Consider the following 127,152-nt stretch of genomic DNA (forward strand, 5'->3'; position numbering starts at 1 on the left):
GGGAGGGGCTTGGAGAGGGGTTTTGGGGTCCTGGGTCCTGGTGTATGATGGTGGAAAAAAGGACCTAAATTGGGGAGTGTTTGCAGACACATATCATGGTGAAATGATAAATTGTACCCGTGTGTCAATAACTATACTGTAATTCTTCAGCCAATCAAAGGCAAAAAAAAAAAAAAAAAAAGGAAGAAAGAAAGAAAGAAAAAGAAAATAAATGAAGCTCATCTTCCAGCCAGGGGGAAGAGAGGCACTAAGCACTAGAATGTCATGTCAGATGGTTAAAAGGGCTCCGGGAGGGAGTCGGGCGGTAGCGCAGCGGGTTAAGCGCAGGTGGCGCTAAGCACAAGGACCAGCGGAAGGATCCCGGTTCAAGCCTCCGGCTCCCCACCTGCAGGGGAGTCACTTCACAGGCGGTGAAGCAGGTCTGCAAGTGTCTGTCTTTCTCTCCCCCTCTCTGTCTTCCCCTCCTCTCTCCATTTCTCTCTGTCCTATCCAACAACAATGACATCAATAATAACTACAACAATAAAACAAGGGCAACAAAAGGAATAAATAAATAAATTTAAAAAACAAACAAAAAGATTTTTAAAAAAAAAGGGCTCCGGGAAAAACCAAAGCTGAACCAAGGTGCGGAGAATGACAGGAGAGTGAAGGATCTTCCTGTGCTATTTTTAACAGGAGGATCTCGGAGCCCCTCTCTGCTATGCTGGCATCTGCACAGGGCCCTAAATGAAGCAGTGGAGCAAGCCTGCTGTTATTTTGGGGGAAGAACATTCCAGGCAGAGGGGGCACCAGGTGCAAAGGACCTAGGGTGGAGGTGCGCATGGAACACCAAGCAGAGAGAGAACAAGGGAGGATAGAGGAGGCATTAGGAGGTGAGGTTAGGGTGGAAGCAGAGGGCCAGGGAGGCTGGGGAAGGACTTTGGGTTTTATTTCAGTCAACATTGAAAATCCTTTTTGGAGGCCAGGAGGGCAGAGGAGTACTAAGTTCTTAGTCACACTCATCCCACTCCACTGAGAGTGGATCATAGGCAGTAAGAGGGAGTGTGGGGTCAGTCAAGAGCCTACAGCAGGGCTGGGGAGACAGCACAATGGTTCTGCAGAAGATTTTCATGCCTGAGGCTCTGAGATCTCAGGTTCAATCCCCAACACCACTATCTGCCAGTGCTGAACAGTGCTCTGGTCTCTCTCTGTATCTTTCTCTCTTTCATTAAAATAAAACAAACAAAAATATGTTACAGTATTGGGGAGAGAACATAATGGTTCTGAAATCATGCCTGAGGCTCTGAGGTCCCAGGTTCAGTCCCCAGCACCACCACAAGCCAGAGCTGAGCAGTGCTCTGGTCTCAACACTTTCTATGGAGCTTCTAAACTTTCAGTCAAAAGTCCAAGATGGTGACCCAAGAGGTGCTGCCATGACTATAAGCTTCAGAACTAAGAGCCTGCAGTTCCAAGTTTGATCCCTGGCAATGGATGCTCCAGAGTAATGGTCAGGTCTCTCTGTCTCTCTGCCTTCTTCTTATTTTTTTAAATATTTATTTATTCCCTTTCGTTGCCCTTATTACTTTTTGTAGTTATTATTGTTGCTGTTATTGATGTCATTGTTGTTAGATAGGACAGAGAGAAATGGAGAGAGGAGAGGAAGACAGAGAGGGGGAAAGATAGAGGCTTGAATCCAGATCCTTGTGCACTGAGACATGTACATTCAACTGGGTAATCCACCGCCACCCAGGCCCCAAATTGTTTTATTTATTTTCTCTTTTGTTGCCCTTGTTTTTTTTATTGTTGTAATCATTATTGTTGTCGTTATTTTATTTTTATTTATTTATTTTCCCTTTTGTTGCCCTTGTTTTTTATTGTTGTAGTTATTATTGCTGCTGTTATTGTCATCGTTGTTGGATAGGACAGAGAGAAATGGAGAGAGGAGGGGAAGACAGACAGGGGGAGAGAAAGATAGACACCTGTAGACCTGCTTCACCGCCTGTGAAGCGATTCCCCTGCAGGTGGGAAGCCGGGGGCTCGAACCGGGATCCTTCTGCCCGTCCTTGCACTTTGCACCATATGCGCTTAACCCGCTGCGCTACCACCTGACTCCCTCTCCCCCTTTTTATAATAATAATAATAATAATAAATCTTTTAAAAGAAGTCCCAGAATTATCTTCTTATTATTATTTTATCAACATGTGAAGGGCCAGGCAGTGGTGCACCCATTACAGTGCACAAAGACCCAGGTTCAAGTCCCTGATCCCCACCTGCAGGGGGGAAGCTTCACAAGCAACAAAATATTACTGTAGATGTCTTTCTTCCTCCCTCTCTATGTCCCCCTTTCCTCCCAATTTATCTGTCTGTGTCCAAAACAAATAAGTACATACAAAAGAAGAGCTAGCCACTCCTGAATGGATGCTTAGTGCTGATTTCAGGTGTGGCAGAATAGTTTGAATTCTTAGAAATACAGAAAGACCCCCACCTGCAGGGGGAAAGCTTTGCAAGTGGAAAGCAGAGCAGCAGGTATCTCTCTGTCTTTCTCCTTCTTTGTCACCCCCTTCCCTCTTGATTTCTGGTTGTGTCTATCCAATAAATAAAGATAATACAAAAAAAAAAAAAAAGAAGAAGAAATACAGAAAGGAAGAAGAAACAGAGTTATGGACCTCTCACCCAGATAGTCACAGGCGGATACTGGGGGTTTCCTTCTAGACTTTTCTTTCTTTCTTTCTTTCTTTTTTCTTAATATTTATTTATTTTTCCCTTTTGTTGCCCTTTTTTGTTGTTGTTGTTGTAGTTATTATCGTTTTTATCCATTTCGTTGTTGTTAGATAGGACAGAGAGAAATGGAGAGAGGAAGGGAAGACAGAGAGGGGGAGAGAAAGATAGACACCTGCAGACCTGCTTCACCGCTTGTGAAATGACTCCCCTGCAGGTGGGGAGCCGGGGTTCGAACCGGGATCCTTAGCCAGTCCTTGTACTTGGTGCCATGTGCACTTAACCTGCTGCGCTACCGCCCAACTCCCTTTTCTTTCTCTCTCTCTTTCTTTCTTTCTTTCTTTCTTTCTTTCTTTCTTTCTTTCTTTCTTTCTTTCTTTACTGGGGAATTAATGTTTTACATTCAACAGTAAATACAATAGTTTGTACATGCAGAACATTCCCCAGTTTTCCACATAACAATACAACCCCCACTCCCCCACTCGGTCCTCTGTCATCCTTCTTGGACCTGTATTCTCCCCACCGACCCACCCCAGAGTCTTTTACTTTGGTGCAATACTTTTCTTTCTTTTTAAATTATTTTCTTTCTTTCTTTTTACCAGAGCACTGACCATTTCTGATTTATGGTGGTGTGAGGGACTGAAACTGGGACTTTAGAACCTCAGCCTACAAAACTTTTTTTTTTTTTTATTTAAGAAAGGATTAATTAACAAAACCATAGGGTAGGAGGGGTACAACTCCACACAATTCCCACCGCCCAATCTCCATATCCCACCCCCTCCCCCAAAACTTTTTTTTTTTTTTTTTTGTCTGGAAGAAGGGAGTAGAACCAGAGCATTACTCTGGCAGATGTGATACCAGGGATCAAACTGGGGATCTCTTCTTTATATATATATTTTTAAATCAAAACTTTAAACTTTTCAAACTGGGGATCCTTGTGCATTGTACTATGTATGATTAACCTGCTGTACCACCACCCAGCCCCCGCTGACCTTCTGTTTTATAAAGTGCTACTGTTGGGGCTGGATGATGGCACATGCTACAGTATAGGAGGATCTAGGTTCGAGTCCCAGGCCCCCACCTGTAGGAGGGAAGCTTTACAAGCAGAGGAGCACTGTTATAGGTGTCTCTCTCTCTCTCTACTTCCCTCTCCCTTCTCAGTTTCTCTCTTTATCCAAAATAAATAATAATATTTAAAAATTAAATGCTACTGCTTCTACTGCTCATACACATTTGAAATCTCCTGGCTTGGCCATGTGCTAATTCTGGGAATTTCATTGAATAAATTTACTTATTTATTTATGTATTTATTTTAATGGGAGAGATACAGATATAAGAGAGAGGGTGGGGTAGATAATGGTTATGCAAAGGTCTTTTTTTTTTTTTTCCCCTCCAGGGTTATTGCTGGGCTCGGTGCCTGCACCATGAATCCACCGCTCCTGGAGGCCATTTTTCCCCCTTTTTGTTGCCCTAGTTGTTGCAGCCTCGTTGCGGTTATTATTGCCATTGTTGACGTTGCTTTGTTGTTGGATAGGACAGAGAGAAATGGAGAGAGGAGGGGAAGACAGAGAGAGAGGGGAGAGAAAGACAGACACCTGCAGACCTGCTTCACCGCTTGTGAAGCGACTCCCCTGCAGGTGGGGAGCCGGGGGCTCGAACCGGGATCCTTACGCTGGTCCCTGCGCTTTGCACCACGTGCGTTTAACCCACTGCGCCACCGCCGGACTCCCTTGCAAAGGTCTTATGCCTTAGGCTCCAAAGTTCTAAGTTCAATTCCCCACACCAGCATAAACCAGAGCTGAGTAGTTCATGGGTAAAACAAAAAAAAAAAAAAAGAGAGAGAGAGAGAGAAATAAAGGAGAGAGAGAGCTAGAGAGAGAGAGAGAGAGAAAGGAGAGAACAGAACAGAGCACCACTCAGCTGTGGCTGATGCTGGTGCTGGGGATTGAAACTAGGACCTCAGAGCCACATGCATGAATGTCATTTGCAGAATCGCGATGCTGCCATTCCAGTCCTGTTTATTTATTTATTTTTTATTAAAGAGAGATACAGAGGAACACACACACACACACGCGCACACACACACACACACACACACACACACCAGATCACTGCTCAGCTAGAGTTTATGGTGATGCTCAGAATTGAACCCAGGACCTCAGAGCCTCAGGCATGTAAACCTTGGCATAACCTTACGCTATCTCCCCCACCCAAGAACTTAATTTTATTTAGATGTTTATCATCATCATCATCATCTTTTTTTTTTTTTTTTTTTTTTTTAAACCAGAGCACTGCTCAGCTCTGGCTTTGGTACAGAAGATTGAACCTAAGACATCGGAGCCTCAGGCAGGAGAGTCTCTTTGCATAACCATTATGCTATCTATTCACCACCCAATCATCATCATTTTTGTCACCCAGGTTTCATGCATGTATGACTCCACTGCTCCAGGTCAGACCTTCTTTTGTTTTCCTGAAACAGACAGACTTACAGACAGAGAAGGTGAAGGGGAGGAGCCCATAGCACAGAAACTTCCTAAACTATTGAATTTACATACAATAGAAATAAATGATCCCTGAGGGAGTAGGGTGGTAGCGCAGTGGTTAAGTGCAGGTGGCACAAAGCACAAGGACCGGCGTAAGGATCCCGGTTCCAGCCCCTGGCTCTTTACCTGCAGGGGGGGTTGCTTCACAGGCGGTGAAGCAGGTCTGCAGGTGTCTATCTTTCTCTCCCCTTCTCTGTCTTCCCCTCCTCTCTCCATTTCTCTCTGTCCTATCCAACAATGATGACATCAGTAACAACAACAATAATAACTATAACAATACAACAAGGGCAACAAAAAGGGAAAATGAATAAATATTTAATAATAAAAAAAAAGAAATGATCCCTGAAAGTAGTCTTACTGCTGAATTTACAAGCCAAGACACCACAGTGTTCAGGCCTAGGATTTCAAAAAGGAAGAGAAGAGAAATAATTAAGGGGCGTCATTGTAGAGCAAACTGGGGCTTAAAGAGGGGCCAGGTACTGATAGCATGGAGAGCTAAGAGTTGGTTGGCATTAAATATATGAATATTAAATATATATATGAGGGACCAGGCGGTGACGCACCTGTTTAAGTGCACACAATACAATGCTCAGGGATCTGTGTACAAACCTCTGGACCCCACCTATAGGGGGAGAACTTCATGAGTGGTGAAGCAGGTCTGCAGGTGTCTCTCTATTTCCCCCTCCCCTCTCAATTTCACTCTGTCTGTATGCAGTGATAAATAAATAAAAAGACTTAAAAATATATATGAGTGATCAGTGATGCTAATCCCCATGTAACGATGGGTTCACAGAATGGCCAATCATTCTGGAATAGCATCACCTGAGATTTCTCTTTTTTCCCTATCTTAGCTCTTCCCATATGAGTGGCAAAATTCAAAATTCTCTCCTTGTGGATGAGAGAAGAGAGAAAGTGAAGTGATTTAAAAAAAAAAAAACACTTATGCCTAAAAATACTTTCCTATTCCTGAAATTCTATTTCAGAATCTCCTTGTAAAAAAAAATAATAATGCTTATCATCATGCCTATGCATATTAATTGTTGAATCTAGGATGCTATTTCCTGTCTCCATTAGAAAATACATAATTTTAGTAACACAAAAAAAAATCAATACAATATTTTAAATAACTAAAAAAATACACAATTTTAAAGATCATTATTATTTTCTCGCAGTCTTTTTGTACTGGGGGGCTGTAACTAAGGCCTGTTTTAGACCACACTAAATTAAAACCCTCCAACTGTTTCTCATCCCCCTCAAAATCAAAATAAAAAGACACTGGGGGGGGAGCCAGAGCTTTAAGCCTGTGCTTCCAGAAGAATCTTTTTTTTTTTTTTTAACATTTCAGAGAAAGTAACAGAGAGGAGAGATACCGTAAAACAGCTCCTGAAGCTTCCCCTGGTGCACTTTATTTATTGGATAGATATAGAAATCAAAGGGAAGGGAGAGATAAGACACCTGCAGGACTGCTTCACCAGGGGTTGAACCTAGGACCTTGTGCAGTGTAATGTGTGCAATCAACCAGGTGTGTCACTGCCCAGCTCCAAAGGAAAAAAAATTTTTTTTGCCTCCAGGGTTATTGCTGGGGCTTGGTGCCTGCACTACGAATCCACTGCTCCTGGAGGCCATTTTTTCCCTTTTGTTGCCCTTGTTGTTTATTGTTGTTGTTGTTGGACAGAGAGAAATCAAGAGAGATGGGTAAGACAGGGAGAGAGAAAGACACCTGCAGACCTGCTTCACTGCCTGTGAAGCAAACCTCCTGCAGGTGGAGATCCTGGGGCTCGAACTGGGATCCTTATGCTGGTCCTTGCGCTTTGCGACACGTGCGCTTAACCCGCTGCACTACCGCCCGGCCCCCAAGAAAAACTTTTACAAGCAACTCAGGTGTTCATCAACAGATGAGTGTCTGAGAAAGTTGTGGTCTATATATACAATGGAATACTACTCAGCTATTAAAAATAGTGAATTTGGGTTAAGCGCATGCGGCCCAAAGTGCAACAACCAGTGTACGGATCCCAGTTCGAGCCCCCGGCTCCCCACCTGCAGGGGAGTCGCTTCACAGGCGGTGAAGCAGGTCTACAGGTGTGTCTATCTTTCTCTCCCCCTGTCTGTCTTCCCCTCCTCTCTCCATTTCTCTCTGTCCTATCCAACAACGACGACATCAGTATCAACAACAATAAAACAACAAGGGCAACAAAAAGGAATAAATAAATATATTTTTTAAAAAAGTCCTCTTAAAAAAAATGTGAATTCACCTTCTTTGCCTCATCTTGGATGGAGCTTGAAGAAGTCACATGAAGTGAGATCAGCCAGAAAGAGAAGGATGAATATGGGATGATCTTGCTCAGACAGAAGTTGAGAAATTAGAACCAAAGGGGAAACACAAGCAGAACTTGGACTGGGTTCTGTGTATTGTAGCAAAATAAAAGACTCTGGGGTGATGGTGGTGTGTTTGTGTGCGTGTTCAGGTCCTGGAACATGATGGCAGAGGAGGACCTGGAGGGTGGTTTAGAGTGTTATGTGGAAAACTGAGAAAGAAATGTTACATATGTAACATATGCAAATCATTAATCTCCCCAATAAAGAAAGAAAACTTTTACAGTCAAGGCCTTCTGAGATGTTCTGTTAGGCCTCTTCATAATATTTATTTATTTATTATTTATTTATTATTTTATTTTTTAACCAGAGCATTGTTTAGCTCTGGCTTGTGGTGGTATGGGGATTGAACCTGGGACTTTGGAGCCTCAGGCACCAGTCTCCTTGCATAACCATTATGATATTTACCCTCGCACTCCAAATTTTTCATTAGTTAATTAAAAAAAAAAAAAAAAGAAAGAAAAAAAGGCCAAAATATGAGGATGATAGCTGTATAGCACAATTCAAAGGGACATATGTGTTGGGTAGGGAAGATAGCATAATGGTTATGCATGGAGACTCTCATGCCTGAGGCTCCAAAGTCCTGGGTTCAATGCACCACACCAACATAAGCCAGAACTAAGCAGTGCTCTGGTAAGGAAAAAAAAAAAAGTGGTGGGGTTGGGCAGTAGCGTAGTGGGTTAAGCACACATGGTTAAGCAAAGCGAAAGGTTGCCAGTTTGAGCCCCCAGCTCCCCACCTGCAGGGGGGGTCACTTCACAAGCAGTGAAGCAGGTCTGCAGTTGTCTGTTTTTCTCTCCCCCTCTCTGTCTTCACCTCCTTTTTTAATTTCTCTATGTCCTATCCAACAACAATAATAACAGCAACAACAACAATGGAAAAAAACATGGCCCCCCAGGAGCAGTGGATTTGTAGTACAGGCACCGAGCCCCAGTGATAACCCTTGAGGCAAAAAAAAATTATTTTTAAAAGCTATGACTTGTCACATCAATAATTTAGTAAAAAACACACAAAATAAACAATAAAATATGAAGGGCTGAGGAGAGAGAGCGCAGTGGTTCTGCAAAAGGGTTCCATGCCTGTGGCTCCAAGGTCCCAGGTTCAATCCCCAGCACTACCATCAGCCAGAGCTAAGCAATGCTCTGTATCTCTTTGTCTCTCCCCCTCCATATATATATATATTTCTCTGCATCTTTGTTTTTTTATATTTTATTTATTTATTAATGAGCAAGATAGGAAGAGAGAGAGCCAGACATCACTCTGGTACATGTGCTGCTAGGGATGGAACTCAGAACTTCATGCTTGAGAGTACAATGCTTTATCCACTGCACTACCACCCAGACCACTCTCTGTATCTCTGTATCTCTCTCTCTAAAGTAAATAGAATATATATTTTTAATAATGAAGCATGACAAGAGCAAAATAAGAGAGCACTACATTAATCCTAGCAGTTGGGGAAAGCCTGGTTGTCCACTCCGCTATGCTACTCTGTCTCAATACTCCTCTGTGGACATTTCCCATTCATGTGAACGTCTCTCTGAGGGTGGTAGAGCCAATTTTTTTTTTTTTTTTACTTCAAGGGCTCAGAAGGGAATGACTAGCTAAATTTAGCCACAGGGTACTGTAAGGAACAGCGAGTGTGTGTGAGCTTGCCAGAAGAAGATCTGGACCACAGAGAACAAGCCAGCTAGTTCCTGGTCTCAGCCCAGAGAGCGAGTAGAAGCTGAGCCCCTAAGGTTCTGTTTTTTCCATCAGCACAGGGAAAGACCTGGAATGCAGGTCACCTTTGCAAAGCTCACTGTAGAGTTTGAAAGAGACCACGTGAACTCGGGTAAAAATACCGTCTCTCAGCACTCCCCCACTGCAGCCAGGAGTGTAGCCAGCTGCTGCAGGGACAGGAGCACATTCATCTTATGGTGACAACTTGCTTCTCGCTTCTGGTCGCCCTGCTGGCGCCTCTGCTGCAGTGTCTGTGTCTGTGTCTGTGAGGTTCATCTTCAAGAACCCTGTCAAAAGATGTGGTGGGTTGCGTGGGTGGCCCAGCAGCTCCGAGGTGCCAGGTTCAACCCCAGACACCACTGTAAGCCAGAGCTGAGCAGTGCTCTGGGTTGAAAATGAGGATGAGGATGACAATAATAGCAACAATAAACAAAATAAAAACAGAATCCTTTGAGAGCAGTGTTGAGGAGGCTGTAAGTTCCACTGGCTATCTTTTTTATTTATTCATTTTTATTTTTTATTTTTTTTATTTTTTTAAAATATATATATATTTTTTATTTATTAGTGAGAAAGATAGGAGGAGAGAGAGAAAGAACCAGACATCATTCTGGTACATGTGCTGCTGGGGATTGAACTCAGGACCTCATGGTTGTGAGTCCGATGCTTTATCCACTGCACCACCTCCCAGACCACTATTCATTTTTATTTTTATTTTTTGCCTCCAAGGTTATCGCTGGGGCTCAGTGCCTGCACTAGGAATCCACTGCTCCTGGAGGCCATTTTTCCCAATTTGTTGCCCTTGTTATTATTATTATAGTTGTTGGATAGGACATAGAGAAATCGAGAAAGGAGGGGAAGACAGAGAGAGGGTACAAAGACAGACACCTGCAGACCTGCTTCACCACTTGTGAAGCAACCCTCCTGCAGGTGGGGAGCCGGGGGCTTGAACTGGGGTCTAGAACCGGGATCCTTATGCCGATCTTTTTTTTTTTTTTTAAAGAATTTATTTGCTTATTTATTTATCAGAAAGATAGGAGGAGAGAAAGAACCAGCCATCACTCTGGTACATGTGCTGCCGGGGGATCGAACTCGGGACCTCATGGTTGAGAATCGAGTGCTTTATCCACTGCGCCACCTCCTGGACCATATATACCAGTCTTTTTGGTTTGCGCCATGTGCGCTTAACCGGCTGCGTTACCGCCCAGCTCCCCCCCTTTTTAAAAATCTTTATCATTTGCTTAGAGACAATCTAAAACCAAGAGGAAAGGGGAGACAGAAAGGGAAAGAGACAGAGAGACACCAGCAGATCTGCTCCACCACTTGCAAAGCTTTCACCCTGCAGGTGGGAACCAGAGGCTCGAACCTGGGTCCTTGTGCATTATGTGTGTTCAGACAACTTAACCAGGTGCACCACTGCCCCCACCCCGCTAACATTCCAGAGATAAGTGAGTCTCAACAGGTTTCGTACCTTCGTACCTCAGGTGCAAACCTCAGATCTGCACAGCCCTGGAAGTGAACTCGTGCAGCGTCACCCACCCCTTGCTCTGGGTAACTTGTCACCATGAGGGTTGGCGAAACAGCTTACTTGGGTAGTGTGCTGCTTTGTCATGTGCATGACCCAGGCTCAACCCCCAGGAGTACTATTAGCCAGAGCTGAGCAGTGCTCTGGTAAAATAAATAAATAAAAATGAATAAGGGATAGGATGGTGCACCCAGTAGTGTACACATTATCATATGAGTTCGAGTCCCCAGTCTGCACCTGCAGAAAGGAAGTTTCATAAGCAGTGAAGTAGGGCAGCAGTGTTTCCTCCCTTCTCTGACTCCACCTTCCTTCTCAGTCTCTGTCTCTATTAATAAAAATGGGGGGGGGGAAGGCCACTGAGAACAGTACATTTGTAGTCCAGGCCCTGCAGCCCCAGTGATAACGCTGAGGACAATAAGAAAATAAACACATAAAGAAAAATAAATATATAAATAAAAGTCATGGAGAAAACTTAATCTCTACCTTGATTTATAGGGTCTGATACAAATAGATCTTACAGAGCTGAAATCTGTGTATTCTGTGAAGGATTTGGCCCATGCTTTTGGCTTTACCTTTTTTTTTTTAATTAATTTATTTTATTTTCCCTTTTCTTGCCCTTGCTGTTTTATTGTTGTAGCTATTATTGTTGTTGTTACTGATGTCATTGTTGTTGGATAGGACAGAGAGAAATGGAGAGAGGAGGGAAAAACAGAGAGGGGGAGAGAAAGAGAGACACCTGCAGACCTGCTTCACCACCTGTGAAGCGATTCCCCTGCAGGAAGGGAGCCAGGGGCTGGAACCGGGATCCTTACGCTGGTTCTTGTACTTTGCGCCATGTGTGCTTAATCTGCCGCTACCGCCCAACACTCTGGCTTTACCTTTTCTTTTTGCTTTCCCTTTAGGTTACTAGCCCCACCCCCCACCCCCACACATACACACACTTTGTACATAGCCCCTGAATCACTTTATCCTATCTACTTGATGGCTTTTTAAAAAGTATTTATTTATTTATTCCCTTTTGTTGCCCCTGTTGTTTTTCTTTTTTTTAATGTTTTATTTATTAATGAGAAAGGAAGAGAGAAAGAAACAGACATCACTCTGGTACATGTGCTTCCAGGAACTGAACTCAGTACCTCATGTTTGAGAGTCTAATGCTTTATCCACTGTGCCACCTCCTGGACCACATTTATTTTCTTTTCTTTTTTGCCTCCTAGACCACTACTTGCCGGTTGGTTTTATGCTTCACAAATTATGAGTGTGGGGGCTGGGTAGTGGCATCCAGTTCCCAGTCTCCATCTGCAGGGGAAAGCATCATGAGTGGTGAAGTGGTGCTGCAGGTGTGTGTCTCTCTCCTTCTCCTCTACCCATCCCTTCCCTTCTCAATTTTCCTGTCTCTATTTAAATATATATATATGGTCTGGGCGGTAACACAGTGGGTTAAGTGCACATAGCACGAAGCGCAAGGACTCCCTTAAGGATCCCTATTCAAGACCCTAGTTCCCCACCTGCAGGGTGGTTGCTTCACAGGCGGTGAAGGTCTGCAGGTGTCTCTCTTTCTCTCCTGTCTTCCCCTCCACTCTTGATTTCTTTTTGTCCTATTCAACAACAGCTATAACAACAACTACCACAACAAGGGCAACAAAATGGGAAAATGGCCTCCAGGAGCAATGGATTTGTAGTGCAGGCACCTAGCCCCAGCGATAACCCTAGAGACAAATACACACACACACACACACACGCACACACACACACACACACACACACACACGTACAATAGGAGACAAAAACAAGGGCATCTGGAGGGGATATAGCATAATGTTTATATAAAAAGACTCATGCCTGAGCCTCAAGAGATCCCAGGTTCAATCCCCTGGCCTATTATCAGCCAGAACTGAGCAGCACTCAGCAAGCAAACAAATAAACGTGTGTTAAAGGGTGCAGTAAGTATAAACCTCAGCTCATCTGTTCCCTACTGTAAGTGATATTAACATCTGGCTCTCCAAGAGAAGACAGAACTGAGCTGAGTCCCAGTTGTGCAGAGAACCTTTTCAGAGAAGGCGACTTCAGGAACCGAGACACACCTGCAGTAAGGAGCCTGCGGAGGCCTGGAGGGCTGGGGATACCAGGTAAAAAAAGTGACCAGAGAAGAGAAGCCCCCTGACAGAAATTGAGTTTGGGGAGGCATGTCAAAGAGGAAGCAGTAGATAAAGACTGCCAGGGACTGGGATGGCATTCTGGGCCTTTCAAAGGGCCAGAGGAGAAGAGCTGGCAAGTCATGTGCTGCTGGGTGCTGGCTGCCAAGTACCTTGGCTCCAGAAGAAGGTCATCTTTGGAAAGAACAAAAGTCAGAGCTGCCAGGAGGGAGCCAGGAGGTCGGGCTGGGCAATATGGCAACCAGCTGACAGGGACTCCTAACCAAGTCACAGAGAAGGCCAGGCAGAGAGGCCATAGGGATTATTTAGAAAAGACCGCAGGTGGGCAGGGGTAGATAACATAATGGTTATGCAAAGAGACTTTCATGCCTGAGATTCCAAAGTCCCAGGTTCAATCCCCTGTACCACCATAAGCCAGAGCTGAGCAGTGCTCTGGTAAAAAAAAAAAAAAAAAAAAAAAGACGGCAGGCAGAAAGGATAATGGCATACAAGTAAAACCCATGGCTTCCTAGTGTTAATGACAGAGGCCACAGAAGTGTGAATACAGGAGTCGGGTGGTAACGCAGCGGGTTAAGCTACATGGCACCAAGTGCAAGGACCGGCGTAAGGATCCCGGTTCGAGCCCCTGGCTCCCCACCTGCAGGGGTGTCACTTCACAAGTGGTGAAGCAGGTCTGCAGGTGTCTGTCTTTCTCTCCCCCTCTTTATCTTCCCCTCCTCTCTTCATTTCTCTCTGTCCTATCCAACGACAATGACATCAATGACTACAACAATAACTGCAACAATAATAATTACAACAATAAAACAAGGGCAACAAAAGGGAATAAATAAATATTTTAAACAAAAGAAAAGAAACAAACAGGGGGCAGGCAGTGGCACACCTGGTTAAGTGCACACACTACAGTGTACAAGGACCCGGGTTCAAGCCCCTGGTCCCTGCCTACAGGGGGCTTTGCAAGTAGTAAAGCAGGGCTGTCTCTCTGCCTTTCTCTGTCTCTCCTCTCAATTTCTCTATGTCACTGTCCAATAATGAAAAAAAAAAAACTTTATTTATTTATATATTTTTCCTTTTGTTGCCTTTTTTTTTAATGTTGTTGTAGTTATTATTGTTGTTATTGATGTCTTTGTTAGGACAGAGAGAAATGGAGAGAGGAGGGGAAGACAGAGAGGGGGAGAAAGACAGACACCTGCAGACCTGCTTCACCACCTGTAAAGCGACTCCCCTGCAGGTGGGGAGCCGGGGGCTCAAACTGGATCCTTACACTGTCCCTTGCGCTTTGTGCCACTTGTGCTTAACCCACTACGCTACTGCTTGACTCAGATTATCTTTTTTACCTCTCTTTTGTGTTAATGAATGATTCTCTCTCTCTCTCTTTTTAAATGTAAGAAAAAGGCACTGAATAGGAACAATCTGATATCAATATCATGTTATGAATATTGAAATAATTCCTTAAGTAATAAAAAAGCAGTGTACCCCAGTTAAAAGTACTGTACAACACTATAAGCCAGAACTGAGCAGAGCTCTGGCCCCTCTCAAAAGAATGAAAGAGAGGAAAAAGAGAGAGAGAGAGAGAGAGAGAGAGAGAGAAAGAAAAAGAGACAAAAAAAAAAAAAAAAAGGAAGGAAGGAAGGGGGCAGCAGCAGTGTATTTGTATAGCTGACTTATTCACAATAGCCAAGGAGTAGGAACAGTCTATATGCCCAACAAATGACTGGATAAAGAAGCTATGTGGGGAGGGGGTCTAGTGGTGGTGCATCTGGTTGAGTACACACATTACCATGTACAAGGACCCAGGTTCAAGCCCCTTATCCCACCTGTAGGAAAAATGTTCCACAAATGATAAAGCAGGGCTGCAGTTCTCTCTCTCTCTCTCTCTCTTTTTTTAACCAGAGCACTAACCAGCTCTGGCTTAATGTGGTCGTGGTGGGGAGACTGGACCTGGGACTCTCAAGCCTCAGGCATGAGTCTCTTTGTATAACCATTATACTATCTACCCTTGCTCTGCAGGTGTCTCTCTTTCTCCCTCTCTATCTTCCCCCTTCCCTCTCAATTTTTGTCTCTATCCAAAACAAACAAATAAATAAATAAATAAATAAATAAATAAATAAATAAGAAGTCACGGGACATATGTTCAGTGGAGTGCTACTCTTTTTTAACAAGTTGCTTTATTTATTTACTTATGTATTTATTTCTTTATGAAAAAGATAGGAGAGAGTGAGAGAGAAGCAGACATCCCTCTGGTATATGTGCTGCCAGGGACTGAACTCAGGACCTCATTCTTGAAGTCCAATGCTTTACCCACTGTGCCACCTCCCGGACCACAATGCAGTACTTACTACTTTACAATTAAAAAAGATGACATTTGGGGTCGGGTGGTGGTGCAGTGGGTTAAGTGCATGTGGCTCAAAGCGCAAGGACCGGCGTAAGGATCCCGGTTCGAGCCCCCGGCTCCCCATCTGCAGGGGAGTCGCTTCACAGGCGGTGAAGCAGGTCTGCAGGTGTCTATCTTTCTCTCCCCCCTCTCTGTCTTCCCCTCCACTCTCCATTTCTCTGTCCTATCCAACAACAACCACAACAATAATAACTACAACATCAACAATGGCAATAATAATAACCACAACGAGGCTACAACAACAAGGGCAACAAAAAGGGGGAAAAATGGCCTCCAGGAGCAGTGGATTCATGGTGCAGGCACTGAGCCCAGCAATAACCCTGGAGGGGAAAAAAAAAAAGATATTGTTCGTGGGGACAAAAAATGGTGGAAATGGAGGTGATTATGTTTATTAAAGTAAGCAAAGAAGTAAAAGACAATTATCAGGATATGGAGAACTGCAATATAAGAACTTGAAAAAAAGCAAAGAAAGAAAGCAGACAAGCAAAGCAAACTCTTTAACACATGGGATGCCAGGAATCAAACTCAGGTCCTTTTGCTTCCAAGTTCAGTGCTGCAGTCACTGTACCTACACCTCCCAGGCCCCAGTGCCCAGCATCCCTCTGGCATGTGTGTGCTGCCAGGTACTAGACTCGGGACCTCATGCGTGAAAGCCAGTACTTTAACCACGGTGCCACCTCCAGGACACATTGGTGGGGTCTTCAGTCCAGGGAAGCCTGGCCGGCATCCTGATGACATCTGGAACCTGATGACTGAAAAGAGTTAACATACGAAGCCAAACAATATGTTTTTTTTTTCCCCTCCAGGGTTATTGCTGAGCTCAGTGCCTACACCATATGAATCCACTGCTCTTGTTGTTTTATTGTTGTAGTTATTATTGTTGTTTTTATTGATGTCTTTGTTGTTGGATAGGACATAGAAAAATGGAGAGAACCTTAGGGGGAGACAGAGAAGGGGAGAGAAAGACAGATACCTGCAGACCTGCTTCACTGCTTATGAAGCAACTCCCCTATAGGTGGGGAGCCGGGGTCTTGAACCGGGATCCTTTCGCCGGTCTTGTGCTTTGTGCCACCTGCGTTTAACTGCTGCGCTACCGCCCGACTCCCATATTTTCCTACCTTTTTCCACAGTTAATTTCTGTTATTTATAGAGCAAATGTAGTTGCAAGGGGAACATTTTTTATTTAAAAAAAAAAATTCCCCCAATCTTTACTATGTCAACTATTAGAGGTTTTTTGTTTGTTTGTTTGTTTTTTAGTCCAGATACTACGTAAAGGAATTGGTTTCCTTAGTAATAGCAGTTAAGACTCCCAAACATTCGTTTCTTTCTTTCTTTTCTTTTCTTTTTTTCTTCTTCCATTTCTTTTTTTAAAAACTGTTTGTATTTCCTGAGTAATAGATATGCATGCTAATTATCAGTCCACTTTTATTCTAGGAGCTTGAAAATGATGACTGTGAAAACAACTTGATTCAACCCTTCAACTAACAACTTTTAGCAGCTTGCAGCAACAATTGTAAGTGGGTCACCATTTCCTCTTGAGACTCCCGGGATTGCAGTTTGAGTTCAAGAGGCCAACTGTCTTATTCTTACACAGATGTCAGTTCAATTTTTCTGTCTCTACCCAAAAACAAAGATAGAAAGAGAGAGAGAGAGAGAACAAATATTTTCTTTTAACATACTCCCCCTACCCCATTATCACTGGGACTCAGTTCCTGTATGACTACATTGCATTGCTGTCACAAAGTGGCTACTTTTAGATGTGTTTTTGATTTATTTCTAAGTTTTTCTTTCATTCTTTCTTTTTTTCTTTTTTTTTAGAGAGACAGAGTAATTGAGAAAGAAGGGGGGGATATAGAGAGGGAAAGAGGGAGGGAGGGGAGAGTGGGGGAAGGACGCCTGTAGCACTACACCACTGTTTATGAAGCTTCCCCCCTGCAGGTGGGGACCAAGGATTTGTGCCGGTTTCTTGAGCATGGTAATGTGTACTCTACCAGGTGTGCCACCACCTGAACCCCTAGTAATTGCATATAATCCACAGATACCAAATTTAATCTTAACAATCCACTCAATTTTTGTACATATCTATTTGATACTCAAGATTCCTTAGGAGGGGCTGGGGAGATAGCATAATGGTTATGCAAACAGACTCTCATGCCTGGAGCTCCGAGGCACCAAGTTCAATCCCTCAACCACCATACCTCAGAGCTGAGCAATGACCCCCCCCCCAAAAAAAAAATTCGTATTATACCTGATGCTCTAAGGTTCCAGGTTTAATCCCCAGTACCTCATAAGCCAGAGCTGAATAGCACTCTGACCTCTCTCTGTGTATCTTTCTCTCTGAAAGCCTCTCATTAAAATAAATATATAAAAATGATCAACTAGACAACTGTGTATTTTAATCGCTATTTTGTTAACAATTTCACAACATCTTCACAAATGGGATAATAAAATAAAGTCTTTAAATTCTGCCCCTTTTCACACGGTTACACCAATAGAATGGCATGAAAATAAAAATCTCATCTAGGGGCCAGGCGTACACATTACAGTGCACAAGGACTCAGGTTCAAGGCCCCGGTTCCCACTTGCAGGTGGAAAGCCTCACGAGTGGTGAAGGAGGGCTGCAGGTGTTTCTCTGTCTCTCTAGCACCGTCTCCCCCTCCATTCTCAATTTATGTCACTATCCAGTAAATTAAAAAAAAAAAAAAAAAGGGAATCGGCAGTAGCACAGCAGGTTAAGTGCACAAGGACTGGTCTAAGGATCCCGGTTCAAGCCCCTGGCTCCCCACCTGCAGGGGAGTCACTTCACAGGTGGTGAAGCAGGTCTGCAGGTAGGTCTGTCTTTCTCTTCCCCTCCTCTCTCCATTTCTCCCTGTCCTATCCAACAATGATGACATCCACAACAACAATAATAATAACTACATGTGGTCTGGGAGATGGCAGAGTGGCTAAAACACTGGACTCTCAAGCATGAGGTCTCAATTTCAATTCCCGGCAGCACATGTACCAAAATACCTGATTCTTTCTCCTCCTATCTTTCAAATAAATAAATATCAACAATAATTTAAAAAAAAACAGCAAGGGCGACAAAAGGGGGAAAAAAAAAGAATAAAAAATATCCCATCGGGAGTTGGGTGGTAGCACAGTGGGTTAAGCACAGGTGGTGCCAAGTGCAAGGACCAGCATAAGGATCCCGGTTCGAGCCCCCGGCTCCCCACCTGCAGGGGAGTTGCTTCACAAGCGGTGAAGCAGGTCTGCAGGTGTCTGTCTTTCTCTCCCTCTCTCTGTCTTCCCCTCCTCTCTCCATTTCTTTCTGCCCTTTCCAACAACAATATCGATAATATCTACAACAATAAAACAACAAGGGCAACAAAAGGAAAGAAAGAAAAAAAGAAAAAAAAATCCTGAAAAGAAACAAACTTGTGGTCCGGGAGGTGGTGCAGTGATAAAGCTTTGGACTCTCAAGCATGAGGTCCCGAGTTTGATCCCCGGCAGCCCATGTCCCAGAGTGATGTCTGGTTCTTTCTCTCTCCTCCTGTCTTTCTCATAAATAAATAATACCTTAAAAAAAAAAAAAAAAAAACTCAACCACTTAAAAAAAAATATATATATATTATCCCATCTATTACAAGCCACAAGGTAACAAAACAGGCTGGGAGTGAGAGCATAATGGATCTGCAAAAGGCTTTTGTGCCTGAGGCTCCAAAGACCCAGGTTCAAACCTCCTCTACCACAAGTCAGAACTGAGCAGTACTCTGGTAAAACAAAACAAAACACTCATCAAATAAATCCAAGACGAAATAGTGCCCTTCTATCAGCTAAGCCTTTGGTGGAGAGCAGCTTTTTGGTATTTGAGACTCTCAGTTGATTTTGTGTGTTCTTGTCAGTCAGCAGGGCTTCCTCCATGTCAGGGGTGCCCATCAGAAATCATGTGAGCCACAGCCAGTTTCCGAGTCCCCTAGGAGCCATAGTAAACAAAACAAAAGGTAAGAAACAGGTCAATATAAAAACTTCGTATTTTATTTTATTGGGGGAAATTCATGGTTTACAGTAAATACAGTTGTTGATATTTGGATAAAACATCTCAGTTTTCTGCAAAACACTCTTACCCCCAGCCTAGGTGGTCCTCCACTATCATCTTCCAGGACCTGAAAGTCACCCCCTCAACCCCCAGAGTCCTTTACTTTGGTACAATGCACCCGCGCTAGTCCAGGTTCTGCTTTGTGTTCCTTTTCTGCTTTGATTTTTTTTTTTAACTTCTATGAGTGAGATGATACTATATTTATGCTTTTCTTTCTAGTTTCTAGCGTATCTCATTTCAAGTGATTCCTTCAAGCTCCATCCAGGTTGAGCTGGAAAAAGGTGACTTCATCATTCTTCTTCTTTTTCTTCCAGGGTTATCACTGGGGCTCAGTGCCTGCACTATGAATCCACTGCTCCTGGAGGCTATTTTCCCCATTTTGCTGCCCTTGTTGTTCTGTTTTGTTGTAGTTATTGTTGTCATAGCTGTTGTTGGATAGGACAGAGAGAAAATGGAGAGAGGAGGGGAAGACAGAGAGGGGGAGAGAAAGATAGACACCTGCAGACCTGCTTCATTGCTTGCAAAGCGACCCCCTGCAGGTGGGGAGCTGGCAGCTTGAACCTGGATCCTTACACCGGCCCTAGCACTTTGTGCCATATGCACTTAAAACCGCTGCACTACTGACCAACCAACCAACTGCATCATTCTTAACAGCTGTGTAGTACTCCATTGTATATAGACCACAGCTGTCTCAGCCACTCATCTGTTGTTGGACACATGGGTTGCTTCCAAGTTTGGTCTATTACAAATTGTGCTGCTATCAACATAGGTATACACAGATCTTTCTGGATGGTTGTGTTTGGTTCCTTAGGATATATCCCCAGGAGAGAGGAATTGCAGGGTCGTAGGGTAGGTCCACCTCTAGCCTTCTGAGAGTTCTCCAGACAGTTCTTCACAGGGGTTGGACCAATTTACATCCCCACCAGCAGTGCAGGCTGGTTCTTTGGTCCCCACAACCTCCCCATTTGTTGTTTCTGATGTGTGACATTCTCACCGGGGTGAGATGGTATCTCATTGTTGTCTTTATTTGCATTTCTCTGACTTAAAGTGTTGTTGTTTTTTTTTTTCCATCTCTACACCACTCTGGTATATACAAGGCCAGGAATCAAACTCAAGCAGGAACATATGCTTTTAAGTCCAGAGCTCTGGGCACAGCACCACTTCCTGAGCTTTTTTTTTTTTTTTTTTTTTTTTTACAGAGGTTATAGTTCCTTTTATTCTCATCAGATCCGAACTGCCCCTGCAGCTCCAGACAGACTATGACCCACATAGTCAACGACTGCCTCCTCTCCAGATTCAAAGGAGGTCTCGAAACTTTACATCAGGCTCAACCTGATGCTGTTGACTGGCTACGGAAGAAGGGCAAACGCTAGAAGAAGTGTGTGAATAGGTTGCAGTCCTGCTTCATCACCTTTGAGGCAACCGCCCTACAGGTGGGAATCCAGGGGCCGGAAGCAGCATTCTTAGGCTGGTCCTTGTGCTTCCGGCCATGTGCGCTTAACCCGCTGCGCCACCACCTGGCCCTCCGATGGCATTTTTTAATGCGGTTCACATGTTGCAATTTGTGGTGTTACAAGTATGACATTAGTACGAATGGCAAAAAAAAACCCCAAAAAACTATTTTGTTTTAGTGAGAGAGGTAGAGAAGATGGAGATACCAAGCACTGCTCAGTTCTAGCTGATGGTGGTGCTGGAGACTGAACCTGGGTCTTCCGAGCCCCAAGCATGAAAGTCCTTTGCAAAACTATTATGATGTCTCCCCCAGCCCTTGTATTTGAAAAGTTTTATTTACTAATGAGAGAGAAGAAGAAAGAGAACATCCCAGAGAGAGACACTGAGTGAGGAGGAGGGGGAAATAGAGGATGAAAGACAGCCGCCACTGTGGTTCGGGAGGTGGCGCAATGGCTAAGGCACTAGACTCTCAAGCATGAGGTCCTGAGTTCGATTCCCGGCAGCACATGTACCAGAGTGATGGCTGGTTCTTTCTCTCTTCCTATCTTGCTCATGAATGAATAAATAAATTCTTAAAAAAAAAAAAAAAAGACAGCCACCTGCAGCACTTACTTTACTACTTGTGAATTTTCTCCCCTTGCAGGATGGGATGGGGAAGTTGAATCTGGGTCTTTGAACATGGGTAATTTGTGCTGAACCAGATGTACCACTGCCTGGTTTATTTACTTATTTATTTATTTATTTATTTATTTATTATATATTGAATAGAGACAAAGAGAAATTGAGAGGGAGGGGCAACAAGAAAGGGGAGAGAGGCTGAGATGCCCACAGTACTGCTTTCCCTCTTGCAAAGTTTACACCCTGCAGGTGGGGACCGGGGGCTTGAACCCAGAACCTCGCATGGCAATGTGTGGGTTCAACTGAGTGTACCATTGCTTGGCACAAGTTATTTAGTATTTTCATAGGGAGTGAGTGAATTAAAGGTTTACACTAAGTGTAGGTTTTGACATATGTGTGAAATTTCACAACTGCACTCAACACAACACTTTCACTAGGCCCCCCTCCACCATCATGCACCAGGACCAGAGAGCCACCTGCACCCCAGAGTCCTTTACTTTGGTGCAATACACCAAATCCAGTCCAAGTTCTGCTTTGTGTTTCCTCTTCTCTTATGTTTCTTTCTTCTTTCCTTGCTTTTTTTTTTTTTTTTTTTTTTTTACCAGAGCAGCACTGCTCAGCTCTGGCTTATGGTAGTACAGGGGATTGAATTTGGGACTTTGGAGCCTTAGGTATGAGTCTCTTTGCATAACCATTATGCGATCTATCCCTGCCCCCCCCCCTTTTTTTTTTTTTCTTAAATTATTTATTCCCTTTTGTTGCCCTTGTTGTTTTATTGTTGTAGTTACTGATGTTGTCATTGTTGGGTAGGACAGAGAGAAATGGAGAGAGGAGGGGCAGAGAGGAGGACAGACAGACACTCGCAGACCTGCTTCACCTGCTACGCTACCGCCTGACTCCCTATCCCTGCCCTTTTATTTCTCAACTTTGGTCCATATTCATCCTTTTCTTGCTGGCTTATCTCACTTCACAGGATTTCTTCAAGCTCCATCTATGTTGAAGTGAAGAAGGTGAATTCGTCATTTATTTTTAACTGGTTTTTTAAAATTATCTTTATTTACTGGGTAGTCAGAAATGAAGATATAAAGGGGAGACAGAGGAGACAGACACCTGCAGCTTGAACCTGGGCTTAACTTGCTGTGCTACTGCTTGACTCCCAAATTCATCATACTTTTTTTTTCCTCCTCCAGGGTTATTGCTGGGCTCGGTGCCTGCACCATGAATCCACCGCTCCTGGAGGCCATTTTTTTCCCCCTTTTGTTGCCCTTGTTGTAGCTTCATTGTGGTTATTATTATTGCCCTTGTTGACGCAATTCGTTGTTGGATAGGACAGAGAGAAATGGAGAGAGGAGGGGAAGACAGAGAAGGGGAGAGAAAGATAGACACCTGCAGACCTGCTTCACCGCTTGTGAAGCGACTCCCTCCCTGCAGGTGGGGAGCCGGGGGCTCGAACCGGGATCCTCACGCCGGTTCCTGCACTTTGCGCCACATGCGCTTAACCCACTGCGCCACCGCCCGACCCCCAAATTCATCATTCTTAACAGCTGAGTAGTACAAGTTTTTTTTTTCCTTTCTTTTTTTTAGAGTAGTCTAAGTTTTTGTTGTTTAATGCAGAAGCTGGGGTGATTAAAGCAGGGGAGGAATATGCTCTCCCACTGAGTAATGTCTCTAAATTCCCACTAAGTATTTTAACCTTTCACAGGACTGAGTATAAAAACAAACAAAGTGGGAGTCAGGCTGTAGTGCAGCAGATTAAGCGCAGGTGACGCAAAGCACAAGGACTGGCGTAAGGGTCCCGGTTCGAGCCCTGGCTCCCCACCTGCAGGGGAGTCACTTCACAAGCGGTGAAGCAGGTCTGCAGATGTCTATTTTTCTCTCCTTCTCTCTGTCTTCCCCCTCCTCTCTCCATTTCTCTGTCCTATCCAACAACAACGACAACAATAATAACTACAACAATAAAACAAGGGCAACAAAAGGGAATAAAGAAATAAATACCCACCTGCAGGGGAGTCGCTTCACAGGCGGTGAAGCAGGTCTGCAGGTGTCTTTCTCTCCTCCTCTCTGTCTTCCCCTCCTCTCTCCATTTCTCTCTGTCCTATCCAACAACGACAACAACAATAATAACTACAACAATAAAACAACAAGGGCAACAAAAGGGAATAAATAAATAAAATAAATATTTAAAAAAAAAAAAAAAAAAAAAAAGAAATAAATAAAAACAAAACAAAAACCCTTTAAGTCTAACCCTGTAAGATAAAGTGAGGGCTAAAAAAGCTGGATAAGTGCAAGAGATTGGCACACTTTAATGATGGCCTTTTTGGCCACTACCAGGCCACCCCATCATCTGGGGCCCCAGTCAGGGAATCCTGGGATTCCCACATAGATATGATGGGCCTAGACCTTTGACATATCCCTCTCTCCACCTTCACTGGTCATCTCCAGCATCGTGGACCCCCTCCAGCATCGTGGACCCTCAAGTCTCTAAAGGACCTTGCCCTCAATGTGGAACAACAGTGGTAGGGACTGCCCCACTCTCCGAAGGGAGGCTGGGTCAACATACTCTGCCACTTGAGGAAGACGGGTCCTGAATTGAGTGCAGCCTAGAATGTTCCTAGCTGTGACCATGGGATGTGAGCTCAGACCTATAGGGAGGCAGACTCCTGTGCTGAACATGAACAGACATGGGCTCCAGGTCAGATTGATTCGATTTACAGTTAACAGTATATATATACTCTTCCTATATTTGGGAGCTATTCTCTGCCCTGATCCAACTTTCTAGTCCTATTTCCAACTCTGACACCATCTCACTAGACAATACCTTTAGCCCACCTGTGTGTTAGATATTGGGCTCAGGCAAAAATTAGTAAAGTCATGGGCCACTTGGAATATACCTAGAACAGACCTTTTAAAATAGACCCTAGACCTCATCTGTTATATTTTTACCTTTAGGTTTCTGATTATTATTATTTTTTAAAGTATTTACTTTTATTATTTATTCCCTTTTGTTGCCCTTATTGTTTTATTGTTGTAGTTATTATTGATGTCGTTGTTGTGCAATAGGACAGAGAGTAATGGAGAGAGGAGGGGAAGACAGAGAGGAGGAAAGACAGACACCTGCAGACCTGCTTCACCGCCTGTGAAGTGACTCCGAGCCGGGGGCTCGAACCGGGATCCTTAGATCAGTCCTTGTGCTTTGCGTCACGTGCGCTTAACCCACTGCGCTACTGCTGGACTCCCAGGTTTCTGATTATTAAACAATTTGTTCTGCTTTCTATTTTAATGCTTTTCAGCCAGCAACTTGCAGATGCTACCATGATGCCAACCTGACTCCCCTGGGTAGAGGACCTCACCAATGTGTCCTGGAACCTCACCGTCCCAGAGCCCTGCCCCACTAGGAAAAGATAGAAATAGGCTGAGAGTATGGATCCACATGCCAATGCTCATGTCCAACGGAGAAGCCAGGACCTCTCACCTTCTGCACCCAATAAAGATATTTGGTCCTGGCAGGGGTAGACAGCATAAAGGTTATGCAAATAGACTCTTTTGGAGCCTAAGGCTCCAAAGTCCCATATTCATCCCCTGCAGCACCATAAGCCAGAGCTGAGCAGTGTTCTGGTATGAAAAAAAAGAAAAAAGAAAAAAAGAAAAAAGCTGTGGTCCAGGAGGTGGCGCAGTAGATAAGGCATTGGACTCTCAAGCATGAGGTCCTGAGTTCAATTCCCAGCAGCACAGGTACCAGAGTGATGTCTGGTTCTTTCCCTCTCCTATCATTTCTCATGAATCAATAAAATCTTTTTTTTAAAAAAAAAGAACAGGGAAGCTTCCAATGGAGGGGAAGAGATATAGAACTCTGGTGGTGGGAACTGTACCCTTCTTATCCCACAATCTTGTCAATTACTAAATCACTTAAAAAACTTGTATCTTATTAAATTTTTTTTATTATCTTTATTTTGTTTTGATAGAAACAGCCAGAAATCAAGAAAGAACAGGGTGACAGGGAAGGACAGAGGCAGAGAGACACCTACAACACCACTTGCAAAGCTTTCCCCCTGGGGGGGGGGGGGGACCAGGGACTTGAACCCGGGTCCCTGCACACTGCAATGTGCACACTCAACCAGGTGCTCCACCACCTGGCCCCCAAAATTTGTATCTTAAAATCAAGCCCTGGGAGTTGGGCAGTAGCGCAGCGGGTTAAATGAAGGGGTGCAAAGCACAAGGACCACATAAGGATCCTGGTTTGAGCCCCTGGCTCCCCACCTGCAGGGGCGTCGCTTCACAAGCGGTGAAGCAGGTCTGCATGTGTCTCCCTTCCTCTCCCCTCTCAATTCTTCTGTTCTATCCAATAAAAATAAAATAAAAATCAAGCCCTGTGTTGTCCAGAAAATGCCAATCTAAAAGCTTTAAATATCAATCTTGTATGTTTATGATTGTAACTATACGTATCACTGTATAAGTTTTTAAAATTAATCATGGAAAACTACCACTGTCTTGTAATAGCTGTGAAATTAGAGTAAATGCACATTAAGGGGTCCCTGCTCTAGCTCTTAATTACAGATCCTACCTACCAGGATGACAGCAAGGTCTGTATCAAGTATGAATCATGCCTTTAGATTGGATCACCTCAGACCTAACCTACTCCCCTTGGGGAACATGCTAGAGCAGTCAAGTTAGCTGGACTAAACTAATATTAAGCAACTGCTATGTGCTAAGTGCCTAACATGGAGAAAAGTCACTTCACCCAAAGGACCAGTGGTCCATAGGACTTTGAAAGGTCACCAAAGTTATGACTAATTCCCCTATCTTCCTCAAGGCTAAACATTCCTCAAGGGTGGGGTCTTAATCTTTCTAGACATCTCCAAGGTGGAGAGATCACTATCTATGTTAACAGGCACTAAATAAATACTCCTCTAATCAAATGAGGAAGAGACTAAGTGAAAGAATGCCATTTCTCCACCCTCGGACTTACCCAACACGCTGGAATTTCCTTCTTTTTGTCTGTATCTACTCTAAAATGTAACCCTGACAAGAGAAGGCTTTTTACATGTGCCTCACTAATGTCTCCCAAGTCTACAATAAAAATATATATAAAAAAAACATTTTCATTTATTTATCATTCGATAAACAGAAATTGAGAGGGGGAGTGGTCAAAGGAGAGAGACAGAGAGACACCTACCTGCAGCCCTGCTTCACTACTTGTGAAGCTTCCCTCCTGCAGGTGAGGACCAGGGGCCTGAACTCGGATCCGCGTGTATTGTAATGTGTGTGCTTAACCAGGTGTACAACTGCCTGGGACCTTTTATTTTTAAAGAAAAGTATTTGTTGAATGAGTGCTTATCTTGTTCTGAAAACTAACAAGAGACTTTTAAAAAATTTTACTTCATAGGGAGTTGGGCAGTAGCGCAGTGGGTTAAACGCACGTGATGCAAAACACATGGACCAGCGTGAGGATCCGGGTTCGAGCCCCTAGCTCCCCACCTGTAAGGGAGTCGCCTCACAGGCGGTGAAGCAGGTCTACAGGTATGTATCTTTCTCTCCCCGTCTTCCCCTCCTCTCTCCATTTCTCTCTGTCCTGTACAACAACGACATCAATAACAACAATCACTACAACAACAATGAAAAATAAGGGCAACAAAAGGGAAAATAAATAAATTAAAAAAAAATTTTTTAAATTTACTTCATAACCTATCTGGCATCAAGAGACACTTATCACCAAGTTCTGGAAACATTCATCTAACTTTTGGTTACTGGGGTCACCTGGGACATTTTCAGAGACCTGAGAATTTAGAAGCTAGTTATATATCTTTTCCTCCGTGAGAATACATATGTGAGCTTTCCTTCAGGGAAAGAAAAAATCAGACTGGTGGTAATTTGCTAGAGCATGTAAATTCTTAGTCTTAAGCCAGTGTACCCAGCTAGGAGAACACTCCCTCAGCCCCTGGCCTACATGAAATGAAGAGACATCAGTGGCTGTAGGCTTCCCACAGAGTCCAGAAGAGGCAGCATTTGGGTCCCCACTTCTTGGAAGAATTAAAAGAACCACGAGTCTGAGGGGTCGGGCAGTAGCACAGTGGCTTAAGTGCACATGGTGCGAAGCACAAGGACCAACCGGCATAAGGGTCCCGGTTTGAGCCCCTGGCTCCTCACCGCGGGGGGTGGAGGTGTGGGGGGGTGGCAGTGAAGCAGGTCTGTAGATGTCTATCTTTCTCTCCCCCTCTCTGTCTTCCTCTCCTCTCTCCATTTCCCTCTGTCCTATCCAACAACAATGACATCAATAACAAGAGCAACAAAAAGGAAAAAAAAAAACAACAAAAACCAGGAGTGGGTTTATAGGGCAAGAAAATGAACCCAGTGGCTGATCTCAATACTTCCGTGAAGAGATGATGATGATGCCAAGCCATGGAACTTCAGTTCTGTGAAGACTTTAAATGCTCTAGTCTGTAATTTTCCTGAGTAAAATGCCAGACCTAGGTTATGCCTAAGTTTATTTGTAGAAAAAAATTTCTTTCCCACTTTTACCAGTTCATAGTATGTGATTTTTTTTTTATTTAACTTATTTCATAAGCAAACAAACAAACTCAGAGCTGGGGAGATAGCATAATGGTTATGGTGAAGCAGGCCTGCAGGTGCAGGTGTCTATCTCCCTCTATGTCTTCCCCTTTCCCAATTTCTCTCTGTCCTATCCAACAAAGACATCAGCAGCAGCAACAACAGAAAGAAAGAAAAAAAAAAAGGTCGCCAGGAGGCCCAGGCACTGAACCCCAGCAATACTCTGGAAGCAAATAACAACAAAACCCCTCATGCCTGAGGTTCCTTGGTCCCAGGTTTAATCCCCAGCACCACAACAAACCAGAGCTGAGTACTACTCTGGTCTCCCTCTGCATCTCTCTCTCTCTCTATATATATATAATCATTAAAATTAAAAAAAAAAAAAAAAGCAACAACAAGAAAACCCAATACGTCATTTACTATTTTAATTGCTAATAGACTCTATGGCCTGTTCAATGGAAGCTCAGCTAGGCCAAGTGTAGTGAGTGAGTGAAATGCCACATGTGCACGTTGGTAGAAATCTGCATGAAAAGATATCCACAACGTTTGAAATGCCAGAAAGCAAGCTAGTGGCCCAGCAAGATGGCTCCTCAGTTAGGATGGCTATTTTGCCCTCCAGGAGATCCAGGTTTGAGCCCAGTCCCTGTTATGCCGGGGGATGTTTTAGTGTGGTGTTTCTCTGTTTCTTTCTATCAGCTGGAAGCAGTGCAATTCCTGCAACAGGAATGGGCTGAAGTTGCTCAATGGGTTAAGTACTGCTGAAAGGCTGTTTTTTTTTTTCCCCTGAACTATTTATGTGGTATTACTTTTGCACTGTAAAGACAACAAAATGATGTTTGGAACACATCTGTTTACTGAGTTATTCTGAAGAGATTTAAGATGACTTCAAAAATAAAGGTTTTAATGGAGGATTATGGTGTGTGAGGTACTTAATCTCTGGGGTTTGAGAAAAGTCTTATGTACAAGGATGAAAGATGTTTCTTTTAATTACTTCACAACTTTAGGGGGAAAAATCATTATACATTGCTTCCATAATAACAATGGATTTCTTAGAGACAGTTCAAGTATCCAGTGAAATAGTAAGCAGTGGACCAAAACTTATCTTTTTCTTTTTTTTCAAACATATTCAGAAAATCTAATATGTTTACTTGCTTGTTGAGTCTTCTCAAGTCTAATCTTCTCAGCTTTGGTGATTAACTACAGAAAGAAGAAAACAGAAATTAGGATGCATTAGTATACCTAATAAAAAGAAAATTATGAGGGGTCCAGGCACCTGGTTAAGTGCTCACATTATAGTGAGCAAGGACCCAGGTTCCAGCCCCCAGTCTCCACCTGCAGGGGGAAAGCTTCACAAGTGGTGGAGCAGGCCTGCTGGTGTGTCTCTTCCTCTCTAATTTCTCTGTTCTAGCAAATAAGATAAAGTTAAAACAATTACAAATAAATAAAGGAATAATTTAAAAAAGAAAATCACAAGTAGAAAAATTTCACAATAATCACCTTGAATAAAATGGGAGAGAGGTCAAAGTAGCACTCTGGCACGGGTGTGGGGGGTTTGCACCTAGGACCTCCTCTTTATGAATCCAGAGTTGACTCCTGTGCCACCTACTGGACTGTTTATATGTTCATATATTAGTCAAATCTGGTCCCCTATGCCTACACTGAACTTCTCTGTTCCAGTCTCTTGGAAACAGAGTTGGCAGTCAGCTGAGGTAAAGAACAAACACCTCATCACAGACCCCTGCGAGCGTCAACCCGGCTTTGACCTAGCACGTTATGATTGGGCCCTCCTCAATCGCTATCGAACAGGCCATGGCCGGTGCACCGCTATGTTCCATCGCTGGGGAGCCAGAGACGACCCGAACTGCCCCTGCGGCTACAGAGAGACTATGACCCACATAGTCAACGACTGCCACCTCTCCAGATTCAAAGGAGGTCTCGAAACTTTACATCGGGCTCAACCTGACGCTGTTGACTGGCTACGGAAGAAGGGCAAACGCTAGAAGAAGTCAAATCCTTGGCAAAAATATAGACAGACAGACAGGCAGACCTTGGGAGAAAATTTCCAACAGGGGGAGTGGGGACACAGAGCTCTGCTGGTGGGGACAGTATGGAATTGTACCTGTTATAATTTTGTAAACCAATGTGAAATCACTAATAAAAATAGCAAAACGACTGTTTTAAATTTTTAATTATTGCAATGACAGAGACATAGAGAGAGAAACTCTAGAGCACTGCTCAGCTCTGCTTTATGGTGGTGCTGGGAGCTCAGGGCCTCAGGCTCACAGAGCCTCTTGCATAACTCACCTGCTATCTATCCCCCAGCCCTCTCAAAACTATTTATTGTGGCTCAGGAGGTGGTGCAGTGTTGAAAGCTCTGGGCTCCTTAAGCATGAGATCCTGAGGCTGATAGCCAGCATTTTGTGTTTCAAAGTGATTCTCTGCTTCTCTCCCCCGCAGCCCCATTCATAAATAAAATTATGTAGGACAGAGCAAAATTTTTTTTTAATTAAAAAAAAAATCTGATGTAAAAAATTTAGGGCCTGGGTGGTGGTGCACTGGGTTAAACCCGCATGTTAAGGTGCCCATAAATAAATAAAATACAATATTTAAAAAGTTTAAAAAAGCTTTGTAAAAGATCTTACTTAGTTCTGAAGTAAAGGAAGATTCCAATTCTCTAAAAATACCAATTCCAGATCCTGGGAGGTGGCCAAGTAGAAGGACACAGAATCCATGTATGAGTTCCTGGATTAGATGATCCCTTATACCTTAACACTTAGGCCTGAACAGACTTCTGGCTTTCCCTCAAATAAACAAGTCAATAGATCCTTAAAATAAAATAAGAGTCTAATATTCATTGACAATTCCTCTGAAGTGTTTGGTGACACTTGGTCACTGGTAGGAAGCCATTTCTAGACCAAAGAAGCTTACCTATTCATCAGAGAGGTGAATATAAAATGCTTGGACCTGTGGCATATTCACGTGTAGTTAACAGCTGTGTGAGTTCTACTTTGACCTTCTGCATAACTGACAGCAGCACAAAGCTGGAACTTTTTTTTTTGTATTTATTTATTTATCATTGATTCCCTTTTTGTTGACCTTGCTGTTTTATTGTTGTAGCTATTATTGTTGTTGTTGAATGGGACAGAGAGAAATGGAGAGAGGAGAGGAAGACAGAGAATGGGAGGGAAAGTCAGACACCTGCAGACCTGCTTCACCACTTGTGAAGTGACTCCCCTGCAGGTGGGGTGCAGGGGGCTCGAACCAGGATGCTTTCCGCTGGTCCTTGGGCTTTGCACCATGTGCTCTTAACCCGCTGCACTACCACCTGACTCCCTCTTTTTCTTTAGCTGGAACTTTCTTAACTTCAGTGAGGAGTCCTTGCTTTCAGGTTCCCATTATCAAACAATTCTTTCTTTTCTTTTTTTAACTTAATATGATAGGACAAAGGGAATTTTGAGAGACAAAGGAGATAGGGAGGGAGGGAGAAGTGGGGAGGGGGGTAAGAAAGGGAAAGAGCCACTTGCAGCCTTGAACCCAGGTCTTCTTGTGTGGTAACCCATACACTTAACCAGGTGCACTAACCACTCAGTCTGTCAAACAATTCTATTAGGACACAATTTCCGTGTGATTTTGCAACTATGCCTCACCCCCCTTATTTACAACAACACTAGATTCTAATATGCATTAAAAGCTGGAAAGAGTAAGACATTCTGTCTCTGGCAGCTGTTATCTTACTTTTCAAAGCAAGGGGCCACACACCAGAGATTTGGAGCAGCAGGGATGAGTGAGACCCCCACATCTGGCAGATGTCTTCCTGATCTCGTGAGAGATCGCACACTGTTTTTTTCATATGTAAACATAGATGTAGAAAATAAAGTCTGTGCCTGCTCTTATCAACGACACTACTAGGTGCCCCTCAGTTATGTAGGGACACTGGCCTCCTTGTCCCTCTGCCTTATGGCCAGCCTGGGAAGCCCAGCTTCCCTTTGTGGAAGGCCTGCCCGGCAGGCTTCCTTCAGTGGCCTTCTAAAGGCAGAGTCACAGAGGACTTTCCGGAGCGCCCCACTCGACATCTCAAAAGAGCTCTATCTCCTTGCACCTGACCTATACTTGTGAGCTGCCACCCAGGGCTGTATTGCCAACTTACAGGGCGGCAGTTAACACCACAGGACACATGAAGGATATCGACAAACTGTGTATACAGCCAGACCTCAGCTGAAAAAGCTTGGATGAGAACCACTTTGTGCTGCACTTCATTTTGCTTCAGCTGGGACTCTGTCCTTTCAGAAGTTTCCATTATCAAACAAGTCAAGCTCCCAGCTAATGAGGAGACTGCTGTTGCAAAAGCTGATGAGGCCAAGAAAAGAGCTCTCCAGTCTTAATGACAGAGCTGCCCACTGTGTTCCAGCTCTAGCAGCTCTATTCATAAAATCCCCAATCAGTGTTTACTTCCTTGCCTCAAATTTAATTTAGAGATTGGACCTTTCTGGGTGTGTGTGTGGAGAAATAATACTCAGTTAAAAAATTGCAATTTAAATTCAATTTCATGCCAATTAGAAGGATTAAGTATTACTTAACAAAGTGATTTCACTCCAGTTGTGAGTTCTGGATTACTGATTTTAACATCTAAATCATCTCAAGCAGGCTTTGAAATTAACACCTCACAGCTCTCCAAGATTCCTTCGAAGGAAGTTACATTCCTTCGAAGGAATCTTTGTACTAGGAAGGCTAGTACATTCAGCAGATTCAGTTAACATTCACAGGGAAAACTACTAACAAAGACCAGTAGGAAATCTCACAAATCATCTTAAATTTCAAAGAATCCCAGGCAAAGCCAAGCCAGTCAAAAGCACCTGATTTTTAAGCAGAAAAAAAGAATTTTATAAACATACTCCCAGACAGCAAAGCCTAAGTATACAGTGCACAAATAACCAGTCACAAAGACTAGATCCACCCAGATTTCTCAAGATTTTTACAATGCAAGCATAAAGATCCAATGACAGAAACGTTATTTGCATCTTATCTTGCCCATAACAGTTTAAGGTGCACAGATTTTGTTTCAAAAGAATAAACCTGACAGCTCAGTAGTAATAAGAGTTATTCGGTATCATTTAAAACAAAATACTAAAAGCTTGCTTGAAGTTAGTTAATATGTTAACATTTAAGTTTGCTTATCTCATCTGCTGACTTTTCAAGAAAAAAGAATAAAGTGAATCAGTGCTATATGAAACGTCAGGTAGTCTCGATCTGTGGATACTGTTATCTTTGAAAAAATCATATTCTTTTAAGAATATTTATTTCTACCAGAGCACCATTCAGCTCTGGCTTATGATGGTGCAGGGGACTGAACCTGGGACTTTGAAGTCTCAGGCATGAGAGTCGGGTTGCATAATCATTATGCTATCTACCCTCCACCCCCAAAATCATATTCTAAATACCTTGCTTTTTACCATTAAGAGAACATTTACGTAGTACTTAAAACCAAACTATAAAACACAGCAGACAGAAACCAAGATTGATAAAAAATTAATTATTGTATCAGTATATTTGAAAAAGGAAGGGGGGAGGGAGAATATTTCCTATATGGGGAAAATAACTCTAGTTCATGTTATTTCAAAAATCTAAAGAAACAGGCTTTCTCTCGATCCAAAATGCAGAACAGATCATGTAAAGCTTTGTTATCCCAGGACCACACACAACTTCCAGAAGCCAAACTGATATACTTCTGCTACCAGGACAAAGCAAATATGAACTGATTACCTTCTCAGTGCCTCTCTTCTTTTCTCGGGGCTGATTAAGTTTGGCTTGCCTATCTACCAGAATCTTCTGCCAGTACCTCTGCTCGTGATCACCTTCAACACAAAACCACACGTATGAGAAAACATTCACAAAAGGCATTAAGATTGTCAATGACAGAATTAGAATTGATGCCAGGGTATACTTCTTACCCTGTTTAAAGTGAACTTAGCCAAACTCAGAAAATATAATCACCCTGCAGTAACTACAAGATACGATCCTCATAAGGTTTTACCAGAAAGAATCTCCAGTTTCCAGCTGTGCTTCTTTTTAATTTCTGGATGTGCATTTATTACTGTTTGAGCATCTTCAGGGGTTTTAAATCTAGCATGGCACTCTGTGTCTCCTTCTAGCAGGTCAACATAAACAACTTCTGAGACTGCTGCCAAAGTGTCCTGTATCAGTGGGGGGAAGTTAGAATACAATCAGAAACACTTGACATTCTACAACCTTCCTGATGACTGTGCTAACATCCATTATACAGATCACCCAAATGCAGTTTAAAATAGGAGAAGTTGCTTATTTAATTCATCAGAAACTAAGAGCCTATCTTAAATTATTATTGGGTGGGGGTAGATAGCATAATGGTTATGCAAAGAGACTCTCAAGCCTGAGGGTCCAAAGTCCCAGGTTCAATCCCCCTGCACCACCATATAACCCAGAGCTGAGCAGTGCTCTGGTTAAAAAAAAAAAAATTGTTTGAAACCAGAGCACTGCTCAGCTCTGGTTTCTGGTTGTGTTAGGAACTGAATCCTAGGAGCTTGGAGCCTCAGACTTTTTTTTTTTTGCATAACTTAATTAGGCTATCTCCCCCTCCCCCCCCTAAAAAAAACCCATAATTTTAACATCAGCTCTGATGTTAACTTTTTTTCATTTGGGTACACCCTTAGGATCTTCATGAGAATCAGAACACTGCAAGCTAGTAATGGATTTGTAGTAAAGAACAAGCAAATATCCTTCTCCTGACTTCCAGGTCAAGGGGCTTCCTAGTTGGCGTGCAATTAAAGAATTAAAAAAATAAAACTGCAACTGATTGGGGAGGCGGTGTTTCCATCGACTTTACGAAGGCACCTATGGCTTAAAAGACATTTGTGAGAAACACTCCAACTTTATTCAACTTTTTCTAGGTTGCATGGAACCTCTAAAAAGTCTAGGCTCTCCTGGGATCTATGGAAATACATACAGTTTCGGAGCACTTAGTTTCTGATGAATTAAGCAAGGAAGTTCTCCAAAACAAGCTGGGGTGACCCAGCACAGGAGAAGTTTTACCTACACTGCCTGCTGTGAGGGCAAATTAAGGAGATTCCTGCATTCCTAATGGTTTTTGTCACAGCAGGTTCTAGAGAGCACACAATGCATCTATGCAGGAATGTTACACTAGTTCGTCATTCATCAACTTCCATTCCTTTAGCTAAAGAAATGACTTTAGATTCTCAACTGGGGAAAAAAAAAAGCATCTTAGCCATCTAAATCATCACTTTTAGTTTTAGTTCTACCCTCAGTTTCAAGCTATGAATAATTTATGTGCTGAATCAGATAATCTGAAAAGTCTGAACCACAGAAGAGCTGTGCAACAGCTGGCATCATTTCATCGCAGAATAAGAAATGTGAATTACCTAAAGATAGGAGTAGAGTAGGTAGTAGAAATATTTAGATGAGTGAACTTCTCCCAATACTTGGCTAACTACCCAAAGCAGACACTGAATAAACTGTTATTTATTCAATGAGAAAAGTAAGCTTGAAATAAGCCAGTACTGTTCCACTTTCTACCTAATTAGAAAAATCATCTTTATAAAAATTGGTGAGATTTGAAAGCATTCACTGGTAGTATGGAACTTTGTAATGGAGGTATCAGACCGCAACCATTCAAGAGATCAACTAAATATCCATCATAATGTCAGGCTAATCTCCTGACTTAAAACCCTTCTAAAATGATCCATTTGCCAACTAACTACTTAGGCAAGTCACAGACAGCAGGAACCATCATCAAAGGTTTTTTTTTTTGTTTGTATGTTTCCACAAAATGTAAGTAACAAATTTGATTAATAATTACTTTATGATTTAAGGATGACAGAGGACCTAGTGGGGATTGTATTGTTATGTGGAAAACCGAGAAATGTTATGCATGTACAAACTATTGTATTTACTGTTGACTGTAAAACATTAATTCCCCAATAAAGAAATTAAAAAAATAGTTACTTTATGATTTTAGTGATCATAAATGAACAACCTGTAATTGATACAGTTAGGTAAAAGCTCTTGTAAAAACATCATTAAATCCACCCCAGTCATTTCAAATAGAAACAGCTGAGTATTTATTTGATGGTCCCCAGGACACTGCTCAGCTCTGCCTCATGCTCATGCCAGAAACTGCATCTGCCTTTAAAACAACTGCAGTGTGACCACACACACCAACATTAACATGCTCAGTTCTTAAGCAGTTTGAGCTGAGACTATATACTGCTACTGTATCCTGTAATGCTTCTTGGCAGTACTCATTTGGGGCTGATTTAGTCCCTAGTCTGCGTAGGAAAGAGAATCTAATTTACCTACTAGTGACAGTTGCAGGGTTTTAGAATAGGGATTAAGTTATATAGTCCTTACATAGAATAACAGTAAGTAATTTCAACAGTTATGTGACTTTAAAGAAAAGTGAGCTTATGTAAATCCAAAGCCATGTACCACATGCTGTTGAATGTTAGTGCAGCAAATTAAAAAAAAAAAAACTCTTATGTTATATCACATTTTAAGAAAAGAAAGCACTTGAGCCAAATGATGACATGGTAAGGGTGGATAAGATAAAATATTCCTACACCAAGGAATACTCATAAAGAAGTACTGCTTGTGTTGGTAACAAAAGCTAGACTAAAGTTAAAAAAAAAAAAAACCACAATACTGTAGAGAAGCAAGAACAGCCATTTATAGTATAAGTTAAGAAAAAAAAACCGTAGCTTTAAAAAATGCTCAATTAGCATTGATAAAGACCTTAAATTCTAGGAAGTGAAAAATGTCAATGCAAGTGTAGTTTTAGATGAACGAAATCCTTTAGGAATTTTGAAAAATAGAGCTCTAGTAGAAAGGAAGGACACAACTTTAAAGTTATTTGAATGTAAGGTTAACTAAATGACAAAAAAGTTTTGTCACTAAGTGTTTTTCTGCAATCTGTTTTCCCTGAGAATGAAGAATCTGCTCCCTTAGTTATAACTATAGTGACAAAAATCAGCTCTGGTATACACCAGACTTTAGAGGCACCAGTCAAAAGAATAAGCACAAATTGTAATTTTCCAATAGAAGGAGGCTTAAATTGTTCTCACCATGAGGAATCACATGGCTGTTTTAGAGAGAAGCAACTGGGGGAGAGAAGGAGAGAAGGGCAAGAACAGCATTACCCTGACTAGTTTCCTGCCGGGCAGAGGCTCCGTGCTAATGATCTTCACAATGACACCGCTGACAAACTGTGGGCCTGTGGCATTAGCTTTTTCCTGGGGGCCACACTCTTCACTGTTTGCTGTTGATTTGAAAAGGAAGAGACCATAAATAAATCTCTTGTATGCAATGATTCAGCACTTAGGAGGACCACTAGAGCATAATGAAAATGATTTCTTGAATGATTAAAGTAATCGGTTTAATTATACTTAATTTAAACTAATTAAGAAAGTTCTATTGCTTATATTACTGTCTCAAAATGCTTATGGCAGATTATTCTTGCAGCTATGATTACTTTTATTAATAATAAATGCAAGCTGCTAAGTGTACAGAAGACTGTAATACATTAAAGCCCCCACTCCCAGAACCAAATTAGGAAGAACTTTACCAAACAAAGTTAGTAGAATGAAAGAATAGTCTCTATACATTAAAATTCTTGTGGGACATCGACATTTTCAATTTGCAGGAATTTTAAACACATTCCAATATTGAAGGTTTCCTAAGAATTTTGGCTTAGCTTGGGGCTCATCTTGTCATATGAAATGAAAAATGAGAGGTTACAGTACTTATTTGTACAAACAAGCTCAGTTAATAGACTACAGTCATAACTAAATCCAAAAAAATGAAAATTCACAGTAAATAAGACATTTAAAATGAATCAAATATTCTTTATGAAGAGTCCTTCTAATGAACACTATATAACTAGGTTTTCTAAAGGTGAAATATATCTATTACGACTCAAAAACATTTTTTTAATAAAAGTATAAAAGTAAACGGTCACTTACGTTTTTCAAGCTTCATTCCATTGTCTGCTTCCATCTCTGACTCCAATTTTATTTTGGATATTGTTTTTTTTAAAGAAGCCATGCTGGCTTTCTGCAGTGCTAAATACTCTTTTTTCAAGTCCATCCACTCACACCTGTAATAAAACAAAGTGCTTTAGACATAGTGACAAAAGGTACCTATACAGAATGAAACTAAATATATACCTTGTTGTGATTTAAATTACTCCTTTACCAGATTCTTCCTTCTTTAAACAAACCCTTAAAATATTTCCCAAGTTCTAAATCAATCTACGAAACAAAAAAGTTTCCCTGGTTCCAACAACCAGATTAAATCTGCCAATCTAGCTCTTATAATTCTACTATTCTCGTTTATAAAAATAAAAGTTGTGAGCTAATTAACTTAGAACATCTACCAGGACAATACATTGGACATTACTGGAGGAAAAAAACAAGAGATTAAAAATATAAAGATTACTTGCTAAACAACTTCCAATTTGAGATAACATTCCTTTGTATTTACTTGAATCAAAAGGAATGTCTAAGAAGAAAATAGCACCCCAAGGAAGCAATTTATTTATTTACGTATATTTAGCATGTAGCAGTTTCTTCAAACAGCTAGAGCCCCTCCAGATAGAAGCACAATGCCTCTCCAGGTTCCTCAGGAGCCCTCATTGTTACCCTAATCTATGCCATCAAACAAGTAGATAGGGGATTTTTTTTTTAAAGGAGGATATTTTGTGGTAATGGTTTTAGCGGTTAACATTGACATTTGTATACATCAAAAAAAAAAAAAAGAAAGAAAAAAAAAGGTATCCAGACTCTAACAGGATGGTACATTCCCCGGGAGCTGATACATTAAAATAACAAAGGGCCCTTGTAATGATTCTCTGAGATAAAAAGGCAAGAGGAATTTAGCAGTTAAGAATAGTATAAATAGAAGTGCCTTAAGTCTTTGCCATTTCATCCTTCCAGTAGAGAACGTACACAACTCTTAAGGAACTGTTCTAGGAAGGCTAACGGCAATTTCTCTGCGAGGTACGTATCCCCAACCCCCCCTTGTCCAGGGTGGCTTTTCTCTTCGGCTTGCATGGGCTCCCTTTAACTTTAATGTGGAAGTGCTTTCTGTGATTCTAAAATATAGTAAGTGCTTCCATGTTTTAGTGTAAGTGAGTCCAAATAATTCCTCCGACCGTAACCTGGTGGTCTCCCTTTACAGAGGCTAAGGGGATCCCCTTTGCTTTAACATGGAGGTACCTGCTGTGTGAAACAAAAGTAAGTGCTTCCATGTTTCAGTGGAGGTGTCTCCAAGCTCACACCCTGGTGGTAGGACTTGCTTTCTGAACTGTAGGCAGTCTCTCAAAGACTAGGCTCCCCACCACTTAAACGTGGATGTACTTGCTTTGAAACTAGAAAAGTAAGTGCTTCCATGTTTTGGTGATGGTAAGTCTTGCATTTACAGTAGTTTCATTTCACAGCTTCAATCAAGGAAGATGTTTGGAGGTGTCCTTTGAACCCTACTTAGGGGATACCCACCACTTTAACATGGAGGCGCTTGCTGTATCATCTTAAGAATAAGTGCTTCCATGTTTTAGTGTTGGTTGTTCCTTACTCCCCCGTCCTCTTGGACGCTCTATGAGGCATTGCGGTTGGCAGGCCACTACTGTTGCTAATGTGCAACTCTGTTCAGTACCAATTGGAATTGCACTTTAGCAATGGTGATGGCTTGTGGGCAATACACTTACTTGGATAGCACTCTTAATGGGATGACCTCTTCTCCCATTTTATGTCTCTCTTTATGCTTTTTCTTGTGCTTCCGCTTTGCTTTTAGGAGGGATCCATCTTTTAAGTCTCCAGTATCTTTCTCCTCTTCTGTTGAAAGTTCTAAATCTAAAATGTATTATCAAGGAAGCAAAGCGTAAGAAATCCCAACTTAAAGCCAAGGAGAACAAGCTGTTGTCATTGACACCACATTTTCAGTTTTAAACTATCTACCTTTATCTCTAGGGGTTTCTGAGGTTTCTTGACTGACGTCTTTCTGAGTAGTTTTCTTGACTTTTGATTTGGGGTTTAGACTTTCTCCATCCTCAGAGTTACTTCTCTTCCTCTTCCCTGTCCTGGCTGAAGGCAAGCTGCATCCATCTGTTTTCTCGCGTTTTTTCTTTTTCTTTGAGGGTGGCTTCAGGGGCTCTGCGGCCTCGGCATCAGAGCCCTCCGATGTGGCCCTGGCCCTTTTCGCTGTGCTCACCTTGCCTGTGGTGTCCATGTCCACCTCTTTGGTCTGCACACTGTCTTCCTTCTTCACCCGCACTTTCTTCTTCTTTTTCTTTTTCTTCTCTTCTGTAACCACACTATTAGTTTTTCAACTTATCGCAGTTGACTCCCTATATACACACATTATATTAAAGTTAAAATAACTTACCCCCTCCGAGTGCCGGAATGGGTTTATTTTTCACTGTTTTGGGAAATATGCCGGGTTTTCTTGGTGCTTCTTCTGGTGGGTTGTTGAGAAACTGCAGAAAATAAAATGTTTGGTTGCAAGAAAAATTACTAATATTCTTCCCACCACCCCTTTTAGGTTCTGCAACTACCTCAATAGCTTTTGCCGCTTGTTCTTTTGTTTCAAATTCCACAAAGGCGAATCCCTTTGGATCTCCCGTAGACTTATAATGTGGAATGCTTACATAAACAACATTGCCGCATTTCCCAAATACTCTCTCAATCCAGCTGTGATTCACGTTTTTAGGAAGCAGCTCCTACAAGGTAAAAGCCTTATTAAAGATGAATAAAATTTAACTCACGTATGAAATTGTCTTGTCTTTTGTAAGGGACTCACCACATACACCGTGCGCTCGTCCTCATCCTTAGGCCTTTCTCCCAGGGGTTTCTTCCTCCTGATTCTGGTACCTTCCAAGTCCAGCTTTAAGAGGGAGAAACATACCTTAGTCCTTATTCTGTAAGTTCACATAACTTCATATATAACCATTATAATGCCATTTCTCACCTCTACAACAGCTGAACTTTTCAAGGCTCTGGCTATTAGTTTCCCATCAGTAGTCAGTTTTTTCATTTTATTAAATGAGATGAGAAGTGATATATCAACATCTGAAAGGGGGGGGAGACATAAATTGAATTTGTATTAATTTGTAGTGTGTGTGTGTGTGTTTGTGGGGGGTGGGTGGTGGTGCATCAACCTAGTAGGCCCAAGCCTAAGATTGGTTTTTCATCAAGTAAATTTTATTGGCATAGACTAAAAATACAAATCCATGCTGGTGCTGAGGTTGACATAACCACTACTCTGCTTGTCTCTTCAGCCCTAAATCTTTTAAGTTTGTTAAATGTAGGGTTAGTTGGTCTCAATATTATATTACATGTATATGGTATGGTAACTTACATCCATCTCTAGATTTTTCTATTTGCTCTCGAAGAAATTTATCCTTGTGAAGATTGGCATCTCCAAACCAGAAGTCTACTTGTTTAGCAATATCTGCGAGCACCTGTTTGACTCTAGACCTTTTCTTTTTCTCAACTTCTTTTTTCTTGGTCATCTCCTCTTCTATTGCCTTTTTTTGATTTCCATTTTCAGTTTCCATTCTAGTAGTGCGGAGAAACCTGCTAAAAGCAAGTACAAGGGTTTTTTTTTTTTTACTATTTTATACATATATTTTTTTTAACCAGAACACTGCTTTGCTCTCTGGTTTAGTCACTTAAAGTCAACCAGCATTAGATCTAAGCCCAAGGACCTGACTCCTTGCTCCCTGGCTCCCCACCTGCAAGGGGGGCTTGCTCCATAAGCAGTGAAGCCTGTCTGTAGGTGTCAGTCTTTCTCTCCCCATCTCTTCTCTTACCCTCCTCAATTTCTCTGTCCTACCCAACGACATCAAAAAACACAATAAAACAAGGGCACCAGAAGAGAAAAAAATAGCCTGGTGCAGACACTGAGCTCCAGTGGCCAATCACTTCTGGGGTTCCATAGCCAGTGGCACAAAGTAACTTGAGGATGCCGGGTTTGAGCCCCCGGCTCCCCACCTGCAGGTCAGCAGACAGGCAGGTCTGCAGGTGTCCATTTCTCCTATCCAACAATAATGACAACAGGAACAATAAAACAAGGGCAACAAAAGAGAAAACATTAAAAAAAAAGGAGTCAGGTGATAGAGTGATAGTTTCTCTCTGTCCTCACCACTGATGACATCAATAACTACAATAAAAGGGCAAATAAAAAGGGGAAAATAGATAAAAAATATAAAAAAACCAAAAATATTAAAAAGAAAACAACCAGCAATACCAACCACTCCTATATATCTAGAGGTCATGACTTCAAGGAAATCACTCAAAAGGACACAGGACGCCTAAATTCACTGCACTAATCACAGCAGCCAAAGTATGGAAGGCCCACGGACAGTCTGACTGGGCCAGGATGTTGTGGCATATACATATAATGTTCTATTACCCTCTGATTTAAAAAAGATGATAGGATGTCCTTAGGGACAAAATGAACAGAACTGGGGGTGGGATGGGGGTTATGCTAACTGAATAAGCAAAGAGATGAAGTGTGGAACTTAGAGAACAGACACCTGCAGAGAACAGTTGTTGTCAAGCTGTCTCTCAGACTGTGAGAACTCTGGAGCTCATCAGGGGGAAGGGAGGTGGTAGTTGGGCTGAGCTGTACCAAGCATGTGTTGGTATGAAGCCACAGCCCTGTAAGCGTCAAATTCAAACTCAAACAAAAAAATGAGCTGTTAAAAAGAGAGTGAGATTGAAGAAAAAGTCTAACACCCCCCCCCCCACACACACACACGTTATAGGGATGAGGAAAATAATCTAGGGGCCGGGTGGTGGCGCACCTGGTTGGGGAACATGTTACAGCGCACAAGGTTTGAGCTCCTGGCCCACACTTGCAGTGGGAAAGCTTTGCAAGTAGTGAAGTAAGGCTGCAAGTGTCTCTCTGTCTCTCTCTCCCTATCACTCCCCTCTCAATTTATGGCTATCTCTATCCAGTAAATAAACAATAAAAAATAAAAAGAAAAAAATAATCGAGTAAACGTGAAACTAGCCAGGGCAGTAACTGCAAAATTAACTGCATAAGATATTCTAGAACACTTACAAGTGTGGAATCGCTCAGTGTGGACAGTGCAGAGACAAGGGGCCAGAGCTACCCTTTCTTCCCTCTGCCCAACAAAATCACACATCACGGGTCTGGACAGGGACACTTGTCTCATTCATAGCTTCTATCTGTCCTCAGAGGAAATGGTGTGGCCCCAAGAACGAGTGGCTCTAGTCCCAGCTGCCAAGTACAAGGCTCCCCCACATTTTCTGGCCTCCTGTGCCTTTCCGGCGCCTTAGTACAACTCCTACTTAAAAAATTTCGGGGCCAGGCAGTAGCACAGCAGGTTAAGCCCACATAGCGCAAAGTGCAAGGACCGGAGTAAGGATCCTGGTTTGAGCCTCCAGCTTCTCCCCTGCAGGGGGGTCGATCCATAGGCTGTGAAGCAGGTCTGCAGGTGTCTATATCTTTCTCTTCCCCTCCTCTCTTGATTTCTCTCTGTCCTATCCAACAACGACAGCAACAATAACAACAATGATAAAGGCAAGTGCCAGGTGGTGGGGCGCCTAGTTGACTGAAAATGTTACAGTGCACAAGGACCCAGGTTCGAGTCCCCGGTCCCCATCTGCAGGGGGAAAGCTTCACGAGTAGTGAAGCAGGGCTGTAGGTGTCTGTCTGTCTCTCTCCTCTTCTATCACCCCCTTCCATCTCAATTTCTGGCTGTCTATCCAATAAACAAAGATTAAAAAAACAACAACAACAAGGAAAACAAAAGGGAAAATAGCCTCCAGGAGTAGTGGATTCATAGTTTTATTTATTTTTTATTTATTTTTAACTTTTTTAAATATTTATTTTATTTATTTATTCCCTTTTGTTGCCCTTGTTGTTTTATTGTTGTAGTTATTATTGTTGTTGTCGTTGTTGGATAGGACAGAGAGAAATGGAGAGAGGAGGGGAAGACAGAGAGGAGGAGAGAAATATAGACACCTGCAGACCTGCTTCACCGCCTGTGAATCGATCCTTCTGCAGGCGGGGAGCCGGGGTTCAAACCGGAATCCTCACGCCGGTCCTTGTGCTTTGGCGCCACCTGCCTGCGCTTAACCCGCTGCGCCACCCCAAACAGCAGCTTTCTGTTCTGCAGCTGGCACCCACCCACCCCGGGACGAGCACAACTGGCACCCAGTGTCTTGAGCACCTGTTATCTGCAGCTCCCGCTCATTCACTGGGTTTTCAGCTATGGAACCACAAGGACTATTGTCTCAGGGAGGAAAACTTGACTGAAAAACCAAGTCCACCATACTCCCAGAGGGGGAGAAAATGTTAGGGAAAGATGACCAGAGGGCTCCAATTCCATCAGCACCCATTGAGAGAAGAGGAGGAAAAAACAAACAAACAAACAAACAAAAACCAGGAAGGAGATTCAGAAGTAGTAGTTGTGACTTAGTAAGGAAGAGAAGGTGGGAACAGAAAATAAAAAAAAAAACATTGAGCAAATATATAGAAATATAGTTATATTAGTCAAGGGCGGGGGTAGAGAGCATAATGGTTCTGCAAAGAGACTCTCATGCCAGAGGCTCCACATTTCCAAGTTCAAGTCCCACCATAAGCCTCTGGGAAAAGTAATTAAATGGAAATCAGTCAAACCCATTATCTGTCACCTTGGGAGAACCACTGCAGTTTCCAATGGAAGGAATGGGGACACAGGACTCTGGTGGTGGGAACCCTGTGCTATTATAGCCTGTGTCTCATAATTAAGTCACTAATACAAAATTTAAAAAGAAAAAAAAACAGAAAGTCAACTAGGCTGTGACCCGACAGCGCTCCACCCCAACCTGCACCTAGGGCGGCGTCTCTTTAGATTGCGGCCCCTCCCGGCACCGACCCTCAGCACCCAGGCCCCCAGCTCCCCAGGCCGGGCTGCCAGCGCCCCCCAGCGACACAAGGCGGAAGTGTAGTCGCCGGTGGAGGCCGTCCGCGCATGCGCAGAGACAGCCAGGCCCAGCGCGGTAATGTAATGGACGGGCGGGAGAGGGGGCGGGGCGCCGGAGCGGCCTGCGTGGGGAAAGAACGGGACGAATTCAGACCCCGCCCGACCTGCAGCGCCCTCCAGGCCATCTGGAACTTACTCCGTTCAGTCCCCAAAGCTCAAGGCCAGTGACCCCGTCTTCCAGCCCTTCCGGCTCCTAAGCCTCAGCGTCTTAGTGCCTATCGCGTCATAAAAGGAGCGACACCACCCTTCCGTGCGCCTCCAGAAAAGACGAGCCCGAAGGAGGCGTGGCCGTAACACGTCACAAGCGTGGCCTCGCTGAAAGGGGCGGGTTTTCAAGGAAGGCGCTGTCCGAGGGGGCGGGGCTCTGAGCCATTCAGGAATATGATTGGCTGTTCAAAATTGGCGGGGCGACGGTGGGCGGGGCCTGATCTTTGGTGGTCCTGGATTGATGACGTCAAACGCTTATCTTTTTTCGCGGGAAAAGTAAAGTGAGTTCCGAGCTATGCGGCCGGCCGAGTGAGGAGTATTCCTGGAGTTGACTCGACATGAAGAGGGGTTCGCGAGAGGTTTGGTGAGAGAGGCCGTGCGGCTGATCTGGGGCGACGAGAGCGGAAAGTGAGTGGATCCAGGCTTGCGGGTTACGGTCGCAGCTTGCGGTTCCCTGTGATCTTTATAATCGCCGCCTCTGGGTCAGCACTTGACTTGCATGGTAGATGTGAACCGACGGATGAACACTTTTCAGAAAATGTTTTATCTTAACACCTCACTGCTGAATATCATATGTAATTTTTGAGTTATTTTACTTATTTATTATCTTTTACCAGAGCACTGCTCAACTCTGGCTTAAGGTGGTGTGGGGGGTTGAACCCGGGACTTTGGAGCCTCAGGCACGAGAGTCTCATTGCATAGCCACTATGCTATCTACCCCCACCTATTTTATTTGTTTTAATGAGAGACAGGCACAAAAGGTAGTGCGGGGAGAAAGTGAGATTAGAGCAATGATCAGCTCTGACTGATGGTGGTGCTAAGGATTGAACCTGGGACATCAAGAGTCTCAGGCATCAAAGTCTTTTGCATAGTCACTATGCTGTCTGCCCAGCCCAATATTTATCTACTTTGCAAATAATATTTAGGCATCCTGGCATGTGCATTTTACATGTGTATAGGAGGAGCTAAATGTAGATTTGCATAGTGTAACTTTATTTTTATTTATTTATTTTTTATTTATTCCCTTTTGTTGCCCATGTTGTTTTATTGTTGTAGTTATTATTGTTGTTGTCGTTGTTGGATAGGACAGAGAAAAATGGAGAGAGGAGGGGAAGACAGAGAGGAGGAGAGAAAGATAGACACCTGCAGACCTGCTTCACCTGTGAAGCGACTCCCCTGCAGGTGGGGAGCCGGGGTTCGAACCGGGATCCTTATGCCGGTCCTTGTGCTTTGCGCCACCTGCGCTTAACCCGCTGCGCTACAGCCCGACTCCCTTTATTTATTTTTTTAACCAGAGCACTGTTCGGCTCTGGCTTATGGTGGTGCAGTGAATTGAACCTGGGACTTTGGAGTCTCAGGCATGAGAGTCTGTTTGCATAACCTTTATGCTGTCTACCCTCCGCCCACCTGGATTTCTTAGGGTTGTGTTTGCACACTTGAGGTTGTCTTAGCTGCAGGGCTTGCTAAACCCTGTGGCCCCAAGCTTTTCGACATGCCCCAAGATGAGACTGAATGACCTGGATTTCTAGTTCCTGGGTGATGCTGATGCTATTAGTTCATAGATCGTGCCTTTGGAGCCATTCTTAAAAAAAAAAAAAAAAAAAAAAATCAAAACCCCCTTCCTCCCATCTCCCTTTCTTCAAGAGGCTGGGAAATAATTCACTCAGTAGAGCATACATCTAACCCTGAACATGATCCAGGTTTGATTCTAGACACTATAAGAAGCTCTATGGGTAGTCCGCGAGGTGGCGCAGTGGATTAAGCATCAGATTCTCAAGCATGAGGTCCTGTGTTCAATCCCCGGCAGTACATGTGCCAGAATGATGTCTGGTTCTTTCCTCCTATCTTTCTCATTAATAAATAAAATCTTTAAAGAAAAATAAAAGCTCCATGGAAGTTGGTGTATTGCAAGTTGGTGTAAGACTCTGGGGTGAGTGGGTGGGAGGGTTCAGGTCCTGGAACAGGAGGGCAGAGGAGGACCTAATGGGGGGGTGTATTATGTGGAAAACTGGGAAATGTTCTGCATGTACGAACTATTGTATTTACTGTTGACTGTAAAACATTAATTCCCCCAATAAAGAAATAAAAAAAAAGAGGCTGCATGGATAGTATTGCTGTGATGCCTCTCCCTTTTAGTCTTTTTCTCTTTCTTTGTTTAAAAAGAATGAGGGACGTGGCCCAGCACAATTATGTAGAACCCCCAGTGCCACCCGGAAAATTAAAAAAAAAAAAGTTCTTATGTCTTTAGTTCACAACATTTATGATAGACTTCCAAGTTGCCACAGTAAATTTCACTCAAGTTTCCTAAATAGGATAACTGTAGTCTTTGTTGCAACAATATTGATAAAGCGTTTTCCTTGCAGGAGTGTTGTAATGGATATTTGATCCTAGTAACTGTGGCACATTGACTTAAAGGTGTAAAAAAAATAGATATAAGGTGCTATCTTGTGGAAACCACAGCAATCTAGAACACTTAACAAATGAAAGCTCTTTCTCTAAGGAAGCAGCTCTGTGTGGAGGATCATATCTTCTGACTTTTTTTCTACCAAGGTTCTCACTGGGGCTTGGTGCCTGCACATCAAATCCACTGCCCTTGGCAGCCATTTTTCCTTTTTTTCTTCCTATTTTGTTGTTAGGACAGAAAGAAATTGAGAGGGGTTGGGGAGATAGAGAAGGAGAGAGAACTAGAGACACCTGCAGACCTGCTTTACCACTCCTAAGCCTCACCCCCTGCATATGGGGGTGGGCTTGAAGCTGGGTCCTTGCACATGGTAATGTGCACTGAACCTCGTGTATCGCCCCCCCATACTTTCTGTAATATCCAGGAAAATATTTTCATATTATTTATTCATTTATATTTTATTTAACTTGACAAATCCTTTTTTTAAAAAAAGATTTTATCTATTAATGATAGGAGGAGAGAAAGAATCAGACGTCACTCTGGTACATGTGTTGTCGGGGATTGAACTCGGGACCTCATGCTTGAGATTCCAATACTTTATCCACTGCATTACCTCCTGGACCATTCATTTGGCAATTTTTTAAAAAAGACTTTTGTGTTTATTTACTAACTAGAAAGATAGGAGAGTGAGAAAGACAACCAGAAGCAGACATCACTCTGATAGATGTGCTGCTGGGGATTGAACTCGGGACCTCATGCTTGAGAATCCAATGCCTTACCTACTGTGCCACCTCCTGGACCATAGCAAATTCTTTTTCCACAGAGTATTATGCTTTTATTGTGAGATGATTTGCTTATACTTGTGGCTCCCCCTTTTTTATTTGTTTTTTATTAGAGAAAAAGAGGCAGGGAGAGAGAGGGGGAGAGAGAGAGGAATAGCACCAAAACTTTGTGCAGTGCCGTGGGGGCCAGGCTCAAACCTGTGTCTTGCACATGGCAATGCAGCTCACTATCCAAGTGGGTTATTTTTCGGCCTTCCTGTTGGTATTCTTATAAGTCTTAGAGTCCTTTCTTTGGTCAAGAGGGCTTTGTTTTTGTAGGGGATTGGCAAGATAGGTCACCTAGAAGGGTCTCTGTGATTCAGGTTTGAGACCCTGGCCCACTACATGTGAGCTCTACCACTAGGAGAAGCTTCAGTGCCCTGGTATCTCTCCTTTTCTCTCTCTCTGAAGCAGTAGGCCTAGAGCAATGAAGGCCTGGTAATGGCATTAAAAAAAAAAAGTGTGTGTGTGGGAGAGAGTTGTATTTGCTATTAGGGTTGCATATTCTGTTTCTTTATCTCAGGTGGTATGGTAGTTGTATTTTGTTTATAGAATAGTTGTTTTCCTTTTCTAGACCAGATTGGCTCATCACTCCAGAAGAAACTATGGAAAGCCAAGAATTTATTGTAAGTATTGCAAGTTTTCACTATTTTTCTTAATTATTTCCTCTTCACTTCTTTCCTATTTCACAGATGTCTTAGTTGGGTTGCCAGATTCAGTTAAAACAAAACAGAAATAAACAGCAGGATACTCAAGGTAACTTGGAATTTCACACATAGGACAGATACACAGTCCTCTTTCACACCCCACTTTTTTTTTTTTTTTGTTCCCCCAGAGCATTGCTCAGTTTTGGCTTAATGCTGGTGCTGGGGATTGAACCTGGAAGCCAGAGCCACAGGCATGAAAGCCTTTTTTGCATCACCATCTTGCTGTTTATACAGCCCACCCTTTTTCTTTCTTAATAAACTTAAGCTTATTCTCTGAGGAGCCAAATGAGAGTGTGAGGGGTGCCCTATCTTCTGAACCATGTCTGTGAGCTTTCCCAACACCCACCAAGTTGAGCTCTCTTGCTTGCTACTAAGTGTTTCTTTTATGCTTGGAACCAGGGAACTTTCTTTTGAAGCACTGGCATATCTTTTCTTTCTCACCCTGTGACTCTTGGATTGTTTGGTCTTGGGACTTCATGAAGTCTTCAAAATTTACAGTTGGGTTGGGGAGATAGTATTCTCGTTATGCAAAAGAACTTCTTCTCCTCCTTCTACATATTTTAATAAGAACGATACAGAGAAAGACACAGAGATACCAGAGCAGTAAACATAAACACAGGTTTATGGTGGTGCTGGGGATTCTTCTTCTTCTAGCGTTTGCCCTTCTTCCGTAGCCAGTCAACAGAGTCAGGTTGAGCCTGATGTCAAGTTTCGAGACCTCCTTTGAATCTGGAGAGGTGGCAGTCGTTGACTATGTGGGTCATAGTCTGTCTGGAGCCGCAGGGGCAGTTCGGGTCATCTCTGGCTCCCCAGCGATGGAACATAGCGGCGCACCGGCCATGGCCTGTTCGATATCTGTTTTAACTGTTTAATGAAAGTCCTATCATGTCTTTTCCAGATCAGTGTGCATATATGTATGTTTTACAAACTAGTAAAATAACAGAATTGCATTAGAGTATAAATTAATGTTTTCCTTCTAAGCAAAGTTTAAAAAACACACGTTAGTAGTGACTAAGTATGTGAACTAACTAAGTATGTGAACCCTGCCACATACTTAGCAGAAGGGGAGGGCTCCCCAACTCATGACTGTGAAGACGTCCTAGGTGAAGTCTTCTCCTTCTGCCCCACTTAAGGGATATTCTCTTGGGCCCCCCAAACCTGGGACTTTTCACAGACAGGAGCAAATATGAGCGAAGGCAGAAGAGACATGATCACCACGACTGCTTCTGCAGTTACCACTGTGGACCAGGTCCTGGAATCGGGACCCCTCCCTGGACACTGGTCAGTCAGCACAAAAAACCAAGCTGTGGGCCCCGTTAGAGCCCTACAGTAAATTAGCATCTATAGGGACTGTAAGTATGGCTTTGCCACCATTCATGCATACGGGTCTGTTTATAAAGAAAGAGGACTGCTTGGGAGTCGGGGCGGGTAGCACAGTGGGTTAAGTGCACGTGGCGCAAAGCGCAAGGACCAGCATAAGGATCCTGTTCGAGCCCCTGGCTCTCCACCTGCAGTGGAGTCGCTTCACAGGCAGTGAAGCAGGTCTGTAGGTGTCTGTCTTTTTTCCCCCTCTCTGTCTTCCCCTCCTCTCTCCATTTCTCTTTGTCCTATCCAACAACAACATCATCAACAACAATAATAACTACAACAACAAGGGCAACAAAAGGGAATAAATAAATAAATAAATATTAAAAAAAAAAAAAGAAGGAAAGAGGACTGCTCACCTTGGCAGGAAAAGAGATCAAGAACAAGGAAGAAATTTTCCAACTCTTAGAGGCTGTCAGGGACCTTGTGAGAGTGACAGTCATGGGCTGCCACCAGATGGGCTTTGACTGGGAAGCACGTGAAGTTGTGGAACAAGTCATGATGAGAGCAAAAAAGAGTGGAGGCTAAAGAAAGGATTGTGGGGGAGTTGGGCTGTAGCGCAGCAGGTTAAGCACAGGTGGCGCAAAGCACAAGGACTGGCATAAGGATCCCGGTTTGAACCCCGGCTCCCCACCTGCAGGGGAGTCGCTTCACAGGCGGTGAAGCAGGTCTGCAGGTGTCTGTCTTTCTCTCCTCCTCTCTGTCTTCCCCTCCCTCTCTCCATTTCTCTCTGTCCTATCCAACAACAACAACAATAATAACTACAACAATAAAACAACAAGGGCAACAAAAGGGAATAAATAAATATTAAAAAAAGAAAAAAAAAACCCCAACAAAAGGGGGTCCAGGTCCTTCCAGGTGATGCCTGGACCGCTGGTATGACTAGTAAACAGTGTTTTCCTCACATTCCTGGAGTGTTGCCTGTGTCTCAGCTGTGGGTGATCGTTCTTGCTGATACCTGCCCGCCCTCCCTTCCTCCTTTCCTCCCTCCCTTCCTTCTTTCCTTCCTTCCTCCCTCCCTCCCTCCCTCACAGACATCTTAGTTGGCTAAAACAAAACAAAAAGCAAACAGCAGGACACTAGTATTTCACACAGAAATCAGACACTTGATCCTCTTTTTTTTTTTATGAAACTTTTTTCTTTTTTTTTATATTTATTTAATTTATTTATTCCCTTTTGTTGCCCTTGTTGTTTTATTGTTGTAGTTATTATTGTTGTTGTCGTTGTTGGATAGGACAGAGAGAAATGGAGAGAGGAGGGGAAGACAGAGAGGAGGAGAGAAAGACACCTGCAGACCTGCTTCACCGCCTGTGAAGCGACTCCCCTGCAGGTGGGGAGCCGGGATTCGAACCGGGATCCTTATGCCAGTCCTTGTGCTTTGCGCCACCTGTGCTTAGCCCGCTGCACTACAGCCCGACTCCCGATCCTCTTTTATGCTCCACTTTTTTTTTCACCAAAGTACTTCTCAGCTCTGGTTTATGGTGGTGCTGGGGATTGAACCTGGAACTTCATAGCCTCAGGCACGAGAGTCTCTTTGCATAATCATTATGCTAACTACCCCCACTGCTCCCCCCCAAAAAAAATTGAAGGAGAAGCATTGCTGTACATTTGCTTGGGAATTCCTTTTAATGTTTGACTTGGTAGAAGAGAGGTAGATTGTCAGGCTTTCCTAGGCAGGGGTGCTGAGGTTACATGTTGCACATAGTGGGGGCATTGGTACACCCTACTGTGCACAACCAACGAAACAAGGTCAATAAGGCTGGTCCTTGTGAAGAGTCTTGACTTCATAAACTCCTAAGAGAGACTTTTGTTCCTTGGGGAGTCTGAACCACACTGAGAACTATGTAGTTGCTCATTGCTGTGTAAGCCAATTGCTATTTCACTTCCCACTTATAACTAGGAAGCTCAAAACTATTTTTGTGGCCTGGGGAAAGAGCATAATGGTTATGCAAAAAATGCCTTTCATGCCTAAGACTCAGCTGCCAGCAGTATCTATTGCTCTCTCATAAAATAAATTTAACAGTATTTTATTTATTTTAATGAAAGAGATACAGAGAGAAAGATGGAGAGAAAGAGGCCACTGCTCAGTTCTGGTTTATGGTGATGCTGGAGATCACACTTGAGGCTTTGGAGCCTTGGGCAGGAAAGTCCTGCAGAGCCATTATGCTCTCTCCCCAGTCTAACATAAAATATTTGAAAAAATAAATATTCCCTGGAGTTGGGCGGTAGCGCAGCAGGTTAAGCACACATGACGCCAAGCACAAGGACCAGTGTAAGGATTCCAGTTCCAGCCCTTGGCTCCCCACCTGCAGGGGAGTTGCTTCACAGGTAGTGAAGCAGGTCTGCAGGTATCTTTCTCTCCACTCTCTCTCCCTGTCCTCTCTCAGTTTCTCTCTGTGCTATATAATAATAATAATAATAATAGTAATAATAAAAAGCTTGTTTAACAAAGATTATTGGGTTGGGTTATCTTTCTCTCCCCGTCTCTTCTCCTTTCTCCATTTCTCTCTGTCCTAACAACAATGACATCAATAACAAGGGCAACAAAAGGGAAAATCAATCAATCAGTCAATCAATATTTCCAGAGCCCTATCCCACTAGGGAAAGAGAAACAGGCTGGGGGCATGGATCAACCTGTCGATGTCTATGTTCAGCGGAGAAGCAATTACAGAGCCAGACCTTCCACCTTCTGCACCCCATAATGATCCTGGGTCCTAACTCTCAGAGGGATAAAGGATAGGGAAGCTACCAATGGAGGGGCTGGGATATGGCACTCTGGTGGTGGGAACTGTATGGAATTATACTCCTGTTATCTTACAATCTTGTTTAACATGTGGGCTGGGTGGTGGTGCACCCAGTTAAGTGCACATATTACCAAGTGCAACGATCTGGGTTAGAGCCGCGGGGCTCCCCATCATGCTTCATGATCGGTGAAGCAGGTCTGCAGGTGTCTTTCTCTCCTTCTCTATCTCCCTGTCTTACAGTTTCTCTCTGTGCTGTCTAATAATAAAAAAAATTACAAAAAAAAAGCTTGTTTAACAAAGTTTATTGGGTTGTTGGAAGTCAGGATGCATATTTACATAAGAAAACAAAAATACCTCATGGCTTTTCCAACAACCTAATACAAATGCACATCACTGAACATATTCATGTATAGAAATCATTACTTTTATGTCTTTGGAAATAAGGTATTGTACACTCACCAAAAAACGAAGAAGTCCAAAGTGTGGCAAGACGGAACACTGAGGATCAGCCCTGTGGGAAGTAAAGTAAGTACCTGGCCGTGGACTGCAGAGTGCAGAAACTTCCCAGAGAACACCTGGTTTCCCTGGGTGTGTTCCCTGTTCTCTCGGGTAGATTGAAGGGCTGCTCAATAAACATTTGAAATAGATGGCACTTGTAGGGTTCTATAGTGTAATGGTTAGCACTCTGGACTCTAAAATAGATGCACTTTTTAAATTTTATTTTATTTGTATTAGTAATTTAATGATTGACAAGATTATAGGATAAGAGGGGTATAATTCCATACAATTCCCACCACCAGAGTGCCATATCCCATCCCCTCCATTGGAAACTTCCCTGTTCTTTATGTCTCGGGGAAGGTGGACCAAAGATCTTTATGGGGTACAGAAGGTAGGAGTTCTGGCTTCTGTAATTGCTTCTCTGCTGGACATGGGCATTGGCAGGTGGATCCACACCCCCAGCCTGTTTCTGTCTTTCCCTAGTGGGGCAGGGCTTTGGGAAGGTGAGGTTCCAGGATACATTGGTGAAGTCATCTGTTCAGGGAAGTCAGGATGGCTTCATGGTGGCGTCGGCAACTTGATGGCTGAAAAGCACTAAGATATAAAGAAGAACAATTTATTTAATAATCAGGAACCTAAAGGTAAGAATGTAGCAGATGAGATTTGGGGTCTTCGTGTTGGAAGAAACTAGGAAGTCTATTTTAGGTATATTCCCAGGGGCCCATGACTTATTTTTTACTGAACCCAACAGATAACATGCAGGTGGGCTATAATTATTGTCTGGGAAGATGGTGTCAGAGTTGGGTATAGGAGTAGAAAGCTGGATCAGAGTAAATAGATTTTTAAACTCAGTTTGACAAAGTGGATAACCTTTTATTACATGACTTGCATGAAAATATTTGATTTTCTGCTAAATGCCTTCAGGATAAAGTAGATAGACAACAGTGAGATGCCACTTCCCAGCTGTGAGAATGTCATATATCAGAAAGGACAGTACAACAAATGCTAGAGAGGATATGGGGGCAAAGAAACCCTCCTGCACTGCTGGTGGGAATGTAAATTGGTCCAACCCCTGTGGAGAGCTGTCTGGAGAACTCTCAGAAGGCTAGAAATGGACCTACCCTATGATCCTGCAATTCCTCTCCTGGGGATATAACCTAAAGAGTCCAACACACCCATCCAAAAAATGTGTGTATACTTAATGTTCATAGCAGAGGAATTTGTAATAGCCCAAAACTGGAAACAAACTCAGTGTCCCAACAATAGATGAGTGGCTGAGAAAGTTGTGGTCTATATACACAGTGGAATACTACTCAGCTGTTAAGAATGATGAAGTTACCTTCTTCAACTCATCATGGATGGAGCTTGAAAGAATCATGTGAAGTAAGATCAGCTAGAATGAGAAGGATGAATATGGGATGATTCCACTCATAGAAGTTGAGAAATAACAGAAAGGAAAAACACAAGCAGAACTTGAACTAGGCTTTGTGTATTGCACTAAGAAAAGGAAAGATTAAGTATGTGTTCCTGGTGCTTAATGGTGGAGGAGGACCTAGGCTAGGTGTGAGAGTGTTTTGCATAAAATTGAGAAATTTTACAGATGTACCAACAACTGTTTACTGTAAACCATTAATCCTCCATCCCCCAAAAAGATAAACTAGAATCATGTTCTGTTCCATTTTAACATTTATTTTGTTTTGATATAGGCAATCTTATATGATGACAAAGGACAGTGTTTGGAGAGTCTATTTCTTAAGTGCCTTGAGGTATTCTACTGTTTCCATCTTGTTTTTAAGTTACTCTTAAAAAGGTCTTTCAAACTACTAACTTCTGGGGGTTGGGGAGCTATATCAGCCTAGTAGAGCACAGACTTGTATGCCTCGGCCTCCAGAGGTCCTAGGTTTGATCCCAGCCACCACCAGAAGTCAGAGCTGAACAGTGCTCTGGTCTCTGTCTCCTCTCTGTCTTTTATAATATATAAATAAATCTTTATTTTATTAAAATATCTATGTCTTTTGGATAGATACAAATTGAGAGGGAAGGGTAAATAGAAAGGGAAGAGAGATACCTGCAGCACTGCTTCACCTTTCATGCAGGTGGGGCTGGGGGCTTGAACTTGGGTCCTTGCACACTGTAGTATGTGCACTCAACTAGGTGTGCCATCACCCAGCCTGTAAGTCTGTAAAAAATAATCATCAATATTTAGCCTGGGAAGTGATGCAGTAAATAAAACAATGGACTCTCCAGCAGGAGGTTCTGAATTCAATCCCTGATATTTAAATTAAATGTGCCAGAGTGATGCTCTGGTCCTCTCCCTCTCTTTCTCTCATCCTCCTTTCTTTCTCATTAATAAATAAAATGATGAAAGCTCTTTTAAAAATAAAATAAGTACAACCTTTTAGAATATTGTTAGGTTGTGTAATTTATTGAATATTGTATTTATTTATTTATTGAATCATTATTATTAAATAATAATTATTATTGAAGTATTTATTGAATATTTGTTATTAACCAGACTGGGTGATGAGTTTTTTTGATACTGTTTTATTTTTTATTAACACAACACTGATTTTTGTAGGTTAGGAGTGTAGCACAGTGGTTCAGGCAATGGTACACCTGGTAAAGTGCACATATTATAGTGCGCAAGGACCCAGGTTCAAGCCCTGAGTCCCCACCTGCAGGAAAAAGCTTTATGAATGGTGAAGCAGTGCTGCACGTGTTTCTGTATCTCTCCCTATCTTCCCCCCACAATGTCTCTGTCTTTATTCACTAAAACAAAATAAATAAGTAAAAAAGAAGTAAGGGTTTTAGAGTTATTCATTTCTTTCTTTTAAATACTTGTTAGCAAAGCTACCCTCTGTGTCTAATTCTGTGTCTAGGAAAAGTGAAGTTTATAGACAGGATACAGGATTGGGCTGAAAATTCAAAGTAACTTTCATCATGTGCTTAGCAGTTTATTACAGTGACTCTAAAAGTGTTAAGATGCATTCTTATTATCACTGTATTGGAACTATCCACTTAATCTATTTTTAAATTTAGTATAGCATTAATAATTGTGGTATTTTTATATTGATAATCAAAAGAGGGACTAGGAGAAGTGCAGTCTTAGGAGATGCTGAATTAGTGGTAACTACTGTTGTTCTGACTGTTAATACTTCATTTTAATTCACTTCATGGGCTGGGGAAACAGTATTCTGGTGATACAAAAGATTTTCGTACTTGATGCTCCAAGGTCCTAGATTCTGTCCCCAGTACCACCATAAGCTAGAGCTGAGCAGTGCTCTGAAGTCTCTCAAACACACACACACACACACACACACACACACACACACACACACACACACACACACTAAAATAAACCATTTTTTAAAAAAATTAAAAAATATATTTTATTTATTCCCTTTTGTTGCCCTTGTTGTTTTTCATTGTTGTCATAGTTATTATTGTTGTCATCGTTGTTGGATAGGACAGAGAGAAATGGAGAGAGGAGGGGAAGACAGAGAGGGGGAGAGAAAGATAGACACCTGCAGATCTGCTTCACCACCTGTGAAGCAACCCTCCATGCAGGTAGGGAGCCACGGGCTCGAACCGGGATCTTTATGCTGGTCCTTGTGCTTTGCGTCACCTGTGCTTAACCTGCTGTGCTACCGCCCAACTTTCTTTAAAGTTTTTTTTTCCAGTATTTATTTATTTATTCCCTTTTGTTGTCCTTGTTGTTTTATTGTTGTAGTTATTATTGATGTCATCATTGTTAGATAGGACAGAGAGAAATGGAGAGAGGAGGGGAAGACAGAGAGGGGGAGAGAAAGATAAGACACCTGCAGACCTGCTTCACCACCTGTGAAGCGACTCCCTTGCAGGTGGGGAGCCGGGGGCTCAAACCAGGATCCTTATCCTGGTCCTTGTGCTTTGCGCCACGTGTGCTTAGCCCGCCACACTACCGCCCGACTCCCAGTTTCTTTCTTTCTTTCTTTCTTTCTTTCTTTCTTTCTTTCTTTCTTTCTTTCTTTTTATTTATTTATTTATTTTTAAAGATTTTATTTATTAATGTGAAAGAGGAGAGAGAAAGAACCAGACGTCACTCTGGTACATGTGCTGCCAGGGATAGAACTCGGAACGCTTGAGATTCCAGTGCTTTATCCACTATGCCACCTCCTGGACCACAGCTAGTGTTAAACTTGAAGGTAACAAAAAAAATGCTCTCATGGAAAGAGATTACTGAAGCAACTACAATTTATAACTGTTTTAATTTGTAATAACCATGAGTGTGCTTATAATTTACAGTTGTTTATATAGATACGATATTTAATAGCTCTAATTTTAAGAATTATTTTTACTTTACAAACACTAAGTCTACTCCTAGAGAGGAGGAAGATCTTGCTTCTTGAAAAAATCAGCAAAATGTTTTCATGGCCCTATTTGTGCTCGTTGATAATTAACTAGTGACTAGTAAGAAGCAAGGATTTAGTTATTGATTCACTTACCTGTCAGCTACAGATGAAATAGCCATTGTGTCCCGCTCACGAACTTTGGGGTACAAAGAGCAGCAAGTTAACTTGAGGTCCGTGATTTGTGATTTGACACTTCTTTGAAATCTAGGTGAAGCCTGGAGACGGTTTAGAAAGTGACCGCTACTTAATCACAGTTGAGGAGGTGAAGGTGGCAGCTAGCAGTGCACTGAAGCAGGAGACCTTTCCAGAAACACCAGCATCCAGTTCTAGAATATTTGCCTCCTTTGGCCGGTCCTTGGGGTGTCAACCCGCTGGTTTAAAAAGGAAGTTTACTGTAAGTTTCTCTGTTGACAACTACATCACTATTCACTGTATAAAATCAGCTCGAAAAGTAGTGGATTTGGAAACAGTCGCATACCACCTTGAGTAGAAACTTTAATACAAATGAGTGCTTTTTCATCTGGCAAACTCTGTATCTTAATTGTGACATTACTTTGCAAACCATACCCATTACTTTATTTTTTTTATTATTTATTTATTTATTTTTTAATCTTTATTTATTTATTGGATAGAGACAGTCAGAAATCGAGAGGGAAGGGAGGGATAGAGAGACACCTGCAGGCCTGCTTCACCACTTGTGAAGTTTTCCCCCTGCAGGTGGGGACCAGGGGCTCAAACCTGGGTCCTTGCACATTGTAACGTGTGCGCTCAACCAGGTGCGCCACCACCCGGCCCCTCCATTACTTTATTTTTTACTTTCTTTTGTAAGCCAGTTCATTTTACATTTTCTTCAAAATCACTGAACAGCTAATGATTGTCTTAATTTTTTTAGGGCTTCCAAGGACCACGTCAGGTGCCCCAAAAAGTGACTATTAGAGAATCTGGTGAATCGACTACCTCGCCTGAGCCCCGTAGGCCTAGCCCTGCTTCCCTTCTCCCACTCCAAAGCACGTCTACTTTGTTTGCCACTGCTGGCAGCAGAGACACTAGTACCCTGCCAACATACCCTGAGGGCACAGTTGCTTACAAGAACCCAGAGAGAATCAGTGTGCCTTTTTTCTCAGCCATATCTAATCCATCCCTCAAGATGAGCCCAGAAGTGCTAAGTGGGGACAGTGATTTTCTACCTCCTGTCAGCGCTGTTAGTAAGCATTCCAGCGGTTCAGGAGTTACACAAAACATCAGAAGCAAAGCACAGATAGTCGCTCTCCTGAAGTCCAAATCAACTGGTACGAGTAAAGAGCTACGTTCTGGAATCCCGGAATGTTTTCCTCAGATGTGCCCACAGGGAAGTCTGAAAATTCCTGCTGAGCCAATATGTCCAGGGGAGCAGGGAGAGCAGGCTGAGGCGAAGAGCGCAGACAATTCCCACTTCCAACGCCAACCAGGAAGCGGTGTGGGCGCTAGTAGCCGGTGGGCTGTATATTTGCCCTCAGACAGCTCACCTGTCCATCCCTCTACTGGAAGTGGAGTTGTCTCCAAAAGCAGACCCCAGGCTTGGGAAGATAACAACATCGATTTCAACCTTGAAGATGTATTTGAGGGGAAAAGGACCCAGCTCTTTGAAACACACACTGAAGAGGGGAGAAAGTGTAATGAAGACATGCCTGTAGGTGAGATGCAGGAAGTGCAACAAGAAATTTCTTCATTCTGTGAAGCCAACAACTTGCCTGTTGCCTGTAGCAATGAACAAAGCAGTGACCTACTGTCAGAACCTGACATTCACGCAAATACTAGAGCACCTGCTAGTCAGAATGACCAGATGTGCATAAAAGAGTCTGGTCTCACGTACGATGCTCAGGGGCCAGACCCGTGTGAGATTCCAGAAAGGGAGCATCAACAGCCAGTGTCGCATCCTCCAGAGGCTGCACCTCTACAGACTGAATCTTCTCTGGGTTTCAATCGTAGCATCTCTGATGACGTTAGCAATGTATTTTCCAAGGGCCAAACTGATCATGAAGACCAGGAGAGTCTTCCTGAAGCTGGGGACAGTGGGACGCAACCACTGATGGAGGTGACTTTTGACCTCAATGCTTTTGAAACCAGTGACACTGAGGAAGAGTCACAGGGAAGCAGCAAAATTTCCCAAGATTCAGAGGGTGAGGTGGGGGCAACTTTGGCTCATAGCGGCAGTGCAGGTGTTCCAAGGGGTGAGGACAGGATCTGTAAGGAAGTGGGCAGTGGATGTTGGCCTCTCTTAACATCTTCTGGGGACAAACCTATGGAGCCTCTGCTATCACAGTTTTGTGATAACATTTATGTAGGTTTTGACACAGGGCTTTGGAAAGCTAGAAAGAGCAGCAAAGAAACGGAGGAGGAGGATGAGCCTATAAGCTGTTTGGACGCATCTTTAGAATGGCTTGAGGATGCACATGCGGAAAACCACCAAGAAACACTTAATAAATCTGTCGCCAAAGATACAGTCCATGATGATTTTACTCTACTCCCAGATACACCTAAATGCCTCAACACCAATGTGCCCATGCCTCATTTTCTAAACACAGCCACTAACCAGACTCCCGAAAACAGCCTGTTTTCAGAGCAGGCTCAGCCACAGGCTTCTGTTCTAAGAAAAGAGGTAGGTAAGAATGAACAGATTTTACCGTGGGCCTACAGCCATGACAACGGTCTCCAGCTACTAAGTGCCAGTCATTGTCCTGTACTTGGTCAATCAGATATGCCAGCTTCCAGTTCTTTGTTTTATCCTCTGGAAAAAAGGCATCCTGTTTCCGAAAGCACAGAAGCACTTAGTCCTGAATCTGAACATAGGGGAAGGATTAGAAGTTTATCCCATGACTACCGTGAAGAAGAAACTACTGGAGAAAAACAATACCCGAGTAGTCCTAGAAAATCTTCAGAACTTTCTGGATTGAAAGATAGCATTTCCCTCTTAAAGTCATTGTCTGAACACACCACAGCTTTAGAAGGCTTGGAAATATTGAAGAAGAAAAATACTGCCTTTCAACAGCAAAAAATTATACAGACATACAAGCCAGCAAGCGATCCTGAATGTGAGAATAGCATGCTTGTTTCAGGTTTTTATTTTTACTCCCTTTGGTAATTTCTTTTCTTTTTTAAACCAGAGCACTTCCCAGCTCTGGCTTATGGTGGTGTAGGGGATTGAACCTGAGACTTCGGAGCCTCAGGCATGAGAGTCTATTTGCATAACGATTATGCTATCTACCCCTGCTCCTTTGGTAATTTTTTTAAAATTTATTTATTGGACTAATGTTTTACAGTAAATACAGTAGTTTGTACATGCATAACGCTTTTCAGTTTTCCACATAACAATACAACCCCCACTAGGTCCTCTGTCATCATTTTCCAGGACCTACACTCCCCCCCCACCCCAGAATCTTACTTTGGTGCAATATACCAACTCCAGTTCAGGTTCTCCTTATGTTTTCTATTCTGATCTTTTTTTTTTTTTTTTCAACTTCTGCCTGTGCGTGAGATCATCTCATATTAATCCTTCTGTTTTTGACTTATTTCACTTCACATGATTTCTTCAAGCTCTGTCCAAGATGGCTGAAAACAGTGAAATCACCGTTTTTAATAGCTGAGTAGTATTTCATTGTGTATATATACCACAACTTGCTCAGCCACTCATCTGTTGTTGGACACCTGGGTTGCTTCCCGGTTTTGGCTATTACAAATTGTGCTGCTATGAACATATGTGTACACAGATCTTTTTGGATGGGTATGTTGGGTTCCTTTAGGATAAATCCCCAGGAGTGGAATTGCAGGATCATAGGGTAGGTCCATTTCTAGCCTTCTGAGAGTTCTCCAGACTGTTCTTCACAGGGCTGGACCAATTTACATTCCCACCAGCAGTGAAGGAGGGTTCCTTTGCCCTCACAACCTCTCCAGCATTTGTTGCTGTGCCCTTTCTGATGTATGACATTCTCACAGGAGTGAAGTGGTATCTCATTGTTGTCTTTATTTGCATTTCTCTGGCAATCAAAGACTTGGAACATTTTTTCATGTGTTTCTCGGCCTTTTGGATCTCTTCTGTGGTAAAAATTCTGTCCATGTCCTTTCCCCATTTTTGGATGGGTTCATTTGTCTTTGTGTTGTTGAGTTTGGCAAACTTTTTATATATTCTGTTTATTAGCCTGTTGTCAGATGTATGGCATGTAAAGAACTCCTATTCTGTGAGAGGTCTCTTTGTTTGGGTAGTGGTTTCTTTTGCTGTGCAGAAGCTTTTTAATTTGATGTAGTCCCATAGGTTTATACTTGCCTTAGTCTCCTTTGTAATTGGATTTGTTTCATTGAAGATATCTTTAAAATTTATGTGGAAAAGAGTTCTGTCAATATTTTCCTCTAAGTATCTGATAGTTTAGTTTCTGGTCTATCATCCAAGTCCTTGATCCACCTGGAATTTACTTTTGTATTTGGTGAAATATAGTGGTTCAGTTTCATTCTTCTGCATGTTTCAACCCATTTTTTTCCATCAGCATTTGTGAAAGAGACTCTTCTTTCCCCATTTAATAGTCTGGGCACCTTTGTCAAAAATTAGATGTCTATAGGTATGAGGGCTTACTTCTGGGCTCTCAATTCTATTCCACTAGTCAGTGTATCTATTCATGTTCCAGTACCAAGCAGTTTTAATTACAATGGCCCTATAATACAGTTTGAGATCTGGAAGTGTGATGCCTCCAGTTCTGTTCTTTCTTCTCAAGATTGTTTTGGCAATTCTAGGTCTTTTCTGGTTCCAGAAAAACATTTGTAGCATTTGTTCTATTCACCTAAAAATGTGGTTGGGATCATGATGGGGATAGCATTAAATTTGTAGATGACTCTGGGTAGTATATTCATTTTAATGATGTTAATTCTTCCAACCCATGAACATGGAATATCTTTCCACTTTTTTTTAAGTTAGATTTTTCAAATATTTATTCCCTTTTGTTGCCCTTATTGTTTTATTGTTGTTGTAGTTATTGTTGTTGGATAAGACAGAGAAATGGAGAGAGGAGGGGAAGACAGAGGGGGAGAGAAAGACAGACACCTGCAGACCTGCTTCACCGCTTGTGAAGTGACTCCCCTGCAGGTGGGGAGTCGGGGGCTCGAATAGGGATCCTTACACCGGTCCTCGTGCTTTGCGCCACCTGCGCTTAACCGGCTGCGCTATTGCCGCACTCCTTCCTTTGGTAATTTCTTTCCTTTTTTTTAACACTTCTTTTTTTAGATTTATTTATTTATTCCCTTTTGTTGCCCTTGTTGTTTTATTGTTGTTTTTGTTGTCATCGTTGTTGGATAGGACAGAGAGAAGTGGAAGGAGGAGGGGAAGACAGAGAGGGGGAGAGAAAGACACCTGCAGACCTGCTTCACCACTTGTGAAGCTACTCTCCTGCAGGTGGGGAGCCAGGGGCTCAAACTGGGATCCTTATGCTGGTCCTTGCGCTTTGCACCACGAGCGCTTAACCCGCTGTGCTACTGCCAGACTCCCACTTTGGTAATTTCTAATGGTGACCTTAGCACTATTTATTTATGTTTTAAGAATATTGACATTTCCTCCTTATAGCAGCTTTGACAAGATGAATTTCTTTTAGAAGGATGTCTATTTCTTTCATACGTAATTTTCTATTCTATGAAATTCTCCTTCTATCCTTATTGTTCCAACGGCTTGGATTTTGTTACCTATTTTATGTCCTTACTCTTTTTTGTTTTCTGCTTTAACTTAAAAAAAAATTTTTTTTATTATCTTTATTTATTTATTGGATAGAGACAGCCAGAAATCAAGAAGGAAGGGGGGAGGGATAGAGAAGAAGAGAAACAGAGAGACACCTGCAGCAATGCTTCACCACTCGTGAAACTTTCCCCCTGAAGGTGGGGACCAGGGACTTGAACCTGGATCCTTGAGCATTGTAACATGTGCACTCAACCAGGTGCCCTCCCACCCCACCCCTGCTTTAATTTTTTATTGGGCACATATAAAACTGCATAGTTTGAGACAGGGCTGCTCTCTCCCTGACCTAGCAAGTGAAAAGGTACTTGCTTGCTCTGGAAAAAAGTAAATCTTCCACCACAGTCCCTCCAGAAACATTCCACATACATATAACCATATATTCCTTGTTTCGTTTAGTTCTTAAAATAACTTTTCAAAGTGTCAGCATTTTACTGCATGTGTGATAATTAAGATCATTTGGTTCTGTTCATTACAGCCAGGAGACCACCGACTACACTACCCCCACAGGCTATACCAGAGTGTCAGCTGACCCAGGATTCTCAGCGGGTATATATATTTTGTAAATGTACATATATAGAGATTTTTCTTTTTTAAAAAATATGGTTTTGGGGAATGAACTCAGAGCTTTGCTATATGTATATGCTGTGAAATGATTACCACAAGCATTTTATTATATGTATGCTTTATTATATAGTATGCTATATAAAATTATTATTAAAATAATATATCCTTTTTTTCAAAGCAGTGCTTTGGGGGGAAAGTAAGAAATAATAAATATATGTTGTACTGTATATATATATATTTATATATATATGTTGACTTCATATATTTGAATCTTCTGTTTTGAAGATGGTAAAACAAAATGAAGTTGAATCAAGGGACCCACGTCTGTCTTTACAAGTGAGTTAACTACAAGAGCTTTGGCTGGTGGATGCAGGGACTCAAACACTCACACACAGATATGAGTGTGAAACAGCCCTCCCCCCCGAAATCTTAGAAATTTGGAAGCCAATATTTATGCATTAATAATGAAAATGATTTAAAAGAGAAAATATGTAAAGTAAGCAGAAATCATAGTTCTGTGTATGTCATATGACTTTATGCTTGTATTTTAGAAAACTGGTTTTCAAACATATCTGTATTTTTTTTTTTTTTTTAGTGATTTAATTTAAGATTGTAGGATAAGAGAGGTACAATTCCATATAATTCCCACCACCAGAGTTCTGCACTTCATCCCCTCTATTGGAAGCTTCCCTATTCTCTAGTCCTCTGGGAGTATAAACCCAGGATCATCATGGGGTAATGAAGGTGGAAGGTCTGGCTTCTGTAATTGCTTCTCCTCTGGACATGGATGTTGGCAGGTGGATCCATACTCCAAACCTGTTTCCCTCTTTCCCTAGTGGGGTAGGGTTCTAGAGAGGTATGTTTCCAGAACACATTGGTGAGGTTGTCTGCCCAGGAAGTCATGTTGCCTGCCCCAGTTTTTAACAATTTAAACTTCTTTTTTGACACCAGAGTTGTCTCTGGTGCTTGCATGAAGAATTCACTGTTCTCAGTGGCTATATTTTTCCCATTTTAAAATCTTTCAAAATTGTTTATTTTGGATAGAGACAGGAATTGAGAGGAGAGAGGACAGTGGGGGGGTAGAGAGAGAGAGAAAGACCTGCAGCACTGCTTCAGTACTTGTGAAGCTTCCCCTTGCAGGTGGGGACTGGGGCTTGAACCTGGGTCTGTATGCATTGTGATATTTAATGTGTGTACTCTATGGGGTGCATCTCTTAAATAGCATGTCTCTGTGTCCTCACGTTCATAATTCACTCAGATTTACTCCTGTTGAACTTGAATTCCAGTGAAGCACTGTAACTCAACATGTATTTGAGGATAATAGGACTGTCTCCTGCCTTCCAACACCCAGTCCCTAGTACTTATAGGCAATAGTTAACGGGAAGCTGAATTCTGTTGTACTAGTAGCAGTAGTGTGAGTGACTGGTGACAGTCGCATGCAGCTCTCCTTACTCATAATTTGCCCATAAGCCCATTGAATTCTAAGGGCATCATGTGAAGGGTTCAGCGTCTGGAGCTGTGATGGTGAGGCAGCCCCACTTCCTGCTGGAAGGCCATCAGCTTCCCGTAAGCCTTGGCTGTGAACACAGCTAACAGGAATGGGCTTTTTGGCCCCACTGCTACCTAGCACTAGTCTGCGGATTGGCTTCTTGCAGGTAGAAATGTTTGCATAGTTGAATCTTACCAAACCATTTAAACTTTTTTACTAGTGATTTCCAAAACCATAAGATAATAGGGGTCTAATTCCACACTGTCCCCATCACCAGAGTTCTGTGTTCCTATCTCCTCCAGCAGAAACTGCAGTGGTTCATCCAAGGTCACAGATAGGGATTGACTATATCGAAATCAATCAATCAATCTATATATATTCACCCACTTTTATTCACTTCCTTTCCTAAGTCACACCCACACCTATTACTACTTCCGAGTGTCCTTCTTTTTCCATCTTCTCTGTTGGATAAGAGAAACAGATAAGTGCCCGGCTACCTCTAGTATTTTCCAGATTCTTTTTCTCAGATGGTATAAAAACAAAAATTCCTGCTGACAAATGTTTTGGGTGCCAGTGGAACTGAAGTTCAGAGCCCTCTAATCACCTTCCCCTAACATTTCCCCTCACTGGGAATAAGGATCAAAATTCTTTTTGGGATGCAGAAGGTGGGGGGTTCTGGCTTCTGTAATTGCTTCCCTGCTGGACATGGGCGTTGGCCAGCCCACCAGTAGCCCCAGCCTGGCAAACCATATTTTTTATGTCAGTGCTAAATTCTGCAGAGAGACTATGTTTAAATCTTACAAACAGTTTTAGGTGAAAAAAGAAAAGAAAGTATAGTATATGACAAGCATGGTATTTCAAATCAGACAGATATTTTCTTTGAAAGATTTATGGTGGACTGAAATCAACACCTCATACTCACAGGTTAGACAGTCTGCTTGCTGCTCCTCCTTTCAGGCCACATGTCACAGACTTGTTTGTTAAAAGGATTTATAGTGGGAACAGGGGTCAAGTTCCTGGTTCCATACCTGCAGGGGGCCAGGGGAAGCTCAGTTTCTCTCTGTCCTATCAAATAATGAAAATAGAAACAAGGGCGGGGGGAGGCTACTGGTAGCAGTGGATTTGTAATGCCAGCACCCAGCTATAGTGATAACCTTGGTGGCAGATTAAAAAAAAAAATCATGTGGTTCAGGAGGTGGCACAGTGGATAAAGCATCGAACTCTCAGGTGTGAGCTTCTAAGTTTAGTCCCTGGCAGCACATGTACCAGAGTGATGTCTGCTTCTTTCTCCTATCTTCATGAATAAAGAAATAAATCTCTAAATAAATAGTTATAAATCATAACAGTTGGTGGAATAGAATATACTTTGCTTTCCCTAAGTTGAATTGACTTCATATTTCCATCATTATTATTTTAAGATTTATTTATTGACACAGAAAGATTGGGAACCACAGCAATAGTCTGGCATATGGGTGCTGGGCAATATACTTAGGAACATAAGCTCGCAAGGCCTCTGTTTGACCCCTTGCTACCAGAACATATAATGTGTTTGTTTCTGTTTTCCTGTGTCTCAAGTTACAACCATGAACAGCCAGTATTCCTGAGGGTGGATGGGTAAGGAGCTAGTTAATGAGCCCACACAATTTTTACTAAGTGAACTGATCAATGGGTTTCTTTTCCTTTTTTTTCATTAGTTCCCAAATAAAGAAAACTTTCCAAAAGGAAGCACTACCTTTCAGATTGAAGACACTTTTCAAGTGGTGGCTAAGTCTGATCCATACTCATTTGAAAATGATTGTAAGTAAATTGCAAAGAAAATGTAACAGAAGTTCTTTTCCATTGAATAAATTATATAAAGATCCCTCCTAACCATTCAGAACGTTCATGTAATGATGTGGGTTGTGATTTTAAATCAGCAGAGAGGACTTCTTGGGAAGCAAATAAGAAATGAATAAAGTTTTTAATACTAGGAAGTAGATATGTCATAGTTTGAAACCTAGGAATCAAAAGCAAAATAGATTAAAAGTCTTTTTAAAAAATATTTGTTTATTTTCCCATTTGTTGTCCTTGTTGTTTTTCACTGTTGTTGTAGTTATTATTGTTATTGATGTCGTTGTTGTTAGGACAGAGAAATGGAGAGAGATGGGGAGGACAGAGAGGGGGAGAGAAAGACAAGACACCTGCAGACCTGCTTCACCGCCTGTGAAGCGACTCCCCTGCAGGTGGGATCCGGGAGCTTGAACTGGGGTCCTTACACTGGTCCTTGCGCTTTGCGCCATGTGCGCTTAACCCACTGTGCCTGACTCCCAATAAAAAGTCTTAAGAGTGTCAACAACCAGCCAACATTATCTTAGTGACAAAATGGCAGCGGAATTTTTGTTATAATAAATACTAAAATGTGGGTAGGTGGGTGGTAGAGCAGCAGGTTAAACTCATATGGCGAAAGCGCAAGGACCAGTGTAAGGATCCCAGTTTGAGCCCCTGGCACCCCACCTGCAGGGGGGTCGCTTTACAAGTGGTGAAGCAGGTCTGCAGGTGTCTGTCTTTCCTCCTCGGTGTCTTCCCCTCCTCTCTCGATTTCTTTCTGTCCTATCTAGCAACAATGACAATAACAACAGCAACAATAATAATAACAACAACAATGATAAGCAACAAGCTCAACAAAAAGGGGAAAAATAGCTTCCAGGAGCAGCGGATTCTTAGTGTGGGCACTGAGCCCCAGCAATGACCCTGGAGGCAAAAAAAAAAAAGAAAGAAAAGAAAAAATATTTAAAAAAAAAAAAACCAAAATGGATGGGAGTAGATAGCATAATGGTTATGCAAAGAGACTCATGCCTGAGGCTCCAAAGTCCCAGATTCAATCCCCCACACCACCACCATAAACCAGAGCTGAGCATTGTTCTGGTGTGTAAAAAAAAAAAAAAAAAAAAGTAGGCCAGGTGGTCAGGTGGTGGCACACCCTGTTAAGTGCACACATCACCATGCACAGGACCTGGGTTTGAGCCCCTGGTGAGGACTGGGGACTTGAACCTGGGTCCTTGCACATTGTAACAAGATGTGGTCTTCCACTCCCCACCAGATAAGCCTTTGTTCTGTTCCGTCTTTGGGTCTGGGGACTTTTTTTTTATCTTCATAGTACCAAACATGGACATAGTACTCTAACCCCTTAAGCTAAAACGAATCTTTCAGAACCTTTTCTCTGCTTAGGGAGATGATTGCTTGTGGAAGTCTGACCATCAGCAGTGGACCTTAACATAAACTCCACTTCCTTTCTTTTTCTGCTTCAGGAGATACAAGAAGTTCCTTGAACTGCCATGACCGTTACCGCATTCTCAGGCCTTTCTGTTTCCACATATCTCTGAATAATTCGCTTCTTCCCAGGAAGTCTGATGTATTCTGCTGAATCCCTTTTGCTTTCTTTTTTGCGATGTGCTCGATCACCTCAGTGTATTTTCTTTCCCCATTCTGAGGCTTAGTTGGGGCTGGGGATGAAGATGTAGGTGATTTTTCTGGCCGTAGGCCATATGACGAGAAACATGGTAACATGACTGGGTGGTTGAGGAAGTGGACCCAGGAAAGGGGAGTCACAAAGGAAGTCACAAAGGCTTGGTTATCTCCTACAAGTGACTAGACAAGGGAGCTGCAGGTGGCTTGCCCATGTTGGTTCCTGTGAATCTTCACTCTGAGAGGCTTTCACGTATCTGTCAGTGTTGCTTGTTAACTTGTTGGCATCTACAACCCAACAGTTTCTAGAAGGTGACTCACTGGCTCATGGTTCTGCCACCTTCTCAAGTGATTTCTATTTTAGTTCCTACTAAGATAGAAATTCTGTCAAAAGGGACATTACTATAAAATAGGAAGACAAGGGACTGGGGAGACAGCATAATGGTTCTGCAAAAGACTTTCATGCCTGAGCCTCTGAGCTCTCAGGTTCAATCCCTAGCACCACCATAAGCCAGAAATAAGCTGTGCTCTGGTTTAAAAAGGTGTGTGTGTGTGTGTGTGTGTGTGTGTGTGTGTGTGTGTGTGTGTGTGTGTGTGTGTAATAGGAAGCTAGGACATTGTCATATACAAATGTACAGAATAGGGTTTGGGGGGTGGCGCACCTGATTGGAGGACACAGGTTTGAGCTCCCAGTTCCCACCTGCAGAGGGAAAGCTTTGCAGGTGGAGAAGCAGAGCTATAGGTATCTCTATCTCTTTCCCTCTCTGTTACCCCCTGCCCTTCTGATTTCTGGCTGTTTCTATCCAATAAATACATTTAAAATAATACCAAGAAATTAAAAATAAATAAATAAAATTGTATTTAGTTTCCATGTAGTCATTTTCTTTCTTCAACGACTATTTCTTAGTGCTTTTTACATTTTCAGGAATATGTCAGTTACTGATGCTGTTGACAGAAGGAAAGTTGAAACTCCTTTAGCCCTTGAGTCTATTAAACTTCAGAATCTCCATGAAATTAAAATCATTTTTTTTAAAGGAAATAAAATGATGTGTGGGTTTTGTGTTTTGCCAAGGCAAGTTAGTACATTCTATTTTTTGCATTTGGGTCGCTCCTTTCTCTCTCTATCTCTCTCTCTCTATATATATCTATATATATATTACTTATTTGAATTGAAGACTATCAAAGATACATACAGAGAGAGATACCTCAGAGCCCTGCTTAGCGCTGGCTGATGATGGTGCAAGGGATTGAACCTGGGACCTTAGAGCCTCAGGCAGGAAAATCATTTGCAGAAACTTTATGCTATCACCCCAGCCCAGATAGCTACTTTTTTTTTTTTTTTTTTTTTTAATTGCTGACAGGGTTTTTCTTGGTTTGGTGCCAGCACTACAAATCTCTGCTCCCAGCAGCCATTTACCCCCTTTTTTTTCTAATTTAAAAAAAATATTTATTTATTCCCTTTTGTTGCCCTTGTTGTTTTATTGCGTAGTTATTAATGTCATTGTTGGATAGGACAGAGAGAAATGGAGAGAGGAGGGGGAGGCAGAGAGGGGGAGAGAAAGATAGACACCTGCACACCTGCTTCACCGCCTGCATGTAGGTGGGGAGCTGGGGTTTCGAACCGGAATCTTTAGGCCAGTCCTTGCGCTTTGTGCCACCTGTGCTTAACCCGCTGTGCTACTGCCCGACTCCTTTCTAATTTTTATTAGATAGGACAGAGAGAAATTGAGAGAGGATTGGAGATATAGATAGAAAGAGAGACACCTGTGGACCTACTTCACTGCTCGTAAAGTGGAGCCCCTGTAGGTAGGGGGCAGGGGCTTAAACCTGGGTCCTTGAGCTTGGTGATATGTGGGTTTAACCGGTGCTCCACTGTCCGGCCCCTTGATAGCTACTCTTTCTAGAGCCTGGGTGATGATTTTTATGTAACCAGCTTTTTTTCCCTTTCTCTTTTTAAGTAACCAAAGGATCTAGTTATCTGGTGAACAAGAACCTCCCATCTTCAGGTCGACCCCAACTTCCCCCTGTGACTTGGCCACCTGTTGAGGGCAGCAGAGCTCCCTGCTCACGTGTGATGACCTCTGACAGGCAGGTGGCTTCTGCAGCTCCGATGCTCAGCCTGTGCCAAGAGCCATCACCTTTCCCTTTCAGCTTCAGGCCTGAGCACCAGTACAAACCTCCTTCCTCTCAGGAATCCAGGGGAGCGACCCCGGTGGATGCCTCACATCTCCATAGTGTGTCCAGTCAAAGCAAGTGGCTGAAATATCAAAACACAGCACTGAGCAACTTGGCTGCTCCGGGCAGACCAGGTGGGCAGGGGTCCCCGGGGTCTCAGGCTGGCGAGCGTCCCTGTGAGCCAGGGCACCGATGGAGTGGAGCTGCCGACAGCAACTGCCCAGGCCCCGGGCCTCTGCAAATAATAACAGACATGCTGTGGCACCAGCAGCAGGACTATAGTGGCCCAGGCTTGGTTTCCAGAAGGAAAGAACTTTGCCCGGATTTACAGCCAGCACTAAAGATGGAGGGATTTCAGGACACGACAAGACAGTCCACGCGGTACAAGGATGGTAGAGCAGGAGGTGTACAGGTGAGGAAACGGACCACCATCTCTGGGTGCACATTATTATTATCATTTTTTTTTCTGTTCCTGTTGTCTAAATTTCAACAAAAGCACTAGTAAAACCAGACCAGAGCAGTGATTGAATTCTTAGAAATCATAGCTTTTTTTAAAAATTTTTTAAATTTATTTATTTTCCCTTTTGTTGCCCTTGTTTTTTATTGTTGTTGTACTTGATGTCGTTGTTCGGACAGAGAGAGATGGAGAGAGATGGGGAGGACAGAGAGGGGGAGAGAAAGACAGACACCTGCAGACCTGCTTCACCGCCTATGAAGTGACTCCCCTGCAGGTGGGGAGCCGGGGGCTTGAACCGGGATCCTTATGCCAGTCAATCCTTACACTTTGCGCCACGTGCGTTTAACTTGCTGTGCTACCACCTGGCTCCCGAAGTCATAGCTTTTTTTTAAAAAGTGTTCCAGAACTCGAGCTACATTTATATTTTCTTTTCCTTCTCTTTCCCCTTCCTCCCTTCCCCTCCCCCTCCCCTCCCCCTCCCCCCTCATCTGTCCCCTCTTCCCCCTTGTGTCCCCTTCCTCCTGTTCCTCCTCCTTCTTTTGCCTAAAGATTTACTTATTTTGGGGGTCGGGTGGTAGTGCACATGGACCGGCATAAAGATCCCGGCTTGAGCCCCCGGCTCCCCACCTGCAGGGGGGTCGCTTCACAAGTGGTGAAGTAAGTCTGCAGGTGTCTGTCTTTCTCTCCCCCTCTCTGTCTTCCCTCCTCTCTCCATTTTTCTCTCTTCTACCAACAACCACAGCAATAACAACAATAATAATAACCACAAGAATAATATAAAACAAGGGCAACAAAAGGTAAAAAAAAAATAGCCTCCAGAAGCAGTGGATTTGTGGTGCAGGCACCAAGCCCCAGCAATAACCCTGGAGATGTCTATATTTAGTCTTTAAAAAAAGATGATAAAAAAAAAGATTATGGGAGTTGGGCAGTAGTGCAGCCGGTTAAGTGCAGGTGGCACAAAGCACAAGGACCAGTGTAAGGGTCCCAATTCGATCCCCCAACTCCCCACCTGCAGAGGAGCCGCTTCACAGGCAGTGAAGCAGGTCTGCAGGTGTCTTGTCTTTCTCTCTCCTCTCTGCCTTCCCCTCCTCTCTCTATTTCTCTCTGTCCTGTCCAGCAACTACAGCAACAATAATAGCTACAACAATAAAAAAACAACAAGGGCAATAAAAGGGAGTAAATAAATAAATATATAAAAAAAAGACGGGCTGGGTTGAGTGCACATGTTACAGTGCTCAAGGACCCGGGTTCAAGCCCTTAGTCCCCACTTTGCAAGTGGTGAAGCAGGGCTGCAGGTGTCTCTCTGTTTACCTCTCTATCCCTACCCTCTCGATTTCTGGCTGTCTCTATCCAATAAATAAAGATAATAAAAAAAAATTTTAAAAAGAAAAAAAAAGACTATTTACTAATGAGAAAGATAGCAGGAAAGAAAGAACCAGACATCACTCAGGTACATGTGCTGCCAGGGATTGAACTTGGAACCTCCTGCTTGAGAATCCAATGCTTTATCTACAGTGCCACTTCCTGGACCACTCATTTTCTTTTTGTTGCCCTTGTTGTTTTATTGTTGTAGTTATTATTGTTGTTGTTGTTGGATAGGACATAGAGAAATGGAGAGAGGAGGGGAAGACAGAGGGGGAGAGAAAGACAGACACCTGCAGACCTGCTTCACCGCCTGTGAAGCGACTCCCCTGCAGGTGGGGAGCCAGGGGCTCGAACCGGGATCCTTAGCCGGTCCTTGTGCTTTGCGCCACCTGTGCTTAGCCCGCTGCACTACAGCCCGACTCCCTCATTTTCTTTTTAATTTTTTAAAAATTTCTTCTTCTTTTTTTTTTTTTTTTTTGCCTTCAGGGTTATTGCTGAGCCTCAGTGCCTGCACTACAAATCCACTGCTCTTGGAGTCTTATTTTTTCCCTTTTGTTGTTTATCATTGTTATTGTTGTTGTTGTTGCTGTCATTGTTGTTGGATAGAACAGAGAGAAATCGAGAGTGGAAGGGAAGACAGAGAGGGGTGAAAGAAAGGTAGACACCTGCAGACCTGCTTTACCACCTGTGAAGCCACCACCCCACCCCGCAGGTGGGAAGCCGGGGGCTCAAACCGGGATCCTTGTTCATATCCTTGCAGTTGGCACTATATGCATTTAACTTGCTGTGCCACTGCCCGGCCCCCTTAAATTTTTTTTTTTTTTTAAATGTTTTATTTATTTTTGAGAGAGATGGAGAGAGAGAGAGAGGAAGAGAGAGGGAGAGAGAGAGAAACACCAGAGCACTGCTCAGCTCTGGCTTATGGTGGTGTGTGGGAGATTGAACCTGGGACTTTGCAGCCTCGGACATGATAGTCTCTTTCCATAATCATTATGCTATCTACCCCTGCCCCTTAAATTTATTTTTAATGAAAGACAGATACAGAGAGGGAAAGACCAGAACCCTGCTCACCTCACAGCCTCAGACATGAAAGTCTTTTGCCAGAACCACAGTGCTCTCTTCCCAGCCCTCTAGTTTCCAATTTGAAAATAATTTTCAAGAATTCCAGAAATCAAAAGCAAAGATGTATCTCTTTTCTTCAACATACAAAGAGGAAATAATTTTCTCAGAAATAAAACTATTTCTGCCGAGTTGTTATAATGATTTGAATTATTCCATTTCAGGAGGTAAATGGCTCGGAGCTCTGCTTCCCAAGTGGGCAAAAAATAAACTCCGCTTACCTTCCCCAAAGGCAGATACACATACCAGCTGTTTTTCAATCTCCTGCACATTATAAGCAGGTTTTTACATCTTGTCTCATAGGTATGACTGTTACTTTGTCATTTGGGGATTGATTGTTGCTAATTCTCAGTAGTTTTGTGAATTTTCATATTAGATCTCTACTGGATTTTTGTTCTTTTTCCACATGTCTACTTCATGGTTTTTAAAGATGTATTTATTTACTACTACTGGGGGTGTGGGAGGGATAAGGACGGGGCCAGAACAGAACAGTGCTCAGCTCTGGCAGAGGTTGGTGCCTGAAACTGAATGTGGGGTCTCTATGGCCTCAGAGGATACGAATTGGTGCTCTGACAGGCTGAGCTTCTTGGCCCTACTCCAGTTTGTATGTTTGATAGCTATAAACTAGACCAGCAGTTCCTCATGGAAATAACGGGAATCGCTGAGAAACTCGCAGAAGCTGCCACGTAGGAGAGCGAATCTTGTCAGAGCTAAGCAGAAAGAACCAACTGACTGAGTAGAGCTTTTGGACAAGGTGGTTCTGCAAAGGCCAAGACAGTTTTAACAAAGATGAAATACTTCTCAATGGAGAAGGGAAGATTGAGTTAAAGAAGATTCCCCTTTAATTGTAGCTGACTTTAATCACATATGGGCAGGACCTTGCATGTATGTGATTTCACTGTTCCTGCCTGCTTTTTCATCCCAATAGAGAGAGAACTAGTGAGGGGCCTGGCGGTAGCACAGCCGGTTAAGCGCACATTGCGTGAGGCGCAAGGACCAGTGTGAGGATCCTGGTTAGACCCCCCCAGTTTCCCACCTGCAAGAGGGTTGCTTCACAAGCAGTAAAGCAGGTCTGCATTGTTTATCTTTCTCTCCCCTTTCTGTCTTCCCCTCCTCTCTCTATTTCTCGGTTCTACCCAGCAACGACAGCGATAACAACAATAATAATGACAACAACAAGGGCAACAAAAGGGAAAAAATGGCCTCCAGAAGCAGTGGATTCATAATGCAGGCACCGAGCCCCAGCAATAGCCCTAGAGGCAAAATAAAAAATAAAAAAAGTGAGAGAGAACTAGTGAGAGCTTTCTCTGGTGCTTTAAACATCCTCCCTGTAGTGTTGAGATCTAAGCCTGGGCTGTGCACATGTGAGTTTTCTCTAGCTCCCACTCCAGTTTTTGACAACTGTTTTTTGGTTTTTTTTAAGTTATATTTATTTACTAATGAGGAGAGAGCCAGCACATCACTCTGACATGTGTGGTGCTAGTGATGGATCGCAGAACTTCATGTTTGAGAGCCCATCACTTTATCCATTGCGCCACCTCCCAGACTAAAAGACATTATCTCCTGTCCTAATTTGAGATCAAAATTTGAGTTTTGAAAGTGGGAGATGGGGGGCTGAGCGGTGGTGCACCCAGTAAAGCATACACATCACAGTGTGCAAGGACCCAGTAAAGCCTCCTGTCCCACCTGTAGGGGGAAAGCTTCACAAGTGGGGAAGCTGGGCTGCAAGTATTTCTCTTCCTCTCTTTTGCTCTCTCTCTGCTTCCCCATTTACTTTCTTTCTGTCCTATCAAAGTAAATAAAATAAAAATTTAAATATGTAGTGGGCTGGGTGGTAGTGCAGCAGGTTAAGTGCACATGGCGTGAAGTGTGGGCTATTGTAAGGATCCCGGTTCAAGACCTCAGCTCCCAACCTGCAGGAGGGTCACTTCACAAGCGGTGAAGCAGGTCTGCAGGTGTCTAATCTTTCTCTCACCCTCTGTCTTCCTCTCTTCTCTCCATTTCTCTCTGCACTATCTAACAACAATGACATCAACAACAACAACAACAATAACAACAATGATAAACAACAAGGGCAACAAAAGGGGGTGGGGAGCCTGCAGGAGCATTGGATTCGTAGGGCAGGCACCGAGCCCCAGCAATAACCCTGGAGAAAAAAATTTTTTTTAATGTATCTTTGTTGTATAAAACAAATATAAAAGTGGGAGATGGCAGTACTGTTTTTTTTCTTAATTTTAAAATATTTATTTATTTTCCCTTTTATTGCTCTTGTTGTTACTGATGTCGTTGTTGGAGAGGACAGAGAGAAATGGAGAGAGATGGGGAAGACAGAGGGGGAGAGAAAAACACCTGCAGAACTGCTTCACTGCTTGTGAAGCGACTCCCCTGCAGGTGGGGAGCTGGGGGCCCAAACTGGGATCCTTCAGTGGGTCCTTGCGCTTTGCACCATGTGCACTCAACTCGCTGCGCTACTGCCCAACTCCCAGTACTGTCTTTTTCTTTTCTTTTTTTTTGTACTGTCTTTTTCAAGTTACGGTTTTTAAGATTTTTCTAAACTCAAAGAATTCAAATGGTTTTGCTACATAAGAAATTCTAAGTATGACACATTGATTGTCTTGTGAGTGTGTTTTGTTGTAAAAGGCAAAAACTTGAGTATTACCGTCTGTTCCAAAGATATTTTCCAGTCATCTCGTGAACAGCCCATCTGGGACAAACGTGAGCTTCCTCTGGACTTACTCTTGACTGGCGCCTTGTTTTCTGTTTGTTTGTTGGCAGAGCATCTAAACATACTGCTGTTTGGGCTGGCACAGAGGTTGCACAAAGCTCTTTCAAAAGTCGACTTGTCATTTTACACATCAGCGAAGGAGGAGACGCCAAGGCAGGGGGACGCCTTTGTGCCTTCCTGCCACCACCAGCAGCCGGCGAAGCTCGTAGCTGTCCGAAAGGAGGGACCAAATCAGGTGCTGTCCCCGTGCTCTGGCCCCGGCCCCAGCAGACATCTCTGTCATAAAGGCAGATGTGAGCTTTGATCAACGTGCAAGATCCTTAGGGCCTTATGGCAGTGGAGTGGACAGAGAGAGATACACAGTGGAAGGAGAATTTAGATACAGCTTCCCAGGATAAAACCCCACTGGGGACAGCTCAGAGCTCACCCGGAGGGCTTGTGGGTGACACCTGGTTGCTGTGTGAGCCCCACTGGGAGGGTGAGGCTAGAGGAGTCGAGATGCACTCTGAGCTGCTGACTGTGCATGTACCGACTGGGGTTTGGACTTCTTTCCAAGACTACTGTCACTCATGGTTTTAGTTTCACACCAATGTTGTGTGTACCCCATGCCAGCAGTAGATGAGTATGTACCTCTGGACTTAAAATCAGTTCATTTATTTGGATAGAGACAGAATTTGAGAGTAAAGGGGGAGATAGAGAAGGAAAGAGACAAGAGAGACACCTGCAGCCCTGCTTCACCACTCGTGAAGCTTTCCCCCCGCAGGTGAGGACCAGAGGTTTTGAACTCAGGGCCTTGTGCACTGTAATGTGTGGTGTTCAACTAGGAGTGCCACTGCCTGGCCCCTAAAGTTAGTTCTCAAAGGGAGAATTCATCTATAATATGACAGCCATAGAATAAAACCTTATAGAGCCATTTGAAGTCGTTGTTACATTATTACTATTACTATATTATTATTTTTATTATTACCATCTTGGAAGCTCACAAATACTTGCTTTCGCCACTCTGGTGGCTTTTTCACTCAGTTGGAGACAGATACCACCACACTAGAGCTTTCTCTAGTGCCAGAGCACCTCCCATGCTTTTTTTCCCCTTCATATAGCTGGGGTGGGGGTGGAGGGAGGTGACCACAGCATTAGAGCTTCCTCTAGTGCTGTGGCACTCCTGTGTTGAAGCTGGAACTTCAACCTGGGCCATCCACACAGCAAGGCACATGCCCTGCCCACTGAGCTTTCTCTCTAGTCCCAACTCCTGTTTCTTCTTAAGATGATTGTTGACAGGGTTGTCATATTTGTAGTATCCCTGGGTTGGGGTGGGGAATAACAGTCCAGCTGCAGACCAGAAAAATGCCTCACTCTCTGAATTTATTTATTTTATTTTATTATTATATATATTTACAAGATTTTATTTATTTATTCATGAGAAAGATAGGAGGAGAGAGAAAGAACCAGACATCACTCTTGTACATTTGCTGCCTGGGATTGAACTTGGGACCTCACACTTGAAAGTTCAATGTTTTATCCATTGAGCCACCTCCTGGACCACACTCTCTGAATTTCTATTAAAAATAATAGAAACACATGGGTGTTCACACATTGATGTGAGTGAAAGAAAAGACTGTAATGAGATGTTTTCTGTGGGTACTTACAGGTGGGGATAGAGTAGACTACATACAAAAAAATCAATCAGTTTTACTTTCTAGATGTTCTTATGTTTTCAGGAAAATGTAAGTTTTGACAAAAAATAAAGGTGATTTTAAATTTTGATTTATTGTTTAATAGTAAACTGCAGAGTAATGAATATATAGTGATTGCTCTTTTGTGAATAGCAGTACCAAGCAATCCTTATCAAATTCAAGTTAAAATAATTAAAAAAAAAAAAAAAGAATCTCCTTTTCTCCTTCAGGGTCGTCTCTTTTATACCTGTGACGGACCCAAAGCTGACCGGTGTAAATTTTTCAAGTGGCTTGAAGAAGTGACTCCAGGACCTTCACTGCAGGGACAGGGTCCGCCAAGCAGGGTGTTCAGTGACATAAAGAATATCGGCTTGTACCTAAGAAGTCAGAAGATCCCCTTGTATGAGGAGTGCCAGCTTTCAGTGAGGCATGCTCTAGGGTGCTTGCACATGCGCAGATTGGGAGTTTGTGCATGCGTGGTCCACTTCTCCCGCTGACTGTTCCAGATAGAGAAACAGAGACAGGGAGAGACACCACCCACCAGAATGTTTCCTGGGACTGCGGTGTACTCGAGTGATGCTGTTACTCAAACCTGAGTCACGTGCCTGACAAAGCAGGGAGCCTACTGGGGAGCTAGCTTTGTGGCCCCGAATGGCTGCCTTTAATTTCCTGAGGAAATAGTTCCTGATAGAATGGATTTGAAGAGAGATGGCAGAAGTCTCTGAAGGATAGGAGTGCCTTCCTGTCTGTCATTATAAAGTAGAACTAGGTCTCAAAGACTGTTTTTAGTCCCTTCTAAACATCAAGCAGCATCCCCAATATCAGGGTAACTGGCAAGAATGCAGTTTTTCTTTTCTTCTTTTTCTTAAATATTTATTTATTCCCTTTTGTTACCCTTGTTGTTTTATCTTTGTAGTTATTATTGTTATTGATGTCATCCTTGTTGAATAGGACAGAGAGAAATGGGGAGAGGGGGGGAAGACAGAGGGGGGAGAAAAAGACACTTGCAGACCTGCTTCACCGCTTGTGAAGGGACTCCCCTGCAGGTGGGGAGCCCGGGGCTCGAACCAGGATCCTTAGCGCTGGTCCTCATGTTTTGCGCCACCTGCTCTTAACCCGGTGCGCTACCACCTGACTCCTAGTTTTTCTTTTTTAAATGTACTTATTTATCTATTCTTAGGAACAAGCGAGAGAGAAACCAGAGCACTGCACAGCTCTGGCATGTGACAGTGCTGACGACAAAGCCTGGGGACTCGTGTGTGCAAGTCCCTCACTCTCCCACTCACAGCAGTATTTCTTTTTTTTTCTCTTCTTTTTCTGTCTCCAGGGTTATTGCTGGGACTCGGTGCCCATCACTACAAATCCATGGCTCCTCAAGGCTTTTATTTTATTTTATTGTTATTTTATTATTATTATTGGATAAGACAGAGAAATTGAGAGAGGAGGGGGAAGACAGAGAGGGAAACAGAAAGATAAGCAAACACCTGCAGAGACCTGCTTCACTGCTTATGCGACACCCACCCCCATAGGTGGGGATCCCTGAGCTGGAACCAGGATTCTTCTTGAGTTTCATACTGTGTGTATTTATAACCTGGTGTGCTACTGCCTGGACCTATTTCTAACCATTTTAATAATGCATAGCAATGCTGGGGCGGCAAAATAGCTCACATAGGTAGTGCGCTGCATTGCCATGTGCATGTTCCATGTTTAAGTCCACTTCCACTGTCTTGGAGGAAGCTTTAGGTGCTGTGCTCTCACCCTCTGCCTGTTTATCTCTCTCTCTCTTTCTTTCTTTCTCTGTCTCTTTTAGAAAAAAATTTATTTTATTCCATTTTATTTATTACCTGAGCTCTGCTCAGCTCTGGCGTATGGTGGGGCAAAGGACTGAACCTGGGACCTCAGTGGCTCAAGCATATCAGTCTTTTTCACAACCTTTATGCTGTTTCCTGAACCCTCTGTATCTCTCTGAGAAAGTGATTCTAGAATGGGAAAGCCTCAGTGATGACCGCCCACCACCACCCCCGTTAAAAAAGGGGGGAAATATCATCATATGATACAACAATGACATCTCAAGTTGGAAAGCATGCACCTTATGCTTCCATTCACTTGTGATTTCTGTTCCTTTTGCAGAAAAGGCTTTGACTTCCAAAGAAAGCAGTATGGCAAACTGAAGAAGTTTGCCACTGTAAATCCTGACTTCTACAGTGAACCTAAAAGCAGGCTTTATCTGAAGCTGAGTCGGAAGGAAAGCTCTTCAGCTTACAGCAAAAGTAAGTTGTTGTAATCACACCTGTGACTGCACCACCTCCAGGACGATGATAACGCAGCCTTTTAGAGAGCACTTGCTTGCACGCCTGGAGCCTCAGATGTCCCAAGTTCAATCCCTGGCACCATCACATGCCACAGCTGAGCAGTGCTCTGGTTCTCTGTGTATCCACTCTCTCTAAATAAATGAGTAAATATCTTTTAAAAAATTCATATAAATATAGGGTCCAGGTGGTGGCTCACCTGGTAGAGTACACACACACTTCACGGTGCATGAGGACTGAGTTCAAGGCCCCTGTCCCCACCTGCAGGGGGAAGCATCACAAAGAGTGGAACAGTGCTGCAGGTGTCTCTCCTGTCTCTCTCCTTCTCTAACATTCTGTGCCTCTTACCTTCCTTCAAATAGGGAAGAAGAAAAAAAGGCCACCAAGAATGGTGGCGTTATATAGACCCTAAACCCTGGCGAAAACCCCAGTAGTGATTAGTACAATTTTTTTTTTTAGATTAGATTTTAAAAAAATATTTGCTTATTTATTTTCCCTTTTGTTGCCCTTGTTTTTTATTGTTGTAGTTATTGATGTTGTCGTTACTAGATAGGACAGAGAGAAATGGAGAGAGGAGGGGAAGACAGAGACGGGGAGAGAAAGATAGACACCTGTAGAGCTGCCTCACCGCCTGTGAAGAGACTCCTCTGCAGGTGGGGAGCCAGGGGCTCGAACCGGGATCCTTATGCTGGTCTTTGTGCCAGTCCTTGCGCTTCGCACCACGTGTGCTTAACCTGTTGCATTTATGCCCGACTCCCTAATATAATTTTTTTTTAACTGAAGTCTACCAAAAACTGTTTAGTGTGTTTCATTCACACTAAGTTCTGGGCAACTTATACAAATAAAATATATTGATTCAACACTCCTGCCCCACTAGTGAAGCTTGCTCTCTGCAGATGGGGGCCAGGAGCTGAGACCCAAGTCTTGGAACATGGTAATAATGTGTGTGCTCTACTAAGTATGTCTACTAGGCTTGTGAATTTTCTTGATCAAGTCTAAATTCTTCACTTAATTTTTAAAATTATTATTGTTTTTTAATATTTATTTATTTATTCCATTTTATTGCCCTTGTTGTATTATTGTTGTTATTGATGTCGTCATTATTGGATAGGACAGAGGGGGGAGAGAAAGATAGACACCTACAGACCTGCTTCACTACCTGTGAAGTGACTCCCCTGCAGGTAGGGAGCCAGGGGCTCGAACCTGGATCTTTCTACCCGTCCTTGCGCTTAACCCAGCGCTACCATCCAATTTCCCACTTTATTATTTTTTTAAAACACATTTTTCTTTATTCTAATAGTGGATCAAAAAAAACCACACTTTTACTTTGTTTTTTAGAAATAACTTAGAGTTAAATAGCTAAGAAGTTCAAAGTTGTTTGGATTGAGCATAGTTTGCATCCTTTAAAAAAATATTATGCCCTTTCAGATGACCTTTGGGTGGTTTCAAAAACCCTCGACTTTGAGTTGGATACTTTCATTGCATGCAGTGCTTTTTTTGGACCATCCTCTGCCAACGAGGTGGAGATCCTGCCTTTGAGAGGGTACTACCCTTCCAACTGGCCCCCGAATAGTAAGTACTAACTACCACACCTGTCTTGATTTATAAGTTCTGAGGTCACAGGCTCAATCCCCAGCACCATCATAAGCCAGAGCTGAATTCCAAACACTACTTTGATGCCATCCTGACCTCCCCAGGCAGATGACCTCAGCAATGTGTCTTGGAACTCCATCTCTACAGAGCCCTGCCCCACTAGAGAAAGATAGAAACTGGCTGGGGGTATGGATTGACCTGTCAACCCCTATGTCCAGTGGAGAAGCAAATTACAGAAGCCAGACCTTTCACCACCCGTACCCCAAAAATAATTTTAGTCCATACTCCCAGAGGGATAAAGAATAGAGTAGCTTCCAATTGAGGGGATGGGATATGGAGCTTTGGTGGTGGGAACTGTGGAATTGTACCCCTGTTGTCTTACATTCTTGTTAATCACTACTAGATCACTAATAAAAATTTTAAAATAAAAGTTTGAAAAATTGCTGGATGAGATGCACTGTAAACAAAAATGCTAGCTTTGCTTGAAGTTATCAAAAAGCATCCACCTCTACATTTGGGGAGGGGGCATGATTTTACCACTCCTAAGCCAACTTTTTCCTTTTTTAAATTTTATTGCCATCAGGATTATCACTGGAGCTCAGTGCTTGCACAACAAACCCATTTCCCCCTTGTAGCCCCTTTTTCTTTCCGAATAGAAACAGAGTGAGATGGAAAGGGAGAGGGGGAGAGAGAAAGAGAGATTCTTGCAGCCCTGCTTCATCATTTGGGAAGCTCCTCCCTGCAGTTGGGGAGCTGGGGTTTGAACCTTGTCCTTGTGCATGGTGTTAAGTGCGCTCCTACTGGGTGTCTGCATGCTGACTCCCTGTGGTCTTTCTTCCCCTTTGTTTGTTTATTTATTTCTGATAGAGATACAGTTGAAATAGAGAAGGAAAGAGAATGAGAGAGAGGCCTACAGCACCGTTCCACCAGTAATAAAGCTTCCCTATTGCAGATGGGGAGCTGGGAGCTTGAACCCAAGGCCTGTGCTTGGCAACATCATGGCTTGCCCACGTGGGGAGTGGGAGTGGCAAAGTGTCTTTGTTCAGTGAATGCAAGGACCTCTCCTCACAGTTGAAGCTTACTTTATGTCACCGGATTAACTCAGATCTGGACTTGGAGACATGTGGACGTGGGATATGGTTTGTCTGTGTCTGTGCATTTCCACGGAATGCCCACTTCCTCTCTCCTTGCAGGTGTGGTCCATGCATTGTTGGTCTGCAATGCTAGCACAGAGCTCACCACTTTGAAAAACATCCAGGACCACTTTAATCCTGCGACTCTACCAATAATACAGCACCTCTTAACCATGTAAGTTCTGGGAGTCAGGCGGTAGCGCAGCAGGGGAAGCACAGGTGGTGCAAAGCGCAAGGACCGGTGTAAGGATCCCGGTTCGAGCCCCCAGCTCCCCACCTGCAGGGGAGTCGCTTCACAGGCGGTGAAGCAGGTCTGCAGGTGTCTGTCTTTTCCCCTCTCTGTTATTCCCTCCTCTCTCCATTTCTCTCTGTTCTAATCAATGATGACACCAATAACAACAACAATAAAACAAGGGCAACAAAAGGGAATAAATAAGTAAATATTTTTTTAAAAAGAAAGAAAGAAAACAACTAGAAGGTGATCCAGGAGGTGGTGCAGTGGCAAAAGCATTGAATTCTCAAGCATGAGGTCCCAAGTTCAATCCCAGGCAGCACATCTACCAAAGTGATGCCTGGCTCTTTCTCTCTTTCCTCCTGTCTTTCTCATTAATAAATAAAATCTTTCTTTAAAAAAAAATCTTTCCCTCATAGGCAGTGAAGCAGGTCTGCAGGTGTCTGTCTTTCTCTCCCCTCTCTGTCTTCCCCTCCTCTCTCCATTTCTCTCTGTCCTATCCAGCAACGATGACATCAGTAACAACAACAACAATAACTACAACAATAATAAGAAAAACAAACGCAACAAAAAAGAAAATAAATAATTTTTTTAAAAAAACTGACAAAAAAAATCTTTCCCTTCTTTCAAGGAGTAATTTACTTTTCCCAGAGCACTGCTTAGCTATGGTTTATGGTTGTGCTGTGGATTGAATATGGGGCTTCAGAGCCTCAGGCATTAAAGTGTGTCATTATTGTCTACCTCCCAAGTTTAATTCTAAATCACCATAAGCACCGTGTGCACTGGGAATGATGGAGTCACACAGGCCTGAAGCCCTAGTGAAGCTCTGGTGGCAAGAACCCAAGGCCCTCGGTTTTTGCTGATTTTATTTGCTGTTTATTTACTAGGACTTCAACGTCTGTAGTCAGCACCCAGAGAGCGAATAAGAGAAGATTCATCCCACCAGCAGCCTCAAAAATCAACACGAGATGTGAACTGCTGGGTCTTGGGCCAACACTGCAGTTAGCCAGAGAGTTCATCCAGCGCTACAAGTTGAACGAGGATCAGGCCACAGCCCTGGTGCAGATGGCACACATGATGGCATCACACACGTCTACAGCCGGAGCACAGGAAGAGCCAGCCCCTCCCCTGCCCGTCACCATCATTCACGGTGAGAAGCCTAAAAAAAAGCACCCAGGAAATACAGACCTAGAGAGGCTTTTCTTTTTTTTTTTTTTTTTTAAGTTTATTTATTTATTTATTTTTGATATTTATTTATTTCCTTTTGTTGCCCTTGTTGATTTTGCTGTTGTAGTTATTTTTATTGTTGTTAATGTCGTTGTTGGATAGGACAGAGAGAAATGGAGAGAAGGGAAGACAGAGAGAAGGAGAGAAAGATAGACACCTGCAGACCTGCTTTACTGCCTGTGAAGTGACTCCATTGCAAGTGGAGAGTTGGGGGCTCGAATCGGCATCCTTATGCCAGTCCTTGCACCTTGTGCCATGTGCGCTTAAGCCGCTGCGCTACCACCCAACTCCCAAGAGAGGCCTTTCTAACAGTCTGCTCATTGATAGTCCCGTCCCTTCAAAGAACATTCCAGAACAGTTTTCAGTACACTCTTAAAGATCCCTGTCCACCTTTGTAAACTATTTGATCAGAACACAGCAGAACACAGCAGGCCGGGCTGGGGAGACAGCATAATGGTTATGTAAAAGCCTTCCAAGCCTGAGGCTCTGAGATCCCAGGTTCAATCCCCAGCCCTACCATAAGCCAGAACTGAGCAGTGTTATGGTGTCTCTCTCTCTGTATCTTTCCCTCTGTATCTACTCTTTCTCATTACAATAAACAAAATAAAATATTAAAAAAAAAAAAAGAAGAACACAGCAGGCCGGCAGCGGCTCTCATCAACCACGCACATTTTCTGCCTCACCACCCAGCTCCCCTTTACTCGAGATATAGACGTTTGTGTCCTGCTCAGAGTGGACTTTCAGCCTGGAGCAGCAAATCCTTTCCTGCCTCCTACTCTTCACAGCAGCTGTTCCAAACTGCTATTCTTCTCCTATCTCCTTCTTTGCCCCAAACCTACTCTGTACTCAGGACGTCCAGTCCCCCCATTGCTGGACCTCAGCTCGCCTTTCACCGCTGCCCCAGTGGAGACGCTGTGCTTGCTCCTGTTGACAGGGAAGACTCCTGTCCTGTCCCGTCCCTGCTCCAGCTTATTTCCTCTCACTGGCCTCTTGGAAGCCAATCCTACTTTTCATGCTGTGTGGAGGATGTGTATGTATCCACATCAATCGCATGTGGACCAAGATAGACGCCAGGAAGTTCTCTCAGATTAGTATTATTATGGGCTGGGGAGATAGCATGGTTCTGCAAACAGACTTTCATACCTGAGACTACAAGGTCCCAGGTTCAGCCCCCAGTACCACCATAAGCCAGAACTGAGCAGTGCCCTTGTGAACAAAAAAAAAAAAAGTGCTGGTCTAGCTTCATGGGTGGGAGAGAGATGACCAGGGACTCATGGCTGAGTGGGCCACAGTTCAGTCTTTATTGATGAGTGCAAGCTATCTATCTAATCTAATCTCTCTTCATTAGAAAGCCCTGTCCTTTATATCTCCTGAGGAGGCAGAAGTGTCAGGTCAGAAGAGGATGTATGTAGGATAGGGAATGGGGAGAAGGAAAAAGCGTGCGAACCAGTGGGGATTAAAATGTGGAAAACAGGCTGTGACTAGGAGAGGGGGCGGAGTGGCAAAAGAGCGCGAACCACTGGGGATTAAACCAGTGTGAACAAAACAATGATGATGTAAATAGACCACAGCGTCAAGCAGTGCAACAGAAGGGGCTTTAGAAGCAGACCAACAAAAAAGAGAGAAGAAAAGAAGAGAAAAGGAGAAAAAAAAAAAAGAAATGATTGTCATTATGACTGTCCTCTTCCTCCTTCTTTGCACTCTGGTACATGCAGTGCTGGGGTCGAACTCAGCACTTTGGGTTTGCAAGTCCTAGGCTCTTCCTCTGTGCCCGCTCCTGGGCTGCTTGTCCTCTTTTGTATCAGATCTCTTCTGTCTGGTTCACCTGCACTTCACTCCCAGCCTTTATCTGCTCTCTCTGTGTCCTGTGGGTGAGAGTTTGGGCTCGGAAGCCACAATCAGGGATGGCTTCTTGGCTCTAGCACTTATGATCTTGAGGCGATTACTTATCTCTTAGCTTTAATCTCTCATTCTGCAAACTGGAGCAGCTAACAGCATCTGTCTCAAGGACTAGAGGATTGAATGGGCAGTTTGAATTGATAAAGAGTGTGGGATGGCTCCTGGCACACAGTTAGCTTATACTGTATTATTATCAGGATCTCACACAGCTTCCAAATACACCTGCCTCTACTTCTTCTGTCTCTCCACCTCAAGCCCTGCTCAGCTCTGGCTTATGGTGGTGCGGGAGATTGAACGCAGGAACTCAGAACCTCAGGCAGAGAAAATCTTCTGCATCACTGTTATGCTGTCTCCCTAGCTGTAAAACACGTTTTGACAAAGTCAACTCTGTTGTCTGAGATTCTTTTTAAAAAATGTTTCCTGGGTGCCGGGCGGTAGCACAGCAGGTTAAGTGCAGATGGCACAAAGCACAAAGACCGGCGTAAGGATCCTGGTTTGAGCCCCTGGGTCCCCACCTGCAGGGGCGTCACTTCACAAGTGGGTGAAGCAGGTCTGCAGGTGTCTGTCTTTCTCTCTTTCTCTCTCTGTCTTCCCCTCCTCTCTCGATTTCTCTCTGTTCTGTCCAACAATAGCAATGACAACAATAATAATGATAACAACAAGGATAAGCCATACCTCCCACCTTCTGCACCCCCCAAAAATGTTTTCTTTATTTATGTTTTGGATAGAGAGAAAGAAATTGAGAGGAGAGAGAGAGAGAGACCTACAGCACCGATTCACTGCTCTTGGAGCTTTGCCCCTGCAAGATGAGTACTGGGGCCTTGAGCTCAGGTACTTACACAGTGTGGCCCCTATCTAAAAATTTTTGGTGACTTCCCCTGATCTTGAAGATCAAAAGATACAATTCAGAACTTCTGGCTTTAGCAGGCAGGGCACTTGACTTTTTATTCTCTTGCCTGGCTTGGCAGCCTGGCCTCTGAAACTACAGAAAACCGCACAGCTCACTGCCCCAGTTAGTGGGACTCTGTTCCAGCTCAAAGACTTAATTCTTCTGCTACTCCTTACTTTTAGGGAGCAGTCTGGTCTCCACCAAGGCAATTAAAATATATATATATATATATATATATTTCCTTCTCTAGCGTATTGCACCAAAGTAAAAGACTCTGGGGTGGGTTGGGGGGGGAGAATACAGGTCCTTCAGAGGACCTAGTAGAGGTTGTATTGTTATATAGAAAACTGAGAAATGTAATGCATGTGAAAACTATTGTATTTACTATCAAATGTAAAACATTCATTCCCCAATAAATAAATAAATAAATAAATAAATAAATCAACTTAAAATTAAAAAAAAAAAGTATTTCCTTCTCTCTCTGATCCCATAACACACTTCCCGTATCATTTTGTCATCGTACCGTGGCTACCAGACTGTGGTCTCACTTGGTGTGTGGCCTTTTTGATATTTCTGTCTTTATTCCTGTGCTAAGCACCAAGTGGTTTTGTTTCTTTGTTACTTAAACACAGGGGGCTAGGGAGACAGATAAAGTATATCTTCATCTTTCAAAATTCATTTATAATATTCCCTCCCCTCAACCCCTGCCCCTTTTCCTCCAACATAACTCAGGTGTCTTTGGAGCAGGGAAGAGTTACCTGCTGGCAGTGGTGATTTTGTTCTTTGTGCAGCTTTTTGAAAAGAGTGAAACTCCCACTGCCGGGGATGCAAGGCCTTGGAAACTTCTGATTTCTTCTTCCACGAATGTAGCTGTGGACAGAGTACTCCTGGGGTAGGTATAACGTGTGTGTGTGTGTGTGTGTGTGTGTGTGTGCGTGTGTGTGTGTGCATGTATGTGTGTGTGTGTGCCTCTGTGTGTGCCTCTGTGTATGTGTGTGTGTGCCTCTGTGTGTGCCTGTGTGTGTGTGTGTGTGTCTCTGTGTGTGCCTCTGTGTGTGTGTGTGTGCCTGTGTGTATGTGTGTGCCTCTGTGTGTGCGTGTGTGTGTGTGTGTGTGTGTGTGTGTGTGTGTGTGTGTGCCTCTGTGTGTGTACTTGGGCCTCTGGGGCCCTGGAGCTCCCTGCTCACCTGTCTGACAGGACCTATAATGGTGAAACCGCTGAACAGCTTTAATGAGTCACATTTTGCCCAAAGAAGGCAGCAGGTTTTTGATTTTTTTGGTTTTGTTTTGCTTTTCCCATACAGAGAGGCAGTAGAGTATGTTTGTGTGTGTGTTTTTGGGGGGACGGGGGTGGTGGTGGCAAATATTAATTAATTTAGAAGTTTAATAATCTATACACATTTTTTCCCTACTTATTTTTCCAATGGTCCTGACTTCACTTCCTCTCTAAGTCACCCCTATCTTATTATTACTTCCGACTGTCTTTCCTTTTTGTCTCTTCTCTCTTAGATAAGAGAAACAGTACCTGGCTTCCTCTGGTGTTTTTCAGACTTGATTCCCTTTTAGTGATGGTATAAAAACAAGATACCTGGTGACAGATGCTCTGGCTGATGGTGGTGCCAGGGTTTGAACCTGGGACCTCAGAGCCTCAGGCATGAGAGTCTTTGCAAAACCATTATGTTGTCTCCTCAGCCCATACCCTTTTTTTTTTTTTTTTTTTGCCTCCAGGATTATTGCTGGGGCTCAGTGCCTGCACCATGAATCCACTGCTCCTGGAGGCCATTTTTTCCCCCTTTTTTGCCCTTGTTGTAGCCTTGTTATGGTTATTATTGTTATTGTTGATGTCATTCGTTGTTGGATAGGACAGAGAGAAATGGAGAGAGGGGGAGAGAAAGACAGACACCTGTAGACCTGCTTTACTGCTTGTGAAGCGACGCCCCTGCAGGTGGGGAGCCGGGGGGCTCGAACCAGGATCCTTACGCCAGTCCTTGTGCTTTACGCCACGTGCGCTTAACCTGCTGCTCCACCTCCCGACCCCCCCCCCTTTTTTTTTTTTTAAGTAATCGACTTGACCTTTGTTTCTGTGAAGGCTCCTCAGTCTTGGGTTTGAAAAGTTCGTCAGAGTCGGGAGCATCAGGAAGATTGCCAGGCCGGTTCTGCCTTACAGGTGAGCTCAGCACTCCATCCAGCCTCAGGACACACCCATGGGGATATCCCGTGCACACTTTACCAAACTTTGACCTTAAGTCAGTTTATTGAAGAAGAGGGTGAGAAGCCTTTTTTTACCCCCATAATTTTTATTAATGATTTAATCTATAAAATGATAAGATAACAGAGGTATAATCCCACATCATGCCCACCACCAGAGTTCTGTGTCCCCATTCCCTCCATTGGAAACTGCAGTGGTTCTCCCAAGGTCACAGATACGGGCTGACTTTATATCTATAACCATCTATTATTATCCATCTCTCTCTCTATTTTTTTCCAATTCTTTTCCTATGGTCCTGCCTTTTCTTCCTTTCTAAGCCACACCTACACCTATTATTACTTCCCACTATCCTTCCATCTTCCTCTTCTCTCTTATTTAGCTAAGAAAAACTGTGCCTGGCTTCCTCTGGTGTTTCCCAGATTTGCTTCCCATTCAGTGATGGTATAAATACAGGAGTTCTGGTGGCAGGAACTTTGGGTCCTCATGGAATTGGGTTTCAGGTCCCTCTGGTCATCTTTATGGTCATTTACCCCTCTGGGAGTATGGACCAAAATTATTTTTGGGGTGCAGAAGGTGAGAGGTCTGGCTTCTGTCATTGCTTCTCCACTGGACATGGGCTTTGGCAGGTGGATCCATACCCACAGCCTATTTCTATCTTTCCCTAGTGGGTCAGGGCTCTGGGGAGGTGGGGTTCTGGGACACATTAGTGAGGTCGTCTGCCCAGAAAAGTCTGGATGGAATCATGGTATACCTGTCTCTGACTTTTATCATGATGTTATAAAAGAAAGTGGTGGGGGGAAGCAGAAAGGAGTCTTTGGACAGTGTGTGTGTGTGTGTGTGTGTGTGTGTGTGTGTTTGTATAACCCAAGCCTCAAGCAAGAGATGATTTCACTGCTCTGAGTAGTTTTGTCATTCAGGAAAGAGAAACAGAACCAAAGAGAGGGAGAGATAGCAAAGCATATTTCATGTGGTATGTAGACTCAAGCCAGGCACTTATCTGGTGAGTTATCTCTTTGGCCATACAGGGAGTATTCTTTTATGCAATGCCCTTTTCCTTCTCAGCTTGCATGCAGGTTCTGAAAATGAAAACGAGCAACTGAAAGAACTCAATGCACTGATGAAAGAGGACCTGACTCCGATGGAGAGAGTGTATGTGAGGAAGAGCATCGAGCAGCATAAGCTGGGGACCAACAGGAAGCTGCTGAAGCAGGTGAAGGATGGAGCCACGACTTGTGGCTTTGTCTTCTTTCTAGCAGGGCTATCACTAGATTTTTGTGTCTGCATGATTCCACTTCTTCCAGTGGACCTGCATGCATGGCCTCCAGGGGCTCAGACCTCATACACAATAAAGTGTGTGCTACTCGGTGAGCTATCTCCCGGACTCTACGTATTTCTCAATTGATAGGGAGTGTTCATCTTCCTTGTGCCATGGCTGGTGGAGAATACCGACTTGAAAACAAACATACATACACAAATAACTGTGATGGCTTTGTTTCAACTAAGATCCATGCATGTCTATTCATAACTCCTCTCATTTTGCATGGTGGAGGGCTGGACACATCAGCTGAGCACACACATCACCAGGTACAAAGACCTGAGTTCGAGCTCCTGCTCCCCATCTGCAGGAGGGATTTTCATGAGCCGTGAAGCAGGTCTGCAGGTCTCTCTCTCTTCTCTTCTTCTTCCCTTGCCCTTTCTGTCTGTCCTATCAAAGTAGGAAAAAAAAAAAAAGGCTGCCAGGAGTGGTGGATCTGTCGTGCAGGCACTGAGCCCCAGCGCTAACTCCTGTGCTGGTAAGTCTGAAAGAAAATGCTCTCACGAGCTGCTGTCTGTGGAGAGGTTTGGCCTGTGTTGTTGTATCGCGTGTTGTGTTCATTCAGCCTCTCCCAAGAAAGACACAACATCTACACCAGCTTGGATATTAGAAAAGAGTCTTTGCTACTGTGATAATTTCCTTCCTGATATCAACAGGTGTCTTTTGTTTGCATTCACGGGCTCTGGCCTGAGGCCTGCCTTCTGTGATTGCCTTTTTATATGCAGGGGGAATGAAAATGTGAACATAAAGTGACCTGGGACTTCTGATTGCCCGTTACTGAAGTTACTGATTCATTGTGGTGCTAGTCTATAAATTGTTATTGTTTGTTTAGTTGGTTTTTGTTTTTCGCTTTGATGGTTATCGCTGGGGCTCGGTGCCTGTATAATGAATCTTCCGGTCCTAATAGCCATCTCCCCCCACCCCTTCCTTTTGATTGAAAATGAGAGACAGGAGTGAGGGGAGAAAGAGGAAGACACCTGCAGCACTGATCCACTGCTTGTGAAGCTTCCCCACTACAGGTGGGGACCGGGGACTCAAACCCAGGTCCTCAATGTATGTCTTCTACTGAGTGCACCCCACCAGGGCCCCTAGCCTACATATTCATTTGGAGTGATTTTTTTTTTCTTTTCTTTTACATTTTATTTACTTAATCTTAATGAAAGAGAGAGGCCAGAGCCCTGCTCAGCTGTGGCTTATGGTGATGCTGGAGATTGACCTGGGACCTCAGAGTCTCAGGCATGAGAGTCTTTTTGCAGAACCCTTATGCTATCTCCCAGCATTTGGAGTGATTTTTCTCATCCCTCAATGTTGGTGCCTGAAGCATATTTAATATACCTCTCCCCAAGCTGACTTATTCATGCTTTTTTCTTTCATAGAGGGAAGGAGGGAGGGAGGGACACCACTGCACAACTTCAGCTTTCCTCCCTCCCCCATTGTTTTGGTACCTCATGGTGGGCCAAAACTGTGGGTCATCTGGCTTTTTTTGGGGGGAGGGGGTGGCACTAATGGTCAATACCTTTTTTGTGCTCAAGGTCCGAGTGGTGGGCGTGACTTGTGCGGCCTGCCCATTCCCCTGCCTGAACGAGCTGAAGTTCCCAGTGGTCCTGCTGGATGAGTGTAGCCAGATCACCGAGCCTGCTGCCCTGCTCCCCATCGCGAGGTGATCTGAACTCCCTCCTTCCCACCCCCACCTCCACCCCCAGGAGCATTCAACTCTCACAGTGCTGCTTCAAGCCTTTGCCTGCCTTTGAACTTTCACCGGGCTCATGTGAAAATCTCTATTGAGGCCATGAGGTGGCACACCTGGTAGATCACACATGTGACACTGCACAAGGATCCAGGTTCAAGACCCCAGTCCCCACATGCAGGGGGAAGCTTTTTAAAGAAATAGTTACAAGAAAATCTTTGTTAAGCCAAGTACTACACCTTTTTTTTTTTTTAAAGAGAACATTTTATTGTTTGCCCTTTTTTTATTATTGTTATAGTTATTGTTGTTGTTATTCATGTTGTCGTTGAATAGGACCAAGAGAAATGGAGAGAGGAGGGGGAGACAGAGAGGGGGGAGAGAAAGACAGACACCTGCAGACCTGCTTCACCGCCTGTGAAGCGACTCCCCTGCAGGTGGGGAGCCTGGGGCTCGAACCAAAATCCTTATGGTGATCCCTGCGCACCACATGCGCTTAACCCACTGCGCTACCGCCCAACTCCCCTCCTTTTTTTTTTTTTTTAAGGATGGGGGGGAGGAGTGCAACCCAATAGCTCGTGGGGATAGTGAGCTCTTTGCCATGCATGCCACCCGAGCCCAAGCCTGGACCCCACTGGAGGAAGTTTTGGTGTTCTTCCTTTCACTTTCTTCTTCTTTGTCTGTTTCTCTCTTAAAAAAAAAAAAAAAAAATCACCCCAGAGCAGTGAAATCCCAATGATGACCAAAAAGAAAAAGAAAAAAAAAAAAAAAGGAAGAGAACGTGGTGGGTAGGGGTAGATAGCATAATGATTATGCAAAGAGATTCTCGTGTCTGAAACTTTGAGATCCCAGTTTCAATCCCCCACACCATAAGCCAGAGCTGAGTAGTGCTCTGGTGTTGAAAAAAAACAGGGAAGTTTTGGAAGCTCGTTTTTCCAAAAATTTCTGTTAGAGCTACATAAGCCTTAAAATCTATGCTAACTCTGGTGCCAGGACTCCTGTAGGTTTCTCAAGAAGATAAAGAGTCCTCATTCATCAGCACCTAACTCTGCCATTAACCTAACTCTACCTAACTCTAGGCGCTTAACCATTAAGCTCCTAACTCTACCATAGGCTGTCATTCAGTTTCTTTACCTCGATAGAATTCCAGGGAAAATCATTTTTGCCATTAGAAAAGAATACAAACCAGCTAGAGACAAATTTTTTTTTTAATATTTTAAGTTTTTAAAAAATATTTATTTATTTATTTTATATATTTATATTTTTAATTTAAAATTTTAAAAATTTAAAAAATATTGATGTATTTTTTTCCCTTTTGTTGCCCTTGTTGTTTTATTGTTGTCGTCGTCATCATTGTTAGATAGGACAGAGAGAAATGGAGAGAGGAGGGGAAGACAGAGAGGGGGAGAGAAAGGCAGACACCTGCAGACCTGCTTCACCGCCTGTGAAGTGACTCCCCTGCAGGTGGGGAGCCGGGGGATCAAACTGGGGGATCCTTACGCCGGTCCTTGTGCTTTGCGCCACGTGTGCTTAACCTGCTGCACTACCACGCAATGCTCCTCGCCCCCTTTTTTCTTCTCCCTCCAGAGTTATCACTGGGACTTGGTGCTGGCACTACAAATCCACTGCTCCTGGCAGCTACTTTTTCCATTTTATTGGATAGGACAGAGAGAAATTGAGGGTGGAGGAGGAGATTTGGGGGGGGGGAGACAGAAAGACACCTGCAGACCTGCTTCACCATTTGTGCAGTGATCCCCCCAGGCAGGTGGGGAGCCAGGTCCTCAAACCAGGGTCCTTGTGCTTCATACTATGTGTGCTTAACCCAGTGTGCCACCTCCCAGCCTCCATTTGTTTTGGTTCTCAGTGTGTCCTCTACAGTGCTGAATTCATGCAGGTCAGAAGGCAGCTAAAGTGTTTTATATGCGAAAAATTTAAGCCATTTGGTTGTCAGAAAGGTTATGACTCATATTTGCATAGGAAAACATAGAGAAAAGTACGTCCTGATTTTTCCCGACAACCCACTATGCAAAGAATTTGTTGCTGCATGGCTTTTGGAAGCCTTTTCTTGTTTTCATGAGCACCGTGAAACCTTGTCCTCAAATGCATCGTGGGGTCTAGATCCTGGAAATGCAGTTTTGAGACGTCGTGTATAGTAAATGCTGTTAGTGCCTGCTCTTCATCGCTGCCTGGGTAATTGTCGGAATTCCCTGCTTTCAGGTTTGAGTGTGAAAAGCTGATTCTTGTCGGGGACCCCAAGCAGCTTCCCCCGACTATTCAGGGTTCTGACGCAGCTCATCAAAATGGATTGGAACAAACTCTCTTTGATCGACTCTGCTTAATGGTATGACTGCCAAATCTCTAGAGAATTATGGCGTGATGGTGATGCACTGTGTGGATCAATAGGAAATGACAGTCTGAAGAGGACCTAGTCATTGTCCTAAAACAGTCAGAATTGGATTGGTTAGAAGGTGCTCATCTTAAAGATAGCCAGCCCCAAAATGTCAGAGCCCCGCCTTTTATAAACAGCATCTTTGCCCTATGTGTTTCCATAGTGGAGAGTAAGTATATTGCTTCTGTTCTAAAATTTAAAAGCCTAAGGGTCAGGAGACAGCTCACCCAAGTAAGGCAAACGTTTAGCTTATCATACCTCATGTGAGGCCTGGGGTTCAATCCCTGGCATCACATGGGGGCACCTTTTTAAATTTTTTTATTTTGACAGGACAGAGAAATTGAGAGGGGGAAGGCGGAAGTAGAAAGAGAGAGGGAGATAGACACCTACAGACCTGCTTCACCACTCATGAAGCTTCCCCTCTGCAGGCGAGGAGCAGGGACTCAAACCTGGGTCCTTGCCCATGTTAATGTGTGTGCTCAGCTGTGTGCGCGACCACCCGACCCGTTTTTTTATGAGCCACCAAACTCTCCCAAACACCTGTACCACCGTATATATATCCGGTAGCAATGTCCAAGGACTCCAGTTTCTCTACAGCGTCTTCAACACCATTCTTTTGGATACTAGCCTTCCTACTGGGGAAAAAGTTGTCGCTTATTGTGGTTTCCCTAATGACTAATATGCCGGGCGTCTGTTCATGGCCTTATTTGCCGCTTGTGTATCTTCTCAGGAAAGATTCAAATCCTTTTCCCATCTTAAAATTTGGATCTTTGTCTGCCTGTTTATGAGTTATACAAGTTCCTGACACTTTTTAGATATTATGTCCCTGATAGATACATAATCTGCAAATAATTTTTAAAAATTTATTTTTACTACTAAATAGGGACAGAGAGATTGAGAGGAGTAGGGGAGATAGCATGGGAGAGAGACACCTGCAGCCCTGCTTCACCACTCGTGAAGCTTCCTCCCTGCAGGTGGGGACCAGGGAAATATACTGTGTGTGCTTAACCAGGTGTACCACCACCCAGCCCCTGCAGATAATTTCTCACATGCTACAGTTTGTCTGTATTTTCATGTTTCTTGATGCACAAACAGTTCCTTTAAACTTTGTTTTCATTTATTTTTGCCAGCAGGGTTATTGGTGAGGCTCAGTGACTACACTGAGTACCTATACAAACTCCACCATCCCCAGTGGCCATTTATTTATTTATGTATTCATTCATTCATTCATTCATTCATTTTTTTAAAATTTATTTTCCCTTTTGTTGCCGTTACTGATTTTCATTGTTGTTGTAGTTATTACTGTTATTATTGATGTTGTCATTGTTAAATAGCACAGAGAGAAATGGAGAGAGGAGGGGAAGACAGAGAAGGGGAAAGAAAGACAGACACCTGCAGACCTGCTTCACCACTTGTGAAGAGACCCCCCCCCCCCCCCCCGCAGGTGGGGAGCCGGGGGCTCGAACCGGGATCCTTTCGTTGGTCCTTGGGCTTCGCGCCACGTACGCTTAACCCTCTGCGCTACCGCCCGACTCCCTCATTCATTTTTTAATAGAAGGTAAGATCGTGAGAGGGAGAATGGGTGAAAAAAGAGCGACATGAAGCACTGCTCCACTGCTTATGAAGCTTTCCCCTTCTAGGTGGGAACTGGGGGCTTGAACTTAGGTCCTTATGCACGGTAACGTGTGTGATCTACCGGGAGTGCTACCACCTGGATCCGATTTTCTTAAAAAGTTTTTTTAAAAGATTTTATTTATTTATTAATGAGAAAGACAGGAGAGAGAGAGAGAGAGAGAGAGAGAGAGGAAGAACCAGACATCACTCTGGTACATGTGCTGCCAGGGATTGAACTCAGGACCTCATGCTTGAGAGTCTAGTGCCTTAGCCACTGTGCCACCTCCTGGACCACTTAAAAACTTTTTTTTCCTGAGAGAGACTAGAACTCTGCCTGTTCCTATGCAGTGCCAGAGAAGTTAGTGAGGCACCCACTGAGCCACCTTCCCAGCTGCAAAGGCTCTTAATTTTATTTATTATTATTTTTTAAAAATATTTATTTTATTTTTTATTCCCTTTTGTTGCCCTTGTTGTTGTATTGTTGTAGTTATTATCGTTGTTTGTTGGTATGCATGAGACCCCTTCTGTTTCATTTGGTTTAAATCCCCCCTGCTTAATATTATTCTATTTACATAACCACTTCATTCTATTTACATAACCACTGTTAACAAGTTCCACCCTCCCTCCAGGGCATTTGTGGTTCAGTGATCCGGATTCTCGCCTAATCTGCCCCCTCTTTGTCACACTCTGATTTTCACCAGTCACTTTTCTCTCCACCCTCTCTATGTCATATCCTGTTTCCACCTTACTTGGCAAGTATATATAAAGACAGCATTGTGAGTTTTACTGTACCTTGAGTTTAGCTTAGCTCGTCTTAGATTGTGCTGCGTCCTGCATGAATAAAGAGATACTGCCTACAGCTCAACCATGAGTCCCTGGTCGTCTGTTACCCGCCGGTGAAGCCAGCCCGGCGAAAACAACATAGCCCAGAGAAAACAACGGTTGTTGTTGTTGGATAGCACAGAGAGAAATGCAGAGAGGGGGAGAGGAAAGATAGACACCTGCAGACCTACTTCACCGCCTGTGAAGCGACTCCCCTGCAGGTGGGGAGACAGGGCTCGAACTGGGCTCCTTATGCCAGTCCTTGTGCTTTGCGCCACCTGCACTTAAAGGGCTCTTAATTTTAAACTTTAGCTCCCCCCCTCCGTAATGTTTATGATTCTTGTGTCACATTCATGAACTCTCCAACATCATGATGATCCTCCCAGTGATTTCTTTTAAGATTTCATAGTTTTAGTGCTTCCATTTTTGCCTTTGATCCATTCTGAGTAGGTGGTGGGAGTGGTCAGCCTCATTCTTCTGTTTTGCCAGGACCATTTGTTGAAAAGACGGCCCCCCCAAATAGTCATGGCACCTCTGTCAGGAATCAATGGACTGTCCACAATCCCCAGCTGGTGTCAACTGAGATTAGTTACCCAACTCTGTGATGGTGCAAAAGGGATACACATTGAGGAGAAAGTGCCCCGTGGTTTTGAATTCTGGTCTTTTCCTGGGCAGTGCCATGTTCTCATGGACTAGCCTGCTAGTTGGTCAGCTAATCCTGAGCGCAGACCTCCCAATACCTGTCAGTGTCAAGTGTGGTCGGTCAGTTTTGGTTAGTGGGTTTTGGGCATCCCATCAGGACTATAAAAAGTCCATCTGTATCCTGCTTCAACACTGTTTGATTTTGTGATATAGTAGTGATTGTTCATTTTTTTTTTTTATTTTGATTCTATTGTATCATAGTTATTCATTTTCTGGCAACACCATATGATCACCTTTTAGGGTTTTGTAATCCTATGGAGTCTTTACACCGTCATCATTTCTTCTTTTGCTTTATTGCCTCTTCTCAGGGCCACAAGCCAGTGCTGTTGAGAACCCAGTACCGGTGCCACCCAACCATCAGCGCTATTGCCAATGACCTGTTTTACGAAGGGAGCCTCCGGGACGGCATCGAGGAAGCCGATAGGGGCCCTTTGCTCGAGTGGCTGCCGACCCTGTGCTTCTACAACGTGAAAGGGCTGGAGCAGGTGGCTGGGAGCTCACAGCTTTCAGGGTTCCAGTTTGGTTTCCCTTGTTCTTGGATTCTTGGAGTCTTTCTGGGAAATGTAATTCAGGCTCTGTTTCTTATTCCAGGTTGAAAGAGATAACAGCTTTCATAACGTGGCAGAAGCTGCTTTTACACTCAAGCTGATTCAATCACTGCTTGCGAGTGGGATAGTGTCCTCTGGGATTGGGGTGATAACATTATACAAATCCCAGATGTACAAGGTTTGTATTACATCGCGGTGCCTATCATAGATTAACTGTTCTACATTCACAGTACAAAATTTGGTATTTGTTGTTTGGGCTTGGCTATATATATACATACATATATATATATATATATATATGCTTGTAAAACTTTGGGGATTATAGTCAGCATATTAAAAGAGAAGCTTCCTGATTTCTGTCTGGTTTGGCTTTTTTTTTTTTTTTCCTTTTGTAATTAAATGTAGACCTAACAAGGCCTAATTAAATTCAGTTTACAGCTGTTGGGGCGAAAATGCAAATAAAAAAATTAGAGGGAAGAAAACATGGTGCATGCTTTGTGTTTGGAGACAGATGGGATCGCGTCTCTGTTTTCCACCTTTCTTTCTTATTACATTTGAGCAGGAAATCAAAGTTAGATACCAGGCTTTCATATACACACGAGCCAATCATGCCCAACCTCTTTTTTACTTTTTACTCTCCTACTAGTTTTCATTATTGCCAGCTCTAAACAAGCATATCCAAACGGAGTTGCCTAGAATTAGGTAAACTACCACTTCCAGTTTTGTTTTGTCACTGTGGTTGCCGCCAAGTGATTTATCTTTTTTGGGACTGGATGAGTCTGGTGAGACAGTGTGAGATGGGGAGACTGTCTGGGAGAGACAGAGAAGGGTCCACACCGGTCATTGGCCATGGAGTTCAGAGCAGGCCTGTGGCCCTGGCCTTGGTGAGCCCGCAGCGCTGCCTCTTCTGTCTGTCCTCCAGCTCTGTCACCTACTGGCTGCTGTGGGCTCAGAGCAGCCGCCCGTGAGGGCCGTGCAGGTGTCCACCGTCGACGCATTCCAGGGGGCCGAGAAGGAGGTCATCATTCTGTCCTGTGTGAGGACCCAGCAGGTCGGGTTCATTGACTCGGAGAAAAGGATGAATGTGGCCTTGACCCGGGGAAGGCGGCACTTGCTGATTGTGGGGCACCTGGCGTGCCTGAGGAAAAACCGGCTGTGGGCCCGCGTGATCCAGCACTGTGAAGGTAAAGCCACACCCTGTCCAAGCAGGACTCACGGCTGGGGCCAGTGCCAGGGTGGGGACCGAAATGATAATACTTAGGGCTGGGGGGCTGGGGAGAAAGCATAATGGTTCTGCAAGAAACACTCATGCCTGAGGCTCTGAAGTCCCAGGTTCAATCCCTAGTACCACCATAAGCCAGAGCTGAGCACTGCTCTAGTAAAAAAAAAAAAAAAAAAAAAAAAAGGATAATACACTCTTTCCTTCTCTTGATCTCCCCCTTTCTTCTCAGCTTTTCTCTGTCTCTACACAATAAATACATAAATTTAAATAAATATATATTATATGTGTACATATAAAAATCTCACACCTGATCTCTTTCTTGCTTTTTTAAAAAAATTTTGTTAAGTATTTTATATATATATTTTTATTTTTTTATTTTTGAGAGAGAGAAAGACACAGAAACACCAGAGCACTGCTCAGCTCTGGCTTATGTTGGTGCCGGGGATTGAACCTGGGACTTTGGAGCCTCAGGCAAGAGAGTCCCTTTGCATAACCACTGTATCCCCCCCACGCTCTCATTTTTTAAAAAAGTACTAGAAGTCTTATTTTACTAGAGCACTGCTCAGCTCTGGCTTAAGCAGGTACTGGTGATTGAACCTGGGGCTTAGGAGCCTCAGACATGAGATTCTCTTTGCATAACCATTATGCTCTCTACTCCCACCCCACCTGATACCTCTTGAAGGAAGGAAGGATGGGCTGCAGCTTGCAAGCCAGTGTGAGCTCCAGCTGGACCGTCTCCTTCAAGCTTATTCCGAAAACCAAGCAGAAGAGAAACAGAGGAAAAAGAGAGACAAAGAAAGCTAAAAATCAGCTTCATTTGTAAGAAGACATGATCTATATGTATGTAAATCCAAGTCAACTTTACATGATGTATTTTCTCATTAGCCCAAAGTCTTTCTTACAGAAAGAAAAAGTTTCATGATCTTTATGTGACATATCAGATAAACACCTACAAAAAAAAAAAAAAAAAAGACCTTTACAAAGTTGATAATACTATTGTTAAGCTATGGATAGTAATATATTTTAAGTCTTACTAATAAAAATAATTCTCTCCCTTTCTTTAATTTAGTTATGGCTTCAAAAAGATTTTTTTAAGGAGAAGGGAAGATACTACTTTAAGAATAAGTGAATGTCAGGGGGCTGGGCATTGGCGCACCTGGTTAAGCACACATATCACTATGCTCAAGGACTCAAGTTCAAGCACCCACTCCCCAAGCAGGGATGCTTCATGAGCGGTGAAACAGGTCTGGAGGTGTTTATCTTTCTCTCTCCCTCTCTCCCTTCCCTTCTCTTCTCAATTTCTCTGTCCTGTCAGATAAAACAGAAAGAAAAAGAAACAAAAAATGGTCACCCTGTACTTTTAAATATTTGAGCAAAATAAATAAATAAATAAAGATCTCAGATATGGAAATGCCAGTGCAGATCCTAAAGCTTCATGCTCTTGACTGGTTTAATTTCAAGACAGCTGTGAAATAGATTTGTACTAATTCAATTTCTTTATATTAAATAAGAGTGAAATGGAAATGGGTGATTTACTTGGCAGATATTGAAGCATGGGAATGAGATAACCACTCTAAGAACATTAGCTCCACACTGATTTGAGATGTCTGCTTTGTAATTGGCCGTGAGTGAGATCCGTGTTCCGCTCAAGTTGTGTTTTTGGTTTATATTAACTGGATGTGATTATACAGAAAGGGAAAACACAACCCAAGTGGCCATGCAAGCCTGCGAGTTCCTTTCAGCAGAAACACTAGTTAGTTTGGCAGCTTAAAAAACTGCTTTTCCTAATAGCTGATTTTACTGACTGTTACTTTTTCTGTATACCTTTTATTTTCTGTTATTATTGTTGTTGTTGCTATTATTATTAATTTGGATAAAGACAAAGAAATTGAGAGGAAGGGGGACTTAGAGAAGGAGAAAGAGACACCTGTAGCCCTGCTTCACCACTCATGAAGCTTCTTCCCCCCCCTCATGAAGCTTCCCCCCTACAGGTGGGGATCAGGAGTTTGAACCATCTGCATGTGTCTCTCTGTCTCTCTCCCTCTATCTTCTCCTCCCCTTTCAATTTCTGTACTATCTAATAAATAAATAGACAAAAGGCTACCAGGAGCAGTGAATTTGAAGGCTACCAGGAGCAGTGAATTTGTTGTTCAGGCACCCAACCCCCATACTGACCCTGGTGGAAGAAAAAAAGAAATACACATAAAACTGGTATTTCTATTCACAGATGGAAATCAAGGAAACAACTGGTTTACAACTGCACCAAGGAAAAGATAAAATATTTTAAAATAAACTTAATAAAGGAGGGAGTCAGGCTGTAGCACAGTGGGTTAGGCGCACGTGGCGCAAAGTGCAAGGACTGGCGTAAGGATCCCGGTTCGAGCCCCGGCTCCCCACCTGCAGGGGAGTCACTTCACAGGCAGTGAAGCAGGTGTGCAGGTGTCTTATCTTTCTCTCCCCCTCTCTGCCTTCCCCTCTTCTCTCCATTTCTGTCTGTCCTATCCAACAATGATATCAATAACAATAAACAAGGGCAACAAAAGGAAATAAATAAATAAAAATATATTTAAAAACTTAATAAAGAAAGTGAAAAGACCTTTACAATGAAATCAAAAGACAACTTTTACAGGGTTTATTTATTTATATCAGAGCACTGCTCAGCTCTGACTTACTATGAAGCTGGGGGTTGAACCTGGGAACTTTGGTACTTCAGGCATGAAAGGATTTTTGCATAATCATTATGCTATCTCCCCAGCCCTCAAAAGACATTTCAAAGTAGAAGACACAGAAATGGAAGGATATTCTGTGTTCATGATTGGAAGAATCATCATTGTTAAAATGGTCATCTTGCCTAAAGCAAGTCATAGATTCAGTGCAGTCCTTGTCAAAATCCCAACATCTTATTTAAGGAAATATAACAATTTTAAATTTTGGAATGACTCACCAAAAACCATGACTAGCCAAAGCAGTTCTGTGAGGAAAATGGAGGCATCATGTTACTGAACTTCAAACTATAGTACAAAGCAAGACTAGTTCAAACTTTAGTACAAAGCAAGACTAGTTCAAACTATAGTACAAAGCAAGACTAGTTTAAACTATAGTACAAAGCAAGACTAGTTCAAACTATAGTACAAAGCAAGACTAGTTCAAACTATAGTACAAAGCAAGACTAGTTCAAATTTTAGTACAAAGCAAGACTAGTTCAAACTTTAGTATAAAGCAAGACTAGTTCAAACTATAGTACAAAGCAAGACTAGTTCAAACTATAGTACAAAGCAAGACTAGTTCAAACTACTATAGTACAAAGCAAGACTAGTTCAAACTATAGTACAAAGCAAGACTAGTTCAAACTATAGTACAAAGCAAGACTAGTTCAAACTACTATAGTACAAAGCAAGACTAGTTCAAGCTATAGTACAAAGCAAGACTAGTTCAAACTATAGTACAAAGCAAGACTAGTTCAAACTACTATAGTACAAAGCAAGACTAGTTCAAACTATAGTACAAAGCAAGACTAGTTCAAACTATAGTACAAAGCAAGACTAGTTCAGCTGCTCTAGTACCGACACAAACGCAGGTACTCGCTCAATAGGAGAGAGCCCAGATCCCAGAAAGAAGCCCACAGATATGTGGACGTTTAATACAGGACAGAGGCATCAAGCCCACACAATGGGGAAAAGAAACCCTCATTGACAAAGGGTGCTGGGGAAACTGGACAGCCACATGTGAGAAAAAAAATAACACAATTCAGTATCACTTAATGCTGTACACAAAAATTAAGTGAAACTGGACTAAAGATTTGGAAACCATTACATGCATGGAAAAGGACAGAGGTGAGGGGGCTGGACGGTAGCACAGTGGGTTAAGCACACATGGCACCAAGTGCAAGGCATAAGGATCCCAGTTCGAGCCCCTGGCTTCCCACCTGCAGGCGGGTCACTTCACAAGTGGTGAAGCAGATCTGCAGGTGTCTATCTCTCTCCCCCTCCTCTGTCTTCCCTTCCTCTCTCAATTTTTCTCTGTCCTGTCTAACAACAATGACAACAATAATAATATCAACAACCACGATAAACAAGGGCAACAAAGGGAAAAAATAGCCTCCAGGAGTAGTGCAGGCACTGAGCCCCACTGATAACTCTGGAGGCAAAAAGAAAGAAAGAAAGAAAAGGACAGAGGTGATATTCTCTAGGACCTTGGAATCAGATTTGTACATCTAACTCCATTAGCGAAGGAAACTGAAGCCAAAGCAAACAAATGGGACTACAGATGGAAGGGCTTTTACACAGCAAAAGGAAAAGGAACTAGCATGTGCGCGCGCACACACACACACACACACACACACACACACACACACACACGGCAGGCTGGAAGTTTGGAGAAGGTATTTGCACATTATACATCTGACAAAGGGGTTCATGTCCCAAATATAATAGGAAATTACAACTCAACAGAAAGTCAAATGAAGTTTGAATATCTACTTCTCCAAAGAAGACACAAAGATCCCGCTTCCCCAGAGACCCACCCTACTAGGGAAAGAGAGAGGCAGACTGGGAGTATGGATCAACCAGTCAACGCCCATGTTCAGCGGGGAAGCAATTACAGAAGCCAGACCTTCCACCTTCTGCAACCCACAATGACCCTGGGTCCATGCTCCCAGAGGGTTAAAGACTAGGAAAGCTATCAGGGGAGGGGATGGGATATAGAGATCAGGTGGTGGGAATTGTGTGGAGTTGTACCCCTCCTATCCTATGGTTTTGTTAAATGTCTCCTTTCTTAAGAAAAAAAAAGAAGAAGAAAAAGACCTAAAGATAGCTCACAAAGAATGCCTAATGTGGGTGGGCATTGGTACACCTGGTTGGGTGCACACGTTATGATGCACCAAGATCTGGGTTCAAGACCCCACTCCACACCTGCAGTGGGGAAGCTTTGAGATGGGTGAAAATAGGTCTGTAAATGTCTGTCTCCCTCTTTTATGTCCCCAACCCTCTTGATTTCTCTTTGTCTCCATTATATATCCCACTGTCACTTGTTATTTGGGAAATACAAATCAAAAATACATTAGGATTCCACCTCACACCTGTGAGAAAGGAACTCTGCTACAGCTCCTATGGAAAATAGTATAGCGATTCCTACTTGGGGCTGGTGAAATAGCTCGCCTGGATAGCTCAGCCCCCACCACACTGAAGGAAGCTTTGTTGTTGTGATCTCTTTTGCTCTCTGTATCTCTGTCTCCTTTAAATTTTTTTTTCTTTTAATCTTTATTGGATGGTGACAGCCAGAAATCGAGAGGGAAGGGGAGACAGGGAGAGAGACACCTGCAACACTGCTTCACCACTTGCAAAACTTTTCCCTTGCAGGTGAGAACCCGGGGGCTTAAACCAGGGTCTTTGCTCATTGTAACATGTGCGCTCAACCATGTGCACTGCCCCACCCCACCCCTCTCTGAGAGAATAATAGAACTACCTTATGGTTTAACAATCCTACTTCAAGATATATCCAAAGGAGAGGAAAACACTCTAAGGTACATAAACATACCTATACTCATAGCTGCCCGGTTCACAACAGCCAAAAATGTGCAATCAACTCAAATGCACAGATGACTAAATACTGAAGCTCTGGGATATGTGTGGAGTATAGTCAATGGAATATTACTCTGCTATTAAAATGATGACATCATTGCCTTTGGGGACAAAACTAATGGAAGTTGAGGTGGTTATGCTGAGTGATATAAGGAAGTGAAAGAAGATGACTAGATGGTTTCCCATATTTCTGTGGACTATAAATAAACTTGCAAAAAATAATAACAAAACTGACTCTTGGATTCTGAAAGCTAGTGGTTACTAGAAATGGGGAAAGGTGGGGAGGGGTGATTAGAAAGGCCTGGGAACATGACTGCAGATGAGGACCTAGTGGGGCTTGCATTGTTATGTGGAAATGTTATGCATATACAGACTATTATATTTCACTGTCGACTGTAAATCATTAACACACACACACACACACACACACCCTCCCCCCGTAAAGAAATTTTAAAAAAGAAAGGTGATTTGCTGTACAGTATCTTGTATATAGCTGTGCTATTGGATGCTTCTAATCTACTTGGTCTAGGCTTTTGTGAGAGTCCACGTATCAAATACACAGCTCCCAGAGGGATAGAGAATGGGAAAGCTATCATGGGAGGGGGTGGGTTATGGAGATTGGGTGGTGGGAATTGTGTGGAGTTGTACCCCTCCTACCTTATGTTTTTGTTCATTAATCCTTTCTTAAATAAAAAATTTAAAAAAAAAAAAAAAGGTGAGAGAGAGAGAGAGAAGGGGTCCAGCGACCTTAACCTGGCGGGGCCCACCAGGGGGCGCTCGGACCCCGCAGGGCGCAGGTACAGGCCAGAGGCCCTTGGGGAAGGGGTTACCTGAGACGCAGGTGTGACGGGGAGCAGCCTCTAGGGGGCGCCCTGGCGCGCGCGCGCGCGCGCGCGCACACACACAGGCCGGCTTGGGGGTGTATCTTCCCAACCCGTCAGCTCCCGGGTGCAGATGGGGGAGGGAGGGGGCGGAGAGAGGAGGCTCCAGCGAGCTGAAAGCCTCCTTTAAATCACCGCTGACACCTCAGCTCCGGCCCCTAAAATCTCAATCAACAACCCATTAGGGCTCCGCCAGAGGAGGAACAAACCCTCGATGAAGTGCATTTATACGGGGAAACCCCCCCAACCCCTTTTCTTTCACATGCTAAGTGCATTGCGGCATTTGAAACCTCCCAGCCCGCAGCGCCCCCCACCCCCACCCCTCTGGTAAATATGAACGATGCTAATCATATGTCATAGCACGTCCCGGCCAGGGCCGGGAGAAAGAAAGCCTTCAGATTTGGGATCACTGCTTCCAGACAACAGCTTCATCAGCCGGAAAGTTGGGTGTGGTTTTTTCTTCTTTTTTCTTTTTCTTTTTCTCCTCCCCACCACTCCCCCTCCACCAGCCTTCTCCTGGATTTCCACACTCAATCCCCTCTTTGTCTGCAGGAAAATGCACTTAGGCTCCAGCCACCCGCCTAAGTGATTCACTCTGGATTTTCTTGGTTGAATTTAGGATTGTGGATGTGACTTGTGAAGGTTTTGTCGGGGAACCGGGAGCGTGTGTATAAAGACATGGGGCGGGGGGCACTGGTTCAGGGGCGCTCTGTCGCCCCCTCCAGGCCCAGGGAGCCTCGGGCCCAGCGCCTCCCACCCGCCCACCCCGCCCTCCAGTGAGGGCACCCGGTGCACCCCAACCCCCATAAAGATGGGGTTGGTGAAGAACTGTTACCCGGCATTTGGAGTTGCCAAGCCTCACTCTGGATCTTGGGAGACAAAAGTTCTCTTTTATTGTCTGTACAAATCGGGGTTTTCTGGTTTACCACAATTTTTTTTTTATTGGGAGAGGGGTTTCTTGACTAACTCAGAAGAAGGGGTTTCTTGACTAACTTTCCTCGCTGTCAGCACAGCACACCAAAGCCAGATTTCTTTAAAAAAATTTTTTTTTAGATTTACTTTGGAGAGAAATTGAGAGGGAAAAGGGAGCTAGAGAGCATTGCAGCCCTGCTTCATTGCTTATGAAGTTTCCCCCTGCAGGTGGGGACTAGGGGCTTGAACCCCGGTCCTGTGCATGATAGCATGTTCCTTCAACCAGGTGCATCACAGCCCTGACCTCTCCCTTTCTTTTTCTTATTTATTTTAATGAGAGAGAAGGGGGGGCAAGCTCTGCTTAGCTCTGGCTTATGGTAGTGCTGGGGGTTGAACTTGTAACCTCAGAGCTTCAGGCATGAAATACTTCTGCGTCACCATTATGCTGTCTCCTCAGCCAAAAGCCAGATGTCTAATACTCAGAGGTTTAGACTAAAGCACAGGAGAATAACCCACTCTGGGCAAGAAGAGCCACAGAGTTAAATTATGACCCCAGGAAGTTCAATAACACCCTCATCTAGTTGTTGGTTTAGTTGTGTGTGAGTGTATGGGTGGGGGGGGAGTTGGTGGCTAGAAATCGTGTCTGATTTGGGCATCCCATTGTCCCCCAAATTAGGACTGGGCATGGGGGAGTGCCCATTAGTATGAATTCAGTGTGGGCTGAAATGGATGTGTTAAATGGATGAAATAGCTGACTGGATGAGTTAAAGTTTAGATTAACCTCTGGGAGTCGACGAAATTGCTGAATTGGGGAGCACTGCTTTGTCTTGTACATGATGCAGGCTCAAGCCTGGCTGCCACTGCACTAAAGAAAGTTTCAGTGCTGTGGTCCCTTTCTCTCTCTCTCTCTCTCTCTCCCTTCTTCAGTGCCTCTCCCCCTTCTCCCCTTCCCGCTCTGTCCCTCTCCCTCCCTCTCTTCATCTCCCTCTTCCTCTCCATCTCTAAAACATAAATCTAATATGCACATACATACACACACATATATATCCTAGGAATCAGGAAATGGTGCGCCTGGTTGAGCACAGATGTTACCATGTGCAACGACTGGTTCAAGCCCCTGGTCCCCACATGCAGTTAGGAAGCTTTGCAAGCATTGTAGCAGGGCTGCAGTTGTCTCTCTGTGTCTCCTTAAAAGTTTTTTTTTTGGGGGGGCCAGGTGGTAGCACACCGGGTTAAGCGCAGATGGTGCAAAGCACAAGGACCAGCATAAGGATCCCAGTTCGAGCCCTTGGCTCCCCATTCTGCAGGGGGATCGCTTCACAGGCTATGAAGCAGGTCTGTGGGTGTCTTTCTCTCCCCTCTCTGTCTTCCCCTCCTCTCTGTTTTATCCAATAATGACAGCAATACAATAATAAGAAGAAGAACGATGAACAACAAGGGCGACAAAAGGGAAAAATAATCTCCAGGAGCAGTGGATTTGTAGTGCAGGCACCAAGCCCCACTGATAACCCTGGAGGCAAAAAAAAAAAATTATTAACTTTATTTATTTATTGGATAGAAATAGTCAGAAGTTGAGAGGGTAGGAGAGAGACCCCTGCAACATTGCTTCACCATTTGCAAAACATGGTGGGGACTGGGGGCTCAAACTTGGGTCCTTGTACACTGTAACTAGTGCGCCCAACCAGATGCACCACCGCACTAGCCCCTGTCTTTCCCTATCTATCCACCTTCCCTCTCAATTTCTTTCCTATCAAAATGAATTCATTAATTAAAAAGTCCTCTACTAAAGATCTGGATTTGCCCCAAAGGTAGCCTTTCAACTGATGCCTTCTCTCTCTCTCTCTCAAATATATTTTTATTTATTACTGTATAGAGGCAGAGGGACACCTGCAGCCCTGCTTCACCACTCATGAAGTTTTCCCCGTGCAGGTGGGGACCAGGGGCTTGAACCTGGGTCCTGGAGCATTATAATGTAGCATTTAACCAGACTGGCGACTGCCTGCCCTTCTTTTTCTCTTTCCCTTTCTTTCCTCTTCCTCTTTCTCTTTCCAGCAGTGGAGCACTGCTGCTGTTGCTTTTCTTTCTCTCTCATGGGGATATAAGAGGGAGAACTCAGCTTTCAGTCTTTATCTACCACTCTGAATGTGTTTTGTGTTTTGTGGGTTCAGACCCTGGGGATGGGGGAGAGAGGGAGGAGGAGAAGGAGGAAGAGGAGGATGCCACCAAGTTTCCTTTCTGTCTGTCCACATCCCTCCATACACAGCACCTCACCCCACCCCCTTTCTCCACGCCCCATGCTACAGAGGTGGTCAAGCTCCCACCGCCTTTCAGAAAGAAAAGGGCCCTTGAAGTCTTGAAGATGCCCAAGGACAACTTGAATGACATCAAAAGGCTGCGTTCCCATAGCTGTCCAAGCACGAGAGGTCCACGCCGGGCTCTCTGTCCCTGGACAATTGGGTCACTGAAATAGGGAATTAATTATCATTGGAGAGTGGGCGACCCATTCAGCCCTGGCTGCGTTTTATTAAACGCCAATATAAATAACAAAACAACTCTTGTGGGCGCGCTGGCCCGACATGCCAAAGGAAGGATTAGGCCGGATTAGCAGCCTCATGGCCCAGAGACTTTCTGACTCAGGGCTCGGGCTCTTAATCGTGTTTGTCTCCAGGTTCAGCGATTAGTGCTCTCTCCCCTGCACTTTCCCTGAGTGGCCGGTGGCCCTTTTTGCAGGCACGGAACAGTGGGGGTGGGGGATAGGGGTGTAAGATCTGATCTCCCCTGGATGGGGGGGTTAGCCCCACACTGGAGACCTACATTCTGAGAGTTGTCTGGGACTGGTTTCTCTCTCTGAGAGATGTCTCTGGGGAATGAGGAGAGGCTTGTGCGGGTGTTGGGGACAACCCCCCCACACACACATGCACACAGGATTTGGGAGGGAGACAGAGCTGCACCTGCTACAAAGGCCACTGCCTGCACCCCGCCCCTCCCTGCATACTCTGGGCAGCCCAAGTTTGGGGTGTGGGAGTGTGTGTGGGGGGTCTCAACCCACAATGACCCTCCCTCCTACACTCAGACAGTAGGACTGGTGCAGCCAGGCAGTGGGGGCCCCTGGGAACCAGTGTGGGGACAGGATGGGGGGGGCATTCAGCAGGGAGTGGTGGCCTAAACTGACTTGGTTATTTGTCCTGGGACCCAGGGAAGAGTGAGGCAACCCAGCTTCAGTGCATGGACCCCTGCCCAAGTGCTGTGCACTGTTCCAGGCCTGGCATGGAGTATATGTGTGTGTGTGGGGGGGAGTTTTACACTAGCTACCTAGACCCCAGCGTTTGAGGGAACCTCAAAGACGGTCGGTCAGTATTGGCTGCCTTGCCCTGTGCCTTATGGGGGTGTTTCTAGGATTGTGGACTCAGGCTGGCCACCCAAAGGGTCACTGGCATGCAGACAACCCCCCTCCCTCACCTCCAGCAGGGTAGTTGGGGGAGGAGGCATTATAGAGGGGGGGCAGTTAGCAGGGCAGGCAGACTTTTTGTTCTTTCTGCGAGGGTGCTCCCCCAGGCCCATTTCACCTGTGGAGTCCAGCAGAAGGGTCATGTATCCCCTCTGGCCACGTGTGAGGTCGGGGTGTGGACAGGGCCTCACTGCCCCCACAGCGCCACCACCCCTCAACTTGAAGGCTTATTGGGTCGTCTCAGAGTTCAAGCTTCTCAGAAGCCACAAAGGCTTTTTTAGAGCTCTACCCCTCCTCCTCGAACCACCCCCCCCCCCAACTCCACTTTTCTCCCGGCTATATATGCACAAGGAATAGGGAGGGGGGCTTTTCTTTCAGAGGCCGAAGGGGTGCTGGGGAGGGGTTGAGTCTAAATCACGGTGCTCCCATTTCTCTGGTAACTGCTGCTTTGAGCTTTTGTTTTCTGAAAGGATTGCAGGCCAAGAGAGAGCCGGGGCTGGAGACGAACAGTTTGACCCTTGGGGACAGTTCACGCTCTGGACAGGGGGCACCCCTCCCCCCTCCTCTGCACGACCAGTCAGACCACACAAGTGCCTCTTGAATGTACTTAGCTTAAGAGAGTGCTGCGAGTGACCAGGAAGGGAGGAGGCTTTGCAGATATAAGTGAGAATCTGGGAGGCCTCTGGCACCTGTAGTGTAACCGGCCAAGAGGGGTGCTTCTGCTGAGGACTGGGGTTGAGGCCTCCTCAGGCAGCTCAGCAGCCCCCAGAGAAGACCCTGTCCCCAAATTATATTCGCTTTAGATTCACCTGGAGTTTGATGTACATTTTTTTTTTTTTGTCCACAAGCTTAAGGAACTTTCTCTTGTTTTTTGTCCTGGGGGAGTCAGTGGGGGAGTATTATTTCCTTTGGAAGGACATGAAGCTTGCCCTAATAGTTTTTTTTTTTGTATACTTAACTATACAGCTGAGCATCCTAAAACCATAATGCCTTGAAGAAGCATAAAGAATGGGTAATCTGGGGAGTGAGGCGGTAGCATAGCGGGTTAAGTGCAGGTGGCACAAAGTGCAAGGACCAGCGTAAGGATCCTGACTCCCCACTTGCAAGGGAATCACAATTGGTGAAGCAGGTCTGCTGGTGTTTATCTTTCTCTCCCCCTCTCTGTCTTCCCCTCCCCTCTACATTTCTCTTTGTCCTATCCAACAATAATGACATCAATAACTACAACAATAAGTACAACAATAAAACAAGGGCAACAAAAAGGGAATGAATATATAAATAAATAAATAAATATAAAAAATAAGATTAAAAATGGGTAGTCAGACACCCCAATTCTGCCAGCCATTGCTAGCAGAAAGCACCCGGGATTTGTTTTGTCTGAAGATATTATGGGTGAGGATCCAGGCTGTTTTTCTTTTTCTTTCCTCCAGGGTTATTGGTGGTGCTCAGTGCTGGCACTACAAATCCATTGCTCCTGGAGCCCCCCCCCCCCAATTTTAATAGGATAGGAGCAGAGAGAAATTGAGAAAGGAGGTTGAGATAGAGAGGGAGAGAGAAAGACAGGTCTGCTTCACCACTTATGAAGAGACCCCCCTCTCTGCCGATGGAGAGCCAGAGACTGGAACCAGGATCCTTGAGTGGGTCCTTGCTTCATACTATGTGTGCTTAACATGATGTGCTGCCTTATGCCACCACCACCACCAACAACAACCACCCCCCCCACCCCCCCCCCCGCCTCCAGGATCTTTTCTTTAAGGCTATTTAACCTCTATTTGTCATCAGATCAAACCAGTACTCCTAACCAAACCGAGATGTTAAAACATGCCACTCAAAGAGGCAGATCTCTGGGCTGGGCACTAGCGCACTTGGTTGAATACACGTTACCATGGCTAAGTACCTGGGTTCAAACCCCTGGTCCTCACCTGCAGGATAAGTTTCATGAATGTTGAAGCAGTGCTGCAGCTCTCTCTCTCTCTCCTCTCTCTCTCTCTCTCTCTCTGTGTCCCTTTCTATCTTCCCTTCCTCTTTCAATTTCTCTCTGCCTTTACCAAAAACAAACAAGAAACAACAAAAAAGAGGCAAGTCTCCTTGGGCACCAAAGCAAACCTGCCTTTGAACCCACCCACCTACCCCCATTCTATTAATCTTTCTCCATTGTAGCTCCTAACTCCCAGGATGAGGTACAGATATCTGACCTGACACCAGCATTTATCCTCCATCACATCCTCAGAACCCAGCCAGCTCAGCCTCTGCTAAGTCACTGAAAGCCACAGCAAAAGGTCTCCTCTACCCTCTCCCTCTGACTCTCTCTGACAGGGGAGCCAAGCCGGGTTCTGTTCACTCTTAGAACGGGCTTTCTCTTGTCTTGGGAAAGGAAGGGTCTTTATGGCCTGTTGAATGGCCCAGGCCAGCACTTCTGCTGTCTGTCCCCTGGCTTTTGGTCACTCTCTCTTTGAAGCCAAGTTGTAAGCCTGCAGGTGCCAGGTTTTGAGACCTGGAGCTGCAGGTGCTGTCTCTTCTCTCTCTCTCTCTCTCTCTCTCTCTCTCTCTCATTTATGCACTTTTGACACCTGGCCAGAGGTGGGAGGTGGGGAATAAGGAAGTTTGCTTCCAAAGTACAGAGCATGAATAGCAAAGGGCAGAGGTTTTGGAACCATCTGGAGACAGAGGGACGCTGGGGGTGGGTGGGGTTTTTCTACCCTGTTTCAGCTGGCACTTTAAATCCTGCCAGAACAGTGTCTTTCTAGAGATTTATTTATGATAGAAAAAAAAAAGTGGAAAAGGAGAGAGAACCAGAGCATCATTCTGGCACATACGATGCTGGGGCTTGAACTCAGGACCTCAGGCTTTCAGAGTCTAGCTTCTCCCAGCGCACCCCTCTCACCTCCACCCTCCCCAACTTCTGGGCTGGACCCAGCACCTGCGACTGGAAGGACTGTTCCCACGTTCCCACCCCCACCCCCCACCTCCAGACCTGCCCTGGGCTCTTTCCAACAAGCTCACACCAAACTAGCCAGGAGGCTCTCTGAGGAGCACCACCTCTCATATACCCGCGGGCCCCCAGTTGTACTGTCCAGACCGGCTCAGGTCCGGTGCCCCGCACTCGTGACAGAGTAGGGACTGGAGTGGGGGGGGGGGGGCTCTGGCTATCAGCCTGGGTGACTGGAGGCTGAGTACAAAGGGGTGGGGAGAAAGGGTCTCCCATGCCCCAGGGTCTACAGCTCTTCCCTCCACTGAGCAGCAGGCAGAGGGGGCATAGGCCACCCCTCTGAGATGTACATCTCTCTTGTACATTTATTTGTTTATTTGTTGCCTCTAGGGTTATTGCTGGGGCTTGGTGCCTGCACTATGAATCCACTGCTCCTGGAGGCCGTCCCCCCCACCCCTTTTCTTTTTTGCCTTTGTTGCCCATGTTGTTATTGCTGTTGTTGGATAGGACAGAGAAAAACCGAGAGAGGAGGGGAAAACAGAGAAGGTGAGAGAAAGATAGACACTTGCAGACCTGCTTCAGGACCTTAAGCAGGTCCTTGCACTTCGCACCACCTGCGTTTAACCCGCTGCGCTACCGCTCGGTCCCCGAAAGCCCTCTCTCAGTTTGGGGGACAACGAGAGGGGCTGCGTTCCCATAGCTGCGCACCACCCCAACCCGCGTCCCTGCACCTGCAGCTTGCAGCCTCGCGCACCCACCAACCCCCCACAGCCTGGCCCCTAATGAGCGGCTGCGATGCAGCAGCGGGCGCGTGGCTCGCAGGGCCCCCGGAGGCGGGGCGCCCCGATTGGCCCGGCCGCGCCGCGCCGCGCCGCGCGCCCCATTCAGCGCTAAATGAGCGGCACGCTCCGCCGCGCCCCCGCCAATCACCGCCCGCGGCCGCGCGCATATAAGGGGCCTCCGGGCCGGCGTGTGCCCGACCCGCAGCCGCCGCCCCCAGCAGCGTGGATGGTCACCAGGAGTCGCGTGCCAGCCCGGGGACTGACCGACGGACAGAAGCGCACAGCCACGCGCCCCCCGCGGGGAGCCCCCTTTTGGGAACCCCCATCGCCCGCCAGCCCCTACTCAGGAACCCCCTTTCCAGGAACCCCCACCGCCCAGGAGCACCGAACCAGGAACCCCCATTGCCCGGGAACCCCCAACCAGGACTCGACCTCCTGGGAACCCCCACCGCCCAGGAGCACAGAACCAGGATCCCCCCCACCACCCAGGAATTCCCATCCAGGAACCTCACACGCCGACGACCCCCACCCAGGACCCCTCACCTCCTGGGAGCCCCTACCCAGGAGCCACACACGCCTGGAGAGCCCCACCGCGCGGGAGTCTCTCCTCCCCGCTGCGCTCCTCCCCGGGAGGCATGTTCGTGCCCGCTGCGCCCCCTGCGCCCCCGAAGGAGCCTCCCGCACTGGCGCTGCTGGGCCCGGCCTCCCCCGCCGCCGCCCGGGGCCCGCGAGCCTCCAGCGCCGACGCCGCCGACCAGGAGGGGGGCCCGGGCGCGCGGGGGGCGCGGGGCGCGGGGTTCGAGCTGCGGCGGCGTCCCCCCAGGGCTCGGGCCGGGACCCGCGGTGCCAGGTCGGCGGAGAGCGCGCAGCGGCTGCGGAGGAGCCGGCGACTCAAGGCCAACCGGCGGGAGCGGCACCGCATGCACACGCTCAACGCGGCGCTGGACGCGCTGCGGGCGGTGCTGCCCAGCCTGCCCGAGGACGCGCGCCTCACCAAGATCGAGACGCTGCGCTTCGCCCACAACTACATCTGGGCGCTCAGCGAGACTCTGCGCCTGGCGGGACACTGCGGCCGCGGGGGGTCGCTGCACCCCGACCCCGGGCCCGGCCCCGCGCCCAGCCCCGCGCCCAGCCCCGCGCCTTCGGGCTCCGCCTGCGCCTCCGCCTCGCCCTACAGCTGCACCTTCTCGCCCGCCAGCCCTGCCGGCTCCGACCTGGACTGCTGGCCGCCCCCCGTGCCCCCGCTGCCCGCGGCGGGGGGCTGCATCTAGCGCGCGCCCGGACTCCGGACCTGGGGCCCCTGGAATCCCGAACTGTTGGCATCCTGGACTTCGCTCCTCCTGGACCCCCGGATTCCGGACCCACGGCCCCCTGCGCCCCCAGATCCCTAGATCCCCGGACTTCGGACCCATGGGCCACCGGACTTCTGGACACCCAAACTCTTGGGACCCTGGATCCCTCCCTCCGGATTTCACATCTCCGCCCCCCCCCCACCCCCGAACTCCTGCACCTCCGGATCGGACTGCCAGACTCTCGGACCACCAGGCCCCTGGACCCCCCTCCCCCCGGGCCTTCGGACCCCAGCCCATCTCCCCGGGCGCCTCCACCCAGACGGAGCTTCTCGTGCCACCGAAGGGGTGCACTGTGCTTACTTTTGGGGGGCTCCCTCAGCTCGCAGGTGCAGGTAGATATGACTCTCTCCTGTTGGGGGGCAGATCAGGCCCAGCGCCCCTTCCTCCCCGGGCCCTAGTGGGCTGGAGGTGCCACTGTCTGGTGAACCCCCCCAACCCACACACCCCCGAGGGCCGAGCAGAGCAGCGTCAGGCACCTGCGGGGACCCCGCCCCCCCCTTGGGCCGGGCCAGGCTGCGGGCGCTGGAACCTCACCTGTCAAACCAAACTTGCCCGCTGCTGACGTGCACTTTGTCCCCTTTCCTAGATCTGCCAGAAACCCCTTGTCCTGCCCTCCCTCCCTCCTTTCTCTTCTCCCTTTTGCCATCTGTCTCTTCGGATTTCCAAGTTGGGGGGGGGGTGTCTCGCTTCTGTTCCGAGGGCCAGGTTAGAAGTCATTGTATAATTTGTAGGCTTTTGTCAGGAATGAATGAAAGCGTGGAAATTTCGGCTGAACTCATCATCAAAAGGGGGGAGGGGTGCGGAGAAGGGGTGGGGGGCTTCATGCATTATTTATCTCGACCTTTTAGGGGAGAAGGAACTCCCCCAAGTCTTTCAAGAGATTAATAAACCAACAGAGTGAAAAACCTAAGCGGACACGCTACATTATCCGGCTGAATTACACACGTGTTCCCTCCTATTTATTATAAAGGAACTTTTCCTGGGGAAAGTATGTATTTTTTTTGTATATGCTACAGAGTTTATTCTAGTATGTATTCAATATTTACGTCTTGAAGAACGGTAAAGTTCACGTGGTTTAACTATAAATAAAAGGTCTAATTTTCATAACTTTTGTGTGCTGTTCTAACTTCCGCTTGTGTGTGACTTCTAGAAGCAGACCAGTAGTATTTTTCTGCAGTCCTCTTCATGTCTGATTGTGTGGAGAGTACTTCTATCATTCATCAATATTCCATTTACTATTATTATTATTATTGCCACAAGTGTTATTGCTGGAGCTTGGTGCCTGCATGACGCTGCTCTCAGTGGCTTTTTTTTTTCAAATGTCAATGTAATAGATTTCTAATTTATCAGCTTTCACAGGTAGACCCCCCCAACCCCCCACCCCCACGCACATCCTGATGGTGTTGGAGTTCAGAGCCCTCTCTGGTTATCTTCCGCTATCATTTCTCCCCCTCTGGGAATATGGACCAAAATGCTTTTGGGGGTGCAGAAGGTGGGAGTTCTGCTTCTGTAATTGCTTCTCCTATGGATATGGGAGTTGACAGGTGGATCCATACCCCCAGCCTGGTTCTATCTTTCCCTAGTGTGTGTGTGGGGCCTCATTTTGATAGTGAGAGGGCATTAGAAGTTTGGATGACTGATCACAGGCACATATAGAGGTATGACGATGTACTTCTGGAATGCTGTAGTACAGCAAACCAATGCTGGTTATTTAAAAAACTGAAAGACTTCTCCTGAGAGCTCACTGAATGTAGCAGCCCCAAGATCCAGCATAGCCCCAAGATCCAGCCTTCTTCATCTAAAATAAGCCTGCTTTTTAAAAATTAGTGATTTAATATTGGTTCACAAAATTACAAGGTAACGGAGAAACAGTTTCACTGTTCCCACAACCAGAGTTCTGTGTCTCCATTGTCTCTACTGAAAATAGCAATAATTCTCCTAAGGTCACCGATATGGGCTATTATTTCTATAACTATATTTACATATATTTGCCCTTCTTTTCCCCCCTATGGTCCCGCCTTCTCTTCCTTTCTAAGCCACATCTACACCTGTTACTACTTCTGAATGTTCTTCCTTTCTTCTTCTTCTTTTTTCTCTCTGGGTCTTCATGGAGTCAGAATTCAGAGGCCTCTGGTCACCTAGTCCTAACATTTTTCTCCCTCTGGGTGTACGGACCAAAATTCTTTTTGGGGTGCAGAAGGTGGGAGTTCTGGCTTTTATAATTGCTTCTCAGCTTGATATGGGCTTAGGCAGGTTGATCCAACACCACCCCACTCCAGCCTGTTCTATCTTTCCCTGGTGGGGTAAGAATGAGCCTGATTTTATACTAAATGGGGACTGTTAGTTAAAAAGAAGGAAGTGGAGGAGGGAAGGAAGGAAGGAAGAGAGAAAGAAAGAGACAGATTTGTTCATGCATAAGAGGAAGAGGCCAGAGCACTGCTCAGCTCTGGCATGTGGTGGTACCGGGGATTGAACCTGGGGGCTCTGGGCTCTCAGACATGCAAGTCCTGTGCTCTGCCCCTACACAGTTTCCCAGACCCCTGATGCCTTTCTTTCTCTCTCTCTTTCTTTCTTTCTTTCTTTTTCCTTTTCCTTTTTTTTTTTTTTTTTTTTTTTACCAGAGCACTGTTCAGCTCTGGCTTATGGTAGTATGGGGGATTGAATTTGGGACTTGATGGAGCCTCAGACATGAGAATCTGTTTTGCATAGTAATTATGCTATTTACCCCTGTCCCTGCCTCCCTGGGCATAGCCCCTTGATGGACATTGACATTGCTTCTGGGTTTGGGGCATGTTGTGGATAGAAATGCTATCAATGGGCAGGGGTAGATAGTATAATGCTTATGCAATGAGACTCTCATGCCTGAGGTTCTCAAGTCCCAGGTTCAATCCCCTGCACCACCACAAGCCAGAGCTGAGCAGTGCTCTGGTAAAATAAATAAATAAATGCTATCAACACTGGCTGGCCGTCCTTTCGTCGCTTCCCAATAAATGCATAGGAATGAAATTAATAGATCTGGGTTTTTGTTGTCTCTGGGGCGCAGACCTGATTGTTTTTCCCCCAGCTAGACTGACATTCATTCACACCTGCAATGGGCCAGCGTTCTCTGGAAGCTTCAAGTTCCCGCTGGCACTTGCTTTCAGATTCTTCCAGGGAGGCTTTCACCGGGTAGGTCCCTGTGCTTCTGATGGAGAATCAATCCATTTGAGGGGGAAAGTCTGGGGCCCAGCTAGGAGACCAGGGGAAGACAGGCTAGCCCCCCGGGTCCCACACCCCTTGCCCTGCAGCCCTGGGTGCACGGGGTACCCCAGGATGGTGGCAGAGGGAGAGGAGTTGGTGGCACCACTAGGTGAGCCTCATATATGCGCAGCCTGCACGGGAGGAGGAAGGCTCAGGCTCACGGTGGGATCAAGAAGCACCCAATTCTGATTCTTGCTGGGGGGAGAAAACGGGTATTTGCATCATCACAGGTTTGATGTGACCTGGGGACCCCAAGTCTGTTCAGGCGGGGGTTAGAGCCAAAGTGGTGGCAGTGCTGTTCCTGAGACAGTGTTGGGGGGCTCGAAGCAGCTCCCTCCCCGTTTATTTCTTCATTCATTTATTTATTTTCAAGAATCTTCATTCATGATGAAGCTTCAGAAATGTCAAGAAAAGGGTGGGAGGAGGGAGTATGAGAGAAGTCTCTCGTCCCTCCACCTCTCCCTGCTTTGGGGTGCACGGATCCCACGGCCCTCCCCCAATTCCAGAGCCTGAGCGCCCCTGGCTGAGAGGGCACCGCTCCTTCACCGCACCCCTTTCTCTTTCCGGGTTTGTTTTATTCAACCTGGGGCTCCTCTTAGGGAAGATGTCTGAGTGGGGGGGGGGGTGGGAAGCTCTTTAGTCCCCACGTGGAATCTGGGGAGCCAGGTTCCTCTCGGGACAGAACTTGGGGCTCAGTTCTGTGTCAGCAGCTCAGGATGGAGGCACAAAGCGATGCTGCCCCGGAAGCCCCCAGCTATACCAGTGCTAGCGCCCCGACTTTTAGGCGGTGCCAGAGGCGTGCGTGGGGGTGGGGGGGAGGAGGAGTCAGCCTGGACAGTGGACCAAGAGCAGCTCTCTGCACCTCACTCAGCAGGGATCTACCTCCCCTTTCCCCAGCCCTGAGCAGGAATCCCGGAGGTGGTTCCCGGAGATCGGGGCGGGGTGTGTGTGGGGGGGGGATGGGGGAGGCATGAGCCCCTGTGTGGAGGTCCCCTGGTTCTACGCCTCAGCTCACCCAGCAGACAGCACCACCTCGACTTCCTTTAGAAGCCCCCCCCCCATCCATAGACCACAGCTTTAAGGGCCATGAGTTCACAAGCAGTTCTCTTCATTCATTGCCCCTTTTTCTGACATAAAAAAATGCTATATAAAAAAATCTTACTTTTTATATTTTCTATTTTCACTCTTAACGTGAGTTACCTAGTTTGCCTCTCTTCCTCCACTATCTTCTCCTTCTCCTCCTCCTCCTCCTTCTTCTTCTTTGTTAGATAGGACAGAAAGAAATCGAGAGAGGAAGGAGAGATAAATAAAAAAAGGAGAGAGACAGAGAGTCGTGAAGCAGGTGGGAAGCAGGAGCTTGAACCGGGTCCTGGAGCGTGGTAATGTGTGTGTTCAACTGGGTATGCCATTGCCTGGCCTCCTCTATACATGGCTTATATGACTTTCGTGTTTTATTAGTGATTTAAATGATTTTAAGATCATAGGGGCACAATTCCATACAATTCCCCACCACCAGAGTTCCTCTAGGGTTATCTCTGGGGCTTGGTGCCTGCACTACAAATCTACTGCTCCTAGTGGCCATTTTCCCCATTTTTTTTTTTTTTTTTTGTTGTTGTTGGCTAGAACAGAGAGAAATTGAGAGGGGAGGGAGACAGGGACAGAGAAAGACAAGATGCCTGCAGACTTGCCTTGCTTCACTGGGGAGCCAGGAGCTGGAACTGGGTTCCTTGCACTTCCTACTATGTGTGCTTAACCCAGTGCTTTACTGGCCACCCCCAGAAGTTCCTTATTCTTAATCCCTCTGGGAGTAGGGACCAAACATCTTTATGGGGTGCAGAAAGTGGGAGTTCTGGCTTCTGCAATAGTTTCTCTGCTGGACATGAGCATTGGCAGGTGGAGCCATACCCCCAGCTTGTTTTTATCTTTCCCTAGTGGGGTAGGGCTCTGGGAAGATGGGGTTCCAGGACACAATGGTGAGGTCTGTCTGCCCAGGGAAGTCAGGCTGGCATCTTGGTAGCATTTGCTTGCAACTTGGTGGCTGAAAGGCAGTATGTCCATGGCCACACCTCCCGGAACCTTACATGCTTTTTTTTTTTTTTTTTTTAACATTTTTTGTATTTATCTATTTTCCCTTTTGTTGCCCTTTTTATTGTTGTTGCTGTTATTGATGTCATCATTATTAGATAGGACAGAGAGGAGTGGAGAGAGGAGGGGAAGACAGAGATGGGGAGAGAAAGAGACACCTGCAGATCTGCTTCACTGCCTATGAAGGGACTCCCCTGCAGGTGGGAAGCTGGGGGCTCAAACCAGGATCTTTCTGCTGGTCCTTGTACTTGGCACCACATGTGCTTAACCCATTGCGCTACTGCCCGACTCCCGGTTGATTTAAAAAAAATTTTTTTTTTTTAAAGAGAGGCCAGGGGCCCCTACAGCCTTTGTCCAAACAGGTTGAATGAGGTATGTGGTGGTGGGGAAACCCCTTTACTTTTTTTTTTTTTTTTTTTTACCAGAGCACTGATCAGGTCTGGTTTATGGTGGTGCAGGGGACTGAACTTGGGACTTCGAAGCCTCAGGCATGACAGTCTGTTTGCATAACCATTATACTATCTACCCCTGCCCACCCCTTTACTTTTCAAGGCTATTCTAGAGCCTTCTCTTTTCTTCAGGTCAACTTTCTCACAAGTCATCTTTGGCCAGAAGCAGAAAAGCTCTCCCCACAGGAGGGGTGGGGTGCACTTTAAATGGGGGGTCGGATAGGGGCAGGGAATGTCAGCACCTTCAATTCATGTTAGCTGTGGGCACAAGGGTTTGGGGCCTCAGGCCCCAGGGGCTGTCAGACCACAGGGAAGACTCCTCTGTGAGGGGCTTGTTTGCACCATAGCTGTCCTTTCGGGAGTTTCAGTTAGTCAGTCAGTCAAGCAAGTGCTTAATATGCAGTGCCTCCATTCCGTGGGGTGCAGAGTCTGTCATGGATGCTTTTCTTCTTCCCTCCACTCCCTTTCTCATGCTCCCTTCTGGAGCTGCTCTCCTGAGGCACTGTGAGGTGGAGCCAGGGCCCAGCCTGTCCTCTTCCCAGATCTAAGTCCTGGGTGCTGAACCAGATTCTCCCAACTGGCCAGTGAGGCCTGGGGCTGGTTGCCATGGTGGCGGCCAGCCATAAAGCTAGTTCCTTGTGACAAAGAGGCCATCTTCCTTTTTCAGCCGGGTTTATGGTCCCTTTGTGTATTGTGCTCTGGCAGAAAAGCACCCCTGCACCAGGGCTCCCTGGCCACTCCAGGGTTGGGGGTAGGGGTGGCACTGGGGTGGGGTTTATGGCACCTTCAGTACAAGAATAATAGCAGGGGGGTGCTAAAGCAGGGGCCCCACCACAAAAGAGGGACCCCAAGGCCTGCCATGGTGCCTTTCTCTTCAGGACCCATAAATCTTGCTGTACATTGGAATCTTGTTTAAAGGAGGGACTCTGAGTTCACTTTGATTTGAGAGAGAGAGAGAGAGAGGGAGGGAGGCAAGGAGAGAGAGAGTTTCCAAGTCTGGGGCCAGGCAGTGGTGCACTGAGTTCAGGGCACATAGTATCAAGCACAAGCACCATGCAATGATCCCAGTCTGACCACCTGTAGGGTGGTGGCTTCACAAGTGGTCTGCAGATGTCTATCTTTCTCTGGGGAGTAATGCATTTGTAGTGCAGGCACCAAGTCCCAGTGATAACCCTGAAGGCAAAAAAAAAAAAAAAAAATCAAACAAATGGGGCCAGGTTAAGCACTCACATTACAGTGTGCAGGGACCCGGGTTTGAGCCCCTGGTCCCCACCTGTAGGGGGAAAACTTCACAAGTGGTGAAGCAGAGCTTCGAGTGTCTCTGTCTCTCTCCCTCTCTGTCTCCCCCTCCCCTCTCAACTCCTGTCTCTATCCAATAATAAATATTAAAAATTTCAAAAGAAAGAAACAAGGCCAGAGAGGGAAGTCACAATCAGAAACTTGGACTAGGTGTGGTATATTGCACCAAAGCAAAGGACTATGGGAAGGGGGTTGGGGCTCTTGAGGCCCTGTTGCATAATGTGTGAGATAAGAAACTATGCCCCGCGGTAGCACAGTGGGTTAAGCGCACATGTCGCAAAGCACAAGGACAGGTGTAAGGATCCCGGTTCGAGCCCTGGCTCCCCACCTGCAAGGGATTCTCTTCACAGGCGGTGAAGCAGGTCTGCAGGTGTCTGTCTTTTTCTCCCCCTCTCTGTCTTCCCCTCCTCTCTCCATTTCTCTCTGTCCTATCCAACAACGATGATATCAATAACAACAACAATAATAACTACAACAACAATGAAAAACAAGGGCAAAAAAAAGGGAAAAATAAATAAATATCACATTATCATGCACGAGGACCTGGGTTCAAACCACCACTCCCCCACCTGCAGGGGTGAAGCTTCATGAGCAGTAAAGCAGGTCTGCAGGTGTCTCTCTTTCTCTGTCCCTCTATCTCTCTTTTTCTCAATTTCTCTCTATCCTATCAAATAAAAGGGGGAAAAATGTGCTCTTTTGTTTCTGGTGGGAAGAGGCTCCCCATGGATAGCTGGGTTCTCTCTTTTTTATTAGTGATTTAATATTGATTTATAAAATTATAATAGGGATATAGTTCCACACTGTTCCCACGACCAGTGTTCTGTGTCCCCAACACCTCCAGTGGGAACTGCAACTGTCCGCCCAAGGTCAAAGATATGAGCTGACTATATATATCTTTGTCTATCTCTCTATAAATTATTCTGCTCATTTTAAATGACTTCTATGTTCATGCCTTCGCATCCTTTCTAAGCTGCACCTACACCTATTACTTTTTATTTATTATTTTTTTTAATTCTTACCTTTAGGTTTCTGATTATTAAACTATTTATTTATTTATTGAGAGATTAATGGTTTACAGTAGACAGTAAAATACAATAGTTTGTGCATGCATAACATTTCCACATAACAATATAAGCCCCACTAGGTTCTCCTCTGCCATCATGTTCCAGGACATGAACTCTCCCCTCAACCCCAGCCTATTACTACTTCTGAGTGTCTTTCCATTTTTCTCTTCTGTCTCAGATAAGAGAAACAGTGACTGACTTCCTCCAGTGCTTTCCAGATTCTCTTCCTTCTTTAATTTTTTTTTTTTTTTTTTGCCACCAGGGTTATTGCTGGGGCTGGGTACCTGCACTATGAGTGCCACTGCTTCTGGAGGCTATTCCCCCCCCCCTTTTATAGCCCTTTTTAAAATTTTTGTGGTTATTATTGTTGTTATTGATGTCCTCGTTGTTGGATAGGACAGAGAAAAATGGAGAGAGGAGGGGAAGATAGAGAGGAGGAGAGAAAGGTAGACACCTACAGACCTGCTTCACTGCTTGTGAAACTACCCCCCTGCAGGTGGGGAGCCGGGGGCACCTGGCGCCACGTGTGCTTAACCAGCTGCACTACCACTTGACCCCCAAGATTCTCTTCCTTCTTAGTGATGCTATACAGAGATTCTTGATGACAAATGTTTTGGGTCTCAAGAGAAATTGGGGTTCAGAGCTCTCTGGTCATTTTCCCCTAACATTTGTCCCCCTCTGGGAGTATGGATCAAAATTCTTTTTGGGGTGCAGAAGGTAGGAGTTCTGGCTTCTTTGATTGCTTCTGCAATGGACAGAGTTCTCTGAGATGACTCTGTGTATCCCTTGGTCTTGTCTGCACAATGGTTTGTGAAGCTGCAGCAAGATGTTTTCAGGGCTGAAAAGAAGCACACCTGCTATTAATCATGGAGGCAAAGGGGATCGAGGATGTCAATCTACCCCATACATGGCTGTATCACAGCAAACAAGACAATGACATATGAGAGCTCTGAGCATCACCTGCCTGGGCTTAGAAGTTAGTCAGCTTGGGTCTGAGTCTCACATCCAAGACCGATGATGACCTGTCTAGTCTCCATGCTGTCTCTCTGCTGCTGGTCACCTATCTGTCTCAGTGGGTGACCTGCTACTTGCCTGGAGGAATTCCTGCAGGGCCTTATGTTTGAGAGTCCAGGCTGGCTCAGGTCCTGAGCTGCTTGCTGTCTGTGGTTCTTCAGTTTGAACTAGTGCTGCCTGTTGCTCTGTGCTTGGCTGCTGGGGAAGTGGGGAGGGGGTCTTTACTTTGCTGGTGCAGTTGCAGCCTTAGACAGACCCTCTGGGTCTGGGTGGCAGGAACTAGCCCCATCTCCCCTCCTCCCTAGGGGGTTGGAGCATGAGAAGGGTGAACTGGGGGGAGGGAGGGCGGGGGGAGGGGTGCTATGCAAGGGCCAGAGAGTGGCCACCAGAAGCCCAGCCAGCACATCCCACAAGGACATGGGGACCTGCCGGGTGACGGTGGTGGGGAAGCATCTGTGAGTGGAACCCGGGCTCCAGATGAGAACGCAGCCAGCTGACACTTGTATGTGAGCCCCCGTGAGGCCCTGGGCCAAGGCCCCAGCTGCACCGGCAGGGAGTGTGTGTGTGTGTGTGTGTGTGTGTGTCTGTCTGTCCTAACCACAGAGACCTCTGCTGCTCATTGTAGCCAGAACCAGAGACCTCTGCAAAGCCAGGCCTCACCATCAGGCTAAGTTTCCAGCTTTTGAAGGTGCTTCCAGAAAGCAGGTTTTCTCAGTACACAGGAGTTGGGGGGAGGGGCGGGGAGACTGGGGTGACAGGTGGAACTGGATTCATAGCAGTGAACTGATTCTCCTTCACACCCAGGGGTAGCTGTCAGTGACACCCACCCTGAAGCTCAGACAATGTCACCACATAGTGCTGCTTCAACAAAGACATAAAAATGCTCATCAGGGGCCAGGCAATGGTGTACCTGGTTGAGCACATGCGTTACAATGTGCAAGGACCTGGGATCAAGTCTCTGTTCCCTACCTGCAGAAGGAGAGCTTCATTAAGTGGTGAAGCAGGGCTGCAAGTCTCTCTCTCTCTCCTTCCAATTTCTATCTCTATCCAAAAATACATAAATAAAAAATAATAATAATTATTATTTTTAAATTAAAAAAAAATTATTCCCAGGGAAGCAATTACAGAAGCCAGACCTTCTACCTTCTGCAACCCACAATGACCCTGAGTCCATGCTCCCAGAGGGATAGAGAATGGGAAAGCTATCAGGGGAGGGGGTGGGATATGGAGATTGGGTGGTGGGAATTGTGTGGAGTTGTACCCCTCCTACCCTATGGTTTTATTAATTAATCCTTTCTTAAATAAA

General features: G+C 44.6%; 4 protein-coding genes across 11 annotated transcripts in view; 2 read left to right on the plus strand and 2 right to left on the minus strand.

Annotated features, from left to right (window-relative positions):
* Positions 1–29,061: 29,061 nt before the first annotated feature.
* Positions 29,062–45,409, minus strand: LARP7 (La ribonucleoprotein 7, transcriptional regulator). Its single transcript, XM_016193148.2, has 13 exons — positions 45,268–45,409; positions 41,492–41,709; positions 41,102–41,202; positions 40,934–41,017; positions 40,689–40,853; positions 40,520–40,610; positions 40,093–40,437; positions 39,843–39,987; positions 38,101–38,234; positions 37,279–37,397; positions 34,125–34,284; positions 33,854–33,945; positions 29,062–29,290 (listed from the first exon to the last, which is right to left on the minus strand). Exons 2-13 carry the CDS (start codon positions 41,688–41,690, stop codon positions 29,210–29,212), a joined length of 1,716 nt encoding a protein of 571 aa, XP_016048634.1. The 5' UTR covers positions 41,691–41,709; positions 45,268–45,409; the 3' UTR covers positions 29,062–29,209.
* A 146-nt stretch (positions 45,410–45,555) lies between these two features.
* Positions 45,556–102,143, plus strand: ZGRF1 (zinc finger GRF-type containing 1). The gene is made up of 25 exons (XM_060186242.1): positions 45,556–45,746; positions 49,135–49,186; positions 53,821–53,901; positions 55,581–55,640; positions 58,474–58,659; positions 59,158–61,360; positions 64,490–64,560; positions 67,762–67,864; positions 71,470–72,098; positions 74,792–74,930; positions 77,403–77,587; positions 79,256–79,452; positions 81,156–81,295; positions 82,763–82,906; positions 84,121–84,235; positions 85,180–85,442; positions 89,040–89,199; positions 90,397–90,474; positions 91,579–91,726; positions 93,364–93,491; positions 95,733–95,856; positions 99,351–99,527; positions 99,634–99,768; positions 100,513–100,774; positions 101,495–102,143. Exons 2-25 carry the CDS (start codon positions 49,166–49,168, stop codon positions 101,614–101,616), a joined length of 5,871 nt encoding a protein of 1,956 aa, XP_060042225.1. The 5' UTR covers positions 45,556–45,746; positions 49,135–49,165; the 3' UTR covers positions 101,617–102,143.
* A 13,334-nt stretch (positions 102,144–115,477) lies between these two features.
* Positions 115,478–117,764, plus strand: NEUROG2 (neurogenin 2). The gene has a single exon (XM_060186492.1). It carries the CDS (start codon positions 115,979–115,981, stop codon positions 116,612–116,614), a length of 636 nt encoding a protein of 211 aa, XP_060042475.1. The 5' UTR covers positions 115,478–115,978; the 3' UTR covers positions 116,615–117,764.
* Positions 117,765–123,162: 5,398 nt separating this feature from the next.
* Positions 123,163–127,152, minus strand: part of ALPK1 (alpha kinase 1) — a 101,957-nt gene continuing 97,967 nt past the window's right edge. For 5 of the 8 annotated variants that reach the window (XM_060186206.1, XM_060186207.1, XM_060186203.1 and 2 more), the window contains one exon: positions 123,165–123,642. In XM_060186206.1, coding sequence (XP_060042189.1) covers positions 123,402–123,642 — 241 coding nt within the window. In that variant the 3' untranslated portion in view covers positions 123,165–123,401. Of the gene's footprint in view, positions 123,643–127,152 lie in introns of all 8 variants that reach the window. The other 3 variants (XM_060186205.1, XM_060186210.1, XM_060186211.1) reach the window with 3 other exon arrangements.

The sequence above is a fragment of the Erinaceus europaeus genome, chromosome 2 (assembly GCF_950295315.1).
Source record: "Erinaceus europaeus chromosome 2, mEriEur2.1, whole genome shotgun sequence".
Classification (NCBI taxonomy): domain Eukaryota; kingdom Metazoa; phylum Chordata; class Mammalia; order Eulipotyphla; family Erinaceidae; genus Erinaceus; species Erinaceus europaeus.

Excerpts from the sequence above, each read along its gene's own strand:
- LARP7 (XM_016193148.2), bottom strand. The coding sequence starts at position 41,690 with ATGGAAACTGAAAATGGAAATCAAAAAAAGGCAATAGAAGAGGAGATG. Across the intron at positions 41,018-41,101 it reads AAAGTTCAGCTGTTGTAGAG|CTGGACTTGGAAGGTACCAG; the intron begins GTGAGAAATGGC and ends TCCCTCTTAAAG. Across the intron at positions 39,988-40,092 it reads AGAAACCCCTAGAGATAAAG|ATTTAGAACTTTCAACAGAA; the intron begins GTAGATAGTTTA and ends AATACATTTTAG.
- ZGRF1 (XM_060186242.1), top strand. The coding sequence starts at position 49,166 with ATGGAAAGCCAAGAATTTATT. Across the intron at positions 81,296-82,762 it reads CTCTTCAGCTTACAGCAAAA|ATGACCTTTGGGTGGTTTCA; the intron begins GTAAGTTGTTGT and ends ATGCCCTTTCAG. Across the intron at positions 93,492-95,732 it reads GCCCTGCTCCCCATCGCGAG|GTTTGAGTGTGAAAAGCTGA; the intron begins GTGATCTGAACT and ends CCCTGCTTTCAG.
- NEUROG2 (XM_060186492.1), top strand. The coding sequence starts at position 115,979 with ATGTTCGTGCCCGCTGCGCCCCCTGCGCCCCCGAAGGAGCCTCCCGCA.